The 121,896-nt window shown below is 32.2% G+C and overlaps 9 protein-coding genes and 1 long non-coding RNA gene across 12 annotated transcripts; 6 read left to right on the forward strand and 4 right to left on the reverse strand.

Annotated features, from left to right (window-relative positions):
• Positions 1 to 14,661: 14,661 nt before the first annotated feature.
• On the forward strand, positions 14,662 to 18,908 carry LOC113518493 (acyl-coenzyme A diphosphatase NUDT19-like). The gene is made up of 5 exons (XM_026903453.3): positions 14,662 to 15,020; positions 15,196 to 15,340; positions 17,644 to 17,841; positions 18,235 to 18,442; positions 18,682 to 18,908. Exons 1-5 carry the CDS (start codon positions 14,725 to 14,727, stop codon positions 18,906 to 18,908), a joined length of 1,074 nt encoding a protein of 357 aa, XP_026759254.2. The 5' UTR covers positions 14,662 to 14,724.
• Positions 18,909 to 19,017: 109 nt separating this feature from the next.
• LOC113518132 (STE20/SPS1-related proline-alanine-rich protein kinase) lies at positions 19,018 to 21,212 on the forward strand. The gene has a single exon (XM_026902909.3). It carries the CDS (start codon positions 19,018 to 19,020, stop codon positions 20,491 to 20,493), a length of 1,476 nt encoding a protein of 491 aa, XP_026758710.2. The 3' UTR covers positions 20,494 to 21,212.
• A 1,781-nt stretch (positions 21,213 to 22,993) lies between these two features.
• Positions 22,994 to 31,269, forward strand: LOC128202233 (uncharacterized). 3 transcript variants are annotated; one of them, XR_008253666.1, is made up of 4 exons: positions 22,994 to 23,129; positions 28,426 to 28,612; positions 30,293 to 30,506; positions 31,130 to 31,269. It is a non-coding gene; the product is annotated as an uncharacterized LOC128202233 (long non-coding RNA). The 3 variants fall into 3 exon arrangements; XR_008253665.1 differs by lacking the exon at positions 22,994 to 23,129 and adding an exon at positions 24,436 to 24,563; XR_008253667.1 differs by lacking the exon at positions 22,994 to 23,129 and adding an exon at positions 27,619 to 27,827.
• On the reverse strand, positions 23,417 to 39,144 carry LOC113522228 (FERM domain-containing protein 5). Its single transcript, XM_052901806.1, has 12 exons — positions 38,764 to 39,144; positions 37,423 to 37,527; positions 36,091 to 36,133; positions 35,206 to 35,382; positions 33,902 to 34,002; positions 32,687 to 32,827; positions 31,819 to 31,971; positions 31,141 to 31,229; positions 30,327 to 30,462; positions 29,455 to 29,536; positions 28,434 to 28,589; positions 23,417 to 27,623 (listed from the first exon to the last, which is right to left on the reverse strand). The coding sequence occupies exons 1-12, from the start codon at positions 38,845 to 38,847 to the stop codon at positions 27,238 to 27,240; spliced, it is 1,653 nt and encodes a 550-aa protein (XP_052757766.1). The 5' UTR covers positions 38,848 to 39,144; the 3' UTR covers positions 23,417 to 27,237.
• A 5,461-nt stretch (positions 39,145 to 44,605) lies between these two features.
• LOC113518486 (elongation factor 1-alpha) lies at positions 44,606 to 46,250 on the forward strand. The gene has a single exon (XM_026903443.3). It carries the CDS (start codon positions 44,621 to 44,623, stop codon positions 46,010 to 46,012), a length of 1,392 nt encoding a protein of 463 aa, XP_026759244.2. The 5' UTR covers positions 44,606 to 44,620; the 3' UTR covers positions 46,013 to 46,250.
• Positions 46,251 to 53,717: 7,467 nt separating this feature from the next.
• Positions 53,718 to 55,824, forward strand: LOC113518111 (adenylate kinase isoenzyme 6). Its single transcript, XM_026902881.3, has 4 exons — positions 53,718 to 53,975; positions 54,340 to 54,491; positions 54,770 to 54,915; positions 55,615 to 55,824. Exons 1-4 carry the CDS (start codon positions 53,933 to 53,935, stop codon positions 55,802 to 55,804), a joined length of 531 nt encoding a protein of 176 aa, XP_026758682.1. The 5' UTR covers positions 53,718 to 53,932; the 3' UTR covers positions 55,805 to 55,824.
• Positions 55,825 to 56,532: 708 nt separating this feature from the next.
• Positions 56,533 to 67,383, reverse strand: LOC113518110 (protein disulfide-isomerase A3). Its single transcript, XM_026902880.2, has 9 exons — positions 67,117 to 67,383; positions 66,823 to 67,031; positions 66,233 to 66,461; positions 62,544 to 62,660; positions 61,936 to 62,068; positions 60,764 to 60,924; positions 58,138 to 58,369; positions 57,232 to 57,369; positions 56,533 to 56,922 (listed from the first exon to the last, which is right to left on the reverse strand). The coding sequence occupies exons 1-9, from the start codon at positions 67,263 to 67,265 to the stop codon at positions 56,818 to 56,820; spliced, it is 1,473 nt and encodes a 490-aa protein (XP_026758681.2). The 5' UTR covers positions 67,266 to 67,383; the 3' UTR covers positions 56,533 to 56,817.
• A 1,048-nt stretch (positions 67,384 to 68,431) lies between these two features.
• LOC113518316 (uncharacterized) lies at positions 68,432 to 103,801 on the forward strand. The gene is made up of 8 exons (XM_026903180.3): positions 68,432 to 68,580; positions 69,937 to 69,988; positions 94,566 to 94,624; positions 95,273 to 95,429; positions 96,282 to 96,462; positions 97,158 to 97,314; positions 98,814 to 98,965; positions 100,061 to 103,801. The coding sequence occupies exons 1-8, from the start codon at positions 68,514 to 68,516 to the stop codon at positions 100,067 to 100,069; spliced, it is 834 nt and encodes a 277-aa protein (XP_026758981.1). The 5' UTR covers positions 68,432 to 68,513; the 3' UTR covers positions 100,070 to 103,801.
• A 761-nt stretch (positions 103,802 to 104,562) lies between these two features.
• On the reverse strand, positions 104,563 to 107,592 carry LOC113518273 (28S ribosomal protein S31, mitochondrial). The gene is made up of 6 exons (XM_026903118.3): positions 107,433 to 107,592; positions 107,060 to 107,328; positions 106,799 to 106,922; positions 106,219 to 106,395; positions 105,509 to 105,729; positions 104,563 to 104,908 (listed from the first exon to the last, which is right to left on the reverse strand). Exons 1-6 carry the CDS (start codon positions 107,441 to 107,443, stop codon positions 104,643 to 104,645), a joined length of 1,068 nt encoding a protein of 355 aa, XP_026758919.2. The 5' UTR covers positions 107,444 to 107,592; the 3' UTR covers positions 104,563 to 104,642.
• A 5,335-nt stretch (positions 107,593 to 112,927) lies between these two features.
• LOC113510228 (uncharacterized) lies at positions 112,928 to 119,817 on the reverse strand. The gene is made up of 6 exons (XM_052901818.1): positions 119,276 to 119,817; positions 118,774 to 119,151; positions 116,812 to 116,868; positions 114,572 to 114,693; positions 114,004 to 114,280; positions 112,928 to 112,945 (listed from the first exon to the last, which is right to left on the reverse strand). Exons 1-5 carry the CDS (start codon positions 119,583 to 119,585, stop codon positions 114,020 to 114,022), a joined length of 1,128 nt encoding a protein of 375 aa, XP_052757778.1. The 5' UTR covers positions 119,586 to 119,817; the 3' UTR covers positions 112,928 to 112,945; positions 114,004 to 114,019.
• Positions 119,818 to 121,896: the final 2,079 nt, after the last annotated feature.

A 121,896-nucleotide genomic window follows, 5' to 3' on the forward strand; every position in this document is an offset into this window, starting at 1 on the left:
TTTTCTCAGCAGATAACAACATCCCGAACCCAACAATACAATCTATTTATATATTTTTCTATTTCTTTTTTCTATTACAATTATTCTATTTCATAAAACAAAACCTTTTATTGTAAGTACTTGACTATTTATTTAACTAATATACCTACTTTACTGATATCTCGAATTTTGGTTTACATAAATATGTATGTAAACCAAGTATGAAACGGAGAGTCTGCATTAGAAAAGGCACTCAAATGATGGGAAAACTATTTCTACATTCAGACACGTATATATTAGTGAAAGGAAACCATTCACGTTTGAGCACGGATATCTTGCGTTATTTCTTTCTCTCTATATAGGTAAAGAGGGTGCCATGACTTACATAGTAGTTTTCCATTTACCCAACTTATTTATTACGGCTTATTAGTAATAAATACGATTCAAACTATCACCAAAATGTGTTTTGTAATTTTATAAAAAAAAATGTATTGTAAAGAGAAAATTTGACAAATGTCTTTGTTGTTACAGGTTTACAAATTGATCTTTATTTCAGACATCAAAACGCTGACCCTTATAAACTAACATAAACATTGGTTAAAATAAAGTTAATTTATTTTAATTTACACACATGGTAACGACACGGACATGTGACGCCAGGTATAAATGACAGTTCCTGAAAATGTCGACACAATTCACCCAGAATTCTTTGTCACTAAACATTGAATTGACATTTTCATAACAAGGGAATATAAGCTCTCCATTTCCAGGGACTATTAATGCTCAATTCTTAGAATGTGATTGAGTTTCTCTTGTTCTTTTAATCATACTTAACAATCTACTCCACGTTAGTACAAGAGTTAATTTTGGAGATATAAACGTAATTTGTGCTACAGCAAACAGAATATTGTGTATTGTTAGATACTATCTATGCTGTCTTACAAAAATAACATTTATTACTCGATTAATATCATTATATTTTAGTTTATTTTATCTTTATTTTGTCTCCCAGCAATTGTTACACTGACAAAATTTAATATTAAGATTACTATTTATTTATACATAGTGTACAATTATTTTAAAGGAAACACAGCATGCTAATTAACAAATAAACAATAATATGGCATAACAAGCATATTTGATATTAGCGACCCGCACTGACTTCACACGATTAATAAAAAATACTGGCTTATAATGAATGTAATTTTCAACAATTTTTTAATTGTACAGTACAGTTAATTTTAATGAGAAGTCATACAAATGGCGGTCTTATCGCTAAGCAATCTCTTCCTTTGGGTAGAGAACATTGAGAAAAAAGACAACGGGTAGGTAGTACACTATTATATATATACTTATATAAATTTATTTTGATTTTGTAAATTTTATGACGTTACTCATCAGTTATTAATAAAAGCCTTTACTATGAAAATAAAGTAAAATCTATCTAAATAATTGGAATGTAATATTTACCAGTTGATTATTGATGAGTCATCAACAGCGATGATTTCCTAACGAAGAACTATATATCCATGGATACAGTTATCCCACTACACAGTTTTAACGAAGCGCAAAATAATTAGGAATGTCCACTTTTCTCAACCATAAAGGTAAATTGGATTTGTGAACCTTTTCTCTGAGATGAGTCGTGAACCGTAAGTTGTCGGTGTAGCAATTAAGAGGAGTATTTACGGATTTAATTACTTTACTCGCTATGTTTTTTTGATGAGGCTGTAAATGTATTATTTGTACCCTTGTAGCTTTCAAAGCTAAGTACTTGTGAAACACTATTTTATTACTAGGAATCTTACGAATATTATATACTTGTTTTATATTTAGTATCTATATCTTATATATAAAATTCTCGTGTCACGGTGTTTGTTACCAAACTCCTCCGAAACGGCTTTACCGATTTTTATGAAATTTTGTGTGCATATTGGGTAGATCATTGAGAATCGGCCAACATCTATTTTTCATATTTTCCCCTCAATGATAAGGGTAACCTTCCCCAAAAATTTTTTTTTTATTTTTTGACAAAATTTTCCGTTTTTATTTTATTATGATTTAGCATTGAAAAATACATACAACCTCAAATTTTCACCGTTTTACGATCAACTCCTGTTTTTTAATCGCGATTTTTATATGCTGCAATAGGGTTGCAAGATAGCAATCCAATACGAGTATAATAATTGTAGTACGATAAATTTTCATGTATAGTTGTCGGCAAACGTTTGCCGAGTCAGCTAATAATAAATAAAATTATAATTAGATGTCTGTATATTGAACATGTACATTGGCCGTGTGGTCCCGGCATAGAATAGGACACCCTTTCCTTTCCTGTGGGTGTTGTAAAAGGAGACTAAACGAAGGCGAGGGATGGACAGCAGCGTATCTTAAAACATCTCTAAAGCCTGACTGCGGTTGTCAATCCGCCTACCAAGCGTGTCAGCAACTAGCAAAACCCCCCTCAAGGGGGAGGCTTATGTTCAGCAATGGACAGTTAAAGGCTGTTATGATAATGATGGTATTAGACATATTTAAGAAAAAATATTTTAAGGGATTTTATTTAAAAAAGGCGAAAGAAGTAAAAACTATATTTTTTATAACTTTGTTGCCTGTATATTTGTTTCGGCATCACGCAAAATGTATTATACCAATTTGGATGCGATTCTCAAAGTTGTATTCCTGAAGGTGTAACTTAAAATCTGATGTAGATATTTTTTATTTGGGTATGCTATCTAAACCATTGTCACGTGGTCTATTTATGGACAATTTCATTACTTTCCCTACTTCTTAAATTCACGTGTACGAATTAGCAGATAAAAGTTTAACATAAACAAACAAAAACAAATTTAATTTATAAATGTGAGATAGAAAAAAAAGCAAGTATGCGTATTATCCTATTAAAAATTAAAGTGAATTTCGTTCTTGATAAATCAAAAGATGATAAATGAAGTAACAACAAAGAAAAACGCTTATTTCAGCACAGCCTGACTAATCCAAAGTGCCTACTTCAAGTTTACAATAATAATAAATTCAAGCTATTTAGCCACCTCTACAGTAACGAAATGTCTATAATGAAGTTACACCCACTTGACACTGAGCTGACTTGTTATCAAATAACTAAGATCACAGATATAAATTGAGATAGATGACGCAAGTAAACTCAATCTACTTAGGTATAGAAACTATATTCTTTGCGTCGTAACATAGAGCTAGTGACAGCTGACATTTTGGAAGTTTTACTGTAGATGAACCATTTTCATTGATTTATTTATTTATTTTAACATATTTTACAGGTGTATACCTTAAAGAGAAACAAACTGTCAATGACCCACTGGAAAACACCAGTTAGTTTGTGTAGCCAGTTTATGATAGAAGCAAATGACAATACATAATCATAAGACACATTATTAGAGTTACAATTTGTTTAATTATAAATGTCAATAATTTCAAATTGTAAACTATATCATGACCAAATATTATACTATTCGTAATTCGAAATCTATATACACACATATGTAATAGAAAATCAATGTCGTTATTATTTGTCATTATTGTTGTAATTAAAATAATTGTCAAAACGATAAAAACACAGTGAGTTCATTAATTAATCATTACCATTAAAATATTCACATAAAGGTACAAAAGGCAGTCTTATCGCTAGGACAATCTTTCACAGACAGCCTTACAACCAATATTTGTAATTTATATCCATTTTTTACTAAAGTATAGTATACCACAGTAGTACTCGTATTAGACTTCTATTTCCATATTTTCAATCAATGTTATAGAAACTCAGGAGCTCTGTATTAAAATTAACCCATTAATTCAAGTAATTTTGAGTTCGTTTGGGACCAAAAAATAACCCGTAAACGAGCATGTATTATACGACATCTATTTAAATCAACGTCTATGATTAGGATATTAATTAATGCCAAAATTCGACAGCTCAGACCCTCAGGACAGATGCTTCTCCGCTAATACGCCGGAACCAATTCAGCCCACCGACATCAATTTTATTAATATACTAGCTTATTTCCCCGACATTGGCTGTGCGAAAACCGTTTTCCTCGTCCCTTGTGACTTCTGAAAAGCCCTTTCTTAGTGGATGTTTACACCCTTAGGGACTTAAGGGATCTTACCTGCCTACTTGCTTACCATAAACATGATCATTCAATTAACAGAGTTCTTTATAACATATCCAACTACGTTAAGTACATTTAGGAGTTCGTTTGATGGATTATAATAAAAAAAAATACAAATTATGAGGTAACCTACCTATTTAATTATAAAATTTCATTCAAATTCGTACATTCTAATAATAATTAATGCTCCTTTCCACTCAGGGTTTGCTGGAAGAGAACTCTTACAGAGTTAAGCTCGCCTGTTGTATATCTTTATTTTATATATAAATTATATGTTGTAATTTTTTTCTGTGTACAATAAAGAATAAATAAATAAAATAAATAAAAAATTCATTTTCTCGTGTTGACATAGTAAATCAATTCTAAAATGATTGACTTGTTGTTACAAATAGCCTACATACATTCATACTTATTTTTTCTTTTATTTTTAATATATTTATTATTAATAAAAAAAACTCTCATTAGGGACAAACAAGAATGAAAAGATAAACAGACAATAGACAGTCTATAAAAAAATTATTAATTTGAGTCCTATTACTTTTTTTTTATAACAAACAGACACCCATATATCCATTTTTTCCGTAACAGACAAATAGACATTCTAAAATAGTACTGATGTAAACATCGAATTTCCAAGGTTACAGATAAACCTTACAATACTTTTCTGTCCGAAGTTATAATACACTAACCTATTCTATTTAAAATTACTCTTCTCCATCCAAAGGTTGCCTGGAAGAGATCGCTTTTAACAATAAGGCCGCCCGTTGTTTTCTCACTGTGATCATTTATTGTAATTGTTTATGTTTATAATAAATTTAGGTAATTTATACTACTGCAATCTTTTGGGAAAAAATAATTAAGAATTATTATCTATGTGTATTCCTACATAATCTAAAGTTTTCTTCTTTTCAGTCAAACTCGTATATTCAACCGTGCAGTTTAGGTACCTATTGAATTTGAGCTTACAATGTGACGAACTCGGGATGCACACAAGATTTTCCTTTTAACGTGTAATAAAAGCTCTCCATTTTATACTCCAAAATGGACTCGCAGACAAACATCAACAATTTAATCTAATAACAGTGAAATGTTAGGTTAAAGAGGTCATTCCTCTTAAAATGAATTTATCGAATGAAATATATCTATCTAAAAAACATACCTACCTATTCACAGAGTGAAATATAAAAATGGATGAATCTCAATTTAGTTTGATAAATTATATAATTTATTTACTTATACTGGCTAAAAGTACTTGTAAATACAGTGTAAGACTAAGAAATTATGCTACATATAAAATATCAGGGAAAATTCTAGAGTTATTTTTACAGTTTATTACACTATTTTTTTATGGAACTTAGAATGACAAACAAGCTCACGGCTCACCTACTAGAAAGCGATAACCATCGCTTATAGAACTATATTATATTTTTTAATAATTACATTATTATTTACATTGTAATAAATATTACAAGGTATAAAATTTTACAATATAACAGCAAAATATTTAAAAACTGTTTCAATGCTAACAAGTGTCGATACTTGCTTTCTCTTGTTCTCTGTAGCTTTCTATTGCACTCCATAGCCCGCTGTAGCTTCTCTCGAAAATCCGTAATTTATTAATCGATTTTTATTTGTATCACTATTGGACATCAGCAGATTCTAAGGATGCCCAATGATCTCGAAACTAGTTGAGCTTTCTCGATCAACTTATACGTAAGTTATACCAATAGTTATTACAATATTATTAAAATATCAGCAGATTCCTTTATGTTTTATTGAAACATATTGTACGCCCATCTGTCTCCATACCAGTTCGTTATAAATATATTTTATACCCTTTATAAAGTAATAAATGTAAATAAATAGCTATACCCTTGTTGTTAATATAATAAAATCGCTGTAATATGTTTCAAATCGCGGAATAGGGTTTTACAAAACAACCGACAGCATAGAGTTGGGCGAGGCGAAACAGTAATTACTTTATGGCGCGATAACTTTACAAAGTTGAAACCCAATATCGTTGCGGTTATCCGAGTATTTATTCAATTTATTTTAGATGCTCTCTGGCTGTTATCCGAGGAGTACCGCGTATTATTAGGCTTTTGTTGTTGTAGATAAATAAATGAGTACTGAATTAATAACTGTACTGTGCCTAGTGAGACACGACATTTTAAGAGCAGGTTAAATAATTTGTAGAAAGGATCTATGAAGTTGTACCTATAAATGATTGATTTAAAATTTTAGTAGATGGATAAACACTTAAATAAGAATCATGTATGACACAGCAAATTAACCAAATTAGAAATTATAATAATAATTTTACATTCACTGTTCAATGCATGTGATTCTTCAAAAAAGGGTAAAGAGGTTTCTTCAGGGTCGGCGACGCGAGCGTAATACCCCTGGTGCGTTTATAGACTACGGTAACCGCTTACCATCAGGTGAGCCATATGCTTGTTTCCCACCTCAGTGTCAGTATTTAGTTAATGAATTAAACAGTAATATACCCTCTTAATATGGACCAATAAAGAAAATTAAAATAATGAAGTAATATCACCTGTGATTGGCGATTAAACTATTAAAATAGGTTATTGGAATTCGATTTTATTATATCGTCATAGTCGTAGAATACTGACGGATCTGACGAAGATTACATATAAAGATCCGTCAGTATTCTACGACTATGACGATATTATTGCAGTAGTGAGGTAATCTAGAAAAGGCAGCAGAGATCAGATCAGCTGTGAGCTGGTCTCATCCACGCACAAAGAATCTATGCAACATACAACCAGTGTTCTTGGCACCACCCCATAGGGGGTGACTTTTATGACATCTAAAAGGGCGTGCCTACATATGCTCTGTAATTTTTTTTATTAGGCTCTAGTTTTTTGTATTTAATTTCAATCAATAACCAATATTCAAATTAATTGTCTGGACATATGTTTAATATTGTAAAATATTAAAATTCCAACACCTTTGTTATCTGCTGTATTGTGAACTTATAAATTATTCGTACATTCTGCACTGCACTTTTTGATTACGTAGGTGTCTTCCGACAGCCATCGTGTTGAATTTTATGGAATGTCGTAAAACAGCGTCACATACAAGATTATGACGAATGTAAAACCATAAAAAGCCGCAAGAAAATAAACTCACAAAGGTATGTAATGTATGAAAGATGTGTAAAGGTATAATCTATAAAAGAAAATATTATATAGTCTGTTTCAATCACGAAGAAAACATGAAAACCTATATGTTGGAGCGAAATAGACAAGTAGCTACATAATATAAGCTAGAAACTTATTTGGCGGGAGCATGAACAAGTTCTAAATATATTTACTCTTCGAAGTGGAATTAGTTTTAAGCAAATTAGTTGGAATTAAATGAGCTGGGCTTCCTTATGACAGACTATGGGAAGGCCTATATTCAGCAGCAGCCAGATAATGGCTGATCTGATGGTGATAATGAAATGGACTCTACTTGGATATAACATATATTAGAAAAAAGAATCACAAAGTTGCACATTTTGTTATGTAATTCTACTTTAAACATTTATCTCTTTAAATGCAATGTCATGCAATCAATTAAAAATATTTCGCACAAGAATTGGTGGGAACACATATTTAATTTAATTAAACTTTGAAAAATTAAAAGAATTGAAATTAAACTTGTAACAAATACATGAATTTTTACTATATTTGCAACGTCAATTTATTTTTCATATGAGGTATTTTGCCAGTAGTTGCCACGTTTGGCAGTCGAGTTGGCAACCCCAGTTGGGCTTTAGTTTTAAAAGGGACGCTGCTGCCAGAGATGCGTCTATACTACGACCGTTTTCAAAGTTTCCTTGGTCACCTCTTACAACACTCACGGGAAAGGAAGGGGTGACTCATTCCATGCCGGGACTACACGGCATATTGAATGAATATTGATGGGGAATATATATATAAATATATATATATATATATATATATATATATATATATATTGATATAATATTCCGTAATATAATAAAAAAAGCGAGATAATTTATTGTTGTTTTCCTTGTACTCTACATTTGAATAGCTACGTCATTTCCACGAAAATTACTCTTCATCTCTGATAGACATTAAGACGTCTAGATAGATAAATACATATGTATATTCAAGTTCACTCAAGTGGGAAATTATAGGCAGCCTTTTCCATCTCGTCGTCTTTAATGTACAATAGCAAAATAAATAGTTATTTACTTCAGAATTTATACTTATTGTTGTGCAAAACAAAACATTTTTAAAAAATCTTATTAACTTTTAAGCTATTTCAAAAAGGACAGGCTTCTTAGTTCGCCTGTTTGTTGTTTTTTTTTTTTTTTATATGAACGTTACACGATATCGTTCTCATATCTAACATATTTTATTTTGAGGGAAAGCGATTGTTAGTAATGCGGACTACCAGGCCTATTACTAGCAATATCCCTGTCAAGTTGATCTCCACATGGTACCTCTGGAAACCATCATGCAGGTGTATTCATCACGATACGCTAACTGACTTGCCTTTTTATCCTCACGTATCTTCCCTCACTGAAGCCCCGTTAGAATATACCCTTAGCGCAAGTGGGGTTACCATTCCATTATCACCTTAAAAAACCCCGATGTTATTTATCAACCAGTCGATAACGTTTACATCCGTGTTCATCCGTATCGGTGTATTTTTTAAGGAACATTACGACTTATCTATTGTGAATTTTTGACTAGCACGATTTAACACACGCATTGGGGACAAAAACTAATTTCTACGAATCATAATACGGTAATTGAATGGTCGAGGGCTGGGCAACAGCGTCTTTCTTTAAACATCACGAAAACCTAACTGCAGTTGCCAATATGCCTACCAAGCGTGGCAACTACTGGCAAAAACCCCGAAGAAGGAGGCCTATATATTTAACAGTTAAGGGCTGATATGATGATATATTTTACTAAACAAATTTAAAAACACGATTATCCTGCCAAAAACGAACAATTATTACAAAAATAATATAGCCAGCGTTACTCGGAATGATATAAATATAATAACGAAATCCCATACACCCATATCTGTTCAGACATTTAGAAGTTATTGTAGTATAAAGAAACTTACTAACATATGTATAGTGAGTGAAAAAAAATGGTGGTACCCTAAAAGCACTACACGGTGGATTATAGAATTTTATAATTTGTGTAAAACAACTTTTTAAACTTTTCTCCCCTCCCAAGCCATTTTGGCTAGCCCGGCTGTTTTATACTCGTATTTTAGAAGAGAGATGTTCACGACACGACCCCCCGGCTCTCCTTAAATTCGCCTATGACCAGAGTTCATCGGCCAAAGTGGACACATTTAATTTTTATTTATTTAAGGCAAACAGACAGCTTTAACAACATATATAACAATTACATGATTAAATAATAAGTTTATTAAGTATGAATGAATGAAATGAATGAATGAATGAATGAAAATTTATTTCAAGTACCTAAATCATCATCATCATCATCATCATCATCATCAGCCATTAACTGTCCACTGCTGAACATAAGCCTTACCCATAAAAGGTATTTGACAAAGCCAGTAGTTGCTAAACTTGGAAGGCGAATTGGTAACCGCAATTAGGGTTTTAGAGATGTTTTTTTAATTGACGCTGCTGTCCTATACCATTAAGTTCCCTTATGTAGCTAAAAAATAGCCAAAATTACCTAAATGATAAATATTATATTAAAATCTACGTAAATGACATCGAATTGAAAGTCCTTACAGCAAAATCCGCAATAAGGGTTCGCTTTATTATCTTTGGCTACTGAATTTCAAACAGCATTGATTATTATAATCTATCTAAAGTTAGGTATAATGCCTACAGCTAATTCCACGTCGCAAAGTGAAGTTGCGCATTTTAAATTCATCGCTTCCGGCTTTTTGTTCTTACGTGACGTGCTTACGGTAAAATTGTGCTTTCTTTATGCAGCGCTTGAACGTTTCGACTCTAAATGATTACCCCATTTACCTCGACGTAGGTATCTAATTAAGTGGAACGAATGTGACTCATATAAAAAAAAAACTTCTAACTCATATGTATAAGAAGAAAGCTAACAAATAACACGAGATAAAAGTAATTAAAATAAAAAACAATATGAATTAAGAATGAAATTGGTGTTGTACAAATTATTTAATAAAAAATAAAATCTCCGATATAATAATTAAACTTTGAAATATTTAATGAAATTAAAAAATTAAATATAACTATTTATATTGAGCGTTCCTTTCAGTTAGAGATACGAGTCAACAAAATGTCCAAATATCAATGTGATTCACTCAGACCCATATAAATTATGTAAGGCACTAAAGGTTCCAGCCACCGTAACTTTGCAACTATTGATATGAATCATATATACATATAAGTTAGAAGTAACTCCCTTTGAAAGTACTTACAACAAAATGTTCAACTAAGATTATGATCTTGTTCTTGGTTTTGTCTTTATTATTACGTTCTGTGAAGTTTAAAGTGTAGGTACTTTCTAAATTCGAAATTGGAATACATAATCAGCTTCACAAACTCTAAGCTCACATTTGTATTACAAGCAAAACAAGCGACGAATAGAAAAAGTTGGAAACAAACTTCGCCTCTACGTAAACATAACCTATAAATATAATAAAGGTTCGCATAACGCTCAAGAAATTCTGCATCAACCGTTTCACGCACACACCTGTGAACGTAAATGAAATACCTACTATTGTTCCCCCACAGTATATTATTTCCAAAATGACATGATGTTATGGAAATAATAATGGACTGCAATTACGGTTTATCGTTGATATGTCATTAGTTCCCGCGTATGTGGGCATTAAATCAGTTTGCTTACACTGGTCGGGCCTACCAGCACAGAACAGGTCATTGGAGGGTGGGGGGTGTCTTCAGTCCGAGCAACAGGCGCCGGCTGATCAATGAGCAGCCCCCGCGCACCGCGCCCCTCCACCTGCGCCGCACTTGTTGCGCGCACGGCCCATATCAAAATACCCACAATTTACTCAAACATTGTGAACCCTACCGCTAACAGAATAAGGATCAAATTAAACACACTGAAATTACTTGTAAGTATAGGCCTTGCTCGCCAAGTACGCTCTACTCGACTCGACATGTATTATCTAAGCCGGTGTCTTCAGGCGATTGCGACATATCAGGATTCCATAAGCGTGTCGTCGATAAAGATACGCTGATGACCTTTTCAGGTACCCTTTTGATCGTTTCGGTACGTGGCCCATAACGATGCTTCTTGTGTATAGTATATTATAGATAGAGTATAGAGGTGTTTACATAGGAGGCACAGAATAAGGAGGGTAGATAATGGTAAAGGGAGCTCGAGTTAATGGTAAACTATAGATACTTGACTGATAGATTACACGGTATTGTGATTGAGAATCGATATGTTAGTAGTTTGTGGGAGTATAAAGGTTTATATCATAAGTATATGTGAGTTAAAATGTTTACAAAGGCTCCCAATTCTCTGAAATAGTGATTCAATCCGCCACTGAGTCCTAAAGCAAATAACAATTGGTAATTTCCTAAAAAGAACATGAACTAAAATAAACACCAGTCTATTTTCTTCTTTTTTTTTTTTTTATTGTTGAGACATTTGATAAAAATCTTAATTTGTGACTGTAAAATAAATAAGAAATAATAATAATCTGCTAGAACCTGAATACTTCTTTTGGAGAATTAGCATTTTTTTTCTTTAAATGAGAAATTACTTTGAAAATGATAAGTACTTTAACTACCTAGATTTTTAGTAAAAATGGAGTTGTGACTAATGGAAACTAGAAACACTATTGGTAACAATGTACCCTGTCAAGTCGACCTCCACGCGGTTCTCCCTAGAAACCATCGTGATTAATTCTTGTTGAATTCTTCATGAGGGGCTAACTTGCTTTCATTTTCTCCTATCATCCCTCATTGGTGCCCCGTTAGCGTATACCGATAGCGCAGGCGGGGTTAACATTTCATTATCATTCCATAAAGAACCTAGGTGTTTGCATCCATTTGCTTGATAATTGCTCCATTGTTAAATAAAAACAGTAGGTAGATAAGTACAAAGATTGGCTAAATGTAGGTACATAATCTGTGTTTTAAATCAAAATATTATAAATCTAGTGCTTACAAAACATCTCGTCATTCATCAATGTGGTTTGCCGCAATACATTTTGTTGTTTTTATGGCACAAATGTAACAATCCTATTAATGTAATAAATGTGAATATTTGTAACGATAGATAGATGTTTGTTACTCTTTCACGCAAAAACTACTGAACGAATTGGCATCAAATTTGTTACACGAGTAGGTTATATCCTAACTTGGTATATAGCATCCTATGTGCTAAATTTAATTATTGATTCACGCAAACGGTGCCGCGGAATGCATCTAGGAAATAAAAGGAATTGTATATACCTGAGCTACTGTACCACTTACCATTATCAAGTACTACCCTTAATCTATAATTCAACCGACCACAAAAATCGTATAAACGGATAAACGTAATAATCGTAATATATTTGAAAATATTTTAAACTACCTACCTTTTGCCCTTAACTTTGTACGTGTGAATTTTAGAAATAAGTGTCCATTTCTAAATGACTATCTTCTAAATAAATACAGTTTAAAGATACATCAGATTTTATGTTTGTACTCTAGGACTCCAACTGTGAAAACCCCTTTAGTATTTGGTGTACAAACATCATTTAATCACAATTTTATTATATTTATAACAGGCGTAGAACTTCATTTAAAAGTCGTGATGTAGCTGAAAGCTCACGCAATCTGAATGACATAGATGTGGGTTCAAATCCTATCAGATTAAATTATCGAAAAGCAAAACTTTCAACCAATTAATGCTGTTATTGTTTTAAAATTCATCCAAATTTAATAGGCAAAAAGCATGGCCTATACGGCCTAGTCATAAGTTACTATTGGTTCTTCATAAATGAGAAGACAATTATTTCACTCGTAATTTTAAACAATTAATTTTCCTAATACAAAAAAAACACTCAAATTGAATCAAATGCAATTTAAAGAGCGAAATAGTAATCACTGAAATAAAATATTTACACGCGCTGATACACCACGCCCGTAAAATGATGCAAATTATTTCGATTTGATTTCGTATCATATCATATGTATATTTATCTTAGATATGTGTATATGACACCGTAGCTCCCAAATGAATGAACCGATTTGTTTTTTTTTTTTTTTTTGTTTAAAAGGTTTTTCGATCAAGCGATCTTAGCTATAATTTAAAAAATCTATTCAGCTGTTTGACGATTATTAAGTACTGACTATATACCGTAGCTCTTCGCGCATGCGTTATACCTTATGTGTTAAAATATAATTAACAAACATATAAACATACAAACATAACAATCCTTCTCAAAAAATATGCCTTTTGTTAGGATAAATTATCATACATACATATCTGTAACGCCTGTCTCCCATTAGGGTAGACAGAAACAATGGAACGCCAAATGCTTCGATTTAAACAAACCTCTTTCGCTTCTTCCACATTCATCAATCTTTTCATACAAAAAAAAAGTATTATATTGCACAATTGCTTCATAAACACGACTTAGATGAAATATGAGTAGTATCACTATTTTGAGTAAAATGCACTTTTCTCTAAGCTCTCTTTTAAACAGCGCCATTTGCGATCAAGTAGCAAAACCTAGAACTAATTCATAATTTTAGTTCCTTCATTACTCATCAGAGGCAGCACTAACGATAACTGCTGATTGCTTTTAAATAATACAAAACATATCAACGAATGCAAACATCGTTATGAAATTGTCATCTATCATAAACTACGGTATGCCTAAGTAATCAAGAAATTTATACTCTCGAACACGAACAGTAATTATTGAGCAATTTTTATTATCGCAACTTTCAAAATACATTACGGCCTTAGGTGCTAATCTTAAATATTTATAATATTATTCCTTCTCTCTTTCTAAAATTCTAAGTCAAATAACACATATATAAATAAGATTTAATCATAGACAGAGTATCTACTTGATTGAAACTCACATCACATGCTATATCCATTGTATAAGTAACATTACCCCATATTGTTTCATTGTTATTTAATTTAAAATAATATAAGATAATTATATATGACATAATTATTTTAAATTAAATTTGAAGACACCATTACGAACAAGGAACGTGGTTAAATTGCTACTCAATTCTAATTGGCTAAAACAAATAAAAAGGTATTTTCACCCAATTACCACCATTGTCACAATCTACAATCTGAGCAATGTACTCAATATCATTGGTTAGACAGCGAATGAATGAAATATGTCATTTGTTAAAGTATAGTGTAGTGTAAATGGAATGGAAGTCAATTTGCTATTTTTGTATTTTGGCATTTTAGGTATTATCTTGATATCTTCTTGTAGTTTGACTTAGATGTTATTGAGACTAATTTTTATTCCGCTGTCGTTATCTAGCGCAAACAAAGGTTTGTGTTTTATAAGAGAACTGTGCTGACCTTTTTATCAATATTTGCTTAAAATTGTACGTGGAAGTGACTCTCGGAATCGACAGTGTATCATGAAATCTGTCGTTCAGCGCGGCTGGCGCAACGCCTCTTCTCTAATAGTGCTGAACAAGCGATATGGTGACTTGGTACGAGCCTCTGTTAACTACGACGTATTATTGCAGACTCGACCGAGCACCGGAGCTTTCCCCAACAGTGTGGTTTTTCCGGGCGGTGTGGCCGAGCCTGCTGATGACAGCGATCACTGGTTAAAGCTGTTCAAGTCTTTTGGATACACAGACGACGATTTTGCAACCTTTCACGGTGTAGGCACACCGACAACTTTATTTCAACCCAATCCAATATTAAGGTATTAGTTATGAACAATATTTCAACAAAAATATAAGTACCAAAAAAGTTAACACATTGTATGTTTATTCAATTCTGTTTACATACACTGATTCATTATCTGTGTAACTATATTTATCTTGGTTCAAATGAGGACATTTCTACTATTTACTCATAAAATTCTGTGTTGCCCTCAGGCACATAGCATTGAGAATCACTGCAATAAGAGAGACCTTTGAAGAAGTGGGACTGTTGATATGCAGCAAAGATCATAAAAGTAACAGGAATAGCTTGTATGCGGATATTATACCAGATGTTGATGTTAAATTTTGGCAGAAACAAGTGAGTGTGTAAATGTTTTAATGTGTTAATTTTTACTTGACATACAATCTGGTAATTTTTATGTCAAGTATTAAAACAGATTATAGAAACAAATTGTATGACTTTGCTTATGTAAAATCTAATACTATCAATTTAGTATATGTATGTAATTTTTATTCACAAGACAACTTTCTTAATAGATGTTTAGGTTATTTATGGAACTTAATGCAATGTTGGAACTTTCTTTACTCATTTCTTTAATTCGCTTTTGACAGCTTGATATTATTATTATTTATGTTGATTTGAAAAATTTATAATCAGAGTATTATGACATTTTGAATAATTATGTTTTTTTAAGTATTTATAAAAGTACTGTGGTTCTGCAAAAAAGAATGGAAGAAGCCAATGTTATGCTCCATGTTGATAGATCGATCATACCGCATTTTCCTCATTTTCATTTTTAATAAATAAATTATTTTTCTTAATTCTACTATGCATTAATTACTAAAAGGCTATTTTGAATCTTGGCTATAGGTACAACCTGTGTTCTTATAGCTTATTTATTAACCACTTAATGTGAGGGTTTTTCTGTTAAATGAGGTCAACACACACAACACACACTAAATTTGAACGAGCATACAATAAATATATGTAAGCCCAATGAAATACAAAAACGAGAAGGTATCGCTCCAGATGAAAATATAAACATAATATTTATAAGTAGCGAGAGGCCCTCGGAATAGCGCAAATTGGGACACATTTGATGCGCGAGAGGATCTCATTTGAGATCAAGTGAGTTTAAGTGGATAATTCAGAAAAAAAGATGTAATATAAAGTGTATCAACTTAAAACTAAGATTCATTTTTATTTCAATTGTATTCTTGTTTCATGAGTATGCCTTTTCTGTTACATCTGTATAAGTAGCCTATTGAAAAAGTGAAACTTATTTATTTAATCAATATATAATTACTATATCATATTATCCCATCAGTTATGCTTGTGAATAAACAAAAAAAGCATGTATTAATATCAGAATTACTAATATAATAACTTCCTTATTCATAAAAACTAAAACCTTGTACTATTATATTGTTTTTTTCACTTTCTGTCAAATTGAAAATTCAACACAAAAGAAAGACAAAACTGTTCAATAGCTAAAATTGGTTTTTTAAGAGGTTTGTTGTTTTTAGAAATAATAAGGTAAAATTATAACCAGATCATGTCTGTACCTGGAAAATATTTAAGAAAAAATTATGGGGAGAAAAGACCAAATAGATACCAAAACAATAATTTTCAGAAATTTTGTCTTTCTGTTTATTTTTTCTGGCATCACACAAAACTACTGCACCCAACTTAGATGCGGTATTCACAGTTATATTCCTGAAAGTCTAACTTAAAATCTGGTATATGCTTCATCTTGATACATTGACTTAAAGTAATTTATTTCATTGGTCTTCCTACTTCTAATATCTGCACATACAAAGTAGCAAACAAAAAGCTAGTTTAAAATAAAAAGTAATATTTGACTGTCTATGAAATATAAGAAACAAGTAAAAATCAGATGTTGCTTAACCTTGTTGATAAGCTACAAAGCTGAACACTGGCTTACAATACACAGTAATGGCATTTATACAAGGATTAGCCCAAGCTGTGTATATTTATATAAAATTTTCACATATGTACAAACAGAACCTGACATATTTACTGATGAGATAATATTGCTTAATGGTGGCTGCATTTGGACAGACATGCTTTTCAACGTTCTACTGCACCATCCACACATTTTCCCTCACTGTTTGCACACCTCTTAGTCTCTTTAGGCCAGTAGTGAGCAAACTTTTTTAATGGGGACCACAAAGTTTAAGAAATTCTAAAGGAGGGCCAGAATTATAAAAAAAATACATTTTTTGTTAAAACTTTTAATAATAATATTAGAAAAACATTACAACATTACACACAAATGTTACATATTACCTTTTACCTTAATAACTTTTATTCGAAGGCCCTGCCATGGTAGGCATGTGAGACATATGAAATTGTTTTTGATTTGCCATATATTCATATTTTCAAACTATGCGGTTAGTTTACCTTCACCTATAGATTATGCATCTACTATTCTACTAATTAGTATCTACTTCTCAACCATCAAAACGTAATTATAGTGGGCCATATACTATCCATGTCGATGGACCTTCGATTCAGATTAAATACTTTCGCGGGCCGGAGTTGGCCCGCGGACCATACTTTGCCCATCACAGCTTTAGGCTATGCATAAACTTACCTTACTTCAATAGGTTCATACTAATAAATTTATTTATTTATAGATAAGTGACAACCCTGAACGACTTCTAAACCTGTGTAAAGAGTACAATTGCTATCCTGATATATGGGCTCTTTACTACTGGAGTCATTGGCTAACTCCATGTCACTTCAACCGACGGTTTGACACTGTATTCTTTGTCACAACATTGAACAACAAGCCTGATAACCTCGAGAGTAGCAAAGAAGTTACAAAAGTTCAGGTATTTTTATAGTTACCTATCTAACATTATCTTTCATTTTTGTTTATATTTTCAGAAACTCAATTTTAATTGAAACATTGAATTAAAAACCATTCTATGGAAGTCCTAATCATACTCGTACTTTGTAATGACATTTAAAACTTTTCTAAGAAAATATTAACTAAATATGCCACAAAAAAGCTTTTTCATAAAATTTAATATCATAGCAAACCATCACAGCCCCCCCATAACTTATTGATTGCAAAAAGACTATGTCATGTACAAAAAGAAAGAAAGAATGCTACCTATCAATTATATTTTATATTATATATATGCAGAAAAGTAAAAAAGAACAGGTACATTACAAACCACTTCTTTTTAGAGCTAAAGAATTAACAAAAATGTTTATTTCAGTGGGAGAGTCCTAATGGTATATTAAAGAAAAATATTCAGTTAGAATTGGAGTTACATCCACCACAAGCCTACGAGCTGCTACGACTTGCACATATAGCTGATATTGATGAGTTGACCGAATTTGGAAAAAAGAGAAATAAACACAACATTGATGTGATTTATCCCATTGTGCTCAGAGCAAAGGATGGCATAGTACTTCTTTATCCAGGTACAACATTTTTTTATTAAACACTAAATGATTCTAATGATGAAATTAACTAATCTCATCATAAGAATCGAGAAATTATGTAAAAATATAAACTTGTTTAATATTTTCATTGTTTCTTTTACTTTTCTCTAGATTATAAAAAAAAAAAATTGTTTTTTTTTTTTTATAGGTTACAGTTAGTTACATCCTTACTGTCATACATCTATCATAGATATTTACCTATGAATTTATGGTTTCAGGAGATGACCTCTACCCATCGAGTCTAGATTATTATAACGACGCTATAAACTTTAAGGATAAGACAGTGTTAGAACTAAGAGAAAAATCAACTGTAGTCCATAGGTTGGAAAAACTGTATGAAGAAAAAAAATCTATGTTAATATTAAAAAATTATAAACAAAATAATCATATAAATATGGGCGATAAACTGCTCGAATTTTATTATAATGAAGCAAACAAAGTGTGACCGGTAGTTTCAATACATGCCTTACAGTTTGGCCTTATTAGAAGTACAAATAATACCCCTAGCTGTTATAAATAGTTCATCACATAGAAACCTGTAACAAAAACTTAATATGGCCAGCTCGAGTCATTCATGGCCCAATAGCCAGGACGATTATGAGTTGTTGGAAGTGATCGGCGTGGGCGCGACGGCCGTCGTTCACGCGGCCTACTGCGCGCCGCGCGGTGAAAAATGTGCCATCAAACGCATCAACTTGGAGAAGTGGAACACTTCCATGGACGAATTGCTCAAAGAAATACAGGCCATGTCCAGCTGCAATCATGAGAACGTCGTAACATACTACACAAGTTTCGTCGTAAAAGAAGAGTTGTGGCTCGTGCTTCGACTCTTAGAAGGTGGTAGTTTATTAGATATAATTAAACATAAAATGAGGATTTCTAATTGCAAACATGGAGTTTTCGATGAAGCGACTATTGCTACTGTTCTTAAAGAAGTACTAAAAGGCCTTGAATACTTTCATCAAAATGGCCAAATACATAGAGATATCAAGGCTGGCAACATACTGCTAGGAGATGACGGAATAGTCCAAATTGCGGATTTTGGCGTGTCGGCCTGGCTTGCTACGGGCAGGGATTTATCGAGGCAGAAAGTACGCCATACATTCGTAGGTACCCCTTGCTGGATGGCGCCAGAAGTCATGGAGCAAAATCATGGATACGATTTTAAGGCAGACATCTGGTCATTTGGGATAACGGCCATCGAAATGGCGACCGGCACTGCACCCTACCACAAGTATCCTCCAATGAAAGTGTTAATGCTCACACTACAGAATGATCCTCCAACATTGGACACTGGCGCCGAGGAAAAAGATCAATACAAAGCATACGGCAAAACCTTCAGAAAAATGATATCGGAGTGCCTACAGAAGGATCCTACAAAGAGGCCATCAGCGCCAGAATTACTGAAACATTCATTTTTCAAGAAAGCGAAAGATCGTAAATATTTAGTTCAAACACTAGTGACGATAGGACCAAGTATGGAGACTAGAGTGCATAAAGCGAGTAAACGACAACCTGGGACCTCCGGTCGCCTTCATCGCATGGAGACCGGCGAGTGGGTGTGGGAGAGTGAAGAGGATGATGAGGAGGAGGACGGGGAGACGAGTCGCGACCGACCGATGAATCAGCTTCTGCGCGCGGACTCTTCTGAAAGTGAGAGCGAGGAAGGCGAGCCTCGCGCTGGCTTCACCATTGGCTCTCTCGACGCAGAGGAAGCGCCACAAATCAACCTAGTACTACGTATGAGGAATGCTAGAAAAGAACTAAACGATATTCGTTTTGAATTCGCAGCGGGTAAGGATTCCGCAGACGGTATTGCGACAGAGCTGGTGGGCGCAGGACTGGTGGAGGCTCGAGACTCAGTTGCTATCGCGCAGCAGCTACAACGGCTGGTCGATCTGCACCTGTTCCCGCCTCCGGACGCGCCTGCAACGCGCTCGGTCACGTTCCCGTTGGAATCTGCCGATCCCGCAGAGCCTCTAGACGAGAAGGGCCTGGTTGGATATGCGCAAATATCCATCGTGGACTGATTCGCGCTCGCACTTGCACTCGCTTGCCTTCACTGGTCCTCGTCCACCCTCGCCAGTCCCCGCCGGTCTTCACTCACTGTCGCCGATCCTCCCCCGTTTGATGGACAATAATATTTCTTAGAGGCAGCCGCGCCTTGTACGCCGCCACTTTAGCATGTAGTGAAATCTATATTAAGCTCTATATTCTGTTATATGCTTAGGTACCTATATATTTTATGGGTGGATATGGATTTTAGTTATATAGTTTTAGCTCAAGAGGATGTATAATTTTACATGACTATAAGCTGAATCTGAATTTGTAATTATTTTTCCTGATTTTATATTAGTATTGTGTTCATTCGTCTGCTTTATTGTATTGGAAACACTGTAATTGGGTTGAAATTTAATTGAACAGTTACTTTATGTAAAATTGTTTGCATGGGCATCGGTCTTGAATTTAGGTAAAAAAAAAAAAGGGTATAATGATTTAAAAATAGTGTAGATCATATAAACCGATTCCTAATTTAATACTTTCGATTTTAAATGGTTCAAAAACTATTGCTGAATTTCGGATTCTAAGGAATGTCTTGTGTTTGAAGTGGTATGAGCAAAATATAGGTTACCCTACAAAATCGCGTATGAAAACACACGTGGCGTCATTGTTGCCGTATTTGAAAGACCTATATAGTGTTAAATCAAATCAAAACTAAGCAGGCTTATAAAAATACTGTTTTTATACATATTATCCATCATCCATATTATAAGTTAACCAGCTTTTATTAAACCGAATTAACATAGCACAAAAAAAAAAAAAAAAACTCTTTTTATTAAACCGAATTAACATACAATTTATGTTCAATGAAGTTGATTCTAAAATGCCATTACCTAAACCTGTCTTTAAAATAAAGGCGTTTTAAACTCGACTGCATTGTAGCATGTTTATTTCCTTTATGTAATCGACTGTGTGCCATAATTGCCCAGTTATTTAGTTGCATCGTGTGATGATACCTTACGAAGTTACTACAGTGTCGAATTTAAACGAGCAGATGTAAGAAGCACTATTCTTTTTATGTTGTTAATTGTTTGTTGCTTATTTTGGAAGGATTTTTTAAAACAATAAATAATAATGTAAAAATTATTCCGGCAGGATGTTTTATTAACATAAACTATGAATGAATTAATTCAGAATCGACAAGACATAAATAAGATATCGTAGGTATATCATGAATTCTTAATCTTTCCTTTTTTACCTTAAATTTATGCAAAAATATTTAAAACTAATTTATGAAAAAAATTAATGGCTTATTCTTGAACTAATATAATGACGTGTTATTTTTTAAATACGGAAAATATACAACAGATATCTTGTTTTTTAATTTTATAAAAGCTTGCTGAGTTATTTTAAACTTCTCCACTTTTTTTTTTATACAACTTAATAATAATAATTTATTTGCTGAAAAACACGGTATACAGACGATATACTTAGAATGGCAAACAAGCTAATAGCCCATCTGATGGAAAGTGGTAACCGTCGCCTATAGACATGAGCGGTACCATGGACATACAGAGTATACTGTTTCGCCTATACCTCCCATGCGTTGCCATTCCTGAGGACTCGGATGTTATTCCTCTGTACCCTGTAAATTCACGCCATATCCCACCCTTCAAACCGAAACACAGCCATACAAACACAACTGCTTCACGATAGAAACACGAATGGGACAGAGGACATTAAAGGAACGTTACACGTTTTAATCAATTTGTACAAATTTACCATCTTTGTTGAATTTAGTGCATTTAAGTACACCAGTTTACGCTATTTATACATTTTAAACTCAATTTAAGGGAATAAAATAAAAACCAACAGATTTATATATGTCATGTTCATGTATTCGTTTTTATAGTTTTATATAACTATGTATGCATATTCAAACTATTATTAGCAATCGAATCGAAACGTGCATTTCTCTATCTGCGCATATAAATCTTCTCATTTTATGGTCAACTAAATTAAATATATCTAAATATCCAATGTTGAAAGCAATCTTAAAAATTAACCAGTAATTTTTCATACATGTATATGAAAACAAAAAAGTGCATTTTGGTAAAATTTATTACTAACAGCAATAAGGATCGGTATAGCGGTAAAAATATTTTGTTCCCGCCTGTTATAAAAACTCCAACGTGTATGCTCATGCAGAAAATATTTTTTTCCCCATTTATTATCATTACTTTTTTCTAAGGCCAAAAGTAGTAACAGCATAAAAATAAATACCTACATATCAATAAAAAATTTATCCTTCGAAGCAAACTCTTTAGTCTTTTATAATTATCTACAAAATCTACAAAAGCAGTTTTATCACTATTTTATATTTAACACAGCAAACGTGTAGCCTTTTTGACAAATTAAAATGGAATGATAAACCCTTCTACGTAGTTGATATACGTTGGCCGAATACTAGTAAGAAGTGATAAATGAGCATGAAATCAGGTTAATTGGAATCGTATCGAAATTACGTATTTAGATTTCGACAGACTCACCGCATCCTGACCTTTCTGGAGATACAGTGACCTTTTTAGTACCCCACGCTGTCAGATAATGGACAACATGAGGGGCACACTCCACAAACTCGCGATCTAAAAGATCTTGCGCCTAGGTAATTTCTATTTTTTTTAGTCAAAGATTTTTTAATCACCAAAAATCGTAGTGCAAAATTAATCCCGCCCTACTCTCTATGTGTCATGTCTGTGCTTCTTGTGGGTTCTCTCATAATAAAAAAAAATATAAGTGTTGTGTTCTCATAAAAAAAAACCCCCCACATTACACAAACCTTGAAATATGTATATTTCAAGTTCTAGTGTAGTTTCGGCATTTCCATTAACAATTGAATTCTATTTGCATGACAGTAAAATAACAGATTAATTAACACAAATAAAATTCAAATTAAAATTTACTGTATTTATTTCTTTATAAATGATGCTATAAGGTGTAAATAAATACTACAAGATTTTTCAGCTAATTTCATATTTCGTATTAAGAAAACGACTCGGCTTCTGTTACGTATTGCAAAATAGTACTCACAATTGACAGAGGAAACACGATTAAAAAAAAATGTATACCGACAAGATACGAGTACACAATTGACTATTCAATCGATTGATCATATCAAATAATTACTTACTAACTAAATCACTAATCGGCTGATAGGCGGTTTAGTAAAGAAAATAAAATTAAGTAATAAATAATATCACTTGGAATAAAGATACAAAACTGTTGGTTTTCAAATATTATATGGAACCTATATTAATAGTTATTTTAGTTTTTCAAAAGTTCATCATTTGGATATATAAAATGTAGATTAGATGTATTTCAAGTTTTTATTAATTAATTATGAATTGCCCGATTGTGAACTATTGACACGTAGGATGGTACATGTTTTGTTTGTTCAGTTGTTATGAACAACAATACGGTTTAAAGATATTTAGGTAATAATATATGGTTATGACTACTTAATCCATATATTTTTAATATTATTAAAACTCTTTGAACATTGATTGCCAAAATAATACACAATCGTCAAAGATGCTCGACTGTTCTTATTATACCTACCATAATAAATAAAAAAAACATTAAAATAATAGGTTCCATATAATAAAATACCTAGTTCAATTCTCGTAAGCGTATTTTATTAGAAATGCATTAGAATTACTGAACCCTTAAAAATATATAATTATTTAACAATAAAATAATGTCTTTAACAAGTAAATGCATCAGAAGAATCGTTTATACAGTGACTAGGCAGAAACAAAGCGTCTTATTACTTAATCTATTTCACACCCATTCTAATAAGGCATACCACTCATTGCTTACAACATACGAAAAATAAACTATACAATTTTCAATGTAAATAAAAACATTTAAGCGATAACATAATATAACCTCTTGATAACAAAGGAAATAAATCTTATCTTACCAATTCCTTGAATAGGAAACAATTTATTATCTAAACAGAATATAATTTGAACTGAAACAGTTTAAAAATAGATATTAAGTAACAGTTATCATTTTATACGAGTTAGTGACGTACAAGGTTAGTTCTAGCGCAATTAATTAAAACTCTTAGGCATTTTATACAAAGTGGTCATTATTAATTGGCTTAGGATACACCATGTATTCCTATAATTAATATTATTTTTGAAAAAATAGAACTAAAAATGTAATTAGAACAGAAACATTTTGTTTTACTTATAACTGGCATTAATAGATAAAAGAAAATTACATAACGACAACATTTTTTTGTCCCAAGTAACATCTCAAAAAAAGAAAATAAAAAAATAAACTGGATAAATAGAAAAAAAAAATAATTTATAAAAAAGTGTGTTCCAATTTCAAGTTTTATATTATAAGAATCAATTAACATACAATATAACAATAAAAATATATCTATTAAAATAAATTTTAGTAAAAAAAAAATATAGAGAACAGTCATCACAATTATTCAGGATTTAATATAGTAATATTAATGTGACTAGTTTTTTCGAAATTCAAATATGGCACATACTAATTGATTAAGTGCATTACTCGCCATGAATAAATAAAGTTGACAATTGCAAAAAATTCGTGTGTAGACAAAGCTTAAATTCTAAACGACGTGTTAATGTTTTACTAGATTATATGAAAAAATAAAATAATAAAAATGCATAAAATCTAGTTGGAAGACTAAAGCGTTGTGTGGAATGTACAAATAAGTGTAAAATAATAATAAATATCAAGTATAAATTTAAAAATAACAGATCCTTCAAATTAGATATTTAAAACATACAGTTATGAGATTTCTAACATCACAGCGGTATCTAATTTTTGTAATTGTGCAATATTATAATAAGTATTTGAACTATATGTAACACTTGGCCTCTGCTATAAAGTATTTATTGTGCGTTGATTGCATCAATAAATATTGTACCTAGATAATTATTCATATCTCTATTATAGCTAGCACGCACGAGTGACATTTGTCACTATGACAAAATCGTCACTCTTATCTACTCTATGGCTACGTGTTGAGAAACACAAAAGCTTATTATTGTATGACGTGTAACCAAGATATAACATGAACTTGGTATTACGGAAATTGTCACGATGACAAAATGTCACCTATTAATATTATAAGTAGTATATACTAGTGACTTTTAACACAATGACAAATTATCAAGTTCAAGGTTATATTGCAGTGTAGTAATGACCCCCAACTAAATACAATTTATCTTGAACTTGAGTGCATTACAGGGAGTCAGTGATGCAGGTGGCTCAGGACAATTATTTATGACAATCTATAGGGGAGGCCTATGTTTAGCAGTGGACGGATAATGGCTGAGATGATGTTGATGAAGATTATGTCATCATTCTAATGACTTTGGATATGTGTGCCCGTGTTTGCACGTTACGGCATAATAACCAGGTGACGTTTTTCACTGCAGCAAATAAGACCGTCATAAACTTAAACTGTCTTACGTGACATGTGATTATTGTTATCAACATGTTCTTTCATAATGACTCCACAGTGTAATTATCACTTCAAAATCTATATAATCAAATAATGATCAACTTTCAACATACCACGCCACTTTAATAACAACAATTATATGACAGTGGGGTCAACTCTGAAGCACCATTTCTCCTATCTCTTAACATAATAATTTAATTTGATAGTTTTGTGATTGTTTTATGAACCATCATAAATTACGTTTATAATAATTTAGACTTAATTTTTTTTTTACAACACAGGGGGCAAACGAGCATGCGGCTCACCTGATGGTAAGAGACTACCGCTGCCCATGATCACCCACAACACCAACGGCATTACAGATATGCTGCCGGCCTTTTAAAAAGGAATTTTATTTGTAAATGGCTGTTGGTTTTTAAAATAAATAAATAAATAAATATGCTCTTTTCTTAAAGGTTATGATGTCGTATCGGTAATTAATCTATTAAAAATTTAGTTCATATTGGTCCTTATTATCAAGTAATTCACTAAGATATCAAATTGAAATTTTAGAGAAATGACGCCTCAGAATTCACCCCTGTTATGTCAATTCTGTTATAGTAACAAAGACACCTGTGCGTACTGGCATTTACGATTGTGAAAACACTATTATTACTAAAAAAAATTACCATATATTATTGTGCGAGAGCAATGCATAGAAGCTTAGAAATAAATTGTACTATTGACATCGTAAAAGCGTATTTATGTCAGTGATTTTAACTGGCGCGTATTGTTAATTATTTTACAATTAAGTACCTAACTGCCAGAATAATAGAACGCCACAGCAAGAAAATAAAGGGAATTCGCTTTATAGTTATAGAATTTACAAGCTACACAGTGGCGCTATTATTGCGGGCTACCTCTGATCGATCGTATTATAATTCTCTATACTATAACTAACGTATCTATCAAAAAGTGCCCGAAAATTTGACACTTCGGAGTCGCAAAGGAGATTCTCCTTATCTCGGCACATTTTATCGTTTTAAGTAATTTAAAAATCACGTATCTTAGCATCGATTTAGTTCTTACAAATTTAAGTCTAGGTCGCGACGAGGCGACGGACACTGCGGGCGGCGTTATATCGCATTGAGTCCAAATCGTTTCCGATAGAATCACATCGGGACAGACGACCCGGTGCATCGTCTCTCGACTCGCGTCGAGACGTGAAACTGGACGGGCGGGCGGGCCTTCGCCGGCCGTCGGCCACCTCCGGCGATCGGAATCAAAACAGCTCGACGACCTTCCGCCGGAGGTACTCCTTGAGAGGCGCGTAGTAATGGCGGCGCAGCGCGACCAGCTCGGGTTTGTGCTTGAGCGCGCGAAGCGGGGGCCAGTCGGTCTCGAACAGCAGCAGCGCCGCGAGCGCCAACGACAGCCACACGAACAGGAACGACGGCACGAATGCGCGCAGCAGGCTGAAGGGGCGCGGCGGCGGCTGCAGCGCGGGCGCCGCCAGCCGCGACCACTCGTCGGGCAGCGGGCCTCCCCCGCCGCCCGCCGCCCCCGCCGCCGCCCCGCCGCCGCCGCCGCTGCCGCCACCACTCGCGTGCGTGGCGCCCGACTCGGAGGACGAGTGCTCGAACGAGTCGCGGAGACTGTACTCGGGCGCTGCACACGGCACCGTTGTATTAATTATCTAGCCTAGATAGTTTTATTTTAGACATTTGCAACTATGGACTATAGCACTGTTAGAACGTTTCGACTATATTTAAAGAAAAATATGAACATACTGAATTACTACTGAATAAATGCAAGTTATATGAAAAAAACGTGCCAAAGTTAAGAGCGTTCATAACTTCAGCTTATCGCAGTGTTAGTTTTTTTTTTTTTTTATACAACTTAGAACGGCAAACAAGCTGACGGCCCACCTGATGGAAAGTGGTAACCGTCGCCTATAGACATGAGCAGTACCATGGACATAACAGAGTATACTGTTTCGCCCATGATACCCCCATGCGTTGCCATTCCTGAAGACTAAGGTGTTATTCCTCTGTACCCTGTAAATTCACGCCATATCCCACCCTTCAAACCGAAACACAGCCATGCAAACACAACTACTTCACGGTTGAAACAAATGGGACAGAGGTACCCAAGCAATCAACTTTTGTACAAAATCTCCCTCTGGTATGTTGCAATTATGTGTCAATTTTCAAAAATAAGAACATTTTCATGTTTCTGTCTGATTATTTAAGAATTTCTCTGCTACTGGCGAACTAAGACATTAATTATAGATTACGTTGCAAATAAATCTATAGCTAAAAACACTAATGTTTGTTGAATATTGCGTGCATAATATATCTCATCCGTTTCAATTTCTAAGGATCATGATGTAGTGCCTCCATATATCGAGTCGAAGCATTTCGAAATGGAATGAAACTGTTTTTACGTAGATTATATAATAACTGTATAGTGCATTACCGGGCGGCTTGGGCTCCTCGGGCAGGGGCCGCAAGTGGTCGCAGCAGGCGAGCGCGATGTCGACGGCGGGCCCGGACAGCAGGCAGCCGCCGTTGCAGTCAGCAGCGCTCTCCTCCAGCGGCGCGCTGTGCGTCGACCGCGGCAAGCTGCTGTACCCTGCGATAACACGCAAACATCACGTGCGTGCCACTACCACCATATTTGGAGGCTTATACATAAAACTATCAGACTATTTTACTATATCACGAAAGTGGCAAATAAGTACGCAGCCCATACAGCCACTCAGTACATACAGGTAAACCGGTCACTGTAGCCTATGGACGCCTGCATCATCAAGGATATCACGTGCGCTTTGCCGACCTCAAAGAAACTTTAATACACCTTAAGAATGACTGTAAGAAATCATAACTATGGAATAAATTTGCCATTGTATATTATGAGTAAAACTTTTTAATGTGTCCAATGTGAACTACGTATACGTATAAAGGTTTTACAATTTTTACGCGCGGTTTTGAAGAACTCCATGCTACAGTTTTAGGGAAAACCTTAACAGCTACATGGAAAAGCATAGCTTTATTAGTTACTGAAGTTTTCTTCAGATTTTTATCCTGCAATATTTTTTAACATAAAATAATGCAACAAAAACAGTAATTTTGCAGATTTTAAATTTTATTAATATTTTATCACCATAGAAACGTGGTATAACGCGATAGATCGTTGATTCTAAAATTGAACAAATCGAAATTTAGCCTTAACTATTGAATTTTCAGTTTCTTTAGATAATTAACAATATTTCTCATTTTTACATGCTTTTAAAGGTATATAATAATATCAGGGGCGTTCGTGAAACTCTTTAGACAACAGAGGATGCTACGCTCAGACTATTAATAGAATACTATACTAGAATTTTCAAATAATTACATAAAGCATTGCAATTTCTACCAAAGGATAACATTAAATCCTAGTAAATGTATTTTATATTTTCATTTTAATTATTAGATTCTTAATGATAATAACTTACCAAAATCACTCGTCATCGGAGTGGAAGGTGTCGCCGGCACACTTGATGCTTTTCTTTTACCACCTGTACTCGAACCCTCCTCCTGTTAATAAAATAAGTCCTTACATTACCAAGATCAAAGACTTCATACGGTATAGAAGACGAGACATATATATAATAAATATTGGTAAAACCGTATTCACAAATATTAATAATTGTAACTATATAATGTCCGTTTATAAAATAATATTTAAGAAAAAAATATATACAGAGTACAATAAAAGTGAAAACAATAACTTTTAGAATTGTCTGTCTGTTTATTTTGTAATTGATTATATGTATGTTATAATATAAACAAAATTATCATTTGTTAAATCATTTGTTTGTTGTCATTTCATTATAGAATAATAGACCACCTCTTCCTTTCCCGTGGGTGTCAAAATAGGCGACTAAGAGAGAGCGAGCGATGGGCAGCAGCGTCCCTCTTAAAACATCTCCAAAGCCTTAATGCAATTGCCAATCCGCTTGCCAAGCATGGCAACTACTGGCAAAACCCCCTCAAAGGGGGAGGCTTATGTTCAACAGTGGACAGTTAAAGACTGATATGTTGAACACACATACATATTGATAAATGTGATGGTATTGTCACAATGACAAATTGTACTCACAATATTGAGCGACCATGTACACGAGTATGTACACGTAATAGGCTGGTCACATAGCTCGAAGAACCGACAACCAAAGAGGAAGAAAGGTTCTTGAGTGGCGATTGCGTACGCGTAAACGCAGTGTAGGACGACCCCCACTAGATGGAGTGAGTCAGTGGATGCAGAAGGCTCAGGGCCGTTCTTTATGGCAGTCTATGGGGGAGAAAATGATGATGATGTACACACGTGCGGTTCCCTGGGTGCAAGCAAGCCGTCCCGCTCAAGTATCTCGCGCTCGGTGCGGCCCACGTACTTGAACTTGGTGCCCCACGAGAACAACCCGCCGCCTGAGTACACCGACGCCTCCGACGACGACGGCAGCCTGCGCACACGCACCAAGCCGTTATTTATAAAAATATTAAACCGGTAATATAGCTTAATTAGAGGTTTAATATTTTTAGCTATTGAAGTGTTTTGTCTTTGTTTTTTTTTTTTTAGCTATAAATTCTCAATCTGAGAGTGTACAAATCACTCCAATCCTTAATGAAGGTTTTTAGATTTTTTGTTTTTATGAATAAAACAGTAAATGTCCAGTGTTACATTCACCACATTGGTAACATTTATTAATTTTTTTTTAACAGAAAAACTAGTTTTTTTTAGAAATATTTCATTAAATGTAAAACTCTCATAACATAGCATGAAATCACTTTCACTCCACCAAAACAAACAGTTTCGTGAGTTAACCAAATTTTTAATAAAACTGAGTTTAAGCAGTATTTGTAAATATAAATAGGTATGTATTATTACTACTTTTATGAAATTATTTTGTATAACAAATTTAGTTTCGTGCATAAGTGACTAGTTTCGCAATATCTTTGCTCAAATTCCATTACAGCGGATAGCAAAAGGTGCAACAGTTCTCTAATGAATGAAGCCACAATTAACTTGTAAAGAAAGAGGTAATTAACAGAATTATAATACATACTACAATTGGACAGTGACGTATAGAAAGTCTTTTATGAATAAATCATTTAAATTTTTCATTACAGCTAGTACTCACGTGAAAAACAACATCTGCTCTATAGCGCAACACCACACATGCCGACACGACGCTCCACTGGGACATTTGAACCCGACCGTATGCTTTTTCTGCAATCGTTGTTTAAATATATGAAATAAAAATAATAAATAAGAGATTTTTTTTTCTATTTAATTTAACCTACCCTCCAGAAATAAACATAATATTGTCTGGTACACAAATTGGGAATCTGTAATTGGCTAATGTGTAAATATAATATTTTTTAATTATTCTAGATATATTAAAATAAAATAAAATTTTAACCGGATAAACTAAAATGTAATCATGATTCTATATTATAACTTGTCGCGCATTCTCCACTAAGTGTATTTTAGTAAATAAGTCAACCCAATTAGTTTAATAGTTAAAATATAATGTTAAGAAATTTATAACAATAATACAATAAAATTGTTGCAGAATTCCTGTTGAATATATATTTTTTATTTATTTATTTTCACTTGAAAGAATACTAATAATGAATACTTGGAAGAGTTGCTATTATTATATTATATATTACATTAATTAGCTCAGCAAATAAAATGTTTTTTTTTATAAGTTGAGAGGTATCTTATAACAATTTTATAATGCATTAACAAGTATCCAATCTTAATACTCCATATTACCAGTGACAAATATTAATAATTAACATAAATAACTTACTTCTGGATAATTAAGATGCACTATAAACATCCGCCCCTCGAAATTAATTTTATGCACTTCGGACCATTTGAAATGGTGCGTTTTCCTACTGCCCTGGAAGGTGAGAATGCCACTGTGGTTGATGCCGAGATACAGTTGATTCCCTCTATGGTCCTGAGTGTGTGAATAATAATTATAATTAATATCAATGATAGATGTCAAATTAAGATAGCCCTAATAAACATTTGTGAGATGTAAATATAGCATTCAATAGATGAGAATGTACAATTACTTGCATTTTTTTTTCAACTTAGAATGGCAAACAAGCTGGCGGTCCACCTGATGGAAAGTGGTAACCGTCGCCTATAGGCATGAGCAGTACCATGGACATAAGAAAGTATACTGTTTCGCCCATGATACCCCCCATGCGTTGCCATTCCTGAGGACTCAGATGTTATTCTTTTGTACCCTGTAAATTCACGCCATATCCCACCCTTCAAACCGAAACACAGCCATGCAAACACAACTGCTTCACGGTAGAAACACGAATGGAACAGAGGTACCCCAGGCAATCGACTTTTATACAAAGTCTCCCTCTGGTAATTATATTGTTATACATAAGTCAATAATATAGGACAGTCTAGAATATAGGGCAATTTGTTTACAGAATCCATTTAGCCTTTTGAGCGTGAAATATCCTTACAAACTTACATATTTATAATTTTACTAGTTGCCCTGGTAAACATTGTTTTACCCCTACCACCACCAATCAGATAAATTTTTTTTTTTTCATCTTAAATTTGAGCAAACAATACATATTTACAAGATTCCATTAAAGTCGTTTAATACAATACATTTAAAATCGTTAGTAAGTATACTAAACACTCACCTTGACTGGATGTGGGTCCACTCCATATGTGTCTAGCTGGCATGCGATTTTCAGGAAGGACCGCTCAGCCTCTTGCGTGGACATGCCCTTGACGCCCCCAGTTCCGCCTGGGGTGCCCGCCACAGGCTCTCTGTGCAACTCCTGTACATCGTACACAATATCTATTGTCAAAATTAAATGTACCACAAACAATTTAAACAATTGTTTTACACATATATATATATATATATTAAAATTATTGCTCCTTTTACATATCCTACTTAATAATATTTCTATTTAATCAACTATTAAACATTATTATAATTATACATTAAAATTATAATTTTTTATTTCATAAAAATACAGCCAGCAATTTAGGAAAATATAATATAGACTACTTTTAATTTAATAATATAAAGGAATTTAAAGTAACTATAAAAAAATATTTACTGGAGAAAACTTATTATAGTATTGACGAATTTCTTAATGATAAATAAATAAAATTTGAGTGCATATATGTAAATTATTGGAATGTAAAATTAAATACTTATTAATATTGTATAGTTAATTGAGTACTGAGTAATAGTTATGTTTTATTGTACAATGCAATTGTATTTTACAAAGTAATTATTATTATTATATTAATTAATGTTTTATATAATTAATCATTTGTATAGCATATGGTGGTGATATTGAAACTTCTTTGTGGCCATGATGTAAATTTAGTCTGGCCACATATATATGTTGATATTATTTTTCTACACGGTTTTTTTTTCTATTCAAATGGTTGTCTTGTCTTGTATCTAAACGTATTATATATATATTGTTGTTTTAAAGAATATTATCTTTCACTGTGACCCTCTACAATGGTTATGTTGTAAATAGCAGGATACAGTAATAAAACATGTAAGTGAGATATAAAATAATAAGTTTAGTGAAAAAATAGACATGTCTTATAAAAATCTGACATAGAACAAACTTAAAAATAATACATTGTTCTAAAAACCTCAATGTCAACAGCCAGTATTAAAACTTCAACAGGTGAAACATAACACACTACACTTCTACAACATTCAATTTATAAGTATACCTATATTTATGCAAACAAACAATTATTTTTGGTTTCATTTTCGTTACACATGTGTATCCATTATATTATTTTTATTTAATAAATATCCTGATATAATATATACAACCTGACTGTAATTTACTTAAAATAATTAACTTAAAAATTACCTGTATTCTAGCTTCGATTACATCAGTTTGTCTAAGTAACAGCCTCATTTCAGTCACGTAATTACCAACGTGAATACTGGGGTCGTAATCTCCTAATTCGACTGAAAATATAAAAATGTATATATACTCAAATGTCACTGTGACATTTTCGTCACTGTAATAAAGCAAATATAATGAAATACACGTGTTAAATATTTATTTTTAATTATATTTATTTTCTTAAACATTTTGTGTCAAAATATGTCCCTACATTTATTAATAAAAATCAAACTAACTACTTTAAATATAAAAAAATATTAAAATTGTTATTATACTAAATTTGGAATAAATTATTCTTGTAATGTATATAAAACACTAATTTATATTTTAATTGATTTTATAATAATTTATTATCATGATACTTGAATAAAAAGTAATGAAACTGTAAGAACACGTGGTCTTGCTGACTTGTTTACTTCGAATTCGGCCGTGTGGATATAAAAGATTTTATGACGTTAAGACGTTACTTGGGTGGGGAGACACTTCTTGTCCAATCGTTGAACAGAGTGGTGCTCCCTGATGTATCAAGAGTGAACAAGTATAGTAAACCACGTGGTCATTATATAAAATATATGACAATTATTGTTGATGGAAGTCCTAAAGAAACTATAGTTAAATAAGTGTCAATGGATTAACAGAAGTTGAGTATTTATGTTTGATTATTTATTATATATCAAATACAAAGTAAAATAAGTAAATATATGATTTAATAATATGATATATAAATTAAATGAACTGTGAGAACTTGTGCTTCATTTCTGTTTATTACCAAGAGGCTTACAACCTTTATATTGCTAAAGAATATATCATATATATGTAAAGTTAGGATTACGTAGTTGAATTACTATGAAAACCTATTATCCTACATAATAAATTTTTATTTGAGACATAATTCAGAAATATCATCCAAGCATGCTAGCATTGAAGTAAATATGATTAGGTTATGTTAATAAATATAATGCTTTAAATATCTCCACGCATGTAAGCATGTTAAAATACTTAAATATAAGACAGTAGTGACAATATTGTCACACTTATCAAGTAACAATACCAAAATCGGCATTGATAAATATCTTCCATTTGCGCTAGTGTTAATTCTAGTACTTTTTGATGTCGTTTTGTCATAGTGACAATTTCGCCATTGTGACGAATTTGTCAAAACCTAATGTGGCAAGAGAGGACCCAACCGCCGCCACTCGGATTAATTTGGTTTGTTGTCAATGTTTTTATCAATTATTTAAACATTTAATTAAAATTTGACATACTTTGTATAATAAGTGCGCCCAACATGGCGGCCTCATTGGCCGTACAATAGAGTCTGCCATGCAATAAGTCTCTCTTTAATTGCAAATATATCTGAAACCTAGTCACATCCTCCTTCAGTAGCAATGGATTGGGTGGATAGAACTTTACACGGAAACTGAAGAGTATTGGTGATGCATCTGAAATAAATACAAAATTATCTAAAGTCAAGATAGAACTGGCTTGAAAGTGAATAAAACAATATTAACGATTCACTTTGGCTTTCAATTATCTTTGCTTACCCCAAAAAGGGTAATAATAAGGAACTATTGGATTCATTAGCGGATTATACAAAATGAATCATTATTACTTAGGTAAAATGGTCTTCTAAGACTAATCCATCACAAATATTATAATTATTCACTTACTTTTATCCAAATTATTATATTATGGCGTAATAAATAAAGCCACAGAATATAGTTAATAAAAATATTATTAAAATAAGTTTCCAATACAGTGCAAAAATTGATAAAATTGATTACTGAATTGTATCTTCTTGTCACTTTTTATAATCCAAGTTTGAAATAGTCAATTACTAATTATTATAATTTATTTAAATCATCCTTACTAATATTATAACATTGGAAAGTGTTTGTTATCTCCTAACACCTTAAAAGCCCAACTAACTCGGAAAATAAATGTTACTTTTTATTGACTAATATGTCCTAATTATGTGAGTAAATTCCCACAAATATAACTAAACAAAATAGTATTCATCTCCTTTCGGTTCTACAATCGAACATAGGTGTGCTATTAGGCACAATTTATTCAGATTTGTATACAGTTATATTAACATATTTAAAATGGCAATGTTTGTACTCAAAAATGAATATGAATATATTACAAACCTTTTACTTGTTTTAGTATTAACTTCGCCATGTGCAGCCAGTGCTAGAAATATAAAAAAGGAAATAATATAAGTAGAGTTATATGTAATCATAAATAAAATACAGTTCAATGTCTTCCTTTCTATCTAATATTACATAGAATAATAGCAATCTATTATAGACAAATTAGGCCTTATTACTTCTTTATCTTACTTATAATTCTTATATTTTTTTCTACATATCTAATTTATATAATTTTAAGAGAACCAACAATGAGTTCTATATAAAATTCTGTATACTAGTAAATTTCTTAATACTATAGTTTATATATATATATATATACAAATTATACTTAAGTGAAATTAAAAAAGTTTCTGCTTTGAACTTTAGATAGAACTTTAATTGTACAATTATACAACAGATCAGAAGCCCTCCATTTTCTCAGCATGAGCATAATTAGCATCTCAATGAAATAATCTTTTCTTGCAATAAAGAGGATAGCAGTATTACAGTCTAGAATTCAAATACAGGATCCAAAGATATAGATAAGGATACATATATACCTAGCTTAAAGTAAATCTAGTTTGTTTCATAATTATATTCATAAAAATATAATTATTTTATTTTATTTTATTTATTCATTAGTACAAATATGTGTACATGGCGGACATAATGCTAAAAGCATTCTCTCCCAGTCAACCATAGGGAAGTGTCAGAATACTCAAATGCGGTACTAGTAATTATTGATATACATACATACTAAAATTACATATATAAACAAATAAATATATATAAATAACAAATATACTTACACATATATAACATATACTATATTATACAAGAAAATGAGGATAATTTAAAGTACTTACTGCTGGGATAAAAATAAAAAGTGAGCGTGAACGCTTTTTTTGAAAGACAGTTTAGTCCATAGTAATAATGATAGTAACAATAAATCCCTCTTTCAAATGTCACCTATTTCAACAATATTAGTTGAGAATGGCCCTTACCAATATGCCTATTTATTCTTTCCCAATACTAATATACTTGTTTTAAAATTTATCTTTTTCAACTTTAAGAGAAGTACTGTATTTTTTTATGTTTGTTAACTTTGTTATCTCCATCAGTTATAAACTGATTTGGAAAATTCTTTTTGTTATCTGAAAGGACTTCTTACAGATTAATCCCATTGAAATTTTATCAAAATCTGTTTAGTAATTTTTAAATGAAAATATCTGGTTTTGTCACATTTGAAGTCAATTATTCTCTTTCTTTTAAAGTTAAAACTTCTTTTAAAGAAAAACTCTTTCTATTAAAGTTAAATCATATCAAAAAACAAAGTCAAGTATCACTTACCCTCTGACCACCTGCATCCACATACCGCAAGCCAAAATAATCTATCTCAGTGAGATTCAGCTGTTGACACACATGCTCCAATAGATATTTTCCTTTGTAACTAGGCTGTAAAACAAATAATTCAGGGATTATTAAATATATCTAAGATCTAATACAATTTTACTGCCAAATTCAAAATATTCTCTGCATTGAAGAACTAACAATAAACTTAAAGTAACTCTTGTTTGTAATAGTTGGTGGAATCATTATATCTGCCTTTAACTGTCCACTGCTGAACATTAGCCACCTCTCGGAGTGTTTTACCAGTATGTTACAGTTACTATCCTTGGCAGGCAGATTCACAACCACAATTAACTTTAGAGATGTTTTAAAATGGTTGCTGCTACCCATCCCTAACCTTGGTTTAGATACCTTTTATGACACCAACAGGAAAGGAAGGGGTGACCTATTCTATGCTGGAATCACATGGCGTTGTGACTATGTAGCTTGCAATCTAGTTTTGATAACCAAGAATCACTCGAAAATTGCTATCAATCTTTGTAGGTGGAATGTAGCCAATTTAATGTCTTATATAGTAAACGATGTGACCAAAACTAACAATGCCAATAGCTTATATTGCTGGCATAGGTTGAGAAATCAATTTTTAATGGTTTTATGACAAATTGGGATTTACAATTTTTTCTTTGTTATCATCATATCACCATAAATATTATAAAGCTGAAGATGAGTGCTTGTTTGTTATTTTATAGCACCAAATTTTAAGTATACACATACTATATGTGATAAACTACTTTTTAATCTGGTCAGTGAACATAATCTGGGTACACAGACAAAAAATAGGTAAAAGCTAGTTCATTATAATCATAATTTTACAAGAATTGTAATTAAATTTTTAAGTACATCTACAATATTCTCTATAAGTGAAGATATGCCTGACAAACTGATTTCCTTGTGTAAATTCATATATTAATTTTTATGAGGTTAGCATGGCACACTTTGCTTTTTAAAAGATGAAATTGTAACGTTCGTCAACTTAAGTAGTCTTAGATATTTAGTGAGAGGTTACTAAAAAAATCTAATCATCTATTAGACAAACAAGCATAAAGTATCAATTTAAAGCTCTTTTAAATCATATAATATTTTATGTATAATCTTGTGTTATCTATAAAGACGACTCATAACATTAAATAAAAGTTAATTATTGAATGTACAGAAATTGAAATGAACGGAAATTTTGAGAATTTGTGTGTAAAGAATAAATCGTGTGGATTTAAAAAATTTAATAAATGTTGAAAAATATTATAAATTGTTGATGTTAACTTTATAATAATTTGCACTCACATGGAACTCGCATTCTAAAATCTCTGTATCTTCTAAAAGTCGCACTGTGCATTTATAAACAATATCACCTCGGCTCTTGAACATACTGATAAAATGTTAATGTATTCTTTCCATATAAAACTTTGTATGTGTTAATTCGTCACTTCCATTTTTAAATACTTCATAAACAAATTTAGTTTTATTACAATAAATTTATATTAAATTATTATTTTCATTTGTTTCGCATTTCCATTTCGGAAAATGGAATTATGTTGGGTGGGATGCGGTACGGGGGGATGTTCTAAATTTTGACATGTAGGATACTATACTCGTTCAAAAAAATACAAATACAAATACAAATAACTTTATTTTGTTTGAAAAATGGTATAAAAGATGGAATATAATATTTAAATATTGAAATTTTTAACTGGTACAAAATTATTTAATTGTTCCACTGTACTATTAATACTATATATATATATTAAATAAATGTCAGTATTAATAATAAATTATACAGATTACAAATTACAATCATTTGACAAATTACAAATTACATTAATTGAGTCACATATTTAAGCTTTAAAATATTCAAAATATTCATTAACCGAGTAGAAGCATTTTTCTATTAGCCATCTTTTCAGTTTCTTTTTAAATATATTCAAGGGTAGTGTTTTTATTTCGTTCGTTATTCAAAACTTAATTCATAAAATTTGCAAAAAAAATGACAATAACAAATTATAACTAGACTTTTTTGTCATTCATTAAATATATATAGTTTACAGGTCCAATCAGATACATAAATAAAATAAGTATCTACTTCTTCTTATTCGGCTTATTTTTAACCACCAATATTTTTTATAATAAAAAATTTATAATTATTTACAAGTAAAAAATTATTGCATAAACGTAGGCATTCTTATTTCTCAATAATTTTAAAGTTCTTTCTTTAATATCTATTGCACCACTTGTGTAATATAAGTAAAAATGATCTCAACAATTTTCACATAGATAGAGAGAAATGATTCATTTTGTATTTTGTGATCTGTGTAACATGTGATTTAGTAATCTGTGAATCATTAAAGAAATTAAATACTTGCTGACGTAACATCCGCTTTAGTGTTGCTAACATAAAAAATATTTTACATTTATAGGGAGAATTATAATATACGTGACATATTTCTATGTTAATTCAAAGAAGGAACAATATTTAATACGCGCTTAACAATATACATAGGTACACAAATAATATTTAATATATAATATTTAAAAATGCAGCTTGCCGAACAAACTTGGGTCGCGAATCACCTATCGTCCGCATAACGCGTCTGTATAACGATATTGTCTGAATTTAACTGCGATAGTCACTCTGTATTCATGACTAAATTAAAGTGTTGATATACCTCCCCATTACATTATATTTATTTATATTTTATAATAATTTGAATACAATTTCCATTATTTATATTATATTATTATTCATATTGTTAATATCTTTACTCATTTAATAATTTAATTATATTTTAATGTTTGTCAAACACAAGGCATGCTGTGGTTGCCTATAAATGTAAGAACGGTGAGATCTGAGCTGCCAGTGTATTGTATTAAAACTTAGCTTTATTGTAGCTGTATCTTATGTTGGTAATCCTGTAAATAAATAAATAAATAAATAATAAAGAAACAGCAAATTAGTTACGCAGTGTTGCTCGTGATACAGCTACATGAATAAATTAGAAACTAGTTAAGCATCCTCGAACTGAACTCTTGAGTTAAGTTGACATAAATAATTACAATATATATATTGATTTAATAAACAAAACTTTGGTCGAATTCAGCTATTTAGCTATCTAAACAAGTATTTTAAATAGCTGAATAGCTAAACGTTTCATGATCTTTCTTATACGAGTAACTATCAAAGCTATCAATCGATGGATTTGTTTGCCACTTATCTAGGAGTTTAGGTCTATGTCATCATAGCTTATTTTCTGAGTGAAGTTGGTGCTTTATGATTTCTCTTCTTCTGTTCTATCTTCTTCTATCTTGAGACCGGCTGATATTAAGATGAGTAACTTAATGTCAGCCAGTCTTTCGTCTATTGATGTTTTAAATGAGCAACCCAAAAAGCCAAACGTAGATTTGCTTTTACATTAGATTATCTTTTCATCAACATTACACTAAAGCTGAGATATCTGATCTACCATAAAAATGAATTATTAGTAATAAAAATCAGCTGAATTGGAAAAAGCATATGCAAACAAAAATGCAGTGAAACTTAAAACCTCCTCTTTTTCGAAGTCATTTATAAGTGCCAAAGCTGTTTGATGATCTTACAAAAAAATTAAATGAGATCAAGAATCATTGGCGTTTATGAAATTATTTTTCAGGAAGCCTAAATTTTTTTAATAAATTATAAAAATATAAGTAGAATTAAACAAATATCTGAAAGAAACATTCAATTATCTCTACAAATGAGAAAGATATAGGATTTGAAAGTTGCACTTGAAAAAATAATAGCTTTCCTTACAACAGCCCAGTGCGTAATGTCACTTCGTCTATTTCACACGACCTGTATTTCGTCGAAGGACGAAATCTGCTTGTATTCGAAAAAAAACTGTACAACTAATTGATATGCAGTTTCTTTCGCCACTTGTGATGTGCAGGTCGCTGCCTCCGAGTGTCGGAAGGCGAGTCGGCAGCCACCGGGGCGCTGGTACGCCCGGACGTCGACCTATCTTACTCGAGAAAAGAGAGTACTTTGCACAGTGGGCGCACAGAAAGGCTTCAGTCTTCGCCGCAGGCGCGTTGTGTGCAGGACCAGGTGCTACAGCACCACTATATGTCGTCCTTAGAAGGACGACGACGAACACGATGATGGGTGATGTGAAGATCGAAAGACGGAGATGGCGATGGGGCTCGATGAGATGAAATGAAATGAAGCGAATGATTCTTCAACTATGGTGAGTTGAGCAGACTGTTTTCGCGATTTCTTGCTGTTGTTGTTCGCTCTCTTAAGAGGTCACTGGCGCTATGAATTTTGGCCCTATTTTTATACGCTACTATGGCCGCTGGCCATCGGACCAGCGGCAAACTAGTCTCCTCACCCCCTCTATGCATTTTTATTCTACTATTACTATTCTTACAGGTTTCGACACAGGACTTACTCTAGGTGGTGGACATTCTTATAAACAACCTTTGTATCATACTTTGTGCGCTCCGCGGCGTGCGGTTTACAAAAAATTGCGATTCCGCGAGTCGCGGCTTTTATATGACCCCATTCTCCTTCCTAAATATATTTTGCAGAGAGCGGGGCCGCGAGTCAGTCGATGGAGAACTACCGCGCAACGCACATTACAATGTTTTTCCTATTTCTAGGTACAATTCTATGCTATATTTATCTATTGTATCTATTTGACACCTATATAACCTATTATAGGCCCTATTATGGCTTATTTAAATTCTGTTAACTATTTTCCTGTTTTTCAGGAATTTGCCCCAATTGGGGCCTATTTGCTGTACTAGTCTATTTTTGCTGTTACAACTATTTTTCTGGGAAAGTAAAACACAATAAGAAAAAAACTTTATTTTTCTTAACTTATTCTATGCTTATGCTATATTTCTGGGAAAGTAAAACACAATAAAAGAAAAACTTTATTTTTCTTAACTTATTCTATGCTTATGCTATAAACTATTACTATCGGGTACTATTCACTATATATTTTGTATTTATCATCCATTTATTATTATATTTATTCAATTAACATATAAAAAATACGATTAAAGTTATAAGCTATAAAATTTGTACTCATTCAAATCACTATTCCCAACCTGATACGAGATTAGGTTAGGTTAGTAGCCAATCACTATAAATGTATATCAGCTATCTTTATCTATTTTTTCTGTCTCTATCACTATTTTACAAAATCATTTTACGAAACTATAAACTATTCTATGAATTATTTTATAAACACAAACGTTATTGTTATAAACTATTCGAAACTATCCTTTCATAAAATATTAAAATATTGTTAACTATTTCTATTAAGAGAATATTAATATTATAAACTATTTACAGTTTATTTATGAAAGCGGTGATCCGGAACATGTATCGTGTTTTGTTCAATATTATATATGAAAAAGAAATTATTACCCCTAAAAATAAAATAAGGGATAAACGGTTATATGAAAAGCCGATCTTTTCAAAGTTAGAAGCATGAAATTTCATATACAAGTTTCTGGTTAAAAATCATTTTCGAAATAAGAAGAATGAAATTTATTATTAAAGTTTTTCAGTAAAAATAAATATATACAACTTTCGTCGTTTCTAGAAATTCAATGATTAACGGAAAAATAGGATGAAAATATCAATATAAAAAAAGATAGGCTGATCTGCTTCAAATTTACTTTTTGGTACTACTTCTAGGTACAAGAAATTTGTCAACTGTTTACAAACTTCACTGGCATAGTAAAATTCATATAAATAAAAAGTATTGCTTTAGCAGGTTAATTAAAATAACACTCTGTATAATAAAAGAAAAGTAAAAATATCAAACCAAGACGAAATTTCTTGCTTCTTATTTTAAAAATCACAGACTTACACAGAATCACATTTCCTTACTTAAACGCGAGCGAAGCTGCGGGCAACAGCTTGTTATTTGTATTTTCAACCGACATCAAAAAGGAGGAAGTTTTCAATTATATATTTTTTCATTATTTTTACTTCATAACTCAGTCAGTTATAAACCGATTCAAAAATGAAGATTCTTTTTTTATTTGAAAGGATATACATACAGATTGGTGTAATAGAGATTTAATTAAAATCGGTTCAGTAATAACTAATTTTGCTAGAATTGAAGTCGATTTTCTTTGTGGAACACAATTTAATTAAATAGTACTTTAACGAAATTTTCAAATTGAATTTATCACGTCATAACTTTACAGCACGTGTAGTGATAGGTAAGTTGCACTACAAGTAAAATATAGCGAATACCACAAAGAGGAACTGCGTCCATCTAATAAGGTACTATTTTACTATTTTTGATTATTTTTATTTATATCAGGAAGTAGTGCGAATTCTCTACTAAAATCACAATATAATACAGAGTAAAAAAAATGGGAAATAAAAAATATGCTATGGCTACACTGGATACCGGAAATGACTCTTTTACTTCCAGCTGAAAGAAAAACCATTTCTCGTCCATTCTGTTGGAGTCTTTCTCGGCAATTACACGCTGATTGTAATCCGTGGTGAGTGTCAGAAGAATTTAAGTGCAGTGTTAAAAAGTGAACTTAATAATATTTTAGTATTTTTTTAACGTGTTAGTATCATACGTTTTTTAAATAATATCATATTCCCAATCTTTATTATTGTGGTGTAATATTTTTTTTACTGGATGTCTAGTTTTTAGATATTTAATTATCATTTAAAATAGTAATTTGCTTTGCATTTGTTTCTGTTAATTAATATTACAGTTCTCTTAGAAAATATTCCAATTTCAAAAGTTCCACGATGTGCTTACGCGTCACACAAATCACACGATGCAGAGACCGGCTCATTGCTCAGTCACTACCACGTGGTGTTTAATCTTCTTGTTTTACATATTTCTATAGAAATGAATCTATTGCAATGTTAATTTAATGGTTTATGTCTTATTTTTAGCGAAATTTCTGAAATTAATTACAATTTTCCACGCATTTAGTGTAATGGCTGACATCCATTGTGAAATGTCAAGATAGGGCGAGGCGGCCATGCGGCCGCCATATTGCCGGCCTCACCGTACATGAGTTTGCATCGACCTTGCCGATGCCGGTGCTATACCAATCAACATTACAATAATAACAATAAATTAATATTCTTTTTTATTTTGTTCTAGACTAACCCAACATGGGAAAGGAAAAGACTCACATCAACATCGTCGTTATTGGTCACGTCGACTCTGGCAAGTCGACCACTACCGGTCACTTGATCTACAAGTGCGGTGGTATTGACAAGCGTACCATCGAGAAGTTCGAGAAGGAAGCCCAGGAAATGGGTAAGGGTTCCTTCAAGTACGCCTGGGTGTTGGACAAACTCAAGGCTGAGCGCGAGCGTGGTATCACCATCGATATCGCCCTATGGAAGTTCGAGACCGCCAAGTTCTACGTCACCATCATCGATGCCCCCGGACATCGCGATTTCATCAAGAACATGATTACAGGAACATCGCAAGCCGATTGCGCCGTGTTGATCGTTGCTGGTGGTGTCGGTGAGTTCGAAGCTGGTATCTCCAAGAATGGACAGACCCGCGAGCACGCCCTATTGGCTTATACTTTGGGTGTCAAGCAACTGATTGTCGGTGTCAACAAAATGGACTCAACCGAACCACCTTACAGCGAGAACCGCTACGAAGAAATCAAGAAAGAAGTAAGCAGCTACATCAAGAAGATTGGTTATAACCCAGTTGCTGTTCCTTTCGTCCCTATTTCTGGATGGCACGGAGATAACATGCTTGAGCCATCTACAAAAATGCCCTGGTTCAAGGGATGGAATGTTGAGCGTAAAGAGGGCAAGGCTGAAGGTAAGTGCCTCATTGAGGCTCTTGATGCCATCTTACCCCCAGCCCGCCCCACAGACAAGCCCCTTCGTCTACCCCTCCAGGACGTCTACAAAATTGGTGGTATTGGTACAGTGCCCGTGGGACGTGTTGAGACTGGTGTTCTCAAGCCTGGTACCATTGTTGTCTTTGCTCCTGCTAACATTACAACTGAAGTTAAGTCTGTGGAGATGCACCACGAAGCTCTCCAAGAGGCTGTTCCTGGTGACAATGTTGGTTTCAACGTAAAGAACGTCTCTGTTAAGGAGTTGCGCCGTGGTTATGTTGCTGGTGACTCAAAGAACAATCCTCCCAAGGGAGCTGCAGACTTCACTGCACAAGTTATTGTACTCAATCACCCTGGACAAATTTCAAATGGATACACACCTGTACTTGATTGCCACACAGCCCACATTGCTTGCAAATTTGCCGAAATCAAAGAAAAGGTTGACCGTCGTACTGGTAAATCTACTGAAGATAACCCTAAATCCATTAAGTCTGGTGATGCAGCTATTGTTAACTTAGTTCCATCCAAGCCCTTGTGTGTGGAATCCTTCCAAGAGTTCCCACCCCTCGGACGTTTTGCTGTCCGTGACATGAGGCAAACAGTTGCTGTAGGTGTCATCAAGGCTGTCAACTTCAAGGAGGCTGGCGGTGGCAAGGTCACCAAAGCCGCCGAAAAGGCCACCAAGGGCAAGAAGTAGCTAGCACTGTTAACAGCACAATTTTTCATACAACTGCGATACTTCATTCACCGAAAGGTGTTCAGAAGGAAAAAAGGGCTACATCTCATTCCTTTTCTATATTTTTTACAAGGCTTATAATGTATGTAACATTATTTTATAATTTATAAGGTTATACATATATCTGAAATATTTTGTTATGACTGCAACTAAAATGTAAAAATTCATAGAATAAACGTAGCCTCCAATAATAAAAATATACTTGTTTTTTATTTCCCCTTTCTCATAGATATTTTTTGTTATTATGCCACACAATATGATAGGAAAAAAAATGCTTACTTTGATTATTTTCTTTTTGTATTTATATTATTTTTGTTTTTATATTTCTTTTAATCCTGTGCTGTAAGCAATGCAAATGAATACGTCAAAAATTTAAACAAAATCATCCTTTTATCAACTCTGTCTACTGCTGAACATAACCCTCCTTGAGAGGTTTTTCCAGTAGTTGCCATGCTTAGCAAGCGACTTAGCAACCCAGTTAGGTGGGGGAAAAAGGGATTGTTTATAATTGGGATCAGTAGCCCCATTACTAGCAATACACCCCATCAGCTTGACTTCGCGGTTCCCCTTGAAAACTCGTGTTCTATTCCCAATGAATTCATCACGATAGGCGAACTGACCTGCCTCTACATTCTCACTTATAATCCCTCACTGGTATACCGTTACCGCAGACGGGATTACCATTCCATTATCATCCATTTAAAAAAAAAACCAGTTAGGTTTTTTAATAGTGATTACTACATCTTGTGTTAGGATATAACATCCATTCACTAAATCTATTCAACTGTTGTAATGAAGAGTAAATATAAGAGCAATAAAGCCAAAACATTTTTTTTGAAATTTAATGTATACCGTCATCACATAAAATCTACTGCATCAAATTTGATACAGTTTTCACTGTTGTATTCCTGAAGATCTATCATAAAATCTCGTGCGTTTTATCTTGACACGCTCTTTAAAAATGGTTTATTACTTTTTCTACTGAAATACACGCGTACTAAGTAATAATAATGTACTTGTAGCTGAAGGCTACGGATGAAGTTTTTTTTTTAATGGAATGGTAACCTCGCCTGCGCTAACGGTATACGCTGGCGGGCCATAAGTGAGAATGAAAAGGCAGGTCAGTTAGCCCATCGTGACGAATACACTTGAAATTGGTGGCACGATGGTTTTCAGGGGGGGATCACGGGGAGGTCGACCTGTTAGGATATATTGTTGGCAATGGAACTTGTAATCCGCGTTACTAACAATTCCTTTCCCCTGCCAACTAATCATGAACTAATACATACTGTCTACATATATATATACTACATAATGTCGCCTAATCATGAACATCGCAGACATGATTGTTACCATATAACCAATTAAGATGGTATATTTCATATTTTATGATTTGACTGCACCATTTTAAACCGAAACGGCCATAAAGTACAACTGCTTAACAAAGTTTTTAGTCTCCCGCCTTTTGGAAAATTTATTGCTCTATGTGCAAGCATCTAAAATCGTTTAGTCCACTTATCGAGCTATCACGTAAAGGTGATTCAGAATTGGTCTCATTGTTCAGAATATTAGGAAAAATCTAAAATCTCATACCTACCTAATTGCAATAAAAATTATGTCAATTTAATATTATAAAATCAAGTTAATAAATACCTATTTATTAACTTATTGTTATTCATTATTAAGGTAGGTACCTTATTTATTCTAAACCAAGTGAGACAAATTTAACTATTGTTTTTAAGTATGGTTAAAAGCTATATTTATGTCTTCGCGCAGACTCCCACGTGAAAAAAATTTACTATTAATATACAATAATATAAAGAATATCTATTAATTTACAACAAATTTAAAGAATTCATAAACTAACAATTTTGCTGTAAATTTTTGAAAATATTAATTTTGATGACTCCTTTTAATTGAAAAGTTTGCTGTAATAACTCATAGGTTACTAAGTTAAAATTCCGTAACGGAAAAATCCGATAATTTGCTCTTGTGTTTATTATAAGACGTTAAGTATCTACATATATAATTTTATCCCCTGTGATATGGATGTGAATATAAATAAATCAAGAATCAATTTGCCTTTCATTATTTTCTTGTGGTCCTTATCTACAGAACCCTACGTCATGTGCTAACCAGTACGTGCTTGGTTGGTTTTTTCCATATTTATCGACAGTCAACATCGTTGTATTGTATATCAATTAATCAAGCTTGATATTCAGGAAGGTGGTATGTATTATGTATATATTTTTTTTCTAAAAATATTTGAATCCTAAGCCCTGTATTGTAAGTCGAGATTGGGATCGAGTTTATGGTATTTTCTCAATTTGTTTCATAATTTTAATTTACAAAAACCAATCATGTTTATTTAAAAAAAATCTGTTAGCTGATATTAGGTATGCTAACTTAGTTACCTACACATTTCTAGTACTTGCCTGATTGATTACTTACTAAATATTAATGTACAGCTCTTAGTACTTAGGTAATAATAATAAAAGATTACCTATGCAAAGTACATCAATATATCAGAAACGTATGGCAGGAGGGAGATCAGACGAATTTATTAAAAACTGTCACGAAGTAAATAGCTACTCCGGAGAGGTTATTGAACTACCATAATATGTAGAACATAGGTATATTACCATCTTTATACAATTATCAATCCATCAATTATAAACTAGGTACTGGTGTAACTTCTATATCATTATCAGAACCGGCTTTAAAATAGTAAGGTAGTAGTATAAGAGTAAATAACCTAGTCTTTATTCTTATAGTATTGTTTAGGATTTATTATTCTTAATTCAGTCATTAAGATTATCATAGACAGTTTTTATGGGATTACTTTTCGTTTTGACCCTGAAATTTACGGTCTAGGATAAGTAAGTACAATTATACAATATCACATGGATCATATACCTAGTACTAGTGATAATCATTTCAGACTATAGTTGTCCATTGCTGAACATAAACCTCTTCTATATCTATAGCCGTAAGGTCTTTTTTATAGGTGAAAACTCGCCTCCGTTATCAGTAGTGAATGGCGGGACACCAGTGAGTGATGATAGGTGAGAATGAAAGCAGGTCAGTAAGTCCATTGTAATTAATTCAAGAATTAACCACTCTGGTTTCCGGGGCAATCGCGTGGAGGTCGAACTGACATTGTAAACGATGGGATTGTATGATTCCATTATTAACAATCCCTTTCCGCCATAAGAATTTTCCAGATTTTTAATTTTTTCCAGATGAGGCCTGGTCCCTTAAAAGAGGCCCATATGTAATCTAAGACACGTCTTTGCCCACAGTTCTCTAAATTAATAAGTTGATACAAATTAAATAAGCAACAAGTGTTCGCCGAGAACCGTGACAACTAAGTACAAAGCAACAATAACAATATCATATGTCAGTGTAGAATAGAATGTAGCAATATCTTGTTGGAGAAAGTGGAACAAGTAGGGAGATGATACCTATTTACATAGGGCTACCATCGCTTAAATTATTGACACCGGATAAACACGGCAAAAATCTCGGACGAATTTTGGGTGAAATATGGTTTTTTACCCGGACACTTCTGAAAAAATATTCAGAAAACAGTGGGGGCGTTCAGTCGTCAACTATTTTACAAAGCCTTCTTGAATGCGGGTTAATTTGGATGAATTTGTAACTTATATTTATTTCAATTGATTGCCTACTTTTGGATTTCCCCTGACAACAAAAGTCTAACTTTTCAAAAACCCTTGCCGGACGCCCTTTAAACTAGTACAAATCCGGGGAGTTCCTGACGGATGACGAACCGAATATAGGTACGCATAATATTATGTTAGTGTAGAATGCAGGTAACATAATCACAGGTTAAAATATTTACATGTATTTTTAAAGAGGCCAGCACCAGAAACACTCCCTCTCTTAAAAATAACCTTAAGCTAATGAACGCCTTCAAATGACTAATCTTCGTTAGTTCAGTACCGAGTTGATGATGTTAAAAACCTTATAACTCTGTCAGTTGTAAATGGATTTGGATTACACAACACACATTCACACATACTCACGAACATTCCCACATTCATTTACTCAACTTCGCTTCTCTTAAGGGAATATATTATTAGTGTTTTATAATTGCTTCTGTATCTATATTGTTGATTTTATTACTTTTTTCACTATTTCAATTTTAATTTTATATTAATACTCGCCCACTATGTACATTTTATTATAACACATTTGTGATTTGTTAATCTTTGTCGGGTGCACACGATACAGGTTCGCCTAGTGTGAGGCCCATTGCATCTTGTTTGTAACTTTGTTTTTTTGTCAAATAAAATAATAATAAAAAAATAAAATCGGTTCAATAGTTTAGTAATATACGAAATAATTGATTTCGTCACAACTGAAGTTTGTTTTTTTTTTTGGGAACAAAATTTTATTTGTATTCTGTAAGGTTTTCTATTTTGGGGAATAAAATCGTAAATTCGTTTTTATTTTTTTTAATAGAGATGAAAATAGAATTTTTTATAACACAGGGAGTAAACGAGCATGCGGCTCACCTGATGGCAAAAGATTACCACCGCTCAGAATCACCCGCAAGATCGAAGGAACTGCAGGTGTACTACTGGTCTTTTAAAAAGAAATAATTATGCTCTTTTCTTAAAGGTTACAATGTAGGCAAGAATTAAATATGTTTCCAGTGGGACCACATAAAGGTCTTGATGTTGTATATTGCTGGTAACGGGTCCACTGTACTCATTACAAACAATTCCTCCCCTGTAGTAAATTCTAGTCTGAAACTATTGTTCTTATACCCCTTCCCCCTGCCCCTTTTTTCCCACGGAAAAAATTACCCTTAATGGTGAGTTTAGTTAGGTTAGATTAGACATAAATAACACAGGAGAAATGTCCTGTGTTGTTCAAGCAAGCCAATAGGATAGGATGTTCATGGTACCCCTCAATTTAAGGATGGATAGGATGACATTAAAAAAACTGTAACATAAATTATTAGCTATTGATCAGGCAGCGGTTCCTATTATCTAGCAGTGATTCTTTATTTCTGGATGTAAACATCCTAAGTATAACCAAAGGGAGAATTTGTAAAAAAAAGTTATCAGCTTAGGTACCTCTTTCCCATTTGTGTTTGTATAGCTATTGTGGTCTGAAGGGTGGAATATGGCAATGAAATTACAAAGTACAGTGGCATAACATGTTAGTCCTTAGGAATAGCAACAGATGAGGGGTATTATAGGCAACACAATATACTATGTTATGTCCATTGTACTGTTTATATCTATAAGCAATGGTTACCACTTTCAATGAAGTATATATGTTTGCCATTCTCAGTTGCATATAAAAATATATAGTATAATATAGTAACCAAACAGGAATTTGTTATTAAGTCTCTTATACATTTGTTTGAAGTATTTCAAAATAATAAATAGGTCTTTATCTAGGTATATAAGTAATTTATATATTTTAAGTATTACTTGTTTATAGAGTTGATGTGTAATTCAATTTTCTAATTTACCAATGCATATTTTTGTTTTTGTTGTAATAGAGTTAAATAAAAATTAATATTAAAGTAATAAGTGTAGTGTTCACTATATAAAATTTTCCAATTAATGTAAAATTAAGTTTTAAAATACAAATAAATAAATATATTACAATTACTATTTATTTTATTACTTTCTACTATTTACATTATAATAAACTAATAAGAACTATTAATCCGTTCAGCTTCCTCTCTTTCTTCTTGTTCTATAATCATATTAGCCCATTCTTCAGCCTGTCTATACCTTTGTTTTTTCACATATGGTGCATAAAACCATCTATGACATATCACTAAAGCAGTTGTTACAGATATAGCCATAAAAGTTTTCGACAATGGAGTGGCACTCGAGATCTTAAATTTTCCCATGCTTAATGCGTTTCAGTTTCTATAACTTCCGCTACTTGTTTCTTCTGTCTCGGATAATGTTCTTCAAAGAGCGGTTTCCAGATATATACTCCACCAAATACTCCCAAAATTGTGACCAAAGCAATTTGTCCTCTTGTTATTCCACGGGGTTTATAGATTCGCATAGTGTGCGGTCATCTAATAAAAATACACACTATATAGAAATACGCTGAACATTATTTTAAAGCTTATTAAATTATGTGGCAAAATTAAAACCAATTGAAAAATAGATTTCAATAAATATCAATTCATTAAATAAAAAGTGATAACCTCAAAATTGCTGAAATAAAAAAATATATATATATCTGCCACAGACAGAGAAAGTAATAACTAGGTTATAATAAGAGTTGGCAGAGGTTTTAAATGTATAAAACCTGAAAGTGAAATACAATATTAGATTTCGTTTTCTTTTTTGTTCTAGTTTAGTTTTAAATTTTTTTTTTTAACTGACGAGTAATGCAAATTCATATTGGAGCATTAAACAATAGTTGGAGCCGAATTAATCAGCGCCAAAAAATATGTATTAATTTCTAAAAAGTGTACACCTACCTATATATAGATAAGAGAATTACTCCTATTTGCAATTATAATATTACATGTAACTATAGTATCACTAAAACTATTTGTATTTTAAAAGGTGGCATTTTAACAGGAAACTGTATATATTTTTTTTTTTTTGTTTTGTGCTTTTCTATTTTCTTTCTTTTATCTCTTTTACTGTGTATTATATTTGTTTTTTTTTGTGCTTTTGTAAATAAATTATCATTCTATATTATTTATCTCTTTTGCTGTGTATATATATATATATATATATATATATATATATATATATATAATAATAATAATTTATTTCAAAATAAATGTTACATTTTAAATATAAAACTAACTAAATAGGTAAATCCTGTATATATATATATATATATATATAATCATTTCCCGTCAGTTGGAAGTCTTGACTGCCATAAATGGATTCGTCGGTTGATTTGTTTGACACTCATTTGGACCCCCAGGTATACATACTCATTGACTATATAAATAATAATTAGTGTTTTATTATTGGTAAAAAGTCACTTATTCTTACATTGAACACGAATTTTTTATTATTACGTAACTTGTCAAAATATATATTAGTTATTTTAGTATTTAAAATGAAACGTTGTTTTTGAAATAGCGTCATGACTTTGGTTGTCATGACGCTTATTCACGATGGCCATAATACGCCATAATGGATCGGTGATTCTTAATATTAGTTAGAGATGGTAACATAAATTTATACAAAAACGTCATTATTGCTACTGATACAGACTTGGTACTAATAAATAAAAAAAAGTGTAATAATAAAATTGGTCAAAGATTTATTTTTATTTTGGCAAGAGATTTTTATTACAACACAGGGGGCAAACGAGCATGCGGCTAACCTGGTGTTGCCTATTTAATGCCCCTAACAAATAGAAAAGGAGAGAGGATATAAGGATATTAAAAAGGAACAGAATAATTTTGCCATTAATGATCATAGTTATAATTTTGTTATTATGAGAATTAAAAGAAGCTAAGGAGTTATAGATCAAAGTGTTAGAATGACCTAACAGGCATAAGATGTATGTTGGAAAAATAATTTTTAATAAAATGACGATTTTTATGAGTGAGGAATGATAATATTAACAGCACAGATTAGAGACAGTCTAAAGAAGTTACAGCCAGTTTAATATGTAACAGCAGACTGACATTGACAGCAATGACAGAGCGGCACTCAATACCATGTGTATTGTGTACCTATATTATATAGTTTCGCAACTAATTTTGTTTTACATACTTATGATAAAAAAATCCAAAACGAAATAGCATATGTAAATTGATTTTTACTAATTTATATTTTAATTTCAGTGAATTTTATACTGTATTAATTTACGCGTGTTTGGGCTTGTCCCAATATTTTAATCATTATGGCTACTTATCCAAGAACCGTCCCAAATATTTTAATAACAGGTAATAAAATTAAATCTTCCTATACATATATTTATTTATTTAAGCACAGTGAAATTCTATGACTTACAAAACTTAAAAAAAGGCAATTACACTAATATTGTGAATGGATCTCATTTATAATATAATAAAACAATATTATTATTAATAGCTTAATAAATATATTTAGGAAAAGTAAAAAATTAAATTTGCATTTTACATTAAGCTCATAGAAAATAAATACTTGCTATTGATATTATAAATGTAAAAGTTTAGAAAAATGTGTCTCAATCATACATATTTATTTTATTCATGTATGATAATAAATCCTAAATCATAAATACATTTTGTTCTTATCCCTAATAGCCATAGTAAATACATGTTTTAGGAACTCCAGGAGTGGGTAAATCAACAGTTTCCCGTTTACTAGCAGAGAGAATCAAATTTAGTTGGAGAGAAGTTTCAAAATTGGCTGAAGAACATAATTGCTTGGATGAGTATGATCCAGAATACCAGTGTCCATTTTTGAACGAAGACAAGGTAATTTCAGCTAAATTATTATTAACTGTATGAAATTTGTGCTTTTATATTTCTTTAAAACTCAATAATAATGACATGAAAGTCAATTATTTGACTTTTCCACCTATTTTTCAGTTTCTATTACTCTACAATATAAAAAGTTAACTACAAAAATATATAAAAAAAAATAGCACTTATCAATGAACCAAAATCAAATTTGATCAAAGTGCTTGTAGTTATTTTGATAAAAGAATGCAATAATAAATTTAGTTCATATAGTTTTTGATAACTTTTTTTAGCTACTGGACATCATGGAAGGCATGATGACCCATGGTGGTAACATTGTGGATTACCATGGCTGTGACTTCTTCCCTGAGAGGTGGTTTGATGGAGTTTTTGTTATAAGAACCAACAACACTGTACTCTATGACAGATTAACACAAAGGTATTGTTATTTTAATTTTATTTAAATTGTAATTTGGTAGCAACACTATCTTGTTGATATTTAAAATAAGACCAATGTAAGTTCATTTGAATTATAATTTTTAAATTTGAGATACTTCCTTTTTTAAATGTGGTTTGTTCCTAGTACACCAGGTTTTTCAATACTATCATAGATTTTAGCATGGTTTTAGATGGTTTTAACATAATAATTCTGCCATTATCAATAGGCTCAAAAACTGTTTAATTCTCATATTATGAAACGATTATGTTCTAGAGCAGTTTTTTTCAAAGTGTAGGTTGCGACTCCCTAGAGGTCCCAATCCTCTATAAGGGACTCGTGGAAGGTTGCAGTGTACATTTTTTTAGCTATTTAACTCTACATTTATCATATTGCTTTTCCATGGAGGTATTTCGCAATATAATTGATGCTTGTTTTAGATAATTCTTTGTTAGTTATTTATTTTATTGTATTTAACAATGCCTGACTATAAAAAAAAAATTGTTTTAATATTTGCAATATAATTAAATACACACAGATTAAGAACCTGAGGGAGTAGAGGCTCGCAAAATATTGTTGTCTAGGAAGGGTGTTGTGAGATGAAAAAAATTTAAAAACACTGCTCTAGACAATTCTCAGTGTACTGTTCTACAAAATATAAAAATAAATGTTATAAAATTGAATGTATATTTTTATTTTCAGAGGCTATACAGGTAAAAAATTAGAGGACAATATACAGTGTGAAATATTTGAAACCCTACTAGAAGAAGCACAGGCTTCATATAAACCAGAGATTGTAAAGGAGTTACAGAATGACACCACAGAACAGTTGGAAGCTAATGTTAACACAATTGTTGAGTGGATTGAGAGGTGGAAAGAAGAGAGTTTATAATAAATAATTTTGTACATATATCTGCTAATATTGTTTGATTCAGAATTCCCATTAAAACATTTTCAGATTTTTAGATGATAAAATGAATATAAGAACAGCATAACTCTATCAATTATAAAAAGTATTATAAATATTGATTCCAAATTGGCGATTATATTAGAATATACACAAACAAACAAAGCCAATTGAGTTTTTCCTTTTTTGCGTTTTAAAAACATTATTAATATGAGACATGTTTTAATAAAGTAAGATATGATTAATTATGTTTCAATTACTTATAGTAATCAGAGCAAAAAAATTTGTAGTAAGCGTCCAAGGAATTAAATTTGAATACAATTTTACTATTTTATGGCAAGTAGTCATTATCTGTAGCTGTAGTTTTACTTATTATCTATGCTATGTATCATGGATATATACTAACTTTTATCCGCTACTTCGTCTGCGTGACTGGGATGTTTACTGACCAGATAAGTAGTCTATATCCTTCTACATCTCATATTGTATGTGTGTACAAAATTTTATAGTAATTGGCTAAGCCGTCAAGGTGCTATAAGGTAACATAAACTCTGTTTCCAATTTATAATATTTGTAAGGATATACACACTACATCTGCTATCAATTTCATTGATGAAGTCAAAAAATTTTTAAAATTATAAATACAATTAGGCGATAGTCTGTAATGGATAATTGTAAAGAAATTATTTGGAGAGTGAAATAAAAAGACAATATTATAAATACAACCTAATTTATTTAATATCCCACTGACATTACGTAAGAAATGCATTCAAATTACTGTATTTAGACAAATCTAAGTTAAAACTAACCTAACTTGGTATGTACATACATTTGTTATGAATAATAGCAATTCATAATTAAGTGTGACCACAAATACAAAATGTATGACACACTAAGTTAGTTGTAATTTGTGATTTGTTAAGACAATCATACCACTAGACATTCTATCCATTCACTCACAGATCTTTCATGGAAAGTATTACATCACAACATTATGTTTACAGTTCTTCTTTCTTGGCATTGCCCTTTCTATCCCAGCCCCTGAGCTCACTGGAAGCCTGCTCTGACACATACTTGATGAAGTCTTCAAGAGCTCTGCCACCCTGTAATGGAATATATATTAGATTTTATTTAAAAAAAAAAATAATTTAAACTATGACAAAATTAATGCAACCTGCACAGGTGAAGCAAAACTCGATAAATTAAAAAACCGATAAAAAAGTTTTGAATCTGCTTAGCTTTCTAGACAAGTAACCATAATTTTCGCTACTGTATACACTCGGCATAGAGAGATAGAAAATATTTATTATTTCTCATAAACGTAACATATCTACTGATATTTTAGATTGTAAGAATGTCTGCATGAGTGGAACATCTAGTTCAGTATACATACTACTTCTGTTTGTACTCACATTGTATCTGACTGGCTTCTTAGATTTTTCTTTCGGCTTCCAGTAGATGGTCGGGAAACCGGACACGTCGAATTGCGACTTGGGCCAGTCGTTGGCGGTCGCGTCGATCTTTATAATGTCCACATCCTCGTTTTTGAGCTGTGTATTACAAAGAATATTATATAATGGCTGCAGTTAAGTAGTGTCATTGACTACATTATTTAGAGATGAAAATGGAATGTTAATACAGTCTGAGCTATTGGTATATGGTGGCGGGTAACCAGTGACATATACTGTAATGGGCAGAAGTCGGTATAATATAATTCAGAATATTGGATATAAATAATAATAATAAACTCTTTATTGCGCACAGTAGACAAGGAGTATTTATACAGAATGTGCATATACAAAAAGGCTAAAAGCAATCTCTTACAGACAACCTGGCATAAAGAATGGATAAGTACAGAGAGAAAGGTAGATGGCGCAAATCAGACACAGTAAATGCATAAAAGGGATCAGACAAAATGCAAAAAATTCTAAATATAAAAATAAGATTACAATACATAAACATACATATATAATATAAATAATAATACATAAACATAAATATACTAAATAGATCAAGATAAATCACACATATATATGTAGTAATGGAGTCACAGACTTCTGATAATTCTGATATTTAGCAAAAACATTATATTTTTTATACTAATAAGATCACAAATGTAATCATAAGACAGGGTAGCTAGAGTAATTTGTCTACTGTTTCCTTTGTAATAAACATCTTATGTCAAAATTAAAAACATACTTTTACTTTAAAATGTAAAACTTGGGGCTGTATTTAGAGTATTTGCGACCTTATCTCACTCATTGGTTTATAAAACTTCAATTATTTAAAAAAAATAAAACAACTACTCTTCTACATACCTTGGTGCCGAGTTCTTCCCAAACAGGTGCTAATTTCTGGCAGTGTCCACACCAGGGCGCGTAGAATTCGACCAGCGCATCCCTGCCGCTATCAGTCACGAGCTCCTTGAAGTTCTTGCCAACTGCCACCTTCACTGGTCCGTCGTTATTTTCAGGCACTGGTTCAGATTTGATGAATGGTTCCAGCTTGCCATCCAGCATATCCTTGGTGAATGCCACTAGGTTTTCAATACTGGAAACAAAATTATACTCTTGTAACTTTTTAGCTTTATTTTACAGTTTTTGTTGTTTGACTTGACATAATAAATAAAAGAAAGAATAATAGCTTGTATAAAATGTTACTCTATCAGAGTAACATTTTATACAAGTATCTAGACATCTTTAAACTTATCATTATTTACTAATTATTCTCACGAGATGTCGCTTGCGCGGCATATTTTCATGTTTGAGCATATGGGCATGAGACCTTTAAGTGGAGTAAAAAATATATGTATAAATAGTAGCTTATTTATTTTGCAATATTTAATAAAATTCACATAAATTAGCTTGTACTAAATTTATATAAAATATTTTATTATATTTATTGCTTAGTATTCAAATAACCGTGTTTCTGTGGGACAATATTTTTTAAAAACTTCCCATCAAACAGCCAACGGTTGTCCGTGGACGAATATATAAAAAAAATCCGGACAGGTGACAGCCCTATCCTATACTCACATAACTAAAAAATTTATTCATAAAAGCCGTTAACATTGAAATCGTGATAAATTATAATTTTCTTTACATTTTTCCTTAAGTACCTACTTAATTAAAGGCATTTCATTTATGTAAGGATGCAATTTGTTATCTTGCATTATGCACGACTAACATTATAAGCATTTTAAGGAAAAATACACAAAATTGGAATGTATCAAAATTCCAATGATATAGAACAATTGTATGAGGAAATTGCAGGTTGAATTAAAATATATCATAATTCAAATTCAAGAGATAGTAATAGACCAGCAATAGCAGTATTTATTTATAGTTATAAAGAATTAACAGTGCATTTGCAACTTAGAAATATTTCTTTTACAAGATTTTCACAAAATCGTGATTAACATATTCCTTTTACTACGCATTAAAGGGTTTATTATTACTAATGTCGTGTAACAGTGTGTAATAAAAATGAACATACAAAAATATGCTCATGACTGTAATCATTGATAAGGTAGTCACTCACTACCCTTACTACTATACAGAGGCACTTGACTATTGCGGTTACGAAGAAATTTATTGAATGTTGAGAGGAAATATTTCTATATCCTTAGTTCAGATTTAATTGTTTGATCCATATATCATAACTATAAATTTATTGCATTTGTAAAATAAATAAATGCATTGTTTGAACTTCCTTATTTAACAGTACTTTTTTCTCGGCGAAAGTAACTTTTACTGTTATTTTATTTATTACATCATTTTATTATTATTTTTATTTATTTATATATATATATTCTTTATTGCACTAAAACATACAGGTAACAACAATAAGTTAATAACAATATTAGCAAAGGCGAACTTATCTTTAAAAGAGATCTCTTCCAGTCAACCTAACACAGTGACATAGGATTTATGGATAGATAGATATCAGTTCAACATGCTTTTGCTCATATTTTTTTAAACACATCACAATGACTTCTGAAATATTATCTAAAACATTTTATAAGACAGGGAGCAAACAAGCATGCGGCTCACCAATACACATGCAATACCAAAGGCATTGCATGTGTACTGCCGACTTTTTAAAAAGAATATGCTTTTTTTAAGGTTACGAAGCCGTATCGTACACATTGATAACACGGTTGATTTGACATTAATATAGCGAAACGAATGTTGATATAACTTTGTAAAACAGCTCAATTATTTGACTAAATTATATATTCTATATTATTTTTTAATAATTATGTTCATTTTTAATACGATGTTTATACACAAGTACAATGGGAGTTTAATGCACTTATTAGGTTCGCCATTTCCGACAATTTTTTTTACTTCATCCGGAAGTCTTCTTCAAGAGGCGTTTGGCGCTTTGCGTTAGAGACGTTGTTTTATAGTTATCAATAAGATATTATTATATAGTCCGATATGGACAAGTAAAATTTTATATTCACTACAATCGCAGGCATAATAATAATAAACTCTTTATTGCATACAAAAGATATATATACAAGGAGGATTTACACAGAATGTGCATATATAAAATGCGGCCTTATCGCTAAAATCAATCTCTTTCAGACAACCTGGATAGTTAGGCGCAGTATCTGTTAATGATATTAGAATGTACAGTTTTTGATGTCCATGGTGTTAATCTAATCAGAAGCTATTGATTAACATTTTCCGTGAGTGAACCCATAACTTCAATGTCATTGCCAGTTCCTACTTTCAGAGTAAAGTAGCTTTTAAAGATAAAAATATACTGCAATCAATAAAAAAAAAAAAAAAAACTGGATTGAAATTTGCCCATCAGTTTGTAAACTCTTTGCATTGGGATTTAAGTTAATATGATATTTTTTTGTGTTCTATTGTGAAGTTAAACGAGGAAATTTCTAGTGAACTAACTGCGACCTATATAATTCCATATTATTACCTGAATTCTTCAGTCATGACGAATTTGTTTCCGTCCGCGTCGCGTCCAGCGACCACCGGCTTGTCACCCTTGGCGAAGTCGATGCCATACTCGTTCAGCTCGTGCGTGAAGTCGTCCTTGTCGCTCACAGCGAAGTTAACCTCGGACAACTCTTTCGCAACCTAACAATCAGGAGGCGATGAATTATATACTATTAATTATTCGCAGCACACGGATACAGGTTTCACTTTAGAAATTGTACCAACAAATTATTGAAAGTACCATTTGCACAGTTGCTGTAAAATTTGGGGATTTTGTCAGTCGTCCGTCAGGAATTAAAAATAATTGTATACATTTTGTATGAACTTTTTTTTACAGTCCTTTTTGGAATTTTTCGCATGGGTGTCATAAGAGGCGACTATGAAAGGGCGAGGGATGGGCAGCAGTAGCCCTCTTAAAATATCTCAAAAGCCTAACTGCAGTTGCCAATCCGCCTGCCAAGCGTGACAACAACTGGCAAAACTCCTCTAGTGGGGGATTTATATCCAGCAGTAGACTGTTAAAGGCTAATAAATATAAATATGATAATAAATATAAATATAATGATGATGATGATACTTTGATCATGATTACCAGAGGGAGACTTTGTACAAAAGTCGATTGCTTGGGTACCTCTGTCCCATTCGTGTTTCAACCGCGAAGCAGCTGTGTTTCGGTTTGAAGGGTGGGATATGGTGTGAATTTACTGGGTACAGAGGAATAACACCTGAGTCCTCAGGAATGGCAACACATGGGGGGTATCATGGTCGAAACAGTATACTCTGTTATGTCCATGGTACTGCTCATGTCTATAGGCGACTGTTACCACTTTCCATCAGGTGGGCCGTCAGCTTGTTTGCCATTCTAAGTTGTATAAAAAAAAAAAAACTTTCACCTACAGAAACCGGCTTTTAATTGAAGTATCTGTAAACTATCAGTATTGGAGTAAGTATACTAAATTAACAAACTTACTCTCCCCGAGTTCATGTAGGATTAAGAATGCCATTCATCTGGTTTCTTTAAATTATAAAATCACTTCCTTTTTCTTCTACACTTATTTATTAATACTTAGACAAAAATGTTTTTTATTTGATTGTTTTAATACAAACAAAACTTTATTTATTTTGTGATGTATTAATGACCAGTTACCATACCTTGAGCACGCGGTTCCTCCAGTAGTTGGTGCCTTTCGGGTTCTTGACATAGTCCACGTCGTAGTACGCAACAACCAGAGGATTGCCGAAGTCTGGGATATTGTCTTTTTGGCGGATGCCGACCAGACCGTGGCTGAAAGAAAATTTCGAATTAACACCCGTTTTCTTTTCTTTCTACCAATATTTTTGAAATATGTTACACATTTGTCTTTGCTTCAAAACATTGCCCTTTTTCTATTTAATTAAATCGATTGGATAATACTACTAAAATAAAAACCCAACATTTACATGCCTATCGTATAGCAAAACATGTACTTATGATTTTTATATGTAACACCCCTTGTATCTCATGTTTCAAATTAATAATAATAATATTTTTCTTATTTTTTTTTACTACCTGTAAAGTAAACAAAAAATAGCGTATAGACATTTTAGGTTATTTTTTTTTTATTTTCTGTTTACAGATAACTGTGATTCAAGAGTATTTTCTTTATACATAACCAAGTTGTCAACAGAGAAACAATTATTACATTTAGATTTATAATAAACTACCTGATTTATATAATCTTAGATGTACTAAAGCTAATAAGAGGTTTAATGAGTCTTACTAGTTCTCCTTGATGAAAGCTTTGAGCGAGTATGTCTCAGGTTCGCCGCTGTATACGACAAACGAGTCTTCGAACTTGTTCTGGAGCCGCTTGGGACGGTACAGGACCACATTGTCCCTGGTGACAAAAGATTAACAAAAGGTTTCATATAGCTGCCACAACAATAGTGACTAACAATTGTTTCGTGAATGGCTCTATGAGAAAATTACGGTAAGCATAATTAAAATTGTGTTTTAAAACAAAAACTTAGAAACTTAAACTCTATTGTGGCAAAACCAGTTTTTCGATTTTTAAAACTAAACCACTGAACCGATTTTGATAAAATTTCTATTAGACCAATCTGTAGGTACATGCTTTCAGATGAAAAAGAATTTTCCAAATCGGTTTACCACAGATGAAGTTATGAAGTAACAAACAAAAAAAAATACAACTGAATGAAAACTTCCTTCTTTTTGAAGTTAGTTGAAAATAAATTAAATAGATAAATATTATTTATTTAATTATTAAATATTTATGACCTTTACAGTGTAGTAGTTTAACACGCCATCTTAGTGTTCGATGGTCGCGGATTCGATCTCTGTTGAATACAAACATATAAATGTTTGTATTTAGAAAAAATCTGTTAACGGCGTATTGAATCTAAACAATAAACGTAAAGGAAATATCTTTGTTCTACTAACATAGGTTGATATTAATAATTGTTGTATAAAAGTGTGATAGGTGTAAAAACGCGGAAAATTGCATGTGGAGCGTGTATAAAAACAGTTATTAGTGAATTAGCTATGGATAATTTTCTACCATTAATATTGAATTATTCATTTTCAGCTTGAGCTTAGCGTGAAAATTATAATAAAAATTCTATAATTACCAGGACTCATGACTGCATATGCTTTGGTATGATAAGGAAAATAGGATAAAAATAATGATATAATATTTAATGATATAAATATTTTTTTGATAAAATATTATTTGAAAATACCTTCTTCTCTATTTGACATTATGTTGATTATCGGAAAATGAATGTTAAACATGTAGTTAAAATTAAAGGAGTAACTATTAAAAAACGGAATTCCATTAATGCGTCCATTTGCGCGATAAGTTGATAAGCTATCGACAATATGAAATAAGGTAAAATAAAAAAAGCATTCAGTATATATGTATATGCATATATGTATTAAAAAACAGGTTAGTTATACGCGTCTGTAATAACCTTCTGTTAATAACCTAATAGATTTTTTTTTAAATAAATCTTATTATAATGCTACTGCTATTATAAATGTAAAAGTCTGTTTACGGACGTATGACGTTTGTTACTCTTTTATGCAAAAAATACTGAACGGATTTGAATGAAATTTGGCACATGGATAGCTTATATTCTAACTTTATATACAGGATACTGTATATACGCGAAATATAGCTAGCATGATATAATTTTATTTTACAAGAAACCTTCTATTTTCATATTCATCTTTTAACAGCTCAATATTTCCTAGCATCTATATATTTATAATAGATAATCTTCCCGTATTCAAGAATATGTTTAAATAAGTTAAATTGATACTAATCTGTACTATACTAAAATCATAAATAATCATAATGGTACAGAATATAAACGAAAAAAATATTTAATCTGCTATAATGAGTTAAAAAATAAAACAATAGAAATAAAATCATATTTATAATGTCCATTTGTCTGTTATGTCAATCAAATAGTCATGCTCATGTTGCCATAAATCTTTAAATTATATTCTATGTCAGAGTCTATGGAATCGTTTCTGAACTTTTTTGGCTTTTTCGTGGGTCGCGACATTAAAATGGTTGATAAACAATGTTCTAAGGCAACTTTAACTATAATAAATCAACAGACTATGTGGAGGTAATTCAGTATTTTTATGGATGTTTTTATATATATTTTTATATTATCTTGACTTTAAAATGATCTTGATCAATGTTTGAACAAGTGTTCCAAAGTTACATCAATATTTTTTTATGTACTTTTACTTTGATATACTATTATAAATTAAATATCTTTTTTTCCGCTACTTGGTACCCACATATTTTCAGAAATGGGAAAAACAATGAAATGATCCCCTTCTAGATAGTGTATCTAATTTCTATTAATATCTATTAGGTCTAAGCGTATTAAGAATTACAACTGTGAAAACTGTTCCAATTAAAAAAAAGACACCCATTTAATGTAGTTGTTTTTGCCTGATGCTGGTATAAACATATACACAAACAGAAAAAAATTCTAAAAAAAATATTGTTTTGCCATCTATTGCGTTTCATAAAGAGCCTTCTAATTTCTTTTTGTATTTGGCGTGTATAGAAATCTTCTAGTTATTTTTATTTTTTTCAATTTTATTATCAGTAAGATTAATAAGATAATGTCTATGAAGATCATATATACATGTGAAATTGAAATAAATTAGCATCATTTTAAGGTCATATTATATCATACCAACAAACACACTACAACATACAGAATACAACATACAACTCTTAAGTTAGTATCAAAGGGTCAAATCTTTTTGTTATTTCTCAACTTGTTTAGAAAAATTTTCTATTTTACAGACATAACACTGTCTCAATAAAAGAAAATGTTAATAATTTTGATTTCTCTCTATACATACCTAAAATTTTAATGCAATGGAAGTTTGTGATAGTAAAGCTGTGAAAAATAGATAATAAATATTTTAAAATATTAAATAGTAACAATGAAGTTAGTACAAAATATAATATAGTACTTATCTTTGCTTAAACCTACTGATAAGTCGAGTGCTTACTGATACTGGTCTCTTTACCTAAAATTTGACTTTATTGTAAATATTATGTACTTCTCAAGACATAATATTGTCAATAATGGGACAAATCTTTAATGATGTAAGGCAAATATCTAACTAATATAATAAAGTTGTAACATGCAATCTGGTATATGTTTTTACTTGTTATGTTTTCTAGAAGTGGTAAAATTCAATTGGTTTTCCTACTTCTAAAATCTATGTGAATTAATGAAAAACAAGTCTATATATATATATTATACACTCCACATTTATATATTTTAGTTAGTTTACTAAATATAATTTTATTATACTTAGCAAGTATAAAAAAGAGTATATAATAAAATAGCTAAATCATAGTGTCACATTGTAGTGCAATAATCTAAATTTGAGAATAATGGAATTTTAAAGGTAGAAAATGGTCATAATTATTTAAAAAGATCTTTTTTATTAAAAAAAAAAAATGGAAATTGGACATGGTAATATGAGAATTTAAAAAGATAGAAATATAATTCAGATACGTTTTGACATTCATATATATCATTACAAATGTGATGGTTTCATGTTATCATTATGACATCCTGGTTTAAAATGATAGCATATTATTTAATTTCAAATAATGAAACTTTATTAGTTATGTTTGCATGAATTGAAATTGTTTAATATATACATTTAATACAAAGAACAGCTTCTTCATAATTGTGATATGAACCTATTAAGAACAAACAAACACCTATAAACCTATATAAAACAACTATAAAAAAAAAAACTAATAAGTGTAATTGTTAATATTTCAGTCTTAACTCTTATTTATGACCAATTAATATGTTGCTATCAATTGGTCATAAATAGTGAATAAATATAAAGAAAATATCAATCATATGGTAAATGAAAATAATATAAACTTACTTGTAACCAGCTTTCGCCAACACATCCTTAACAATGGAATGTCCAAAAGTGATTTCTTCACGCATTTTATCTGCTGTCTTAAGGAACTCTCCTTTGAGATCTGTTTCCTTCTCGAAGAAACCAATTACAACAACATCATCTTTGCCCACAAAGGCTTCATATTCAGCAACAGTCTTTAGTTCCCTGGAGCTGGGACCAACTTGTGCACGCATGTACTTGACAATGCCATCTGAAGATGAACAGATAGGTTTAGTAGGTCCAAGCTCCTTCAAATTGGAGATATCATGTCCACGCATGTACTTCACAATGCCACTTAGACATGAATACATTTCACAACTTTTTTTTGTGGGTAACCCTAAGCCTAATTATTGGTAAGGGTTGTACATAGTTGTGTTTGTGTTTTTAATACATACAGTTTGAATTTATTTTTGGTTATTGTAACATTGTGATTATTTTTATATAGGAAAATTCTTAATGTAATATATTTTTAGATTTATATATTTTTTTAAAGCTACACTTAGCATATTGCTGTTACTTTTATTGTCATGAATAAATTATTGTATATATTGTAGAACGAGTATGGAACTTACTAGACTCTCTGGGGCCATTATACTCTTGTGATAGTTCACCCTTCCTGAATATTTTCAGAGTAGGGTATCCTGACACAGAGAACTTCTCGCAAGTGCTTTTCCCGGCTTCTGTACAGTCCACTTTGGCGAGGGCTACTGGCGTATCATCATTTTTGAGAATGCCGGCAGCCACAGCATATTCCGGTTTCAATCTTTTACAGTGACCGCACCTACAGGCAGTATATTTAATTGAAAATGAGCTACTTATATATAGTTTTCCAAAGCGATATTCGCAGATAGGTGTAAATGACTTACCAAGGAGCGTAAAACATGACTAGAGCGGTATCATGCTGACCTATTACCGTGGAAAAGTCTGAATCTGTAAGTTCGAGAACATCTTCCTCGGCAGCCTTACACAAATAAATTACACCTAATATTAATACTATTTTGAGTGAACTGAACATTTTTAATAATCGTCAGCACTTCTCAATAAACGTGCGTAATTTCTGAATGCCTAACTAAAGCTGAGAAAGAAAGGAAAGGACAAGGACCGGAAAAATACACGTATGATGCCGAAAATGACATTTACCGGCACAGCGTTGTCCGTTTCTGATTGGCTCGTTATTGACGCGTTCAATTTAAAGAAATGGAGACAATGTTCATATAAATATCAATTTATCATTAATTGTTTAAATTTTTGTAATTTTTCTTTATTTGTGACATTTCATTATTAATATTAATAATAAATATGTGAGTATTATTAAATAAACTATTAATAATTACATATTTTTTACATAATTTACTTTATATCTTTAATTTTATTGCTTAGAATAAAATTAAAATATTTTGCAAGCGCCATTCCTCATATCCTTATCTTTTTCATTATTATAGTTGTTATATGTATTACTTGATTAAGAAAATATTAGACATAAGATTTTTATGTAATCGTTTAATTTTAACCTAAGATCTTAACTAATATGATGAACAATTCAGCAACAAGCTTTCGAGAATACATGAATATTCATTTTTTTCGGTTTAATGGGCATAAAAATTATACAACAGATATTATACATTTCATTTGTAGTTTCATAATTTAGTTGTTTATTATGTTTTTTAGATATGGGGACATGGACTTTATTGACTATAATACGCTACGCAATTGCGCCAATTCACTTCACTGTGGTAGATGTGTTAATTTACTTTTTCTAAATGTTTTGGGTCAATACGAAGTATCGAGTATTATTGGAGAAAAGCAAAATGGCTTGGAAAAATGTAGGTAATATTTATAAAATGTAGGAAGGATGGTGTTGCGTGACAACTATTCGCAAAACCCCACAAATAGAGCGAGGCCTATACAACTGACATTGTACAGTACAGCCGATATATAAATGCAGTAAAATATAGGATAATAAAATATTTTTTTACGTTGTAAACTTTTTTGACACATAATAAAATAAGGTCAGCGATACAAGTTATTTTGTGCGCCATGCGCAATTTTGAATTAATGTGTCCGCGCAGAAAGGTGCTTCTGAGTCCTGAGTTACTAAGTTATCGTAAAAAATCGTTCAATTTTCATGTCTAGTGTTTTTAATTTTAAATGGTTGATGAAGGTAACATTTCGTAAAGTCACTGTCAGTTGTCAATACGTAAAGCTGAAACGATGGCAACACTGAATACAGCTTTTGGCAGTTGGCTTCGCTGTCAATTGGAAAATGGCAGCGACAAGTGTTGTCGTTCTTGATAGAGGCAACAATACAACTTGTACCGTAAACCTTTTCGGTAAGTTAAGATTTTGTAAATATTTTATATTACCATAAGTATAATAGTTAATAGCTTAAAATTACGTTACTATGATGAATTAGAAGTAATTATAAAAACGGCGGCATAACCTTTACTTCTTTATTTATTTTTGTAACGACGCGCGGAACTTTTAAAATACGTGGTGCTTTTTTACTTAATGATGCTTTGATAATATTCATCAAGTAGGGACTAGACAGAAATCTTTCAGCAACTTAGCTACGAATCGGTGTTGTGATTGTGTGTGTACGTCGCAGGTACTCAGTTTTCAAGTTAGTTTTTTTCTCAGTGAATAGAATAAATTGTCTGCGGCGAGTACGACCTTGGCTATTGGATTGTAGGAAGTAAACTGTAGATACTTGCTATTAAATTGTAGGTTGGTATTTGATGTACTCACAAAAAATATTCATAAGTCATACATAGTCAAGCATTATTAATAAGTAACAATTATATGAGGAAATGAATATAATTTATATCCACTCTTACAGAGAATGTTATTTTATAATTTTATAAGTAATAATAATTTATAATTGCTAAGTGGTTTATCATGAATGTCGACAATGAGTAAAAAATTATGAACATTGTATTATATATTTTTTTACCTTTCTGATCTGTTTTAAGTTTGTTTCTCAATTTTATAATGTGTACTTCTTGTCTATATTTGCATAAGTTTTGTCTTTGATTGTCTGATTAAATCATGTTTATATTATTCACCAATATATTCACATATAAGTACTCACAAACTATTATTAAAATTAAAAATTTTATGATAAAACTGGGTTAAAATTTGCTTACTATTTTATAAAGTATTACTATTAAATTAACATTTTCCTTGTTAATCCTTATAAATATTATAAAAATGAAAGGTTTGCTTATTTTTTACATTTTGGTGTATGAACAGCTGCAACAGCATATTTATAAAATTTATTATATAAACAGTTTTCGTCATGGACAAGGACTGACTTACTTTAATTCCAGTCATATCTCAGTCATTCAGATAACATCACAGGTGCAGTTAATATTTTATATCAAATTTTAGTATTTGATATGGGTATGAATAATATATGTTAGTACTAGCACAGTAAGTAATTTTGGTATCAATAAAGAAATAATTATCATACTGATTTTTTATGTTACTTAGGAAGACAAATGAGTTGACAAGGAACCTGATGAAAAGTGGCTACTATTAAATATACACATGTGTTTCTCCAAGTGATAAGAATATATTCTTGAAACTTTGTATTTTGGAATAATTCTTTATATATAATCTTTTTTATCTTTTCTGAGGTGATTTGCCTTATTTCTGAGGTGGTATATTTATTTTAATATTTTTTACAGGAGCTACGGTAGTATCATGGCGTGTGAACAACCAAGAACAATTATTTGTTAGGTGAGTAAATTTTTTTTATTTCATTCTATTGTGACACATCAGACAGTTATTGTTGGATACAGCCATTATTTGATTGTTTAATTTTGGTATTAATATGGCTATATGACATGCCACTGTACCATCTTATTGCTTTTATTTTAATTTTATTATTCAATTCTTGACTGATAAACACAGTCATTAAACTAAAGCTCACCCTGCGGTATGTTACATTTCAATATCTTGGTGAAATGTGGCGAATCGTGTATTATGTCGGTTGTAGTGTTGAATGGCAGCAGCCGAAAAATATGTCTGATTTATAAGATTACAGTTGTCTAAAGTTCTTATTTAATTTAGTAAGGAAATTACAAAGTATTTTTAAGTATAAATTGTTTTGAAAAAAGGGATTTCGATAGTAAAAACATGTACTGATAAACGACGAAATGTGTAGTAAGTACATATCTCCGGGACAAACATATGGGATGTTTCGTAGTTTTCTACATTGTAAATGTATGAATTTAAATAGAAAAAAAAAATTGATTGTAAATTCGCGTGTTTATATATAGATTTTTAGTGATAGAAAGAAGATCTGCAGCTTAAATCATCATAAAATAAAAAGGGGAATAATACAGGATTGCCTAAAGAAAACCCTATTAATTACAAAATTAATTGAGAAAATCGGAATAAAGTTGGCGATGTAATTGCTTAACCCATTAGAAGTCACTGTACTCGATTGAGTACAGGCATATATTTAAGTGCCAGTTACAGATCGCCTACCTTGTTATTTTACTTTATCAAAAGTTATCGTATTGACTACCTTGTTATTTTAATAAAAAGTTCTTCTTATTTATAACTCATTAGTATAAAATACGTTTCGATTAGTTATAAACAATAATGCTACAAGAGGTAAAATAATCTTGAAGCAGCGATTGAAGCTGTTTTAGAAGAAAACGATAAGGGTGAATATGACTTGGCGATCATCCCACCTGATCCAAGTGCGGTGACAGATGAGGAGGAAGGCACTGATGAGGATAATGCGACATGTCCCATACCGCAAGACGTACCTGGTACTATGGAGATATTTACATACCGAAAGGATAGCGATACGTAAGACAGCTCGTACGATAATAGTGATGAAAAACCGCTGGTGTCAAAAAGAATATGACTAGATTCTATTCGGATCGGGCTCGAATTTGAAGTGGATTGGCACTTCGAATTCGAACCCGATTTAGCGAAAGTGTTTCCCTACATACTCTTTGCCGGCCAAGAAACTATTATATTATTATTGAAGTTCATGACAGGAAAAGTACTATTTATGAACAGCTGAAAGGCCTCAATTCTGTACAAATATTGGAAAAAAATATTGATAATGATATAATTGATATGATTATAGAAAACACAGCCAATTATACACTCATCAACATAATAGACATGAATTTCGACTGGATTCCTCTGATTTAGAAAAAGTTCTTAGGTTTAGCACAAAGGATATGAAAAAGAAAGAACGTGCCACTTATGACTACAGGTTTGACAAAACAGGTGAACTTTTATTGGTAAGGTGGAAAGATAGCAGTGTATGTATCATGGTAACTAACTAGGATACCATTGAATCGCTAGAAACAGTCAAGTGATGGTGTCGAATAAAGAAGGAAAAGATGGACATGGCGATGGCACGTTTATTCCAAACGTAGAACAAAAATATGGGAGGTGTGGATGAGCTGGACCAGTCTGTTTCATTATATAGAATTGCTGTTTCTAAAAAGTGGTGGTGGGTGTTGTTCACTTACATGTTAGACGTAGCTAATGCTAATGCCTGGCGATTACATGTGATGAGTAACGATGATCCTATGGATCAACTCATGTTTCGTCGTCACATCGCACGATATTATTTACGCCAAGGTGATCAAAGAGATCGCGTCAGGCAGCATCAATAGTCTGTGGTCTTTCCCAATATGAAATTGGACACTATCCTACTAAAATTAAATTTAGCTGCGATGTGTCCATTGTCATTCAAGAGTGCGTTGGCAGTGTAAAAAGTGCCTAAAAACACTTTGTGTCGAAAAAGCGTGTTTAAAAATATTTCATACATAGAGGTGGTCAGTGTACTCAATTGAGTACACCCCCATAGTTTCGCGAAAATTACTATATTTGAATTTTTTTTCGTATTTTGTGTTTCGATGCTCTTATTTTAGTATGAAAATAAAGAAAATTTAAAAAAGAAGCAATACTTTTTATTTGACTTCTAATGGGTTAACATAGCCATTAAAATTTAAAAAATACATATTCTGCCATAAACCTTATTTTGCAATAAATTATAAAATCTTTATAGTGACGAGTTACGGAACTGAAGTGATCTTACACTGCTAGCCGAGTAAAAACTGATAAGAGGGTTATATTCGCAGTTTTACAATGCTCAAGAATCTAAAATGTTCGTAGGAGAACTAAAATAATTGATTATTTGAGAATAATCCAACAAATGAAAATACCTATTTATTTAATTACTGAGAACGATGACTTACTTTGGTCGGCCAAGGTCAAGTTGAATAAACATTAATCACGTAATAAATGGTTATGAAATTACAAAAAGATTGATTGAAAAAATTTGCGAGGTAGGTAGTTACCTCCAAATAACGCGTCATACTTTTATTAGTAAATATTAATAATGACAAAAAATAATTTAATATATTTCAAACAAAGACATAATAAATTATTGACATTAAATATAAAATATAATGATAAATCCATTTCTACCATAAATGATACAAAATTTTTAGTTCTAAATGTATCATCGTATGTATGTACCTATTATTTACAAAATAAATAATTGATAGATTTTTTTATACTTCTCATATATATATGAGACAAGCTGACGGCCCTGATGGAAAGTGGTAACCGTTGCCGTTGGATATAACAGAGTATACTGTTTCGCCCATGATACCCCCCATGCGTTGCCATTCCTGAGGACTCAGGTGTTATTCCTCTGTACCCTGTAAATTCACGCCATATCCCACCCTCAAACCGAAACACAACCATGCAAACACAACTGCTTCACGGTAAAAACACGAATGGGACAGAGATACCCAAGCAATCGACTTTTGTACAAAGTCTCCCTTTGGTATTGATGATATTATAAAATGTTTGCTTATATACTATATTGATATGACACAGATGATATAGATTATACTGCCTTTATGAGCGTACAGAATCTTACCGGATAGTGCCGGTGTTGGGATTTATTCATCATAACATATAATTTTAATGGCAAAAAATATTTGAGAAATTCCAAAGCAAAATATGAAGTAGGTCAAAATTTTTATTAGAATTTTTATGTGCAACATATGATAAAAGTTTTGTGGTAGTTTAAAAGGGGAAAAGTAGACATCCCCATGGACTCTAATGAATTTTTACAAGATCTGCCCACCCTGGCTTTGCCCTGAGTAAAGTTAAATAAATTTCTAAATTCTATATTACGTTCTTAAATATATAGTAGGTATAAGAATCCCTCATCTGTGAATCTATTTTACACGTCAAGAGCAAGCGGGCGTCAGTTTAATATGTAAATCTTGAAACTGCAAATTGAAGCGAGTGAGATTAAAAAAATCCGACCGTGAGTAAATCTGTGTTCAAACAAGCGGCATCCGCTAATGAGATCGGCTGATTGCTGGGAATTCGGGGGCATTCGTATGAAAACGTTATCTTTGGGGTGGCATTAGGATTTAATTCAATAACTGAAATAGATTTTTATTTCAACATTTATGGAATATGTCGTGTTGTGACGATGTAAGAATTACTCTTTTCAACTCCAATATGACTCAGGATTTCACAATTGATAGGAGAAACGAAGCACTATGTATTTATCTATTCAGTATCTTATATACTTATTCTGTAGTGGACAGTTGCCGGCTGATACGACGAGGATGATGAGGTAGTTATATAATAAAATAAAACTATTGAGAAGGGTCGATTGTAGAACGTCTTGGCTCCGCAACCTCTAGGAGTGGACGGGCATTTCTTTTTTAATGGGTGACGATGGAGTGGTAATCCCGCCTGCGCTATCGGTATTCGCTGGCGGGGTATCAGTGAAGGGTGACCGGTGAGGATAAAGGCAAGATAGTTGGCCTATAGTGACCAATTGAACAAGAATTAGCCACTAAGATTTTCAGGGGGAACCGCGTGGAGGATGACCTGATAGGGTACCTGATACAAACAATCCCTTTACCTCCAGTGGACGAGCATTGCAAATGCAGCCGATTTATTCCATCTCACAAGAGACAAGTACAGATTCGGTGAGCTGATAGCCAACTTTCACTAGTTAAAGGGAAAGGGATTGTTAGTAACTGCTGGATTGCCAACAATATAGCGCCAATTAAGTTGCCTCCACGCGGGCTCCCCTGGAAACCATCATGGTCAATTTGTTGTGGAGTCCGTCATGATGGGCTAACTGCTTCCTCACTTATCCATCTCTCACTGGTGCTTTGTGAGCATATACCGATAGCACAAGTGCTGTACTATTTTATTTTAGCTCATTAAAAAACAGTTCTTTTGTAATGACAACTCATTAAATTGAGGGGCACTATATGTATAAGAAATCCCACGAATGTATATTAGGATGTATTATATATAGAAGCTTTCTGTAGAAACATATTTGAATGATAGCGAAAGCTATATAAAATCCATTGCGTACTTTAAAAGAAGTAAGCGGACAAACAGAACCGGACAGTTACTATTTAAGATACGCTAGTGCAAGGGTAGAAAGATCAATCAATATAAATAGAAATCAACTGCCAAATGTACGTAAGGGCATCTCTTCAGAACGGCTACATCTATTAGGCTAATTATTTTGTTGTTTTTGTAATTGTCAGAATAAGGTTTGCATGAAAGAATATTTCAAAAATCATACGGAAAAGTCACCCAAAAGTACACCCGTGCGAAGTCGGGGCGGATAACTAGTTTGAAATAAAACCCCATATCAATTCGCCTGGTTAGAGTGTTATTATTACTATCATATGTGTCATGTATAGTTAGTTTGAAGGTAGTTTATTTTTTAATAAACAGTTGCCTGACATTGGGCTGGTTTCATTAAATCGTTACAATATGTAATATTTACATACATACATTCCTCACATATAGGAAGACTTGTGCCTAAAATATGGGCATTAACGAACGTTATTATTCTGTTTGTCTCTGTATCTCCTATAAAATTTTATGATTTTTCATTATTCTCGTATCACATAAATTTAAAATGTTATCAATACTTATATTAGAATAGTGTGCAGAGTTGACTACAAAAACAAGAAATCTTTATATGTATGTTCATTGTATTACAATTCGCCGTGTGGTCCCGGTATAGAATGGGCCACCCCTTCCTTTCCCGTGGGTGTTGTAAGAGGCGACTAAGGAAACTTAAAAATTTAGGTATAGACGGCATCGTCTTTCTTAAAACATCACCCAAAATTCTAACTGCGGATGCCAATCTGCGTGGCAATTACTAGCAAAACCTCCCTTACCAGGGGAGGCCTGTTCATCAGTGGACAGTTAACGGTTGATGATGATGATGACGATAATGATGATGTATTACTGTAGACGTTTTTGACATTTGGTATTAACAAAAACTTATATATCTAACAATGATTGAAATAAGAAACTTAATTTGCGTGCTATATGACTTTAGCAAAGACATGTGCATTCTTAAATATAACATCACTGTATACCATGTTTTATGCAAATAAATATTGATTATTATTATTATTACAGTTTAAAAACCGTCAAAATAACTGCTGCCATTGCTGCAAAAAAATATTTAACAATGAAAATAATTTTCCAGTATTTTTGAATGTCGTTCTTCTGTTCGACAATTACAAAGTGGTGGTATACGTACAAATAGGGTAATGTTAATACATTTTTTCTTAATTTCCTGCTATAAGATACGAGATTTTTATTTTCTAGTGGATTTATTACATAATGAACTAACTGAAACATACACAGTCACATAGAGTTTCAGTTGTGGCTATTAACTACGATCACGGCTGTAGTAATAATTAACATTAATTAATTTACCTATTTTTTTTTCTTTATTATACTCTGTCTATTAGATAGCTTTTAGGGAAATATCGGCATGTGAAATCCATAATAAAATTATAAATGGGTGTGAAAGCGTAGATAAAGAATTAACACTATTTCTATGTTAAAAATATCTTTTGATTCAGTGCTTCCCGCAGTTTTGTTCTTGTGAGATCTCTAACATCATTACAACGTTTTAAATTTATAATATTAGTGGGTTATTATTTGATAAAAGTTCAAAGAAATGACGACAGGCAGCGAATTAGTGGAGATGACTTATGAGAAAGGACGTAAGACTATTTTTTAAATCCAGCTCCTCCAAAGAGGGTGAAACTCTTCCAATAAAAAATAATGATTTATTATATTAATTAAACTTATCCAATTACTTACTAATTATCTTTAAAGAAGTGTGTCTATGTCTTTATCGTAATTTTGTTTAATTTCAAGGGATAATACATTGTTTTATCGCAATTAATTCGAAATCAATTTAGAGGCACACGTATTGTGCGGATGCAATTTGGCGCTGGGACAAAAAACGGTCTCTCCGCGAATGGCTCTAACAAACGACCGACTGGCGCTAATGATTCTATGCTGTACATAGCTATATCTGTACCTACTACACCAACGCCACCTAATGTCGTGTAGCAGCAGAGATGGGATTCATTTAATTTGCACAATGGAACGGTATCACACAACTTTGTTTTTACTAATTTTAATCGTACATTAATAGAGAGACTCGACGTTAAACATAGTTGATCCAATAAGATGTAAGAAGTTTTCTTATTAGGTACCATACATATAAACTAATTACTTGATTTTCAATCAGGGACTATTCTATATTATGAATGAATGAGTATACTTTATTTGCATTTTACAATATAGGAAATAAACAAGACAATAAATATAACGATACGATTGTATAAGTACAGTAAGGCGGTCTTATTATGTACATCAATGAATATTTAGGAATATGACAATCTTTTAAAAATAAATACCAAAATTTGATTTTGGTAGCGATTTGAGACGCAGGCATGTATGTAAAGAGACATAGAAAGAACGGAACAAGGTTTCCATCTTATAATACCTCCAAGAAAATTTTCTGTGATAAAAAACTCGGGAAATAGAAAAATTTAAACCTTGGTTTAAATTACTCTCAGTAAATCGTTTGCACTCAAACAGTCCAAGTGATGTATAAGAAAATTGTATAATCAATAATAAATTATAAAAAAGAAAATAACAAACAAAAAAATATTATTATGTCTCATTTCGCATGTATTGGCGAGATAAAAACTGTTGTTGATCGCAAGAAAATAGTAATCAAAGTACTTCCGACTAGATTGCACATGGCAACACAATACGATAAAAATCCCAAATTTCCAATATTAAGATGTATCATATTTACCAGATATGGATTATATAAATAGATGTCGCAATAGCATATAATTTTATTGTAAATATTTAGGTCTGGAAGGTTCAAAAGAGCCTTTAACTCCGGTAAAATAAACATTCTGACTTCTTACAGATTTTTTTTTATAAAGTTTAGAGGATTTATAAAGAATGGTACTTCGGAAAAAAAAAAGGTGCAAAAGATGATTTGCTACTAGTAAATAAGTAACTTTTCTAACATCGGAGCAAACAAAATAATTTAATAGTGGTTCATTTACTATTCATATAATTTAAGATATGTATGATATTTTAGTATTATTTAAAAATTTTATTAAATCTTATAAAAGGAACTTTTCCATAGTACAGACCGTAATGAAAATTATAGCGCAGATTAAATGCCATTTCTAAAATAAGGGGCGTAGTGATATCCTAAAACAGTGTTACCAGCACACTAGCGCGAGTGTCCAGTCGTTGGTTTAGTGTGTGGACTCCGGTCTCCGTTGGCTGCAAAAAGTTGTCGGCACGCGCCTTCTGTTCTAATATCCAATATTGTAGTTTGTACTCGTACGGTTTTTGCGCCTCTGTTGTCGGCGACGTGACGCGAACGCTTGACCCTTTTATGACTGAGGGATTTTTCGAGGGCCTCAACTTGTCTTCCAAAATTCAATGTTTATTATGTATTTTGTTTACTTCGAAAATTAATTATAATTTATTAAGGTATAAACCTGATAATGTTTTTATTTTAGTGGTAATAATATAATACAATAGCCATTGAAATAATTTTATGATGTAATAATATACTTAATACATAAAGTTTTTAAGAGCCCTGAATTCGTATGAAAATATGAAATAATTACAACAACACTACATCACACAATAAGAAACTTTATTCTACTAAATAACCACATGATTTAGTTCAAAATCCTAAGTAAGAACATAAAATGTATTAGTTATACCCCTAACATGCGGAAAACAAAGTTGCGCGGTACATCCCTGCGGGTGGCTGGAGCAGCGCGGTGCGCGGTGGCTCTACGGCCCGCCCCTGTTCTCCGCGTCTTGTTTTTGTGGTCGCGTCTGCAGCCGCCCCGAGTCGCCGCCACTTTCTTCCCGCCTCCCGCACCCCCGCGCGCACCGTCGATGACAAATGGTCTCTTTCTCCCCACGGCCCCTTCGGCCCGCTAATGCCCAGATAATTTTATGCCGCTCCCGATGCACAGACAAAGCTGGGATGACCGCGAGAATCGAGATTACCCCATCGATCGCCGACGCGCGTCAATGAGTGCAAGTCTTATTTAATACCAGCTTTACTTCACGGATCATAGACGGCGGAGGCAGGTTTGCCACACCATCAATTCTAATTTTACTACGCTCGCGAATATTATTTGTATGCTTTAAGTCACTTATCTGTATAAAATATCAAGATGTAGTCTTAAAGTGATATATAAATATGTATTAAATTAATATAAGCAACAACATTATGTTCTTAATAGTTTTAAAAACTTATTACTTAGGTTTTACATAAGTGATACCTTTTACTACTAGATGGTGTCATCTGAGAGTATTCTTACCGCATAATTAAGAATACACTCAAGTAAACGAATTTAAAAAATATATATATTGGTTTAAAGGCAGTCAATTCGAGACTTTCTTTTTACGCGATTAACTTCTAGTAAAGATGAGAAGACTCATGCTGTATTGGTATGATAAAGTGGAAGGATGTAGGCATTGGGGACGACTTAGACTAGAAGACCCATCATAATTAGATCGAGATCGTATTGTCTCTGAAAGAGAAGTCAAGTTTTCGTAATCGGTATGCATGTATTACGAATTTGATGTAGATGAAGCAAAAGAACTGCAACTGTAAAGAGACCTTTAGTATTTGATTTACTCCTACATAATAACAGATGTGTAGATAGATCTAGTAGATTTGCAATTCAGCAACGAAATGCTTGTGAAACGAACAATTTTTGAACAGGACGAAACACTCTGTAGTCGAATGCCTCTGCATTGAAATGGTTTAGATTTAGATATAAAAAGGAACAAGACACGAGTAAAGAATGTCAGCGTCACCCATCCAGCGTTCGACTCGGCGACCTCTCAGTTCAGTAGCCGCTGCGCCGGTCACACACCATTGACTCCGCTGAATAGTCGACCCGCTCCGCAACAGTCATATTATCTCTCGGTATCAACTCTTGACGGGTCTCGATTTACTATCCCGTAATTTGTAACCAAGTGACTACTAATAATTACGTATTTAAACATACATAACTGGCTTTTAACAATTGTCATTTCTCATTTAAAGAGCAGTTTCTCTAACTCGTCGCGTTATCATTAATAAAATGGAAATGTCACGAAGACCAGTGCACGTGCTCGTCCCATTACCGTGAACGGTGTCCACATGTTGCATTTTTTGTTATGTCCATACTAACATCCGAGACATCGATTGTCTCACACTTGCACGATAGACATCTGCTATGAAATATAGGAATAGTAGGAATCGACATGTTCCAGTCACCTCTATGTGTCGGCAGATTTGCAGATCAATTTGTAATTCAGTAAATGCAAGCAACACCCACTCGCAACATTCATTGTCTGAGTGCTTAGTCGGTGATTTAGTACAATTATCCTTTGGGCTCGCTAACTCGGACATGATTTATTACAAACACAATCTGTACCTACAAAGGCAATTATTATTGCGGTTTGGTGTAAATGATTTATCATAATTAAGACGTCTTTGAAATTTTTGACATGAATTCTTTACAGCTTCTCGTTTGCTCTTGACCTTTTGATCTAAGTATATGAGTAGGTACGTCTAAATAGTAAATTATTTTAAAATTGAAGATAGCAATTTGCGAATCATGCTCCTAAATGTGGTTTTTAAGTTTACATAATATTTTGGATTTTAAGCTTAATTTTATCTAAATTTACTAATATTATAAATTTGAAATTGAGTTTGTTTGTTACCTTTTAGCGCTTTAACGGCTTAACCGATCACTATGAGATTTAGTATATATATACTATATGGGATGGAGAAGGATATTATTAATCTCGGTCACGCGGACGTAGTCCGGGTAAAAGCTAGGTAAAAGCTATGGATAAACTCAGGTAAGAGAAAGTTTTCGCCTATCGAAAGTTAAAAAATTAGCGAGTATTGACTATATTATTAAAAAAAATATATCAACGCTATGCAAAGCTAGGAAGGGCGACCCTAGTTATTAGTTCAAAATAATTTTAATAATAATGTGAAACTATTTTGTGCTGGCTCGACATTACTTATTAACATCCTACGCATTCATTGCGCGGTGATCACAATTTTCGACAATCCATGATAGCTTTTGTTTGGGCGTGTAATTATGTAGCTAGGTAGGTATCGGAGCGAGCACACGATTCGCCGTTGTAGTACCGTCTGTCTACATGACGTGCATGACATCATCAGAATATGTCTCGTGCGGCCTTACATGGTCGCACCGTGTATTATCTATTGGCTAATACAGCAACAGCTGATAGAGATCGTGACGCGACATTCCGTCCGGGATCCGGCTAAAAATGGTCACATTGATTGAATATGAGAAGAGTTTTTGTAACATCAAGGCGTTTGCCGCACCACGGTTACGATCATTTTGATGACTAGTTGACACAATATTAGATGAATTAAATGAAGCGCAATTAACAGCATAGTGTAGCGGATTTTATATGACACAAAATACATATTTTTAAATATCCCCTTCATACTTACAGTAATATTATTTATTTACTACGTTATCAAGTGTATTATGTGCCAGTTTGAATCAAATGTAGGTAACCTTACACGGTAAAAGTACACATTTCCAAATATTTATATACAGGAATTATAAGATTTTACTAAAAGGATATATACCTTCGTGTATCTATGTCCTACTCGTGGTCCTGTTTGTAAATAACAGTGCTTGCATGGTTGTATTTTAGCTTTAAAGATAGTGTTAATATTCTCAGATAGTCCTTAGGAATAGCAATACGTGAAGATTCTCTTCACGTGTAGCTATTGCGATCATGGGCATCGCGATACTTGCCATTTTCCATCATGTAAACATTAAAAACTTGATGTCAATGTATAAAAGAGATTTCTCACTATCACTTTAAGTGTTTGTGTAATATTCGTAAGATATTATGAAAATGAAATTTTAAAAGTGTAGATGTTCATTTTAGAAGTAGTACCTATTACATACTGTAATGTTTTTACTTCTTAGTTTTATATATTTCAAGTACTACTATTTGATATATATGAAATTAAAAATCTTCTAAAATAAACATGGAATAGGAGTTATGAATGTTTTTGAAAAACATATATTTTGAATCGGCCGAATACAACGATGTTCATAGCTGAAATTTTAAGAGATATATAAAAGTCCCGTGTCACGTCACGTAGTTTTTTCACGCTAATCTTCGAAATTGCTCACTTGGTTTGATTGCTCCAACTTGAAAGATATTATAGTTTTTATCGCGATAAAAATTAATGAATCGTGTAGGTGGCGGTAAGGGGCAAAACAATGCTAGTTGTAGAATTTAGCAGCAAGATTAGTTGCAAAAACTTTTCCCCAAAGATTGGTATCGCCGACCACAATTACCTAGAACGCAAACAGGACAAGGCCCTTAACCGCTGCATTTGTCTCCGAGATTTTGGTTAATCGGCTTATCTGCGACGTACGCCGGGGTGTTTGTTAAATTGGAGCTGTTAAGTCGCCACCGCAGGCCGGGGGCGGAGTCCCTGTCTTATTAATCGGCTGTCCGGAGCATCTGCGGTGCTATTTACAGCGGAGCTGACCCACGTCGCGGTACCGAAGGGAGTTCGTTGCGGGACCACTTAGTTCTTGTTCTTACCGCCTTTGTCGCTGTATTGCGTTATGTATTTTATATTAAGCAACGTTAATTAACCGCCCGTTGTGATGGCACACACAGTAATTAGTTGTTGGCGCATAATATTGTAAAGAACTTTTAAAACTTTTTATATCTGTTAGTCTTCTTAGCGCTCCGGCTCTTTTTAAATTTCATTTTAAGCCATCGTATAATGTGGCGTAAATTTTACAAAAGACTTGTTATCAGTTTTTATAAAATATTTATAACCTAGCAGAGAGAGATTTTATAGTCGTCGATTTTCGGTCTTCATTAGACGTCTGTCCTTAGGGTCACAGTTAGCTGTGAAATATGATGTCAGGGTACGGAGGCCTAACATCTAAGTTCTCAGGAATGGCATTGTGTGATGCCCATGGTGTGGCTGTATAGGCGATTGTTACCATCAGGTGGGTGGTCAGCTCGTTTGTCATTCGAAATTGTATAAGCAATCATCATCATCATCATATAAGCCTTTAATCGTGGTGGTGAACATAAGCCTCTCCCTTGGGGAATTTTGCCAGTAGTTCCCCTACTTGTCATCCCTCGCCCTCTCTTAGTCGCTTCTCAGATATGGAAAAGGAAAGGGTGGCCCATTCTATGCCGGGACCACACAGCCTGCATAAAAAAATATTATTTATTTAATAAAAGGAATTCTTTATAAATATTACCGTCTTTGTAGTTATTCTAGTCATTTAAAATAATTATAGTCATAATTAGATATTATTTCGGACGGTTTTAATTAATAGCCCAATACCACGTACATACATACCAAAATGAATGGTCAACATGTCCAGGTGTTACCTTGTAGATAGTCACAGTTTATTAACATGATTAGTTACTTGTAGATTTGGCCTTGCATTAAACCTAATTAATTTTAACAAATCACTTTATATGTATTTATAATCAATATCATTTGAATTCACCCCATGAATTATATAAGCCACTTAGTTACGCTTCATATTTCTTATAGTATAATTAATGTATAATACAATTTTTTTTTAGTTTACTGACATAGCAAATACAGATGAGTTTGTTGCCTCTTCGTTTGTTGGCTCATCTAAATATCTCTGGAGATTAAGAAGGACATATACTATCCTCCATCTCTATTATGAAGACAAAATCGTGGGCACAGTTTTTAAATAATAATTAAAGTCAAAATTAAATATTAATTAAAGATTACATTTTCATTATAATAAAAGATTTTTACCGAATTATAAGTTCTCAAGTGAGAACGTATCATGCTCCACTAATTGAAAAAGGAGATGGTTTCAAATCTACTTGAACGGGAATTGTAAATTCATCATCATCATATCAGCTGTACATTTAAGTAAACAAACAAAAAGTAAACAAACGTAACAATAAAAGTAAACAAGTATTCAGCACGTCTGATGGTAAACGGTTACTGTAACCCATGGACATCTGCAATACTAGGGGTGTCTACTGCTGCCTGGCAGCTGGTTGGGAACCACCAGGTGAGCTTTGATGATGTTTTAACAGGGACAGTGCTGTCCATATCTCGATTATTAAGTTCCCTTAGTCGCCTCTTATGACACCCACGGGAAAGGAAGGCAAAATTTTTTATTATTTCATGTGAATTACCTGCAAAATTAAATCAAAAGTATTTTTATTATTTATAAGCAAATCAACAGAATTAAAGCAAGGCAATAAGTAAAAGTCAACACTTTTTGGTAACTGCCGCTGGTGGACTTTATCTGGTACTATATAACAGATACATTATCTGTAATATAAGAAACCGTCGTTTTTGCGTCTGGTAGTAGTAACTGGAAGATGCTTCATTATTTGACATTGAGTATCTAGTCGCTTTCATATTTAATTTAAAATTGGTGTTCGAAATATGACACGTTCAAAATTTAATGCATAAAAAGTTTTATATAAAAAAAATTATACAGCCGAATCAAGAACTTCCTTTTTTTTTAAGTCGATTGAAAAGGTGTTACAATGAGAACCTAGGCAGTGTCTACATCCGGTCGTTTATTCTTCCATTTTAGTAAGTAGAATAATAATACATTGTACATTACCTCAATGGTTATATTACCACATAATATACTAGTGGTCGCTCAGTAATCGAAATGTAATAAATGAATTTATATGGTTATGTAGACAAATAATATTAAAGATAAACAGTACGAATCTATTTTCAATTTGACCATAGACTTGACAATAAATAAAGGATTATATATGCGTATGTGTGTCAAATATATGGTAGTGTGTGTAATGTTTTTTTTTTTTATTCGTTTAATGTATGGTTATGCATAACTGAAAAAATAGTATTCTTCGCTCCTTTTCGATATAAACCATAAGTGTGCGAAACTACTCGTGATATGTTGCTCCTGAGGATACAAGTGGCCGTCTTAGCTCTCACATCAGAAACAGTGGTTGTACATACCTAAATATAAAACTATTGTAAGCACCATATAATTAAGTCTTGTGACATTTTTATATAGCAATCATGTATGTTCAATATGAGGTAGTTTATTAACAATCTACAGGTGTATTGGTCCACTATTATAACTGTATTTATATAAAATTAATTGATCTTAATATCAGCGCAGCTCGCCTAGATATTGACAGAATACTGGTTTTGAAACAGTAGCAAAACTAGTCGAGTGCGAGCCAAAACGAACATTAATGTCATTCATGCTTTTCAATGTTTTTTTTTGTCATCGGTAACACGGAGCGGGTAATGATACTAGGGCTCCGCTGGGATGCGTCCTGGAACGTTCAAATTGCTCCCTACAGTGTCGCATTGTTTGTGCGACCTTTAATTTGTCCATACAAAGTAGTTCCAGCCTCTATCCGTTATTTTTTCTCTCAAACCAGTTTACTGTATTCTCTTAATATGTCAAAGTAACACGCTCCAAGTCATTAACTGGGATAGCGCTTCAAATAGCATCTAGTACGCTTTTTGTGGGAGCCGTGCCGTTTTTTCAATATGACAACATGGTTAAAATAATTAGGGGATTCATTTATTACACGGAAGGTTGTTTTTTGGACTTGTTTTTTCCCTTTAACTTTTGTTAACGACAGTCCGCTTAACCTTATCTTAATTCTTTTACAAATATATACATGGTAGTATTCTAACAATTTTTATTCATTATATGATAGCAAAAACCTAATGAATTTTACATTTTTATTAAAGCTTGCATTGTTTTTAAATTAGTTTTATAATTTCCCAGCTCCACCCTTCGGCTTGGACGTGAGCGTTGAACTAGTATTAATGAAACACCATTTATGGGTATAACCGGTTACTGCTTACTTCTTTGTAACATTACATTATAAAGTAATAACAAACTTATCGTTGTGTCCTGCTAAAAGAGTTTGTAGCAGCCATTGTGCAAACGAGACTGATTAAAGCATATCGAGAGAGTATTTACGGGATAACAATGTTGAGAAGACCCCGTTCATCATATGTGTTCAATAAGGAAAGTCTATAACAATGACTATGTGAACTAAGAAATTATCGCAGTCATATTGTTTTTCTGCTTCACGGTGAATCCATCGCGGCCCCTCACTGCATTGGATTAGCCTAGCCTATTTACTCTTGCACATTGTTATTTACTAATCGCCTATCACTACACCCTACTACTACGGAACGTAATTTCATTTTATGTGAGAATCCTTGTTTTCTCCCAATTTTAAAAAGAGGTTGTCAATTCGGTTGTATTTTTTTTATGTTTGTTTACAATATATATATATATATATATATATATATATATATATATATATATATATATATATATATATATATATATATATATATAAAACTTAGTCAGTTGTAAACCGATTTGAAAAATTCTTTTATTATCTGAAAGATAAATATTGACATTATGAAAATCGGTTCAATAGCTTAGTTTTTAAATTAAAAATAACTAGTTTTGCTACAATTAAAGTTTTTTTTTGTGGATCACAATTTAATTATCTGTAATATTTCATCTTTCATTGAAACAAAAGATAGTGACAAAATTAAAGTTGTTCAGGAAAAAGATGTCGATCATTGATGTTTTATTAGTTCCTATAAGTCATATAGAGTCGTGTGCAACGAAGGTGGTCTATGGTTTGATTACTAGAACTTTAATGAAAAGGTAACCAAGTTATATTGAAATTATAATAGAAACGATCTCTAAATGAAGTTAGTAACAAATCGAAAATCCAATCAATGAATTGATTTTTTATTTGTACTGCTATTGGTATATGCTATTAGTATATGGACGAAATTTTCTGACCAGATTGGCTATTCAATTAGGTGCTAAGTAAATCAAAGCTAAAGGGTCAGAAATAATAGCTTTTACCAGACTACGTAAGATTTGATCAAATTAGATAATGGTAATAACTCATGCAACTTTGAGCGCTATTTTGATGTCATAAAAGATTTATTTATTTATACTATACTATAGTTAATCTGTGTTAATATTACCTATTAGAATTTAATTGTTTGGCAAAGGTATAGATGATAATGTAAATTTATAATATAAGTACTTATTATAATTACCACCCAATATTCTATGTGCAATGGTAATTAACACCTACGCGTAGAGAATGGAAAGCAGCATACGAGTATGTTTTGATAAAGTGAATTAAATTAGTTCTAAATTATAATATTGGAGATTATTTGATAGCATTGAAAAGTTAAACATTTGGCTAAGCGGTAGGTTGGTTTATTTGGAAACAGTTGACTTTGGATGCCATATTTAAGGTCGTTATTTATCTGGCAAGGCATGGTTGGGAACGAGTTCGCGTTGTGGTAAAAACTCGCCCGCTGCCGAAGAGGGAATGTATCAGTCCGGGGACAGTTCATGAAGGAATTTCATCCGGAATCTCTAATTAAAAGTTTATCTAGCTCGACCGTTTCTTTTGCGTTACGGGGAATCGCAATTTGATTGTTTTACGAATATTTATCTATTTATATCATCATATCATATTCCTTGTGGGTAATATTTGCTGCCAAATAGTCGAACTTAGTCAAATGGCGTCATTTTTCACCGTTATTCGGTCCGCCATAGGTACTTTCCACTTATCATGGGATGGTGGCGTCCCTCATTTTTTAGCATGGTTCTTATGTTTTCTATCCGTAAAATATTCTTATGTTTTTTGTTTGTACGCTTCTCCAATATATCGAGAAATCATTTACACAATTTAATTTTAGTTCATTTTTCATTGTTCAATATTAGAATGCTAAGTAACAATTAGCTGTTCTGATATGTTCTTTCTGCTATTTATTTGTTTTTTATATAATAATCTGTCTGCAAACAATGCCTTACTAATTGATGTATATTTTTTCTGTGAAGCAGTCATGCATCATAACATAAACACTATGCAGACTAGCTTATAGAGGTATAAAAGTTTTACAGCAACCTTATCCATGTTTTATAGCTTCTATTTTAAAGGTTGTCCTCGAGATATTTTCGTTGTCATACACAGTTATAAAATAATTAGCCATAAAAAATTTAATGTTCATTATTCTACATTATGGTATAATGTCTGGAGTGTGTAACTGATTGCTTTCTGGCTTGCTTATATTTAATTTCGAGGGCTTGTTAGTACTGCTTTTTGAGGTTATCATTGATGCCAAATGGGTAGTAGAATAAACCATTTACTAAAATTGTAAAAAGTATATAAGTATAAAAGTATATGATGCATGCATATTCATAATGTCGTATTGATCAGCAGGAGAAACGATAATGCGACATATTTTTTAAACTTTAGATATGTTAATTATTTTATTATTAAGCAAGTTTATGTCGATATCGCATATGTCCATTAGTTTCCAGTTTACGAACCCTTTAAAGCCACCTATTAAATAAGCGTAATTACTTAACCAAGAAGTTGCACGTTAATAAAGTTATAAAGGTTTAATCGTGTCCTTTAGATTATTACTTATTAGCTAAATAGTTTCTGTAACCCACTCTGTTTCAGAGGAGTCGCTAACTGTACTCTAGTGAATACATTTGATAGTTGCCATGGCAAATTTAATTATACAGGGCAGCTGTACTGCACACCTGTATCCCTGGGGATAAGTATAAGCTCTATTGGGATAGGTATAAATAATTCAGAAGGAAAATTATGTGTTCTATGTATTACCTAGCATTGTTCATTCGAGGTAATGCGTGTGAAATCCTTGTGAAGTTGTGTGGGAGTTTATGATTTATTTATAGTTGTAACTGGCTACCTTTTGCATATTTATATGTTGATTGTAATTTATTAATATCCTTATAGGAGCAAATAATGCGATTGATATCTGTATCCGGTAATTGTGCGTATTAAATTTTGTATAAATTTGTATCCAACATTAGAAGGCATTGTTTTTCTAACTGATATACGAGATAATTAGAGTACATTTTATGATAATATTTATGATTGAATGATATCCACGGCCACTTTCTACAATCGTATAGTTCGCCATCAACAGGGAGTTCTTCGCTATACTTTAGAGCTTAAGTGGTCCCATAAAGCGCGGTTGTGTTTGTTTGTTTCCTCTCACGAATACTCACGTTATGGAATGAGCTTCCTATCGAAGTTTTTCCAAGAGACTACAGTTTTGTAAAGTTGGAAAGCAAAATATGAACCATTGTTTAAAATGTGCGTCCTTCTAATAGTTGTATGCGTAAAATTATCGCAATGATTTTAATAACAATGTAATGGATACTATTATCTACTGCATTTTTATTTACAAACCTATGTTTGTGAATATAAAGTAGATCCTTGTCTAGAATTCGTTTTATATCTTTATGAAGACCTTGATAGAATAAATTGCGTTGATGTCTGCTTGCAATGAGGCTTATGGTATCATTTAATAGTTTAATATCTTTTTCTTTTAGTATTAGCCATAGGACTTTGCTGGGTATTGGGAATTGGCCGGATTTCTGATTCTAGGATTACATTATTATAGTGAGTATATGCACGTGACAGCCTGTGAATATGACAAGTGCTATGCAGCGATGTACGTTCGCCTCAAACACCGAAATGCTAAGAATGGCATAAATAATTTATACGACGCTTGTTCTGGCTCGGTTTTTATTGCGCCCGACCTGTCCACTGATGCATTTATAATATAAGGGTGCTTTTTGCACCGTGCCGTGGCCGCGGTGGAATGCAACCGCTAAAATTGATCTTGTTTCGAACGTGAGCTGGTGCGGTAATGGTCGCGGTGCATCGCTTCACCGCGGATCGTATCGCCGTGGGTGCCTTCACTGTTTGAGGATGCTCCATCGGCCAGTATTGTTGCAATAAGCGTTTTCAAATTTTGATTGCCGATATTCAATATTAGATACCTTGTGATATACTTATATATATATGATAATATAGTTTCGATTTAATATTTCTTTGCCGTAAAATAGTCGTAAAATAGCTTTTATTTTAGCTTTTTTATTTTACATTTTCCTATTTATTGAAGTTTGTAAGTAAATTAAGACATGGACAAATGTACCTAGACAGACAAATTTCAAAATTAGGTCTAGACGTTCCTAAGCCATTGGAAACGATCATTAATATTATATATTTACCAACATATCTGTATGTTTAGATTTTGACTTTTATCACTGACTCTCGTGAATGATACTTATCAGCAAATTAATTACATAATAATATAATTAATTACGATAACAAAATGAAACTTATCAATGTTCCGGGTTCTCATCCGCTTGGTAGAGCAAAAAATAAATTACTTATGTTATGACTGTGGTCAGAGTAATTTTCGCTTAAGTAAGGGTTCCGTAGCCAAACAAAAATAATTTATTTCAATTTAATTATATCCAAATGGTTGTTTACAACTTTAGTTCAATCACGTTTACACTGTAATTAAGCATATGAACAACTAAATAAGCGGTAGATGGTATAGGTTCAAGCTTCGCCCCAATTTATTAAGAAAATATGTAAGTAATTTTAAATTTTAACTTTTAATATCGTTATTACATGTGGTTGGTGTGATAAATATTAAGATATTTAGGAGTGTGGAAAGTTTCCATTGGAAACCTAGCAAATAAATATAATAAAAAAGTATGCTCGCCTCTATAGTCCGTAATGAAGTTAAAGTCATTTTTCGACTATTGCTGTTATGGTAAATAAAGCATTCGAAATGGCTGCATGTCACCGCGCACGTTAGAATTCAACATTAGAACAATTATGGAGAGCTGTAAATAAAACAAATTGTATTTCGTCTCTTAAATATGTTGTTGCGTTGTCGTTGAAATCTATTCTCCAAAGTATTTAAATATTCACTCTAGTCGATGAAACGAACCGATTTATTTTTAATTAAGCGTTTCTATAGCGAGATATGAACCTCCTGAATTGTAGTAAACATTATCATCCCCTTATTCTGGCTTACTAATGTAAAAAATATGATTTACTTGTAAATGAAGAATGAATGAATATTCCTTGTAAAAATCATGTGAGTTAGGAACATTTTTGCAAAATATTATTCAAGAATGATTTGAAATATATTTTAAGTTTTCATATTTAGCTAATAGGATCACATAGATGGACCACGCCCCTTTTTGGGGTCTGCTTTTCGCGTTTTTTATTTGAACCTACAATGCAAACTATTTGGTTAGTATTATAATAATACTATGCTATATATTAATATACTATATTGCTATGTGGTCCCGGCATAGAATGGGCCAGCCCTTCCTCCCTTGTGGGTGTCGTAAACTGTAACTAAGGGAACTTAATGGTCATGCGATGAGCAGCAGCGTGCCACTGCACAAATATCATCAAAGCCTAACTAAGGTTACTAAACCCGCCTGCTATGCGTGGCATCTATTGGTAATTTCCCCCCAATGGAAAATACCAAGAGAAAATGGCTTCAGTCCTTTGACTCCGGACCGCTTCTCATGGTAGTCTATGGGGAAGGCCTATGTTCAGTGGACAGTAAACGACTGATACAGCCTCGGCAAAAAAAAAGTATTTGCCATTTTAGAAAATTACAATTAATTTAAATAATATTTAAGGTTTGGACGGAAAAAATCATGTACTTAAAATACCTTTAATGCTAAAATTACATTAACATTTCGTATTGTAACCATTAGCTTTAATTACAACATTTATTCTTTTGATTAAAGAAGAAATTAAATTTTTACATTTTTCTGGAATTATGGCATATCACTCCTGTACTAAACAATTCTTTAAAGTTTCTTTGGAAGTAATCGAATGTTTCTTTATCTTGCACTTTTAAACCGGGCATTATCCTGTTGAAACAGACGCTATTTAGGTTCGTATCTCTAAATATCATATCTAATGATGGTTCCAGCGCTGTTTCCAGCACCTCGATATATTTTTTCGAATCCATTCAGCCTTCACACACGACCATTTTTTCATTTCACATGTTTTACAGTCGACATCATACATTCCGGTATGGATTCTTCGCCAACTTTGTGTCTCACATAGGTAGCACCTGCAGTACCAAATACCTAAAATTTAATAAAGTAATAAGATTTGAGCTTCAATACATCTCAAACGTCTTTCATTAATGTTTAATCTTTTAAATGACACCTCAAAATTGGATTCATTCGACCAAATGATATTCGCCCAATTTTCCTCGGTGTTATCTTAATGTTCTAAACACCACTGCAAACGTATGTTGTTATTTTTCTCAGACAATCATGGCTTCTTCCTGGCCTTGACACAAGATAACCCTTAAGCCTAGCGTCCTGGAACCTTCTTCTGGCAGTTCAAGCAGAAGTTTTTCCTCAGAATCGCTTACTTCAGCAGCCAATTCAGAAGATGTTCTCTTACGATTTTTCAATGAAATTCGCATCAACTGTCTGTCTTCTCTTACAGATGTAATAGTTTTCCTTCCACTTCGTTTCAAGTTTTCGTAATATGTGGTTATTTTGAACCGATTTAAGGTATACCTCGTAAGGTATAAAAGTTCACTTTTATTTTTGCCTTCTTCAGACAACAACTGGATTTTTAATCGTTCCTCGTTACTTAATTTATAGCGCTTAAGCATTTTTTCTAGTTTTCTATGAACTACCTCATGTAAAACAACAACCAATTTACAATAATTTGCCGACAGTTCTTCACACTAAAATAAATCGTAGTAAGCTAAAAATTTCCCTAAAATTCGACTTACCTGGAAATGAGTCACCTCTATTGTGTTTATAGTTTTATGAGATGGTGCGTTGTTTTGATTGGCTCATTTTAATCTTTACACTTGTACTATGCGACAAAAGATCCAGCACAGTTCAATGGATAAGAAATTTCTAATGATTTTTAGGGTGGCAAATACTTTTGGCTAAGGCCGTATGATGATGATGGTAAAATAAATGAGCAATAGTATAAGTATGAGCTTATTAAAGTTACGGGACCTCTTCCCTGCGTGTTCTATACGCTGTTCATTGTTTTTTTTTTATCTCTAATTACTGTTTTTGATTATAATGGCTGATAATGAAACGGTAAGCCTGCCTGCGCTGTTGGTATATACCAGCGGGGCATCAGTGAATAACGAAAGATGAGGGTGAAGTAGGCCAGTTGCCATATCTTGTCGAATTCAACAAGAACTATTTAGCATGGTCTCCAGCTGGAACCACGTGGAGGTTGACCTGATAGGATATATTGTTAATGGGGCTGTTAAATCCCATTATAAACAATCTCTTTCCCTCCTTTAATTGCTGTTTCTGGCGACCTATAGATGTGCCATTTGGACTCGGTTTAATATGAACATTTCACTTCATCTCATTAAATTATCTATGTGGATAAGTATAAATAATAATATTGGGGGGGGGGGGGGAAGGGATTGTTAGTAATGGAGACTGAGAATCAATAGCATTTTCAGTCTCCTAGTAGCAATATACCCAACCAGGTCGACCTCCTCGCGGTTCTCCCTGGAAATTATCATGGTTAATTCCTGATGAATTCATCATGATGGGCTAACTGGCCTGTTTTCATTCTCATCTATCACCCTTCACTGGTGCTCCGCCAGCGTATCCCGTTAGCGCAGGCAGGGTTACCATACCATTTTCACCCATCAAAAACATAAAAAAATATTATTAATTACTAGCGACTAGTACTGGCTTCGGTTTTTTTTTTATAAAATACAATCTATGTTACTTGCTGATAATGTTACTTTCTATAAGTAAAAAATTTTTTAATTAACATTAGTACTTTTTGAATTTATCTATTACAAACAATCAAATCTTTACTTTTTATAATATTATTTCACACAACGCCGTATAGTCTCAAACAAGCAGAGGTTGTACTACGGGGTACTTTATTTGTATTTTTTTTTTGTAAATTGTCGTAGATTCATAGAAAACGTCCAGACCAATACAAACACTCCCACATAAATATTGAAATATGCAATATATGTATTAGCCGATAGCATTTCATTGATAAGTGTATAGGTATATATTAATTATTAGGTTATAATAATATTATAAGTTCAAGGCGTTTTACTTTACCAAGTAACCACTCCAGCTTCGCTTCGGTGCAGTATAAATATTTTGTATTAAATAAACGTTATTCATTCCATCTATTTGAAACGATTAAAAATATCCGTAATATAATAAGTATCAAAATACATCAAAAAATGATTTTGATGACAGATCTGCTTGTCCCTTAAAAAAAACGCCATTCATTTTTTGCTTTTTAGAGCCTCTAAAAAATCAATTTTAGAAATTGGTACTTCCGTTTTTAAAACTGTTTTCTCGGTAAAATTTTTGTACTTTTATTTTTTATTTGGGAACTCGGTTTCACACCGATAAAATTGATTTGTGCTGAAGAAGCTTCGATAACGGTATATAAAGATATTCTCGTAGTTTCTGTTAAGGCGTAGCAATTTACAGTAGCATAATGAGTTTCGATACCGCATTATATACTGCCACTAGATGGCGTTGGCATAAAAAACAAGATGCAAAAACAGAAGGTACAGACATAATTTTAATTCCATTATAGATAATTAATTAGAGCTTAAACTAAAGATAGATAGATAGATATATAATTTATGTACATCACAGCACACAAATAAACATTATAAGATATATATGTTATTTAGGTCCCCTAACATATAATCTACTCTTCCACTGATCAATTACCTAAAAAAATTAAGGAAATCGTAATCAAATCCAGCGAGTAACTGAGATATTTTACCTAAATGAATAGACAGACAGCCGCAACGGACGATTTTGATTCACATATTAAGTATACCACCTGTAAGACCCCCGGGTTGTATATATTTTATTCACATTCGAGAATTATCTTATCAATATAAACGGAACGTTTTTATATATTTATTATCATATTTTTTCTCACTAACTTTTATCTCTTTTTACAGTAAACAAGCAGTTTTCGATGGCAAAAGGGCGATACGGGGAGGAATACCATTTGTATTTCGTAAGTACGATTTATCTATACATATACTGAATTATATTTGCTTAAATAAATATAAACATAAATACTATTGTAATATGTAGTATAGATGTTAAAATTTATTGTTACATAATCATGCTTAAACGGCTGGGCGGATTTGAATGCAATTTGTTATACAGATAGGCTATAGCCTATATAGTCGTATATGGATACCTTTTAACCCGATTCATGTGTGCAAAATCTATGGACACAACTAGTACTTACAAATGTTAATAGTCAATGTACATTTATATTTTCCTATTGTTGTAACATGGCTTGGTTGATATAAAGTCTAAGGAAACATGCTCGTACAAATATATAGACTTTCTTGAATATATGACCTCCTATGACACCCTTTTTCGTTATTCTAAGGACTCGGGTGTATAAAAATTTATGTCTTGTATAAAAAACAAAATTTTTCATTCTATTTCGATCACATCGCGTACAATCCACGGAAAACAATATGAATATAAACTAATAAAAACCGTGACTTAAATCAGAAATTAATAATAATAATCAATTATTAAAATTTCTTATGACATTCCTTTTTTAAATCAATTTAAAATTCTTTTTTTAATGTTCATAAAGTAATTTCCGTTTACTGATAAGTTCCTACTTATTTGGCTTTTCCAGCTCAATTCGGACAATGGGCGTTCGGTCCTCAGCACGGGTTCGCGCGGGTGGCACGCTGGCACGTAGAGAAGATGCCGGAGCGGCTCCCCAGCGGCGACGTGGAGGCGGTCTTCAGCCTTATGGATGACGATTTCACGAGGTCCATGTGGCACTTCCAGTGAGTTATTATGTTAAAGTACTTATGGGAGTTTTTAATAGGTGATAATGAAATAGTAGTCTCGCTTGTGCTAACGGTATACGCTGGCAGGGCACCAGTGAGGGATGATAGGTGATAATAAAAAGGCAGGCCAGTTAGCCCACTGTGATGAATACATCAGGAATTCTGCGCGGTGGGTTCCAGGGAGGACCTGATCGGGTATATTCCTAGCAATAGGACTGGTAGTCCGCATTACTAACAATTCCTTCTCCCTTCTACTTAGAGTTTGTACAGAGAAGAAAAATTTTATCTGTGCCGTCATAAATCTCTCGTGAAGGACATAACTTCCCGTTACCCAATAACGTGGCGCGGGTCATAAGTGCAAAAAGTGCAGTTTTTAGATAGGCAGAAAATTCTAATGGTTGACTTTAGTTTGCCCAAAGCCTTATATTGTTCTAACATGTCTGTGACATTATGTGATGTGTGATATTATTTGACTGTTTAACTCTTTACTGACCGGGAGTTCCGTCATGGTTATAATCTTTGTAATTAAACTAAAATTGCGATAAAAGCTAAATACAAAGAAAAATAATTTTTTGGTCATAAACGCTTTGTAATCCAAACGGTGTTGCCCGTCGTGGTAGGAGGACGTACCTACACACTAGTGCAATAACGAGTTTACTCGTCACCGGAAATTTATTTATATATTTTTTTTTAAATTTTTTGGTGTCGACATATACGAGTATATAGAGTAGTTATATAGTATTTTGACACAAGATAAATTTATATGTTTTGTATTCCAGAGTATTGTCTAACTTTTCATACGTTGGCGTATCTAACAATTGTATATATCTGTCAATGATTGTTCATCAGGTTCAGACTAACGTACCGGTTAATACTACGCGAGAAGGAGTTGCATTTCAACATCGGCGTGTACAACCCGAGCAAAGAGCTGACGTTCAGCTGCCAACTGCTTCTACACACGTACTTCAAAGTGCCTGATGTTCGCCGCTGTCAGATCACCGGCATGCATGGCTGCATGTTCATCGATAAAGTAAACATGATCATCTAAAGTATATACATAAAATATAAAGTCCCAAAGGTTGACTGCTAGAAAATGCTACTAGCCTTAAGTCTGCTTCATAAGGTACACTTATTTTATTTATAAAGTTATTGAAATAATATTACAAAGAGGAAAGGATTCTTTTTTTTAATGAATGAAGGAATGAGAACTCTTTATTGTTTCCTTTAAAGAATAATACAGATTATAAAGAGTTACAATATGTACACAAAAAAAAAATATTACAAAAACTTAATTACATAAAAGCAAGATAAACAGGCAATGTGTCTGTAATGGATAATCAAAAACTACACAATCGATTTTAAAATATCTTACACCTGTGGATAATTTTCAAAAAATTTAGACATCCCTACGAGGTGGCAAACAAGCATACGGCCCACCTGATTGTAAGTGATTACCATAGCCAAACACCTACAATACCAGAGGCATTACGCGCGCGTAGCCGACCCTGAAAAAATCTCTACCCAATTTTTGAAAAACCCTACTTTTGAAGATCCCCATGATGTAGTCTCTTGGAAAAACCTCGATAAGGAGTTCATTCCATGAGCGTTCGTGGGAGGAAATATCTTTGAAACTGCTTTGTATATTGAATCTTGCTTCTGATTACATTTGATGTAGCATCACATGTCGAGCTGTTAAATAAAAAACATATTATTTACACACTACAGACACGAGAGGGCGCTGTCTACCAAGAGACCCGCGAGGTGGTCACCATCAACGAGTGGACGGACAGGATTTACCAGAACACGATGCAGGAGCACATCATCACGAATGTGGTCAGCGGGCGCAAGATGAGGATACAGAAATATAACTTCCCTGATACTGGTCGGTGTTGTAATATTTTCTTTTTAATAGACAGTTCATTACCAGATTTTATCTACGACTTCATCCGTGTAGTCGGGATATGTCCATTTACCGGGATAAAAATTAGCATATGTCTTTTTTTATCCCATATAGTGCCTGTATACCAAATTATATTGTGATTGGTTAAGTTATTAAGGCTCTACCAGAGGGAGACTTTGTACAAAAGTCGATTGCTTGGGTACCTCTATCCCATTCGTGTTTCAACCATGAAGCAGTTGTGTTTGCATGGCTGTATTTCGGTTTGAAGGGTGGGATATGGCGTGAATTTACTGGGTACAGAGGAATAACACCTGAGTCTTCAGGAATGGCAACGCATGAGGGGTATCATGGGCGAAACAGTATACTCTGTTATGTCCATGGTACTGCTCATGTCTATAGGCGACGGTTACCATTTTCCATCAAGTGGACCGTCAGCTTGTTTACCATTCTAAGTTGTATAAAAAAAAAAAAAAACTAAGAAGTAAGAAATCAAATAAACACTCTTTACATTTATAATATTAATAGGGAAATAAGTATTTAAGTGACGCGTTCTTGTTGGTGGAGCTTTTGCCTGCCACCACGATTTTCGGCGAGTCTCCTTATCTATTAAAACGAAATGACAATGACTTTTTCGCTCAATCTGTCTGATATAATTATACTTTGGTCTCTCCCTTCCCTCTCTTCTAAAGAGAAGTCTTACCCTCTTAAATCAATAGATAGTTATGACTTCAAATTAGGTGAAATAAAATTTATAAGTCGAGAGATTAGTGCCTGCCGTACATACCGTAATTACAAATTTATTAAAATTAAAAAAAAAAAATCTCTTACACAACAAAACTATAAGAAGAGCTGGTTACCTTGAAACACCTGAACATATTTTTATAAATTATAGCTAAAAACCATCTCGATCACGTCAGCTTCCAAACAAAAATGAAATGAATCATAATCGGTCCATTCGTTTAGGGCATAGCCCCTAAACGAATATCCCACATACAGACACACAGACATCTCATTTTTATAACACCTCTTTTTTGCGTTAGGTGTTGTGTGTATACTTAATTTTAGAATAATTGGAGCAAGCGGTGACTAACATTTTCACATGTATAATTAATTAATTAAACCTTATGTACACATTTAAAAATTGTACATAAGGATATAGCATTTCATGGTGGTCTTTACCAGTTTACCATGCCTCGCATAGAGTAAATTGAGAGTATATATAATTATTTTTAATTTTCCTTACTTAAAAATTGAAGTATTCGTATCTCTAAAAATGCTTGAACTACGAAACTGATATTTGGCAGAATCATTCTTTATTTGTTGTTATACACGTTAATATAGTTATAAAACGATTTCTTGAAGTTTCCATGAAAAGACAAGAAATCCAATAATTTCTGTAGTTATCCAGTAGTAATCCAGTAACTCATGTAAGCTTCTTTGCGTAGAACATTCCATGAAATGAACAAGTTATTTGTGGACAGTGATTTGGAACCCGTGGGCGGATTACGCGAAAGAGATCCCGGACTTCGGCGACGACGAGTTCCCGAATATGGTGTGCGTGGAGGCGGGCCGCGTCGCTGCACCCATCGTGCTGCTGCCCGGCACCGCTTTCGAGGCCAGCCAAATACTGCAGGTGAGTGACCACCTATGTTTCCTTGTGTTTTCGCTTCGAAGTAGCTGTGCTCACATGGATGATTCAGTTTAAAGAAATTATAGGGTATGGAATATGTAAGGAATTTCACCATAGTCCTCTGATACCCGCCAGCATATACCAGGCAGGCGGGGTTACCATTATATTAGAATCTATAAAAAAAAAATATTTAATCTGTGATATTCATAGTGTTGGTGCATGACGCTGTTCATGCCTATTACTTTTTCAGTGACAGTGTTTTTTTTTTAAATGAATGATAATGGAATGGTATTCCCGGCTGCGTTAACGGTACGCTGGCGAGGCACCAGTGAGAGATGATAGGTGAGAATAAAAAGGGAGGTCAATTAGACCATCGTGATGAATACACCTGGAATTTAGTACGATGGTTTCCACGTGGAGGTTGACCTGTCAGGATATATTGCTAGCAATGGGAGTTTCCCTTCCATCCCCGACAGTAATGTTAGATATTTTTTCCTAAAGTAACACTAGTCTAAAAACGATAGAAAAATGTTGAGTGTTCTATGCAAATATAGCGCACCACAGAGATATCCAGAGAAATCAAAGACAATTTTAAAATTCTAAACATGAACAAGTTATTTCAACTATTTGATTTTTTTTATTAAAATGTTAACTTGAAAATGAGTGTTGCGAAAGTGATATGGTCCCGTGTGGTCCCTGCATAGAATAGAACACGTCTTTGTTTCTCGTGGGTATCGTAAAAAGCGACTAAGGAGGGCGAGGGATCGGCAGCAGCGTATCTCTTAAAACATCTCTAAAGCCTAACTGGGGTTGCCAATCCCCCTACCATGCGTAGCAACTACTGGCAAAACCCCCCAAAAGGGAGGCATTATGTTCAGCAGTGGACATGTTATGATGATGATGAATAATGAATGAATGGTTGCTGATCCGCCTGCCAAGCATGGCAACTACTGGAAAAGTCCCCCCAGGAGGAGGCTTATATTCAGCAGTGGATAGTTAAAGGCTTATATGACGATCGCAAAGATGACGGGGTTTTTTCTCACTTTGAATAAAATCTTTTTCGGGTGTCAGTAATTAATTGAAATCTTAAATTTGCAGGTGATGTAAGCAGGAGGCACTAATAAACACATACAGCCGTCCAGAGTCAATTGTAAGAATCTATATGGAGACAGTTTTTAGTTGAGCGCGGCTGCGCACACGGTTGTGCCGAAGTACCAACTTATGGGTACCTCGAATGTTAATAGAACACTGTAGGACTATCGTCAGAACAAAGTTACTGCTCTTTTATATTGTTCTATCAGGATATGATTATAGATCCAGATCAACAAATAAGTGTAGATAAATCTATATATATATAATAATTAGCGGCTCGGTACGTGTTTTGCTACGTATAAAGTGAAATAATAATAAAAATTAATTTTTCACATCAAATTCATTTATTCAAACAAAAAAAATATTTTATTAATTGCTAGCTATTTTAATTGTACTGTCAACACTGAAAAAAAATTAATTTGACGGCACAATCCCCATCTTTAAAAAGTTTGAATTTGACACAAAAATCCCCATTACCAAAATGATCCGCCATTTATTGAATTAATTTGTTACAAAAAATGTGATAAATGAAGAACCGCTCGACCGATTTTGTGCAAATTTCACATAAACCATCTACTAAATAGTCCGAACAAAGCTTAAACATTTGGTTTGGATAGGTGAGCCCGTTCTTGAGTTATAAAAATTGCAACGAAAAGTGGCATTAATTTTTATATATATAGATAATGAAGCCACAATGCCATGCTCAAATAAATTAATATGCGCTCGCTCATGCACGTACACTTTTCCACCAAAACCATTTTTATTGCCAGTTAAAATATTTTTACACAAACATGTTGCCAGAATTGTTAATAAATTACATTTAAAACCATTTAGTTTGATATTTCTTCTTCTTTATTTTCATTAGGTACACTTCGACGTTCATAAATATTGTTATATATGTTGATAAAATATATTCATTCAAATAAAATAAAAAATATGGGAAGCTTAACTCCCATTCTAAAAAAAATAGTTATAGTTTATGATTAGGTTGTTTATACCTTTTTGTTGGTCTGTGATTTGTTTTTTCTTATTTGGTAAACAATATTGTCATTCTATAAAAAAAATAAATAAAATAAATATAACCAAAATCTTTAATGTTTCGATTGTAAAATGACATGCCGAGATTGTTTACTAAAAATGACATGTAAAGAATACGGACTAAAGTGCCGTTTATTTGTGAGTAAAATTTAGTTGAAGAAATTTTAAATTAACTTTGTTCCGTCGCTAGGCTAGTAGCTAGAGTTTAAACATACGGTAGTTAGTATTATTTTAAAAACATTAGACTATTTTGCCTTTTATTATAATCTTATTGTGAGGTATTTTTTCTTGCCAGCGTCACACATTCGTATAAAATTGAAATTATCATTATATTTTTTGTATCTAAAATATCGGTTTAGTAATTGATGACTTCGATATTCAATACATCAAATATTGAAAATCATAACAATAATTGATTTTATTACTTGTACATTTAAGCTTTTTTGAATTACGACTGTAATGCCAGATAAGGTACTCAGAGGCAATAGTATACTGTTACCGAAATTCCGACGTTGCCACACTTTGGTAAGCTTCGGTATAAATTATCGAATAATAAAATATCATCTCTCTCAATATACAGTAGAAAATATCTAGCATTATTTTCGTTTTTCATACTCAAAAGTTGTTATTTTCGAATACATAGTAACAACTTATGTTACTATGTATTCGAATTACCTTATTATATATATTATTATATGTTTACAATTACCAACCGTGTGTATCTGAATGTAAGACATCGCATTGTCGATTTTTCTGAAATTCATTATTTTTCTGAAATTCAACACATTGTTTTCTATATTGAGTTCACTGGAGAATTGAATCAAATATGTATACTTTTTAAGACCTTTAATTTTGATTTTCGAATAAAAAACAGTAATTAAGAATGGTACACCATTGTTATCTATACCTACACACTTCGAATTTTGAATTTATTTTTTAAAGCCCATTGTTTATTTTGTAGCCAGTAACGCACAACTCATGTAGCATTTGATAGTATGTAGTTTATAAGAACAGTTTATTATTATTCCGCTGTATAAAAATAATTTACAAATTGTATAGTTCGTGTTTCGTGCTATGATGTAAGAGATCTGAAAAAAAAATTATATTTTAATGCTCAATGGATGGTTTCTGTGCTAATTATGGGGACAATAAAATTTTCCACTGTTCTCAATTGCAAAAGGTTGTTTTATATAATGTATTTTTTAAAACATACAATTGTTATTATTACGCTCAAAATAAAATCGTGATAAAAAATATAAGTTAATATCATGGATCCAATCTGTTAGTTAACATTCGGAACTTTAAACATTTTAACCTGCAGTTTTAACGTAAAAACAATAAATGAAGTAAACGATTATTCATTCTTGTTAACAATTTCATTACCAATATTGTTTTATCTAAGCTCAGTTTGTAACGAAATAAAAAAATAACATTCCAAGTTTAAAAAAACCTGCTATCTACATTCTACATCAACATTCCTCGTCGAGTATTTTTAATAGTAAATAAGCTCTAATTTAGCGACTGTTTACTGTTTTTTTTAAGTTGTGATAAATAATGTACGTAGTATTGGGATGTTGTTGCGATTAGACGTTTCTTTGAAGGCCTAGTTAAAATGCAATGAACTCAGGCGACGACAAAGGAAGCGTCTACGGGCTGCGGTGGCTGTATACTATCACGCGAGCCGCATGAATAACAAGTATTTAGTTCAAGCATAGGGAGTCGACGAATTTCATTTAAAAAATAAGGTTTAATTCGATAAAGCTAAACTACTAGAGAATGATTGTGGAATAAAAAGCTTTGTTTTTCACTTATCTGCGGTAATAGGTTTCATTTAGCAAGTTCTTAATTCAATATTAGGAATATTTTTTTATTAATGTTACTACATAATTAGTTTCTTCCTTCCTTTTTTGTTTTGCATTTATTAGTTTTTTGTTGAAACACTAGTTCCGTAGTTTTTTTGGCTGGCAATATTTCTTGTTTGGAAGTCTTTTTTAGAATATAACAGAATACTCAGAGCACTTGTTTTCATGATTTACTGTTTACTACTAACTAATGTTTGCATCATGTTTTTAATAATAATGTGTTAATATATTTTTTGGTATCTTTTCAATGGAACGAAAGCCTCATAATTGATTCATCTGTTAAGACTTCGATGATCAGTAAATGTTATATATTCAAAAGATAATGTGTACATACTCAGGCGCAATTTTGTACAAATTGATATGTTTATAGTACATTTATTTTGAATTTTTATTTGGAACATTTTGGAGGCTTTTATGGTATACGACGATTAATATAAGAATATGTACTTAGATATAATGAGTTCCTTGTTTTTTATCTATACAGACAATTGGGTAGGTACTTTAAATATTAATATTATCCAATACTGTCATATCAGCATCAAAGATGTGTTAATAATAGCAATATTGTATTATGTATTGATACATAGTAGGATTTTGATGCTGTTCACAATTTATAATGTAGGGAAAGTGAGATAAAAATTCCATTGTAGTAATTATGAAACCGATAAACGGTCATATCCATAGACAATTAAGGTGGATTTTTAAATACATATTTGTGCATGGAGCCAAGAAGCGTGCATAGTAATATACTAACTTGTATGTAACGTGATTTGTTAAATGGTGATCCGCAACATCGAAAATTAGCAACGAAGTGTACTTCCATAGGTGCAATAAAGTTAATAATAAAGAGATTGTTTTATTTTGTCCATTTAAAAACTGCAAAATAGACAATAGAATAGTAGAAGGATGGTAAAGTACAAGAGTAATTTGTAGATGAAGAAATTTTATTATGATTTATAATGATTAATTTGATTTGAGAAATGATTTACCTAAAGGCCGGCGAGGTATTGGTGACTCCTCTATCCTATATATTAATATCCATGGGCTGCGGTGATCACTTACCATTAGGAAAACTGCATTCTCACATAAAAAATAATGGCGAGCGTACATCAAACTGGATTATGATCATGGACGTAGCAAAAGATGGCTTTTGGCACACCGTTTATTCTATGAAATTTTGTGTGAAGATACATAGATTATTTATGTATATTATATTATATATAATAATATACAGAATATTGATACATCGTATTCATAAAATATGTTCATACTGTTGACTGTTAAATCAGGGGTAGAACTAGTGATTCGTATTTATCGACAAATTATTCGTATATGAGATAGAAATGTCTAGTGAAACAATCTTGAATTTAATAAATCAAATGTTAATATAATTTTTTTTTAATAATAGAAAATGGAATGGTAATTCCGAATACTGTATTGGTATATGTTGGATACCAGTAAATGATGTGAGGTTGAAGTTAGGTCAACTCTTTTTTTCATGTGAAAGGGTGACGACAATCGAGCATGTGATTCACCTGATGTGATTACGGTAACCTACCTACACTAGTAAGATCTTAGCATTTTATTGAACAAAAAATTATGACACCATTAAAATTAAAATCCGTTTATAACTTGACTAACTTCGTATATTGAAACAATTGTTATATAATATACTCTTTAAATAACTACTATACAGAAGTTGTTTCAGCATTCTTTGATTGCGATTCCCACACACCAACTTCTGTTAGAATATCCTTCTTGGATTCAAAGTATTCTTTGTACCACATTATGTGATCTTTCTTCTCTTGTACGGTGTAGAAAGCATTTTTGGAAAGCCCTACACACACCAGCTCCATGAAATGTCTGATGGGGCCCTTCTTGGGGCACCAACCTTCGAGATGAGTATCAAGGAAGACATGCTCTGAGAAGTGAATGTTTTGTTCTTCCTCCATACCTGAAATAAACATAATTTGAAATTAACATTTGCATAACTTTCTTAGTGGCTGAGTGCATATGTTGCATAGATAACTAAGGTGATGTTTTTTTATACCATGAAATTGGCAAATAAGCATATATCCCGTCTGATAATGTAAATGGCCACTGTAATCTATGGACTTGCAGCACCAAGGGTGCTAGGTATGCATTGACGACTTTAGAAGCCTTAATATATATTCTTTGAAGAACCCCATACTGTCTCTAGTCTCTAGGGAAAATCTCAGTAGGGAGCTTATTCCACAGCCTGAGAGTTCGCGGGAGAAAATGTCTTTGAAACTGTACTGTACATGATTATTTAGGTTCAAGTGTATGAAGATGAATTCTGAATCAATGGCAAGTGGTGTGATGACAAATGGTGGCATTATTTCAAATTATTTCTCAGAATACAATCTATTATATAATTATATTCAATTTGGTGCAGTAGTTTTTGTGTGATGCCAGAACAAACATATGGACAGACAGAAAACATTTCTAAAAAGTATTGTTTTGATATTTATTGGTCTTATTAAACACTTCATATTAATTTGTTTAAATAATGTATAATCAAAATATCAATTACCTTGTTCATTGTTTATAGGGAACTTCCAGATTTTGCCTTGTTCTGTCCATAATATCATCTTTTGGAAATAGTTGGCTGGTGGCTGTGTTGTCGCCAAAGTCAGCTCACGTTCTTTTAATTTGTCCCACACTTCCAACTTAGTGCCAAAGTTAGATTCTTTAGCTCTAAAGATACCAAGTGGCTCACCACTAAATATATCTATTTTATTAACCTGAGGTAAGCTGAAAAGTGTAATCATAGTTGAAAATGATGATAAGTAAAATATAGTTTGTTTTTTAATTTGTACATTTTGTAAATAGTTTTGGTGTGTCTTGTTACAACAAGATTATAAAATAACTAATTTAAAAGGCATATGCTGTGCAGATTTAATATCTGCATGAAGGTCTACATCATCAAATATCAAAATATATATGTATGTAATATAAAAACTAATGACTAGTTAGATTTAATGAATGCACTTGCATCCCTTTTGTTTAGTATTTTCCATTTCTAAAATCTCAACATTGAACACCATTTTTAAATAATTTTATTTGATATATAAGTGATTTCCCTTATTACCATGAATTTCAGATTTAGCCTACCCCCCATTTGAAACTAACATAATTAAAGTAAAAACCTGCTTAGGTTTATTATCTCTGCCCAAACAGATTTTCTTACATAGTCACTTATTTGGTAAATCTAGATAATATACAACTACTAATATATATTACCTCTTTTTAGTTATTTGGGTTGAGGTAGGTTTTTCTTTACGTTGTGTGAATCTGGTTTTTTGTATGCTCTGTCTTGTTTTATCAACAAGACGTTTAACTTGCTGTCCTCTTGTTTCTGACTGAAGAGTCTCATCACTGTCTCTTGAGCGGTCCACTTTCATGCCAATTAACAAATCACTGTAAATAATATTTGGGCATATGTGAATTTTAGAACATAATATAAATATAAGTATAAATAAGTTCATTTTGAAGTAAGATATATAAGAGTGTATATTAAATCTGTTTTTGGCTTATTCAGTATCCAAACTTAATATATCTTTTCATTAAAATAACAGTTTACAATGATTTTAATAATTTGAATAGTTATAATAATTTTACTTAAAGTAAAAACAAAAAAAAGTCAGTTTTATTTCTTTAAAAAAAATACTACTATAACTTAGCTTATTTTTATTTTACTTTTAAACTTTGCTTTAGTAGACAATTATTTAGATGCATGTAAAAGATTTCTTTGTAATATTATAGCATGCATATAATGTTATTAAAGAGGATTGATCTTTACTAATATACTTCTCATACAAACCTAAGTGTAGTTGATGATTGGTTGATTTTTCCAAGAACTTTTGACAATAATTCTGCTTCAGTTTGCTTAACATCACCACCGATTGCTTGAGCCACTTCTGATGCTGCTTTAGTAATGCTCTCCTCTGAAAATAATGTAAGCCTGCATTATTACAATTGTCAATTTACCTATGTCTGTAAAACTACGTTTATTATGTTTTTTGATATCTAAAAGTTTTAAGAAAAATTATAAAGAAACCTAATATAGATGTATAAAACGCACCTATCTTCTCTGTTTTCGCTTCTATTACATCGGCTTTCTGTTTCCGTTTACCCAACACATCTGGCGCTGTAGCGAACTTCTCTCTATACTCGCTCTCAGATATTTTAGGCTCAGTCATCATTAATTTTAGCAGTTCCTGAATTTTTTCTTTACTTGAATCCGTTTTTTTCTCCGGTTTTACTTTTATTTCTGGCGTCTTCTCCTCGCCATCCGAAGGTTTATCAGATAAACATCTGGTGATAAGTCTAAAATTTCGCCTGAACTGAACTCTAAAATAATATACTTTTTAATGTTAATCTCTGATCTATTGTTAAATATTACTATTTAATAATATTAACCTATAATGAGCATAATAATGATATATATTACGAACCTGGTTAACATTTTATTTTAAACAAAAATGTAAGTTACTTTAACTATGAAAATAATATATATTTAATTAAGGTAGATAATATTTAAAATGAGATATTTTTATACACTAGTTTTGGTTTTTAGGTTATGTTATAGCATAGATGTCAAAACTTATAACTGTCATTCAAATCAATCACAGTTGATTGACGTTAACGTTCCATTTCACAGTCGAGTTGTTTTCTAATTACTATAATGTAATAGTCTTTTAAGGGATATTGCGTATTTGTTTATGATTTGTGATATTAATTGGTATATACCAACTAGGTTATTATGAGTAAAAATAAAAAAAAAACGACCTGATATCAAAATTGCTGTTAATTACGGTATTTACTCATTCGCACTTTATTGTGAATTTCATTTTGAAGGACTATGCGGAGTAAATAAATCACAATTGAACATTGAGGTCTAAAAGATTGATTGTACTGAATATGTGTAATAAAGTCGTCTGACTGTTAACTGTTTACGATAGCAATATTTACCATCTGGTTGATCATGTATGCTACCCAAAGGTATATCAATATATACAAAGAAAGAAATTTTAATCTATTTAAGCGTTATCGTACAAGTTTTGTAAGAAAAGGTAAACAATTTTTTTTTTATTTTGAATTTAAGGATGAGCAATATGCATAGACTACAAATAATTAGAAACTCTTAATACTAGAGCTTGTGTGGCTTCGGCATAGAATAGGCTACCCCTTCCTTTTCCTTGAGTGTCGTAAAAGGCGACTAACAATGGTCAAGAGATGGACAGAAGAGTCCTTCTTAAAACTTCACCGAAACGTAACTGCGGTTGCTAACCCGCCTGCCAAGCGTGGCAACTACTGGCAGAGTCGCCTTATGGGAGAGACCTATGTTCAGCAGTGGACAGTTAATGGATGATATGATGAATACGAGAGGTAAACATCTTCAAGTAATGATTGGTCTATATAACCATTTGACACAAAATTTGAACTTTTGTGTTTAATTTTTCATGAATTTTTCACAACGACCTAACTGATTTGAATTTATCTTCACTTATAATCCCGTACTGTTATCTTGATAGTATATACCGGAAGGGGGGGGGGGGAGGGAGTGTTAGTAAAGGGAAGGTTAGTCCCTATTGCTCTCAATATACCATATCAGGTCAACCTCCACGTGATTCCCCCTGGAAACTATCGTGATTAATTTATCGTTGAATTTGTCACGATCCTTTTCATCCTCACCTATTACCTCTCATTGGTATCCCGCCAGTGTATACCGATAGTGCAGGCAGGGTTAACATGCCATTTTCGTCCATTAAAAGTATATACCGGTAGCAAGTATACACCAGTGGTGGGGTTAACATTTTATTATAATCTATTAAAAAAATATATTAATATTATTTATAAAAAATCTTTATAATAAATTTGTTACTGTATAGAAAATAAAAAATATTTTTATGGCACATTTATATAATTATAAAATGTATTATTACAAATGCATGAAAATAAAGACCGATATAGAAAGAAAGCCAAAAGAATTGTTCCACATATAGATACACACACTATCTATGTTTCCATAACCGCAGTCTAAACATGTACAAAGTACACAAAAAGTAGTAAACAAAGTAGGTGAACTCATTTCAATATTAAATGTGAAAAATATTATTTCCTTGAAATAAATTCAGACTAAAAACAAACTAAAAATACTACCATAGACAAAAACTCATTACAATTTAGTTTCATCACTGTATTTGTAGTAGAATAATATATATATCTCAAAATATAGGAAGTAAACCTGACATCTTTGGAGTCAACATTTCTAGAGTTACTTGAGCAATAAATAGATCTACATTATATTTGGAAGCTTACTTTTCCTTAACATTTATTATTTTACACCTTTTTTGTGACGTAAGTTTATCAATTGAGTAGGTAGGTATACTAAATTTTAAGGAATGTATGTAAATATTTATTATTTTATTCTTATTTATTATTTTAATGACGTAAAATTAACTGCGTGCCAGGTTAATAACTAGATACAACTTTTTATTACATGATTTGTGCAGTAAAAATTTTATATGCAAAATCGTCTACTGCGTAAGCTGCATTGTTGAAGCCTGCGTTGTTGACGATTTGAACTTTATACGTATTGTCATTGTATTGTCAATAATTGTTTATCCATAATTCTATATCCCTTACGTTACACAATATATTTACTTTAATAATTGTAAATTTAACAATTTATATGTATGTTTTAATACTAAATCCGAATTTCACTTTGCAACATTAGTTTTACCGAAAGTGGACGGCAAAATTTTTATATAGATTTATCTACGGTATCTACCTAATTACAATTAAGGATTTACAATTTTCTATAAACATTATGGTCAGTAATAAACCTGAACAAAATTTTCCCTAGTTAACTTATTAATATTTTTTTTTGTCTTAACACTGGTCCCAATTATTTTAATATATCTACATGACACATTTATCACATTTATAACTACTAAAGTAGATTATTATACATATTTAATAAATTTACAACAAATTTAGGATTGTAGAAAAATATACAGTAACACATTATCTTAGCGTATTAGCTAATTTCCCATTTGAGATTTTGTTTTGATAATTTTAAATTGTCATCAGTTAGTAGCATAGTATGAGCACAGATAAAAAAATACAAATGAATTGAAAAATATGCCTTGTTTGTTTATTCTTTATGCGACGTCTTCTCCAAATCTGTAATAGTTATTTTGCAATTTATCAAAATCTTAAATTATTAACGTTTACAACTCTTTATGAATGTGTAAACGAAAAATACATCGTACTATGCTACTAGCTGACCAGTAAGTATTTACAACAGATTAACATGAGGTCATTATGTTTACTTTTTACCATAGGTGCGGGTTTCAAAAACAATTGAACAATTTCCAATGTTTCTAATTGATTATTTATAAAGTGCTCTACTAGCGAACTAAAACTTAATGATGTAATAATATTGTAATTAAGCTATCACCAAAAAAATTAGACTTGCATGGCCAAAAAGTATTTGAAAAATTGCGAAACAAAATATGATGTAGTTACAAAATCTATTGTCTATGATTAATGTTGTATTTTTTAAATAATTAATCAATCAGAAATATAGAAAAATTTCCAATTACTTTTAAAAATTGAGTGTCATTTGTGACGATGTTACACCTCGGCACGCTTCGAATGAATGCTCTTAAATATGGAAAATTATATTATTTTCTACACACAAAATTTTCCTTTGTTTGCATAAACTAGTCTGGCTTTTAACTCCAATGAAAGACAATGCTTAGTTAAACTTTAATGCGATCATAATAGAACCTCTGAAATTGCATGAAAATACGCACACATATTGTGCATATAGGCACACAACATACATAAAGGAAGTTTTGTTCATCGTTATAATAAATGCCCATTGTCTGTGTAAACTTTACAGGCTCTAATGAATTGTATTTTGCGTCACAAATTTTGACCCAAGATTAGAGTATAATTTTATTTTGGGCAAATTTCTATATAAAAATATTAAAAATTTTGGATAATTAACGAAAACATTACGGATGGTGTTATCAAAATGCGAGTGATAAGTGAGTGTGGGAAAGGATTTTCTTTTATTGAATAATAGGGAATCCTCTCCGCAGCTTTAATAAGATCACAGCAACCAGTTTATGTTTCGTGTTTATTTGTTTATTTCAAATAAATTGCGTCGTCTATGCCAATCTGTAGTCACCAATACGTAAATATAGTGACTCAAATCTCACAACAACATTACATAAAACGTCAATGTTTTTCATATTTTCATCATACTTTTATTCACAGTCTAAAAACTCTCCAACCAGTCGTCCAACGGACACATCAACACAGAGCAACACGTCCCGAACTGCGTGCGTGCGAATTGTTCAGACATTGTCATGTCAAATACGTTGAACCACTGGTTGTTCCTTACACTATGCCCTCGTTTAAATCTAATTTGCATCGCATTAATAAATAGAAGATAATATGTGGTGACTGCATCCTACATCATTCAGTCATTATTACCTAAATTAACTTAATATAATAAGCACCATTATTTAATTCTTGTGCAAACTTATACAAATAAAAATAAGTGACAAATTGTTGGCCTATAAATTATTGTATAATTGAATAATATAATTGAATTATAATATTATTATTTATTACAAATGAAAAATATTAATAATTCTATTTTATTAAGTGATATTTTCTACTGTACTAACTTATAAATATACCTATTTATACCAATGTTTCATATATAATATTTACATTGAGTTGAGGCTAAATATTATTTTAAGATAATTTGTATTCCTTTTTAGAAATATGTTCATAAATAAACAGTTTCTCTCTCGTCTGGTGTGAAACCTTAAGTATTTTTTATTTTTTTCTAGCCACTAAATAAAGAGCATCAAATATTGAAAATTCTTTTCTAATTTATTTTTTAAAGTTTATCTCTATTTATTTTCTAATATTAGAGAGAGATAGAGGTTAATGGCATAGAATTGATACGTTTTTTCCGCTGGAATGTTGCAACTTTACAATAAGATAAATAAAAAAAAAATCTCCCTATTCCCTAACTATAGCTTAATAAATGTTTTATATTGTTTATGCTGGTTTATGTATAAATAATATTAATTGAAAGCATATAATGAAATGTAGTGTTATTATTATACCGGTAACTTTATTGGTAACGTATTTCCGATTGAAATAGTTATAATAAAAAAAAAAAAAACTTAATATTTGTGGATAGACAGAATAAATACTTTTAATACACATATACTGTTGCACGTCCATACATATTATTTATTTCAATGTATTAAGTAACTAAAGTATATAAAAATATATTAAATTTTAAAGTATATTCAAAATACTAGGTTTGATATCTTTTTAAGTACTTATGATAGAAAAATCTAGATTCTAGTTAATTTCAAACTTTCGCCTTGTTTGCACATATTTAAATTCACTATCGGGACTTAACTAGACGCGATTATAAGTAAATAGTACCTACCTTAATAGTAATAGTAAAATTAGGTATGTAGGTACATTTACCTGTAATCATTGTATTCAGTAAATATTTTCTCTTAATAAGTATGAAAATCATGACTGCGTCATTGCAAGAAAGATGATTTAAAATTTTTAATAATAATTATATATTGTAAACCTTAAGCGTAAATCCTTATGCAAACTTGGTAAGGGTTTCTAGAAGAGACCTAGTAACAGTATACGTAGAACTGAATAACAAAAACTTGTCCCAGGAGTGTTGTTCAACTATGCTCCTTTGGTCGCCAAAAACATTTTTAGAATTATTAATATGAACCACACGATTACGTGGTCGATTTACGTAGTATGAAAGATTCTAAAATTATTTAGAGAATTCGATTAATCTTTTTCTTTTTATATATCGCAAGGGTGACAAATAAGTACAAAGCTTCTCTTATGTTAAACGGTCGTTGTAGCTTATATTAAACCCGTGTTTCTGTTCCTGCAGAAAGTTTAACATTACTATTTTCGTGGCCAGTTGGTCAGTTACGTTGATAAGATCCCTAATTTTATTATCTGTGGCTTGGTATGACTAACTTTGTATTATCAAAACATTTGCTTGTAGTAAATAACTATTATAAACTCTGCGCGTTGTATAATACTGTCTAATATGGTGAGACAGGTCATTGAACCAGAGAAAATTACTAAAACGTAACTTACGTGTTCAATAGAACATTTGATCGCGAGAATCAATCATTGATTATTAAATTCGACCCAAAAATCTCACTCATAGCAGGCTTTTACATTAAAAACTGCAAACATCTCAACTGTCACCCACTGTGATCGTTGTTTTGAGCAAAATTTTAAATGATTTCGTTTGGTGTGTCTCTTAGGGATATCACCGCAGTTATTGTAATCTCTCGGTCCTGGCATAGAATAGGCCACCCCTTTCTTTTCCGTGGGTGCCATAAGAGGCGATTAAGGGAATTTAATTGTTAAGAAATGGGCAGCAACGTCCTCTTAAAACATTACCAAAGCCTAACAGCGATTAACAACCCATCTGCTAAGCGAGGCAACTACTGGCAAAACCCCCTAGCGGGAGGACATGTTCACCAGCAGACAGTCAATGGCTGATGATTGTAACCTTTATAATATAAACCTTAATATTAATAAAAAATATTTAAATGCAGTCTTTCAAACGGCAGCACAATTTTTTTTCTTAATTGTAGCTTAAAAGTCTATTAAGAATGATAACTTACAATCATAATCATTACTATACTAAACTCATAGACGATACTTGATAACTATCGTCATTAACTATTGATAACTAATCGAAATGTCCTAAAAACTTAAGTCTTTAACACATTGTATTAATGTTTATTTTGTTAAGGAACCCCAGTTGCTAATTATTGGCAACATTGCGATCTCACAAATTTATAAATTTACAAGTGTATTATATAATAGGTTTATTGCTTAGATTACATAGGTAGAGCATCGATTCCGTAATTGGTCTAATGGAATCCCACACTTGTAACTTAATGAAAAGTTTTTAATCCTCACCTGTATGGTATACAGTCTACGATCCCAGTTTTATAAATCCGAAATAAGAGTACCCGGGTCGTAGCCAGACCGTTTTATTTCTCTCCCTCTGTGCGATGTTCACCACGTCATCTTCGTACAGTCTTGCCATGATTTGTACAGAGCAGGATATCTGCGATTGCGCAAGTGGGCGGTCGTTGGAGCCACTGGTCGCGCACGTCGCCAGCATCTTAGGGTTCTGGGCGCTGTGCCGCGTCCATATTAAGAAGCAGCTTGGTTCGTTAGTCAGGTATACGACCTGTTGAAATTTAGTTCGGATAAAATGTCAGATATAATGTATCCAGTAAATTGTGGAGCGTATCTTGACATTAGTTTCATTAACAGATTCACGTGTTCATCTACGTATTAGCAACGGAAGTGTATATAAATGTAAAAAAGGCGATAATTTAGCATTATCTCCAGGTTTAATTTTTGATGCGTTAGTAACGCATTCTTATCTTTTTTTTTATTTTATTATATTATCTTTGACTTTTAGTGTTCAATATATTTTTTAACTTAATTTTTATTGGTAGAATTGATTAGAACTCACTTGTGCGTAAATCAAGTACAGTCCACCCTCTTTGATGATGACATACTTCTCGTTGAGCTCAATCTTGGTGTGGCTTTCGGGTGACGACACCTTCAAGTCCCGGACCCATGGTCCAATTATTGCTGTAAACAAAATCATTGGTTATCTTATGGGGTTTTACCGTTTCGAACATCAAATCCAATTTTTTTTCAAATGAATTTCAAATGGTGATAATGGAATGGTAGCGCCGCCTGTGCTATCGGGATACACTGGCGGGGCACCAGTGAGGCATGACAGGTGAGGATGAAAAATCAGGTCAGTTAGCCCATCGTGATGAATTTCACTAGAATTAACCACAACGGTTTCCAGGGAGAACCGCGTGGAGGTCGACCTGATAGGGTGTATTGCTAGCAATGGGTCAATTAGTAACCCCATTACTAACAATCTCTTTTCCCCTTCATCAAATCCTATTGATTGAGATAAAAAAATACCGAGAATTCTCCTTCGTCTTTGTAAGTCCTAAAGAGTCTTAATGAGGTCGAATTTCGAGGGCTTAGAACACGATACTGTAGGAAATGATTAATATAATGATAAGATGGTATTATTTGAAACAATCGATAATTGCGAAGATTAGTATTTAATTTATACATAAATAGTGGCGTACTTATGTCTGTTAAAGGCATTCGTATAAACAACAATTCAATATGTAGGTAAAAATAAATAAGTACGCACACAAAATTTACCAAAATATGAAGGGGTCATTGAATAGTTTTACGCTGTTTTTTTCATACAAGATCAATCATCATTACGGTAATAATTTTGTACATTAAAATTGTATTTTTTTATATTCCTATATACATTAATTCTTTGAAATATATATTTTTTTCTAAAATAACATAAATAGAAAGCTCAGTCTTATAAGAAATATGTAGCTACAATTTACATTTACTACAGTCCTCAGTAATGGCAACGCATGAGTGGTATCACAGGCATTGCCATGCATACTGTTGTCTGTAGTACTATTCATGTCTATAGGCGACGGTTATCACTTATCATAAAATGGGTCGTCACTTGTTTGTTACAATAAAAACAAAAAAATATTTATTATTCAATCGAATATGTTTGATTTGAATAAAAATTTGATTAGATACACAATCGAAGCTCACACAAACAATGTCTAGGGTAGAAGTTATTATTAAAAAAAAAAAACAATTAAAACCAGATAAGAAAGATTTAGGTGACGAAGGTAGTTAAGATAACTGCATAATATAAAATTACAGGATTAGAATAAAATAATTTTGCGGAATTCCCCTAGGTTATATTCTGGTCAGAATTGCTGGTGCGTGCTGAGCGTCAAAGATAACTGTTGGTCGATTAAATTCGTTATCTTATCACTTGTCCTATTCTACCAATATGCAGAATTTAGACATTTCTCGCGGTCAAATACAACAATAAATACCATTGGTCATATTACACAGCGCCATCTAGCGTCAAAATAAGCAAAACTTGTACTATCAGTAGATACTTTTTTTTATGGATGATAACGGAATGGTAAATTCGCCTGCGCCAACGGGATACGCTGCCGAGTCATCAGTGAGTGATGATAGGTGAGAATGAAAAGGCAGGTCAGTTAGCCCATCGTGTTTAATACACATGGAATTCAGCATGATGGTTTCCAGGGCGACCATGTGGATATCGATCTGACAAGGTAAATTGCTAGCAATGGGATCGGTAGTCCACATTATTAACAATTCCTTACCCTCCCCCCCCTTCAGTAGGTACTACACAACTAATAGAAATAATATAGGTATACTAAAAATACCCAGGTCAATATAGTATCGAATACAAATGTTTGTATGTATATCCCGTAGTTAATACATCACTTATATGTAACTTTAATAATAATATTTAGTTGTAAATTTTTTTGTGTTCAATTTTTATACAATGTATTCTAACATTTTATAGAGTATTTATTTTTAAATAGTCAATCAGAAACATTAAAAAATGCTTCATTGTTTTTGAAAATTAACAGATAAACGCGATGTTGCTTCACTTCGGTGAAACTAAAGTTTGGAACGCTTTTAAATCAAAATTCTTTAAATGTTTCTTTGTAAAGATCAACGATTAACAGCAGCAGGTAACCAGCGCATAAATGCCCTTTGTAAATTGTCAGATGTTGCATTCCTTTGTTTATGACAGTAAACAGATTGTTTTGAGGCAAGTTACTTGTTAGTTTTTTAGTAAATTGAGCAAGTACTTACGATCTGATCCTAAGTTGACTTCATGTTGTGCGCCGTTAAATTGTACAACAAATAGGTCTGAAAAATAAAGGACGTTAAACAATAAGTATTTATATATTATATAAATCAGGACTGGACTCACTAATGTTATACTTTTCTATTATTATATTATATTAATTTGTTTTTTCATCAAGGACGTTAAATAATAAGTTTTTATATATTTATTAGGTTGTAACGAAAATGTACACAACTTATCCCTTAAAGGGATTCTTCCAATCAATCTTATATAATATATTTTAATATACTTTAATATTCATAGTTTTCCTTATAATAGTTCAGTGGTTATTATCATTTATTTATAATTTATAAAAAAAATGTTATATATAGTAATATGTAAATAAAAGTCAAGGTATTATAATATGATTATTTATGTTGTGGTATTACTGACATATCTAACTGAAATCTAGAAATAAATTTGTGGAACTATGGATATTTATATATTACTACTACAAATAAAAAAAAAGTAAGTAAAATACAGGAATATTAGTTGTAGTATGTATGTAATACCTAATGCTAATAAAACAATAACCAATATAAGAGTACAATAATAATCTATCTGGTCTTTAATAATTTTAAGGTAAAGTAATTATCTCTTAACATAAGATTGTGCATATATACTTAGATCAAACAAATAAGGCTAATCTTTAATAATATCTTAATACATAGATAAGTCAATAGATCTGACCTAGAACTGAACTTGGGACATGACGTTCCAAGTTTTAAGAATCTACACATATGTTTTAAATGGAACCAAACAACATATATATAAAGCAGGTACCTAGTTCATTGTGTAGCTCTAGTTAATGTTTATGTTATTTAACAGGAAGTGTACAGCATGGTACACTTCCAGGTAACAGTTGGTAAATTCCAAACATACCAAACTAACTATATGCTCCCCAAGGTTAGGTATTCAGTAATTAAGATATCCAGATTATGATATCTGTTGTCCGATTTATATGAAAACTAAACTAAACTTCATGTCACCAGCATAAGGTTTATTTTCAGGTGTAATATGGTATGTCATTGTTGCATGCAAAAAAAATATGCACAGATAAGAAATGTAAGTATAATAGTTATTGTTATGGTATACCCAAGAGTTTAGAGTTAGGAACGCACACTTAAAAGCTATTGAAGTAAAGCCCATATTTCCGTGAATAGAGTTAAACATTTTTTTATTTTTGATTAGATACTTAGCAATTTGTTAATTGCGAATTGATGTAAGAATATTATTAAAATATGAAAATGATATTTTAATCATTCTTAACCACTATATTACAAGAGGTGTGGTCCCGGCATAGAATGGGCCACGCCTTCCTTTTTCATGGGTGTCGTAAGAGGTGATTAAGGGAACATATTGGTCGAGGGGTGGGTAGCAGTGTCTTTCTTAAAACATTACCAAAGCCTAACTGCGGTTGCCAACTTGCTTGACAAGCATGGCAACTACTGGTAAAACCCCTTAAGGAGAAGGTCTATGTTCAGCAGCGGATAGTTAGCAGTTGCTATGATGATGATATGACTATACTACGAAGGTAAATATAGTTAAGTTGAGGCAGTAACCGTTAAAAAAATAATGGTTAGAAATATATTAATAGCACAAATACATAGTAAGAAAATTTTCTTAAATTCGTGTCGTTTTTATATTAATTTTAAAGTTATGACGAACCAAATTGTCAATGAATAAATGAAGCTCTTTACCTTCCCTACAAGAGTTATATAGATTATAAAGATTTAAAATAGTGATTAGAAAGTATTAAGATATGCTTTACAAAACTAAGAACAAGCAATTACATTGTTTTTAGTTGCAAAATGAATAGAATGAATGAATGAATCTCCATCTGTGTTGGATAAAGACTATGACATTTTTTATTTTGGCAAATTTGCTTGTCTACTATTTTAGTGTTATTCTAAATATAATATATTTACCTTTAAGTGATGATGTAATATTAGGGATATCTTGTGATCCAATATCAACATTCTGGATAATGTCTTTGTTAGGCGTTTTAAAATTATTAACTTTAGGCACTGGATAGTGGGCACTAATTACTTCAGGCTCAGCGTGAATTAGGTGCCGCGCCGACTCCTGGTGAGATCTGGACTCGCTAATGTTATACTTTCCTATTATCATGTTTATTTGTTCTTTCATCAATTCCATTTGTATCCAGTACAAGTAGCCAAATGTTAAACTTATAAAAATACTTAGCAATGCCAGTAAAACATTTAAGGCAAACGCGAATTTCAATTTTTTTGGAAATAGAACCGCCAAGTTTGTTTTAATCTCGACATCCACGGCGGCTGGACTATCTGAAAAATATAACACGTTAGTTTTTATTAAAAAAGCATGGTATTATACAGAAGTTAAAGTTTATGATATTAGAAATATAATATATATATATACCTATATTATAATATAAATATATATACTAACCTGTTCTAGGCTCGACTGTGTCAACAATAGTTGCCTTATCAATATAAACCACATTGTTTCCCGCGTTTACTAATAAACGTGTATCTTTGTTCCTTCTTGCTGGTTGACCATCGCATTTAACTTTAATCAAGCCTGCCATATTTTTAAAATGTCTTGCGGCTCCAATGAACAGTTTGAATGGAAATATCTTATAACTCCAGCATTTTTTGTCTGTGTCCGTAACTGTACATATAATATCAAATACTCGGATATTCACTATGCAACGATTAAAGTAGGATTCTTTATGCACTATCACAATATTTAAATACATAGGACGAAAATATAAGTACCGAACTAAATACAACAAAGAAAGATATTTAGGCGAACAGCGCGAAAACCGGACTCGCGTTGCGAGCGTGCGTACGAGCGATACCAAAATAAACAAGTAAAACGAGCGTCCGAGACAACACAACACACAAGCTACACCTACAAAGCAACTACAGACACTATGATAAGTTATATTTTATTATTTTCAACTAGTGTTTGGGTTCAATGGATGTCGCGCTGCAGACTGAATTAATATTAGGATATGATATGAATAATAAAGCTTGTTTATTTGGTCACAGATAGTCCGCCATTTTAGCAATGCATTAAAATAATAAATTTATTACTTTTTTTTTTTGTGTACAATGTCGTTATTAGCACTTAATTATAAAATTAGGTCACAAATAAGTACACTAACTTTGGTAGTACTATTTTATTACCTTTATATTTTAACATTTTATGAAAAAAAAAATCATTAGCTTTTAAATTCACGAGGGTAGTTTGTATTTTTTTTGACAATAGCATGAAGGAAACGACAAGAAAGGAAAAGGGAATGACCACTGATGGAATGACAGTTTGACAGATAAAAATATACTGACATTGGGGTCCATTTCCTAAACCTAACTCTAAAATTTTAAATAATTATGACTTAACTTTTTGAAAAATTACTTCATTAGAATAAAGATTTCACTGTAAAATCAAATTGATAATTTATTTTTAGAGATAAGTTTAGAGAATGGTGCCATAGAGTCGACCTTAAATTGTTTTTTTTTTTATTAATGTATTTTATGGTTTTGAATATCAACCCTTTAGAGATCAAATAAAAAAGATTGCAAAAAACCAGGAGATTTTTTATTTAGGACATATAAGCTTTAATAATGTTGTTATTTTTTTATTATTATTATGAATAATATGTCCTTAGAGTAAGTAGTGTGTGAGTACAGCTAGATTCCTACAGATTAAAACCTCATGGTATCCCTCGTTGTGCTTATAACTATGATTCCAGTGGAAAGTATGTCCTACCTTTAGAAAGATGGCAAGATGGCATATTTTTTACTATTTACTAGTGTAAATGAAAGGTAAATTAAAATGAATTCATTACTAATGTTATAAAAAGGAAAGTTTAAATCTTTGTATGTTCGTTTGTTATTTATAACGACCCAAAAACTATTCGACCAATTAAAAAAATTTTACCTTAAGAAAAAAAAAAAATTGCGAGTAACATAGGCTACAATATAAAAAAAAAAAATAGAGATCCTTACGAACATTACAATAAAGTAACTCAAAGTATCAACAATTTGTTTCTCTCTATCTATTCGCGCGAAATCGGACGAATAGTGGAAAATTAAGATTGAACGTACAGTTTCCGGCAGGAAATATATCAAATTTTAAAAACAAGATTGTTATTGTTAATCAGGATAATCATTGTTAATAAAATGTGTAATATCATAAACAGTAAACAGTAAGGTAAGTGTTGTTCATATATTTAAAATGGAATTAGAATATTTAATAATAATATCATATGTAGTATGTTATTTCTAAGAGAAGTCAGAGACATTCTGTGAAAAAATAGGTATCTTCCTGCTTATTTTATTAATATTAATTATATTTCTAATAGGTATTTGTAATATTGTTTTTCCTTATTTTTAATATGGACAACGTAGGTTTAGGCAATTATAGCCTATATATAATTTGATAAAAATATGAAATCGATTTAATATATTATCATTACTGAACATGCAATCAATAAATATTTATTGTTATATCAATAGATAACTTTGATAAGCGATTGCAATCAAGTTTCTTCTATATTAGGGTAATATTTTATCATCGGTAAAACAGTGTTGCCAGTAAATAGCTATGTAAAATGTGAATATTTTTTGTATAGTAATACTACTGTAGCCGGCCGCAAAGTACACTGACATGCAACGCAATGGGAGGCAGATATATCGTAGATACCGTTTTCTGAGCCCAAGGTATCGCCTGCGCTTTACGCTGGCGGAGCACCAGTGAAGGGTGATAGATGAGAATCCAGTTGCCCATCATGATGAATTCATCAGGAATTAATCATGATAGTTTCCAGGGGGAACCGCGAGGAGGTCGACCTAGCTGGGGTATATTGCTAGCAATGGGATTCTCAGTCTCCATTACTAACAATCCCTTTCCCCCCAATGTACTCCTGTTGGCCGTGTGGTTCCGGCCTATAGGCCATCCCTTCCTTTCCGTGGGTATCGTAAGAGGCGAGGGAAAGCGAAGGATGGACAGCGTTCTTCTTAAGACATCTCCAATGCTTGACTGCAGTTGCCAATCTGCCTACC

The sequence above is a fragment of the Galleria mellonella genome, unplaced genomic scaffold, assembly GCF_026898425.1.
Source record: "Galleria mellonella isolate WM207_F2 unplaced genomic scaffold, CSIRO_AGI_GalMel_v1 utg800, whole genome shotgun sequence".
Taxonomy (NCBI): Eukaryota; Metazoa; Arthropoda; class Insecta; order Lepidoptera; family Pyralidae; genus Galleria; species Galleria mellonella.

Coding starts and splice junctions, on each gene's coding strand:
- LOC113522228 (XM_052901806.1), bottom strand. CDS start 38,847: ATGTTCAAGAGCCGAGGTGATATTGTTTATAAATGCACAGTGCGACTT. Junction 36,134..37,422: donor TGGATGCAGGTGGTCAGAGG/GTAAGTGATACT, acceptor TTATATTTCTAG/CACTGGCTGCACATGGCGAA. Junction 27,624..28,433: donor CGAGGAGCCCAAGCCGCCCG/GTAATGCACTAT, acceptor TGCCGTGTGCAG/CGCCCGAGTACAGTCTCCGC.
- LOC113518110 (XM_026902880.2), bottom strand. CDS start 67,265: ATGTTCAGTTCACTCAAAATAGTATTAATATTAGGTGTAATTTATTTG. Junction 67,032..67,116: donor GTCATGTTTTACGCTCCTTG/GTAAGTCATTTA, acceptor TACTGCCTGTAG/GTGCGGTCACTGTAAAAGAT. Junction 62,069..62,543: donor GCTTTCATCAAGGAGAACTA/GTAAGACTCATT, acceptor ATTTTCTTTCAG/CCACGGTCTGGTCGGCATCC.
- LOC113510228 (XM_052901818.1), bottom strand. CDS start 119,585: ATGTATTTAAATATTGTGATAGTGCATAAAGAATCCTACTTTAATCGT. Junction 116,869..118,773: donor TATTACATCATCACTTAAAG/GTAAATATATTA, acceptor TTTATTTTTCAG/ACCTATTTGTTGTACAATTT. Junction 114,281..114,571: donor TGTACTTGATTTACGCACAA/GTGAGTTCTAAT, acceptor AAATTTCAACAG/GTCGTATACCTGACTAACGA.
- LOC113518273 (XM_026903118.3), bottom strand. Junction 106,923..107,059: donor AGCGAAAACAGAGAAGATAG/GTGCGTTTTATA, acceptor CATTATTTTCAG/AGGAGAGCATTACTAAAGCA. Junction 106,396..106,798: donor CAATCATCAACTACACTTAG/GTTTGTATGAGA, acceptor TATTATTTACAG/TGATTTGTTAATTGGCATGA.
- LOC113518486 (XM_026903443.3), top strand. CDS start 44,621: ATGGGAAAGGAAAAGACTCACATCAACATCGTCGTTATTGGTCACGTC.
- LOC113518493 (XM_026903453.3), top strand. CDS start 14,725: ATGAAATCTGTCGTTCAGCGCGGCTGGCGCAACGCCTCTTCTCTAATA. Junction 15,021..15,195: donor CAACCCAATCCAATATTAAG/GTATTAGTTATG, acceptor TGTTGCCCTCAG/GCACATAGCATTGAGAATCA. Junction 18,443..18,681: donor CATAGTACTTCTTTATCCAG/GTACAACATTTT, acceptor TTATGGTTTCAG/GAGATGACCTCTACCCATCG.
- LOC113518111 (XM_026902881.3), top strand. CDS start 53,933: ATGGCTACTTATCCAAGAACCGTCCCAAATATTTTAATAACAG. Junction 54,492..54,769: donor CATTTTTGAACGAAGACAAG/GTAATTTCAGCT, acceptor AACTTTTTTTAG/CTACTGGACATCATGGAAGG. Junction 54,916..55,614: donor TATGACAGATTAACACAAAG/GTATTGTTATTT, acceptor TTTTATTTTCAG/AGGCTATACAGGTAAAAAAT.
- LOC113518132 (XM_026902909.3), top strand. CDS start 19,018: ATGGCCAGCTCGAGTCATTCATGGCCCAATAGCCAGGACGATTATGAG.
- LOC113518316 (XM_026903180.3), top strand. CDS start 68,514: ATGGCAGCGACAAGTGTTGTCGTTCTTGATAGAGGCAACAATACAACT. Junction 68,581..69,936: donor TTGTACCGTAAACCTTTTCG/GTAAGTTAAGAT, acceptor TATTTTTTACAG/GAGCTACGGTAGTATCATGG. Junction 97,315..98,813: donor ATATAACTTCCCTGATACTG/GTCGGTGTTGTA, acceptor ATTTGTGGACAG/TGATTTGGAACCCGTGGGCG.